The sequence below is a fragment of the Equus caballus genome, chromosome 23 (assembly GCF_041296265.1).
Source record: "Equus caballus isolate H_3958 breed thoroughbred chromosome 23, TB-T2T, whole genome shotgun sequence".
NCBI lineage: Eukaryota > Metazoa > Chordata > Mammalia > Perissodactyla > Equidae > Equus > Equus caballus.
Genome location: NC_091706.1, coordinates 24,491,969 through 24,636,147, shown reverse-complemented (window position 1 = coordinate 24,636,147; position 144,179 = coordinate 24,491,969). Strand labels below are relative to the sequence as shown.

The 144,179-nt window shown below is 36.7% G+C and overlaps 1 long non-coding RNA gene across 2 annotated transcripts; it reads right to left on the bottom strand.

The window, feature by feature from the left end:
• Positions 1 to 29,722: 29,722 nt before the first annotated feature.
• On the bottom strand, positions 29,723 to 124,487 carry LOC138920359 (uncharacterized). Of its 2 annotated transcripts, XR_011431412.1 has the most exons (5): positions 124,334 to 124,487; positions 89,373 to 89,433; positions 72,202 to 72,458; positions 44,753 to 44,900; positions 29,723 to 32,160 (listed from the first exon to the last, which is right to left on the bottom strand). It is a non-coding gene; the product is annotated as an uncharacterized lncRNA (long non-coding RNA). The 2 variants fall into 2 exon arrangements; XR_011431413.1 differs by lacking the exon at positions 89,373 to 89,433.
• Positions 124,488 to 144,179: the final 19,692 nt, after the last annotated feature.

The following is a 144,179-nucleotide window of genomic DNA, read 5'->3' as shown; positions in this document are numbered from 1 at the left end:
TAGTTCTGGATTATTTGCTAGTTCTTTGAACTGATTAAATTTAAAGGCATTGATTTGATTTGTACAGGAAACACGAATTGCCCTTGGCATGTAGTGGTGAAAAGTTACTTAAATTATTACTTGCAGATGCCTATAATCAAATACCTACAGAAGGCAAGGCTTTGGATGACCAAGTAATTGCTGCCAAGGAACACTTTCATGGAAATATTTGACTGTTTATATTAACATAAACTGGGAAACAAATATGGCAACTAATCCTAAGGGCGTGGGTAGAGTTAAAAGAATATAAAGTCAGAGAGAACAAATGCATTGAGAGGGGTTAATTAAGCAAAGATTTTCAATTCAACATGTTAGCTTGAGGAAATGAGAGGAGCTCTAACAGGTTGCTTTCCTGGCTGACTGAAACCTTTACAAATATGGCTAACACTAAATGAAGTTGACTTGTCAGAACTTCCTTGGTATACTGGAGAGGAAGCCATCTAAAAGGCTTAGGGAGATTGGAATAATAGAATGGACTATTATGTTAAGACCTGCTCACCCACCTGCTTAAATATGCCCAGTAGAGGGCACTGCAGAAGACATTTCCTTCACTAAGGCCAAGGGAACTTCACGTATAATTTATTAAAATACAGTATAATTTTACTAATGAATATCACTGACAACGCCTGAAATCAACGTATTTGGTTCTACACTATCCTACCCGCTGTCTCACTCTCACTCCACCCAAGTTAACCATTTGCCTGATGTGCAGATTATCCCATTCATTTCTAAATAATGACATTCCTAACAGGTATCATATTATTTGAAATACTTCAGTACTTACTCTTTTATATCAATATTATATTTGTAAGAGGATTCCTGCTATTGTTGTATTAATTCATTCTGACTGTTGTATGTAATATTCCTTTGTGTGAATAAATGGTACACAATGTATTTAACCATTCTCTCATCCATAGTACTTTGTTGTGTCCAGGGCTTTGTGATGTGAACACTGTTGCCTCAACTGCTAACGGACAGAGCTCCTCATATACGTTTGTAAGTGTTTTGCTTGGGTATACACTCAGAAGAATAATTTTAATTTTGAGAAGTGAATAGTCAACTTTAGATAACGCAACTATGCCAAAGTGGCTGTACGACCACAAGCCTGAGTACATCCCACTGACTTATATCCAACCCATCACTTGGAATGTAACACTTCTTGATTTTTCCCACTCAAATTGATGTAAAAATCATCTCTTAGCACTTCTTTGCATTCTCTCAATTATGAATGAAGTTGACTGTCTTTTCAAATAGTTAGTGGCAAAAACTGTTAACCCTTTTCGTGAAATCTCTGCTTTTACATTTGTCCATTTTTATTGTTTTGTTTGTCTTTTTAATATTAATTTATGGAAGATATTTATGTATTCTCAATAATAGCCCTTTATTGATTATGTGTGATATTTTGTGATTGTTTTAAATTCAGGAAATTATATTTAATCTTGCCATTTGTGACAACACGGATGGACCTTGAGGGTATTACATTAAGTGAAATACGTCAGACAGAGAAAGACACATGCTGTATGATTTCAGTGATATGTGAAATCTAAAAAAAGAAAACCAGCTAATAGATACAGAGAACAGATTGGTGGGTGCCAGAGGTAGGGGGTGGGGGTTGGGTACAATGGCGGAGCGGGGGGACGAAGTTATACTTAAATAAAATAACATGGAATTTTTGCCATAACCTAGTAAATTATCTATTATTTTAGTATTTCCTGAACATTTAAATTGAAATATTTATTCTGTTTAGGATACAGCAGCATATATTTGGATTTCATTTTTCACCCAATCCAAGGGTCTTTGAATTAATACAGTAATTTAACCATTTGCATTTATTTTGTAAATTACATACACAGAGAGAAAATTAACTATTTATGTTTATTTTGTACACAATTAATACAAAAATCTTGTTTCTAATCAAGTTTTTATGTTTCACGGTATTTCTTTTCTTTTTTTATTCTATATAATTTTTCCCCTAGTGATTTAGAAGAAATAATCTTAGTTTGAATTCTACTGATAGCTATTGCTAACTTTTCAATAACATACTGGAATTCACATTTCCCCTAAATATTTACTGAAACAATTTCAAAATATATGCCAAATAACTAATCTTAACTAAAAAATTTAGCTTACTTTTATTTCCCCTAACAGAATCTCCGAGGAGTCTCATAACAATGACCTTGAGTCATCAGGATAAAATTAAATTATTTTAATACCATCTGCTTAAGGAAGTAAAGAGTTTCATTACATAAAAAATATTATCAGAAAAACAAAACATTGAAGCTTAAAATTCACCTTTGAGTAATACCTCATTCCGGGATAATGATGAAAAAAATTAGTTATGTTAATAAACTTCCCACGTCCATATTCGCTTAGCAAAACAAATTTCTGCAGTCTTTGCAAGTTTTCCATTAATAATACTAGTGAATTCCATGAAATCTTTTGTAAACTATGGATATTTTTGTTTAGTTTCAGAGTTCTGGGCTTGAGTAAAGCTGTCTCATGTGATAATGTGGGCTTCTAGGGTAAATGTTAAACTTGGCAGCCCAGACACTCCATGAAGACTAAATATGTCATTTGACCTCTTGGTGACTCTGTGGCTTCATTTATAAATTGGCGTTTATGTTGAAACACTGCTGGAAGTATGGTGATGTAATTGGCTCCAGAGCTCTCCAGAGCACCCTCCAAACAGAATATGAGGGATGCCTGGTGCCTGAACCAAAGCATCAGAAAGTGACAGTGACAAATCTGAAGAATTAAAAATAGCTGATAGAATCTAGCAACTGCAAACATAGCTGATAGAATCTAGCAACTGCCTGCATGGTATCTTGAGATAAGAGATCTAAAAGAAAGGCCAGCCTGATTCTACATAAAATTAGTTCTTCTAGGGAAGTCTATGAACCTCTACTGCATCTCTTTGCATCACTATTCTCTGCCCTCGAATTTAAGCATAAAAAGAAACTTTGGGCTTATTGGCAACTAACTTAGACATTGTCACGCAAACATCAACTTTTCTTGCAAATCTGTCTTAAATATTTTACTGTAAGTTAATTTGAGAAGCAAAACTGGATACCACATCTAAAACTACTTCAGTCAGTATCTTAGTAATTGAATTGTTTATTATTGTTTTTCCAAATATAGATAGACCTGTAACAAGCAGCATGAATACACATCCTTCAAACTGATTCGTCAAAAGTACTGGATTGGCCCAGAGTCTTTTAATCAAATTTCATACACCTGAAGCGTCAATATATGTGTGTAAGAAAATTATTACCAGTGATTTTTAACACATTTTTAATTCCCTTTTACGAGAGCTGAAAAACAGCTGGAAGACCGAGCTAGTAAGATGAATTTAGAACTAGTCTCATCTCATCTAAGAATTTTCATTTCTATCTGAGGTAGTTTTCTTGTTAGCCAATTCCTTAATCCATTTTGAAAGTTTCAAGGAGTCTTTAAAATGTTAGGAATTCGAGATCCTTTGTGAGAGCGGCCTTCTGAGGGCATGAAAGCTCTGTGATTGCTTTCTCTTTAGGTCTAGAGAGTAACAGAACACTTTGGAGTCAGAGCTGAGAAAGAAAACATGGTGCCTGACTTGGAATGTAGTGGAAAGGGTGTTTAGAAAGTGAATAAACTGGAATTTCTAAGCTGCACAAAATTAGCTGCTGTGACTGTTTACATTGAATGTCTCTTGCCTCTTTCAGTTCAGGTGACATCCTCCAGCTCCAGCAGTTAAAGGAAGACGCACGTCATTCTTGACAAGTCTGATTACAAAACATAATCCCAATTGCTTTGTAAAAGTAAAATAACAAGATTACAAAACAAAATGAAACCCCTCAAATAGAAACCTTGAGAATAATAATTTTAAAAGTATCTTTCCTTTTTTATTAAAGAAAAACATTTTGGGAATTGGTGAACTAAGAATAGCTAGGAGTGAGATTAAGAAAGAAAGAGAAACAGGCCACAGAGATGCTCATTTTCTGCTGATGCTTGGTCAATATTACCCGGTGGGGATGGCTGATAATTTCCTCTAGTGGGAGGGCTCGGTGCTTTGGGAGTAAGGGGCCCAGAGGGTAATACTTACTTCCTAAGTAGTAGCAATTCAGTCAAAGTGCCCTTCTTAGGGATTTCTGTTACATTGTTACAGATTTCCCATTCTTTTTAGTGTTGTGGTCACAGAGAGAGGACGGAACACTTGCTTTACCATGAGCATACTTTGTACCGCTTCTGGTGTTCTCGAATAAAGCTGCAAGTCAGACAAACATTCAGTGACCTCCCAATTGTCTCTAAGCTCATGTTACAAATAAAGGGAGAGTGATGAAAAATAAAAAGATATGGTCCTTATCTTTAAGGATATGACAGTCTAATAGGGAGGAGTACATATAAAACATTCCAAAGAAACAAATGAAGTTAGTGTATTTTTGTGTGTTTCACGGCTGGTGGGCGTTGAAAGAAAAGCTCAGGTTGATTCCAGTCTAGTCTAGCGTTTTAGTGTGTGCGGGTGTGGGGCTGGCTGGGAGTGGAATCGGATATCTGTTCCATCCCCTCCCTAGGTGTCCCCACATATTCTCTGCCTTGAGTGAGGATTTGCCTTGGTGAAAGGGCACTGGGTTAGGCATGAGAGGAGTTGAATGGGGCCTGACTTAGGCATCACTCCTGTTGATCAACAAGAGATGTACTGACTGTTCTCAAGGGGAGCTTTCCTCTGGACCACAGTGGGAAATACAACTATTAGAGCTCTTTGTTGCTGGTGACATACTGGGCCCTCTTACATGGAGATTGGACCTCAAAGTGCTGGTCTGACCCCCTGGTGGTATTGACAGAGAGAACTTTCTGTGAAGTTAGGCACTTCTTTGAGCAGGTTTTGTTCCCGTCTACTTGATCCGTCCGTGTGGGAGGCCCTAGTCCCACGGCTCCAGCTCCTCTTCCTGGTCATGCTCCTTCCTCCTCACCCTAGAGGGCGTTATGCTAAGTGAAATAATTCAGATAGAGAAAGACATATACTGTATGATCTCATATAAATGTGGAATCTAAAAAAAACAAACTCATAGAAACAAGAGTTGATTAGTGCCAGGGGCAGGCAGTGGGGTAGGGGAAAGTGGTGAAGGGTACAAACTTTGAGTTATAAGATGAATAAGTCCTGGGGATGTAATGTACAGCACGGTGACTGTAGATAGCAATACTGTATCATATATTTGAAAGTTGCTAAGAGAGTATATTTTAAAAGTTCTTGTCAAATTCACAAAACAAAAAAATGTAACTATGTAAGATTTTGGATGTTAACTAACCTTATTGTGGTAATCATTTTGCGATATACTCATATATCAAATCATTACTTTGTACACCTTAAATTTATGCAATTTTATACATCAATTATATTTCAATAAAGTTGGGGAAGAAATAAAAAGAAATGTCTTCCCCTTTGCAGTTGAACTGTCAATTGTTCCTTTCCAGGGCTGTCCTTATATTTATCTCTGATGGCTAGAACCACTCTTTTTAGCTTGCCACCTCCAATATAATATGTTTTGGAAAGTCAGATGATTGACTTGTTTTAGAATTGTGTATTAAGAAAGAATAATAATCCCTGGGTGGAGATAAAGATTAAGGTCTGCCTTTTATTTGAGGGATTTTTTTTTTCTGTTTGTTTGTTTGAAGAAGCTGTACTATTTTCTTTGGTTTTCTTATAGACTGACCCCAGATTGATGACTTAATCATCATAACAGGTTGTTGAAACAGGACTCTTTACATCTTGGTTTGAGTTGTATCATGAAGAACATAGTTGGCAAGGACTTAATATTCCAAATTAAGGGGCTAGTTTACACATGCTAAAAATAAGTTTGTAATTGTTTTCTTTTAAGCTGAGATTAAAGAGATTGAGAGAGAAGTTATAACAAGTAGAGAGAATTTTCTTCCGTGGAAGTTGTTAGTCAGGCAGGAGAGAGAATTTCTCTATTCTTGCCTTAGATCTGGTAAGGGTGCTCTGATACCAGCCCCATAGAGCATGGGGGACACAGCGAGCGACTCACACTGGAAAAAGGTGGAGGGCAAGTATGTAACTGAATCAGGCTGAACAAATGAAGTAGAAAATTGCAGTGAAGAAGTCACTCCACTTCCATCTACAATGGACCAAAGATGTGTGTTTCAGGAAGGTATGATACTAGTGAGGCACCTTGGGATTGTCCTAAATCTTGCCTAAGAGGGCCACCTTGAGGGTGAGGAGACCTCAGCAGACATAGTCTAATGGCATCTTAATGGCTGCTCCAGGGTTGAGGGAGGAGTCTTCTGGAGGAGCTTCATTCATCCGCATCAGAGCTGATTGCAGTTCAAGGATTCTCAGTTGTATTACTTTCTGATTGCTTCGGCAACAAATTACCACAAATTTAGTGGCTTAAACCACACAGATTTATTCTCTTACAGTTCTAGAAGTCAAAAGTCTAAAATCCAGGTGCGGTCAAGCTGTATTCCTTCTGGAAACTTCCAAGGCATAATCTGTTTCTTTGTCTTTTCCGGCTCCGAGAGGCCACCTACGTTCCTTGGCTGTGGCTCCTCCCTCCATCTTCAAGGCCGGCAGCGTAACATCTTCAAATCACTCTTGTGTCTTGGATCCTCCTGCATCCTCCTCTTCTAAGGACCCTTGTGATGACATTGGGTCCCCCCAGATAATCATGTCAAGCTCCTCTCAAGATCCTTAATGTAATCACATCTTGAAAGTCCCTTTTGCCATGTTCGTAACACATTCACAGGTCCTGGGGATTAGGACATAGATATCTTTGAGGGGCTATTCTTCTGTCTACCATACTATTGAAGGAAAGTAGCTCAAGAACCCACCAAATTACCAGGAGAGGAAAAATCAACTTTAAACAAAGCCAAGCTAAAAGAAGGCTGGCAACAGCTCAAAAGAGTAAAAATCAAGAAGATATTTTCTGCCTCTTACTGCCCCTTACTTCTTTTTCTATGACCCCAAGGATAAGAAATGTCTTGTCAAGCTGGGGAGGAGAGGAGAAGTACAGACTGAACAACCAGGAAAGAAGTGAATCATTTCCTCCCGCTTTCAAATTCTAAAATTCCCATGTAGACCATGTCGAGTTGAGGGAGAGGGGAAGTTTTTACTTTAAATGAAGTTCAGAGTTGATCATTACTGTGGAATGGACATTATAGTTGCTGACTCAGGGTTGCCTAGTATTTTTTTTTTTTTTTTTTTGGTGTTATCTGGGAGTGACCAGACAAATCATGTCCAGGACTCATTTAAGGATGCCAACAAACTGGCCCAACAAAGTGGATTTGAATAGGCAGTGCCAGTGGGGAAGGAGATGGGAGAATTAAGCTGTTTCCTTATTGAACTTTGAAGGTTATGCTGCTTCAACATGATGGTTATATAATATAATCTTAACTTTAATTGTTTTATGCACATGAAAGCTCTGACGACTGAAAGATGACAAAGGTTAGCATGTGATGGGACAGTTAAGAAGGCATTAACCTGAACTGGGGTTGGAAATTTTAATTCCTACATTTTCTAAGACTGAAAAATGGTTTAAGTGCCAACAGAGGAGAACGAAGTGAACATAGAAGCTGTAGTAAGTGCTGATACTGCAAGCAGAAATAGAAAGAACTGAAGTGGCAAGATCTGGAACCACGGATAGCCATAGAAAGGGACAGCAATGCACAGAAATTGCCACTGGGGAAAAGAGAAGAAAATGTATTAATAGAAACAGAAATATAGTTTGGGGGCATTTAGTGAAAGGGCACACTTAAAGACCCTCTTGATATCAAGGTCATGTAACAAAGGCACATTGCTTAAATAGCATACCTCTTTTGACTATTCCATGAAGGACCACTTGTCCCTTCATATCTCAATTATCTCTGAAATCTTCATTGTTCTACAGCACAATACTACACTCATGTTCATTATATCTTGACCTCATAAAAAAGAAATGTTACTTTTTTAAAAGTATACCATTCTGTATGGCGGGAACATGAATAGCACATTTTAGAAAGATTGCCATAAAAATAGTTCAAATAAAAGGACTGTTTCACTGTACTAACCAGCCTCCACTATTGCCCCTAGCGACCCTCCTGTCCTGGCATTTTTGCCCTCCTTCACTGAATCAGGGCTTGCCCTGAGTGACCAATAGAATAAAGAGATAGTGATGACGTATGATTTTGGAGGCTAAAGGCATTACAACTTCTGTCTTGGTCTCTTAGATCACTTGCTCTGGGAAAAGCCAGCCACTGTGCCATGAGAATACTCAGGTGGCCCTCTGAAGCAAACCCTGCAGAGAGGAACTGTGGTCCCCAGCCAACAGCCAGCACCAATTTGCCAGGCCCCTGAACAAGTCACATTGGAAATGGAGCTTCCAGCCCCAGTCAAGCCCTCTGATAACTACAACCCCACTCAATATCTAACCACAATCTCATACTGGACCTCGGGGCATACCACCAACTGAGTCACTACCGAATTCCTCATCCACAGAACTGTGAGAGAGTATAAATGATTGTTTGTTGTTTTAAACCACTATATTTTGATGGTGATTTATTATATAGCAATAAGTAATGCATATCTTCACCCTTAAAAAGTAAAGTATCAATCGGTTGCACAACCAATAGATATTATAAAATTTGTTCTTCAAATATTTCAAGTAACTAAGCTGGTAATATAATTATGTTTTATTTAATTTAATACTGATTTTATTGCATGACTTAATCTATTCTATTAAAAAATTGAATGATAGCCAATGAAAGAAAACTATTGCAAGTTCTCAGACTGTTACCAATGGTCATCAAACTGTTTGACATATCATTGAGCATTTCTAATTTATTTAAATAAGTGCTTCATTTTAGCAGAAAAAAAATTTTAAATGGGAAAAGGGACGGGTTGAAAGAAAGTATTTCAATTCCTGCAAAAGAGATAGTGAGATACACATGCACGTACATTATGGTGTGTGTGTGTGTGTGTATACAAGATGTATGTAATATACGTTATGGTATACTAATATATCCTCATTTATCTCCGTTGGCCTCTCTTCACAAGGATTTGGACTGCACCTGACATAGTATGAGAAGAAAAGAAAAGCAGGTAGTTCACTTAAGCACAATGCAGAGCAAGTAATTCATCACTATGAAGCAATTGCCCTTTAATTTTTTCCATCCCTCTAAGGTGGAACACAAATCAGTTCATTCTGAGAGTAGAACACCCTGATTTTATTATATTAGATCTTTTCTTTTGTGTGTGCTTTTTTTTTTTTTTTTTTGAGGAAGATTAGTCCTGAGCTAACTACTGCCAGTCCTCCTCTTTTTTGCTGAGGAAGCCTGGCCCTGAGCTAACATCCGTGCCCATCTTCCTCTACTTCATACATGGGATGCCTACCACAGCATGGCCTGCCAAGCGGTGCCATGTCTGCACCCGGGATCCGAACTCGCGAACCCTGGGCCGCCTAGACACAGAACGTGCAAACTTAACCACTGTGCCACCTGGCCAGCCCCTGTGTGTGCTTTTTTTAAGTAAACAGACATAGTGTCCTTCCACCTCCCTCCCCATTTATAAACACCTTTCATATTCTCCTTCTATGTTTCTCTCTCCAAAATTCTGATGCCAGACCAAGAGATCCATAGCAGTGGATGGGTCCAAAGTGATTGCATCCATTTTCTAAAATTTATGGATAGTTCTGATAAGTATTTCACAAATATCTTCCCCCAGCTCAGGAATACATGGCCGAGTCATTTATTTTCAACTCATCACTTGTAGTCATAAACAACTATTCAGCAAATACTTCTTTGAATAAGAGATATAACCTTTAGTCAACTACCTTATTGAATTCCTATAACACACAAGGACCTATCTAAGTATTTTGAGAAATGCAGCATATGTAACATTTGGCTCTTGCCTTCTGCCAGCACACATTCTAATAGTTGACAGTAGATACATCTATAAGGCAAGTTAAGTAACATCATAAATTTTATTTCGGCTTGTAGCAACCATACAAAAGATGTTAAAGGTCACGCATGGTTATTTTAAAAAGGAATGATAGACTTAAAAAGAAAACTGCATGACAGTCTAGACCTTGAAATTTTTCTTTAGTTTCTCATGTGATCTGTTTTTGAATATATTTTTAGAAAACTAGATAAACACTAATAAATATATTATAGCAAGTGTTTTGTTCCCAGTGGTTGAAACTATGTTTTAGTTAATTTTACAATATTCACACTTTTGTTTAGAGAAAATGTTTTCATTTTGCCCACAGTGAATGATGTCTCAACTGGATTTTGATGTTATTTAATATATCAATGGAACAATGATTGGCAGTAGTGTTCAGCTTGGGTCCAGAGAAAGGACCCAGAGGCCACTTGGGAGAGCAGTGAGAGAAATCAGGGAAGCTGAAAAGAGCCCAATCAGTCGAGTAGCTTTGGAGAAACTTAGCTGTAGACAAATTCATCAGCAACTGAATTCACTCCTCTGGTTAAAACTTACTATAAACTCCTAGTGCTAAACTTGCATCCTTATTTCACGTCTGGCACTAACTGGCTGCTTGATTTAGAGCACATTTCTTTACTGTTTTGCAGGGGTTTTTTCCATCTGTAAAATGGGTTAGTGATATCAACCTAACTGTTTGTTGAGAGGACTAAATAGGCAACATATTTAAAGCCTTCTGCATGACACAGAGAAGGTTGTCAGAAAATGTTTGTTTCTTTATTTTTGCTCCTTCTGAAACTTTTAGATTAATAAAGTCTCAGTTATAGAGGCTGCACATTGAGTAAAATAATTTACGATATTGTTTTAAAAATTTTCCAAAGAATATCTTGACAGCCAGAAGCTTTATATTTTCTTAATACATCTAAAAAAGGCTTTTGGGTGAGATGGATTTGTCACGTCTCCACAGTGCTCTCGAGTGCCAAATTCTTGAGTGCCAAATTCTATTTATTAATAATTGCTATTTGGAGAGCTATGTGGATTCAGAAGACATTTTTGTATTAATTCCAAGGGTTGAGAGAAAATTTTCTCAATGTAGCTAAAAATGTTTAGAGGAGTGTTACAAAACAAGAGAAAACTATCACTATTAAAATGATAATGCGTTCCATTTTGAAACACAATGGTTTGATTAAAGGAAAGCAGGGAGGGAGAGAAGGACTAAGCTGTGTTGAAATCTACCCACATCCATGAGAGATGTAGCCCCCACGAAGGATTTAGGGATCTTTATGATTAAGATCTTGAGGCTGCTGTGGAAATTAGACCTTAACCTGCTGGTTTTCACCTTTTGTAGAGAATCTCTCTAAATTCATTCTCACCCTTGTTTTGCAGCGTACATTATAAAATGTGCATTTCCAAATAGTTGGCAGGCTGTAGGTCTCTCTCTTAACCTGTACTTTCTCAATCTTTGTGTTTGCTAGGTTCCTAGAGTCATTCTAAGAATTTTAGTTCCAAGGTAGGCTCCAAAGGATTTAGGTTTGGCCGGACTGAGGTGAGAAACCCTGTCCAATCCAGGACTGGCCCTGGCGAATCCCCGTAAGTTGGATTTGGTGCTACATGGGTTCTGCCATATTGAATGGTACCCTACAATTTTCCCCACCTTTTGGATTCAGCAGCTCAGGAACACAAAGACCACCTGCAGCACGTATAATCTGAACTTTCCTGAAATAGGAGATTTTTAAACTATCAAACCAAAAGGGAATCAAAAGGCTAGAGAGAATTTATGCAATTTATTTTATTCCTAAGTATTCATATCTGCTATCTCCTGCATGGATTCACTTTTATATTCTAAATAATTATGCCTCTGCTCTTTTCAAATCACCTCTAGAAGCCCTGACAGTTGACAATGCATATTCAATATATATATTTATATGCACATTAAATATATATTTATATATAAATCTTTATTATAATTTTTATGTATTTATATTTAAAATATATAGTTATATATTTAACATATAAAATATAAATATAAATATGTTTAAATGTAAATACATATTTTTTTATCAACTTAAATATTAAGGTTAAAAGAAAATTATAAATTGGCACTGTCCAATATGGCAGCCATAAGCCACATGTAAATAATTAAATTAAATTAAATTGAATCAATTAAAAATTCAAACCCTAAATTTCACTAGTCTCACTTCAGATGCTTACTAGCGGCAACTCACAGGCAGTGCAGATTTAGAACATTTCTATCGTTACAGCAAGTTCTATTAGCTGTCTCTACTCTAGAGCCTTGAAACCGCACTCTGAAGAGTGCCTCAATCTTGGTGTTGTAGTCTATGCCTCCTGGAGGAGACAGTCAGATGAAGGCAATGACACCTCCAACAAAGACTTCTAAATAATAATATGACAAGGGTAGTGTAGAGAGTAATTTAATAGACAAAAGGCAAAGGGAAGGAGGGCGGGAAAAAGGAAAAAGGAAGGAAGGAAAGGAGGAAGGAAGAAAATTTCTGTGTTAGAGCCTTTCTCACATATCGTACCATATTAAACTTGAATGACAAACACTGGGATTAAGCTTACTTGAATGCAAGTAAGATACTCCATCCTCCCATATTCAGCATCCTCCTTTGGGATAACTTAACTAATTGTTCTCCTGAATTGGTCTGTTAGGCTGTGACTATGTAATCATAACATCACTTCATTGGGAAAAAAAGAAAAAAACCCAAAAGTGGTTAAGTCTCCTTGTTGGGTTACATCTTTGTGGCTGTGCCAAGGGCAGTGACCTGGTGACACTACTCGTGGAGGGTTAGTTAAGATGGCCCATCGATACGATAAAATTTTCCCTGTCCTTATGGTCATATAGATACGACCTAAAAGTGCATTTCTCTAAGTGGACATTTCGGTGTAAGAGTATAACTCTAAAATAATATTATTACTGCACATTAGATACAGAAGGATGACATGATTTTGTGAAATTCATGACGAATTAACAGCCCAGGGAAATTTTCACTTCAAGCTTCCCTTGATAAGCATAGTCTGAGCCTCACATAAGAGGCTCAGTTTTCATAAACTGAACATTATGATAAATTTCCTTTACTTTAGCTTTTATACTAGTATCATTATTCTACAATTTTAATACACCTGAGGTCAAAGATCTGTTTGCAGGACTTGAGACAAGGTTAGAGGACGTCAGCTTACAGAAAGCCCAACTAAATGTGCTGTGCGATGTTTGTAATACTCAAAGGACAATATAACAAGAAGAAGATGATGTTTTAAAAATCATTGCTTCCTAAAACATAAGGAATGACTTTGTGTGGATTATGTTTCTGAACAGTCTTAGGTCTGGGCAGAATTTTGATAAAGGTGGATTCTATTTTCGAGTCTATTCTTTCTTTTTACCCTTTTTCTGAATCCTCCTATTTTCCTTAACTAATCTCTCCTCCTCTGCCAAAAGATGATAAGTTTTTCAGCCTGCTCATATGTGACCCAGATCTTTTCACTTCTGTGCCCACCATAATGGACACTGCCTCAGGCTCTGGATCTTCAATTCTCCCCAATCCCAAAATCGTGTATCTGTCTCAGGAAGCTGATCATTTAATTTAAAGAAATGTTTACTCCTTCCAGATAATGGTGAAATGTTAACATGTGTCTTCAATTCCAATTAATAGTGATAATTTCAGGTGTTGTAGAAAAACTATTGGGGTCTTTCTTGCCTTGAATGCATTGCTGGGGTGCCTATTCTTTATTAGTGTTTTATTGATATTTAAATCACATACCATAAAATTTATTCTTTTAAGGTATAAAATTCAATAGTTTTAGTATATTCTCAAAGGTTTAAAACTATCACCATTATCGGATTCTGAAACATTTTAATAGCCCAAAAAAGAAACTCTATACCCATTAGCATTTTCCCTATTCTCCCTCAACTCGTCCCTTAACAATCATTAATCTACTTTCTGTCTCACTGAATTTACCTATTCTAGACATTTCTTATAAATAGAATCATGCACTTTGTTTGTGTTTGGCTTCTTTTGCTTAGCAAGCATGCTGTTTCCAAGATTTATCCATGTTGTAGCTTGTATTGGTACTTCAATCTTTTTTATGGCTGAATAATATTCCATTGTACGCCTATATCACATTTGTTTCTCCAGTCATCATTTGGGTTCATCATTTGTGTTGTTCTTACTTTTTAGTTATTATGGATAATGCTACAATGGAACATTCATGTATAGTTATTTTGTGAACATAATTTTCCATTTTGGAGGCTATATACTTAGCATTGAAATTACTGTATAATATAGTAACTTTTTAGGAACTGCCCAATTGTTTTCCAAAGATTATGATGGTTTCAATTTATCCATATCCTCAAGAATACTTCTTATTGTCCTTTTTGGTTTTTTTATTTTAAACGTAATAGTGGGTATCTCATTATGATTTTGATTTGCATTAACCTAGATGCTGAGCATGTGCTTATTGACCATTTGTATATCTGCTTTGTAGAAATCTCTATTCAAACACTATGATCATTTTTTAATTGGGTTATTTGTCTTCTTATGTTTAAGTTATAATGTTTCTTTACATATTCTGGTTACTAAATTCTTTAAGATTATGTGATTTGTAAATATTTTCTCTCATTCTGTGGGTTTTCTTCATTTTCTTGATGGTAACCTTTGAAACACAAAATTTTTTATTTTGATAAAGTCCAATTAATTTTTTCTTTTGTCTTGTCTTTGTGCTTTTGGTATCTTATCTACGTAACATTGCCTAAACCAAGTTAAAGAAGATTTATACTTAGGTTTTCTATTAAGATTTTTATAATTTTGACTCTTACATTTACATCTTTATTTTGAATTAATTTTTGTATGTAGTTTGGGGTAGAGGTTCAACTTTCTTTCTTTTATATGTAGGTATGAAATAGTCCCAGCATCATTTATAGAAAAGACTTTTCCTTCTTCTTTGAATTGCCTTGGCATCCTTGTCAAAAATTAACTAACCATAGGGGCTGGTTCTGTGGCTGAGTGGTAAGGTCTGTGTGCTCCACTTTGGCGGCCCAGGGTTTTGCCAGTTCAGATCCTGAGCCTGGAAGTGGCAGCGCTTATCAGGCCATGCTGAGGTGGCATCCCACATGGCACAACCAGAAGGACCTACAACTAGAATATACAACTATGTACTGGGGGGCTTTGGAGAGAAGAAGAAGAAGAAAGAAAAAAAAAAAAGAGAAGAAGATTGGCACCAGGTGTTAGCTCAGATGCCAATCTAGAACAAACAAACAAAATAATTAACCATCAATGTAAGACTTTTCTGAGATCTCAAGTCTGTTTAGTTAACCTGTATGTCTCTCCTTATGCCAGTACCACATTGTCTTGATTACTATAGCTTTGTAGTAAGTTTTGAAATTGGGAAGTGTGAGTCCTCCAACTTTATTCTTCTTTTTAAAAACTGTTTTGTTTAGGGGCTGGCCCCGTGGCTGAGTGGTTAAGTTCGCGCGCTCCGCTGCAGGCGGCCCAGTGTTTCGTTGGTTCGAATCCTGGGCGCGGACATGGCACTGCTCATCAAACCACGCTGAGGCAGCGTCCCACATACCACAACGAAGAATACACAACTATGTACCGGGGGGCTTTGGGGAGAAAATGGAAAAAATAAAATCTTAAAAAAAAAAAAAACTGTTTTGTTTACTCTGAATCTCTTGCTATTTCATATGAATTTTAGGATCAGTTTGTCAATTTTTCAAAAGAAAGAAGCCAACTTAGATTTTGAAATAGATTGCATTGAATCTGCCATCTTAAGAATATTAAGCCTTCTAATCTATGAACGTAGAATGCCTTTTGATTTATTTAGGTCCTCTTTAATTTCTTTCAACAATGTTTTGTACTTTTCAGTGTACAAATCTTGTACTTTTTTCTTACATTTATTCTTAAATATTATATCCTTTTTGATGCTATTCTATAAATTGACTTGTTTTCTTAATTTCATTTTTGCATTGTTCATTGCTAGTGATAGCAATACAATTGATTTTGTATATGATCTTGTATCTTGCAATGCTGCTGAAATTGTTTATTAGTCCTAATTAGATTTTACTAGCACATGTACATTAATAATATTCTTTTTAACATTGCATTTTGGTACAGAGTATTACCAACGTGTTTTAGTAGTCATTAACCAAAAAGATACTTAGGATAATCTCATGACCTAGTTAGGTCTATAATATCTCCACAATTATAGTGATAAATTTGGAGAGATTAAGTTTCTCACCTAAGTTCTCATGTATAATAAACAGTTGATCCAAAATGGCAACACAGATGTGTTTCGGCTACATGTCCTTTGAGTTATCTCTTCACGTGTGTTGGGCCCCAACAATCAGTGTGGAAAGGCCATAGGACTGGAATATGTTGGAATAGTCAGTTTTGCTGCTGTTTCTACATCTCTGCTAATTTAGAAGTGATGTGATAAAATTTCTCTTCCAATAGTCCAATAACATGACAACGACCTAGAGATCACAGAAGGGCACTGGGAGCAAATTCCCAAATCTCCAGTTCACCTGATGCTATCAAAACTTGAGCCAGTTCGACTTTCTTTGGCTTAAGGTGCTGTCTGTTTATTTAATGCCAGAAACAAATTGATTTAATGCATGGAGAGAAAGAGATACAATTTCTAAACATATATGTGTATTGTATAAAGATCCTATTTTCAATCGTTCTGTAAAACTTACATCGTTTCCTGATTGAATACATGTTGTACCAAAAAAAATCATTAACATTTGTCAGAAAGGATAAACTCAAACTGTATGTCTATGGATTGTTAGACACTAACTTTCCTAACAGAATTTTACCTGGTCAATATTTTCATAACATCTTTAGCAACAAAACCCATGGTTTTACTGAAGCTAGGCAATTCTTACCTTTGCTGCAAAACTACAAATACGATTCTGACTTCAATATTTGCTAATAACTATTCCCTGTTTATGGATATTAGATTCATGCTTAACACTAAAATTAGTTCAGCCTGAGGCATAAATGGACTAAATTTGCTCCTTGTGTCTGTCGTGCTAATTACTACCAATCTCTATAGACTAGTCAAGCATTCAAAATGCCATTATAATCAGACTAAACATTATACACACACACACACACACACACACACACACAAACTCAACCCAAGAACTGCATTTTTGTTTCTCAGTATTACAACTTTACTGAATGATAATGGATGTAACAAAAACTAAATACATAAAATATTATATGTTCAAGTCTTTAGAATGCTGATTTTTAAATTTATATTGCGTTATCCTAGAACATGTATATGGTTATATTTCTAGATAAAATCAGACATTTTCTGTTCCAATAATAAGCCTATTAATGAAGCCCAGGGAGACTGTGTATGATATGAAGTGTTTGTCTAAGGATCGAACTCTGGGGTTTTATTCTTTCCTATCCTTGCTCCTCCATTTTCTGTGTAACCCTGGGCAAATCTGTCTCAGACTTTGTACCTCAAGTTTTACATATGTAAAATTGAAGTAATAATTGCCATTTATATATGATTTTTTCTGAAAAGATATCATGAGAATTAATGAGATTATTAGTCAGTAGACCTCCAGGCCATTGTCACTGCAAGGAAAAGATTATTGGCCTCTGGAGGAAAAAGGATGGGAGCGTTTGGGAGGAGAGAAGGACACTTTGATGAAATGAGAGAGAGATTGGAAATGGAGCCGGGGAATGACATCAGCCTTCTAAAAATCAGGTAAAGGGGGTGAGTGAGAAAGGGAGAGGGAAGTCCTTTCATTTCCTCTTGTTCTGATACACTGACCTTCTCTAATTCTACCCAATCCAGACTAGGTTATACACATATCTTCTGTTCTCCCGTTGTAATCACCAACGCTCACTTTTTCCTTCCATCATTAATCATAGGAGTTTGTCAATGTGACTTTCTCATCCAGTACACTGCGATGCTTAGAGAAACCTATTTGTCCCCAGATCCACAGAGTAGGGTACAAGGTCAGGCACTTACTAGTGCTCCAAAAAAAAAAAAAAGAATGACAACATGGATTTGGATGGAGGGAGATTTTGATATGGTTGAAAGGTGCCATTTTGTTTGGAAAGGTGAAGTGGCTTCATATTCTGTAATGAAAACCTTGTGACCAACATTTTTTGGCACTCGGAAATGGATGTCAGTAAAGGCCTTAATGTAATATTCATTCATTCATTTCTTTAATTGCCCAATTGCCAAACCTTGTTTTCTGTCATGACAGAGATGCAAAAAGAACTTCCTGTTAAGCTGAAATTGATGTTCAAAGTAAAGGTACTCAGCACTAAATCTGAATTACTAATCAACTAATTAGATCAGTCCATATGCTTGATGGTGATGTTTTAGTTAACATTTTCTTTAATCAGCTAATGATGTGATCCACTAAGCTTGCCTTTTTCACTTTAAACTTCTTAAATGTGAAGTCATCTAATCATTTTTTAGCAAAATATATACCTAAAAATAGAGAAACCTTTTTTATTTTTAGATCCAAGCCTAATTTTTATTTTAGTAAAGACAATCAACCTAGCCCCCTCACTCACTCCTCTCTCTTATCTTCTGTACTAATATGACAAGCAGTTAAAACCACTTTGTTTCCCAATGACCTACATTTAAAAGCAAATGCCATTTCTAAATAATCGCAAATGATACCATATGCTGAATAGTTCATGGTAACATGTCTCTCTATCACCACAAGGTGCAGGCAACTCATTCCAAAATGGCTGGAGAGACACCGGAGGTCTCAGTGTTACAGGGTTTTATACGGTGTGCCTGCTCACATAGTTTATAGAGGTGGAAGACTGTCAGGGCTGCCTAATTCATCTCTCCAAGCATAGGCGGAGACACTGAGAAACAGCTGCCTAGCAATGCCCAGGCTGGCGCTGAGCTCTCAATGCTGGTGCCCTGCTCTGCCATCCAGGTTGTTTCCCATTATGTCATGCTCCTTGCCTGAATTCAACATTGTATTTCTCCAGTTTAACTCTGTGAAGTAACTTGATTTCTCCATTCTCTCCCTCTGCCACTCCTGCTCACTACTTTATCTAATGAACGTGTGGTAAGGAAACTTTCAGGCCCTACCGCCACTTTTATAGCGACTTGGAGTTAACTCAAGTCAAGTGTTGGAGCTTAAATACACTTGAAAAACAAAGAAATGAAAAAAGTGGTTTAAAAAACATCTGTGTTTATAAACATACTACCATAAAGAATTTCCATAATGTTAAGAACCAGAGTCCAGGTTTTGTTTAAATGACAAAAGATTTCTAATTTATAACAACATTTAACTATGAAATATGGCATGTATTTAAGAAAACAAAAAGGAAAGCATAGCAATTGCCTTAGAAAGAGAATTCATCTTTTTTTTTGAGAAAAAATGTAATATCTTAAGTATGTAGCTTTAATTTCCCTTTCATAATTCCCAGACCTTTCCTATCAGTTTTTTTATAGCATCAATGCACTGCTGGATATATATTAAGGTTCCAAAAAATACGTACTCATTATGCAAAATTAAGGGCCTTAAATATGGGTGGTTGTGTACAAAGGTTTGTCCTATGTCAGTAAATGGAAACTTAGAGCACAGTTTTCCATGGAAATAATATAAATGGCACTTAATTTTGCAGGCCAGTTCATGAAAGGCTGGCTTTTAATATTCCAGGACAGAACTTAAAAAAGGAGAAACACATCTCTTATGATGGCAGCATAGAGGAAAAGTCCGCCTCCTCCCCCAGCAGTTGCAAAACAGCTACATCGCAGCTCCCAGAGGGGGCCACTTCTAAAGAATATTTGTAAAACAGAAGTTCATAGCTTGTAGTCTGTTCACGGAAGAAATAAATGATGTGCTAATCTTCTTTAGTGTTCAACAGTAGTAATGAGGTGGGCATACAAATACATATTCACAGACATGCAATAGAAAAATGAAAGGTTAAATAATGCCTGTGTGCACCGCACCCCCACCCCCCGCCAACATAGAAAGAAAAGAAAACTAAATTCATGAGCTGTTTCCTCCATCAGGGCAATAGTCACATACAAACCATTTAAAATTTATTTCAACCCCGTTAGGAAGGTATTATTATGTCCAGTTAACAAATGAGAAAATTGAGCACAATAAGCCCAGTTCCTTGTCCCCAATCTCTCAGCATCTAGTGGAAGAACTCTAATTCAAACTCTGCCTGACTCCCATAGCCGAGACTGGTTCTTCTGCCAAGCCAAATGGCTGCTATCAACTCTGTCTGGGAGCGAAAAGGTTCAAGGATACATTTTCAACCAAAAGCCAAACAAAACACTGTGAAAGCCTCTCCTTGTATAGATTTAAGTGTCTTTAGCAACAAAAAAGGAAAAGAAACCAACTTTAAATGATAATTACATTAATTCCTCAGGGGGTATAAACCGAATTTTTAAAACCACATAATTAAAGACATCAGTATAACTATCTGGCCTAGGTTTCAGATCTAACCACCAGAGTGGAGCTTAAACCAATTTATTCATTCTCCAAAGCAGAGGCTGCCAGCCAATAATGTCTCAAAGGAATGGAACAAATACTCAATTTTAGCACAAACATCGTAGTTTTGAGATAGCGGTGCTGATGTGGATTCTTAAAAAAAGCAAACCTCAGAATAATTTACATTTTTCTTTTTGACAAATGACAGTTATTTTGTAACATTAATGTTTACTTAACTTGCACTAAAAGAAATTTCAGGGGTCTGAAAACAAAGTCAATACTTGACATTATGCTCCGTTACAGCCGCATTTTTGTGCCAGCACACCTGTTTTCTATCATTGTGATGCATATATTGTTTAAATGTTTTTAAGTTCAGAGGATAAATGTACATCTGTAAAACTATTGCTTCCTTTAAACTCTAAATTATAGTACCCATCAAATTATCATTGTAATATATCAATTTCAAGACCAGAAAAAGTAGACATTTATTTGAGTTATTGTTTCCTATCTTTTATCAGTATCTGCATTCAGAACCCTTTGACTTCCTTATTTTCTAAGTGTTTTATTCAGTGTTGACAATTACTCTCCAGGCCCAGTTTCTTAAATTTCCAGTAAATAAAGAAAAAAAAGAAGATGAACTTATTAATAAAATCCCCAATATCTTACTAAGTCCATGAAAAAAATAGAAAGGAATGTTTACTTTTTCCTAAAAAGATCCTATTTCAAACATTAGACTATTTTGAAAAACAATAATAATAAATGTTTTTACATGTGTTGAGAGATTTTACTAATGTGCATACTTGTAGGAACTGAGTAAGAAAAAAGTAAAAAATATTTAGGAATGATTTGAAATACGACAAAAGTAAAATCACTTAAAATTATTTCTGGGGTTTGCATGTTGTTTGATCTCATTCACTACATCTATACATTTACAGACCATGACATAAAGTGGGAGTAGGACAGTCTCCCCTGAGAAACGGGAAGAAGCCTCTTCAAAATACTCGATTTTAAATCTATTCCACACCAATTAAAACACATCATAGATGTAGTGAAAATATCTGTACTTCAAAACCAGCCAGCCTTGGGTTTGAATCCTGATTCTACCTTTCCCTGGCTGGGAGATGCTGAGCAGGTTACGTAATCTGTTCAAACATTTGTTTCCTCATCCATAAGTGAAGACAATAGCATTGTGACGTATGGTATTGTGAGGGTTAAACAAGTTAATGCATATAGAAAACATACTATCTGGCAAAAGATAAGCACCAAAAAAATATTAACTCTCTCACTCTATACTCATGTTTCAAATTTATCCTTTATTGAGTGTTCTGTATATTTGTGTTGGAGTCATATTGGAGTTAACTACACACATCTCACAACTATGACAATATTCTCCTATGATACTGGGGTTGAAAGAGATCATAGACTTGACTCAGTACAACCCCGATAGACAAAGAACTGTCAGAATTACCCAGCCCAACCCTTGTTGGACTTTGTATTCTCTGAGATACTAATGAAATTTTTGAGTTAGATGATTAAACAGACCTGTTGAAACCTTTCCAAGACATAGATGCAAAAGGATTGCTACAACATCACTGGGTTCCAGCTAACTCAATTTCCTACACATGACTATTTGCATAACCAGAAAAATGTAAACTGTTGTCCTTCTGTGTTAGTTTTCTATTGCTGTGGAACAAATGATCATAAACTTAGCAGCTTAAAACAACACAAATTTGTTGTCTTGTCCCATCTATAGTTCAGAAGTCTAGGTATGGCATGACTAGTCCCTCTGCTCAGAGTCTCCCAGGGCTGAAATCAGTGTCGGCGGGGACTGTCATCTCATCTGGAGCTCACGTTTCCTCTCCTAAGATCACTGGTTGTTAGCAAAATTCAGTTCCTTGCAGCTTAAGATTGAAGTTCCCATGCTCTTGCTAGCTGTCAACTGGGGATCATTCTCAGCAACTAGAGACTGGCTGCGGTTCCTTGCCACCTGGCCTCCATTAGACGGTTCACAACACGGATGTTTTCTTTCTTCCATGCGAGCCTGAACATGTCTCTTTGAGTTCTTCTTCTGTGACTAGCCAGAGAAAATGCTCTACTTTTACAGGCCTCACCTGATTAGACTAGGCTCGCCCAGCCTAATCCCCCTTTGCCATATAACATCACGTAATCATGGGAGTGAAACCTCAACATGTTAACAGGCCACCACACTCATGAAGATCATACAGAGCATGTGCACCAGGAGATAAAAATCATGGGGGCCATCTTAAGGTCCTGCCTACCACACTCTCCTGACAAAAGGGACAGTAAACTAAGAGGAAAAGAAAAAAACAAAGGTCTTTGACAGCACTGACATAGCTTGGTTGGGTATTCTGACCATGGGCATGTGCAAGTTGCAGAAGTACCTGAAGCCTATGCCACCAGCTCTAAGAAACTTGTTTATTCCCTTAACTTCACAAAATAAATGCTGGTATATGTTTAAATATTGTTTGTTTGAAGGGGTACGAAATCATTAGCCTACTCCAGATACTCACATTTGTCTATCAGGTACTTTGTCATTATTCTGATATTCTCTCATTTCAATGCTTCTACTGAGGACAGAACCCACGACTGACCTGACAGTTTTTGGCATTGGGATAATGGAGAGATGCTACTTTAAATATATTTGGCTATATGATGAATTCCCATTTCATGAAAGTTAAAATGTAAATAAGAAATAATCAAGTTTTAGGATCTAGGAGATATGATGTCATTATTAGAGATAAGGTCCAAAGATACAGAGAAGTCAAGGGCCTTTCTCAAAGCCATAGTCTAATACAGTCAAGATCAATGTGGGAGGGCTGTGCTTGGCCAAAAGCAGGTCAGCTAGCCCATGGGAATGCAGACTTTACTCCAGGCAGCTCCAATGTCAGATCTCTGCTAAGTGCAGGTTTCCCATGCTACCAGGGGTTAGGGTTTTACTGAGCGCCCTCCTAGGTCAGAACCAATGCAGGAACAGCATAGGGCTGCAGAGCAGTGGAAAGCCCCTACTGGGACTAAAGCTGAGAGTGGCCAGGAAATTCTGCAGCAAATGGCTAGTGAAGTGAATGCTTCACGTGGAATCACTAATTTAGAGTTGTTTTGAAATGACTCCCTACAATCAGCAGATTCTTATTCCTTTTATTTCCTTCTGGAAGCTAATGAAGCAGGAGATCCCCCTTCTCCACAATTCCTACCAAGGAATAATTAAGTAAGTGAAAGAATGGCAACCATTTGAATGATTGATGTTTGGAAGAAGTGATTTGAAGTATTGAATCTTTGGAACCAGAGGAGAAAACTTGAGGAGAAACTATGCTTTCTCAAATCAAGAACCTTGCAAGTAGGGGGCTGGCCCAGTGGCATAGTGGTTGAGTTTGTGCACTCCACTTGGGCTGTCCAGGGTTTGCCAGTTCTGATTCTGGGCGTGGAACCTATGCACCGCTTATCAAGCCATGCTGTGGTAGGTGTCCAACATATAAAGTAGAGGAATATGGCACAGATGTTAGCTCAGGGCCAGTCTTCCTTGGCAAAAAGAGGAGGATTGGCAGCAGATGTTAGTTCAGGGCTAATCTTCGTCAAAAAAAAAAAAATCCTTATGAGAGGGTTTGTCGTGCATATCCTACAGTCTTTGTGAGAGGCTTCTGTGCCTATGGGATAGTAGTGGAAGACAATCCTACGAAGATGTGCACATCCCATAAAGGTGGCAGATAAGTTTATACATGTAGCAATGGAGGCCTCACAGGACCATTTTATTCGCCAGCTTCTTTGGGAAGGTTCTTTGGAGAAGGCTCTACCTACACTATTCTGTCGTGTCAAAGCAACTTGAAATTTGAAGACTGCCGGAGAATGATAGGAGTCGAGGAAAGGAAATAGGAATACACGTGTGATAGAGATGGAAATCAAAGATGGAGTAGTCATTGCAAAGAGCACCGTTCCTAGGTTAGTGGGAAAACGGAAGCGCTGCTTGGCAAGGGTTACTGAACATGGAACACGAGAGAGTGAAGGCATGGAGAGAGGTAAGCAGCCTGAACAAAAACCACTGCCTCCCAGAACTTCTTGATTAATGTTATAATTTATGGGAAGTTATTAAAAAAATTGTTTGGCTAAGTGGCTTTCTGTTAAGATACTTTATACTAGATTATCAAGGGTTATGTTGCAGCCCTATTCTGCTATTTGTCACTAGTTTGATACTTGGCTGCCTTGGAATAAATTTAAAACTATGTCCTCTCATCCTATCTGAGAATGAATAGTAGGGCACTTTAGATAGACATTATATTTTCATGTTAATGTCATGGATATAAAAACTTTTAAAAAATGAATCAGTTCCAAAGAATCCCACTTAACTTCTATTTACCTACAAGAAGCTCTACGTATCAAGATAGAGCTGTACCTAAAATAGATACGGCCATTTTAAAGAAGATATGAAATACCTTCATGTTCTGAGAATGACAGAGGTTTAAAAGGATCTTCGTGGTCTCAGCAGAGGGAGTGAGCTGGCCAAATTGAGTTACAGAAGGATAGGTGACACACTTGAGAGCTTCAGATGGATTAAATTCACAACACCCAATAAATTACATTCTCAGGAGAAAAGCGAGGGTCAATGAGCCCTCTAAGAATATTCCAATCACAGAATTTCACCCTCACACTCTCAGCATAGACACATCTCAAGTTGAAACTTAACTTTTGCTCTACTATTTTTTGTGATACACACCTATGAAATGTACAAAGGTGTTGGTCTCTGGCGTCACCTTTTCACCTTGGGGTACATGTGGATCACTCTTTTCCTCTGAGTTACTTTAGCATATCCAATTTATATTCTTAATTTTCACTTACTGATTAGTTACTATGCATATTAGGGAATCATCTTAGATTGTCAAATCTTGATTCTAACATTTTTGAATTTAAGAATTTGCTATGTAGGAGCACTCAACCTGTTACATAGATATCTATAAAACCAAAAAAGAGTGAACAGTTTGAGGTACAGCTGGAAAACTGTCCAACAGATAGCTAAGAATGTCCAGACTTTTCTCTTAAAATCTAGAAGTCTTTCTACATCACTCAGCCAAAGGTTTCCTAGACTTCTCTGTACAGCCATGTTTATCCAACTTCTTGGATCAAGCTTGCAAACCAAAATAAAATGGTTAGATAACAGAAAGACATAATTGATCTAGTCATATTTCTCAGTACATAAAACTTAAAATTAAAAAATCTGGGAAGCTGGCCTGGTGGCGAAGTGGTTAAGTTTGCATGTTCTGCTTTGGCAGCCTAGGGTTCATCAGTTTGGATCCTGGGCACGGACATATATACTGCTCATCAAGCCATGCTGTGGTGGCATCCCACATGAAAGAACTAGAAGGACTTACAACTAGGATATACAACTATGTACTGGGGCTTCGAGATGAAAAAAAAGGGGAAGATTGGCAACAGATATTAGTCAAGGCCAATCTTCCTCACACACACAAAAAAACAGAAAAACAAAGAAAAGCTTACCTTAAAGAAAAATCTGATCATTTTATAGATTTTTAAAAATTATAGATTATAATTCTGAAGGAAGAGGAGAGCCTATCTGAATGTCAGGAATTCTCCTTCCAATATAAAATAGTTTTTTTCACTTCCTCCTTACTCATAATATTAATCTGAACAAATTTCTATATTATGAATCAGTTCCCAAACATATTTGATTAATGCCACTCAACGATTCATTTAAAACTTACAACTCTACTTCCTCACAAAGAGTGTAAAACCTGCAAAGTTCACGTGAGAAACCAGTGTCCCCTCTCAGCACTGACAATAATATTAGTATGAAACATTTTTCAGATACTTTCATTTCTTTCTTGCATGTAATAGAAATCCTATCATCAACTCAGCCTCTAAGTAAACATCACAATATGTGGTCTCAACATGGGAGCCATTCATCGCTTTGAAGACAGTGTCAATTATTGCTTAAATATCCCAAACTGGCTCCGCATCCCAACAGTCAGCAGTAGCACATTCACTCAGCAACAGCTCTTTTATGTAGTATGAGGGTTTTAAAAAACCTGCTGTTCTCATCTAGTCATATGTACTACATCTCTTTTAAAACTCACGTTCATGCTCACCCAACTCAGTTTGAATTATATTATTACATTATCACAGTTTCAGATGTAGCAGGCCTATATTATCTCTGAATAGATAATGAGCATTATGTACAGAAGAGACAGGGGACGGCTCCGTGGCTGAGTGGTTAAGTTCGTGCGCTTCACTGCTGTGGCCCAGGGTTCGGATCCTGGGCGCGGACATGGCACTGCTCGTCAGGCCACGTTGAGGCGGCTTCCCGTATCCCACAACTAGAAGGACCTGCAACTAAGATATACAACTGTGTACAGGAGGGTTTGGGGAGGTAAAGCAGAAAAAAAAAAAGATTGGCAACAGTTGTTAGCCCAGGTGCCAATCCTTAAAAAAAAAAAAAAAAAGAAGAGACAGTGCCCCAATCCGTATCTTATCTGGAGGCATCCTAGACTAGGGGCCACTCCGAGTCTAGCTGAAACATGTTAAGCTGCCTCTAAGAGCAGAAACTCACATGGCATTATGGTTGACATTTCTGATCTCCCCTTGGCACATGATCACCCAGATTATTTCACTTCCATCTTGGTTTCTAATGATGCTTTGTCCTGAGCTGTGTTCTTCCCCAGGACAGTGATTACTGTTCACCGCCATATCAGCTACCTATGTCTCAGATACATGTGCCCAAATTCCCACTTTTTGTAGATCCAGCCACGTGACTTAACTCTAAATATAATGAAGTGAAGATGAGGTCATGCTGTGGCATTTTGGACCGATCCAGAATAGCCCAGGAATACTTTTTAACCTGGAATATATTGGCCCAGCCAGAAATGATAGGGTTCATTCCAGAGCCCAAGAGCTCTTTCCCACCAACAATCTTGAGATCTAACATTTTTTTTTTCTTTGAGGAAGATTAGCCCTGAGCTAACTGCTGCCAATCCTCCTCTTTTTGCTGAGGAAGACTGGCCCTGAGCTAACATCCGTGCCCATCTTCCTCTACTTTATACGTGGGATGCCTACCACAGCATGGCTTTTTGCCAAAGGGTGCCATGTCCACACCCGGGATCCGAACTAGTGAACCCGGGGCAACCGAGAAGCAGAACGTGTGAACTTAACCGCTGTGCCACCGGGCCGGCCCGAGATCTAACATTTAATGTCCCACAGTGGAGGCTGGGAGCCCCAAGGGGGGTAGGTCACAATACCTGTTAACCTCCACTCAACCCATATTCCCTTGCTTATTGAACATGCCTCCAATTTCCAGTTGTACTGGATATTTCAATGCCAATATTTTAGAATTAAGATGTAATCTGTGAGCCAAACTCCATGGAGAATATATCTAGTCTTTCATTGTGGCCTTTTGCATTAGGTTCTGAAGGCATGGAAACGTTTCCCAGGCCTGACTGTGCCCCCACTTGGTTCCTGCATTAGCTCCATTGGTTTGGCAACCATCCTCTGTACTGGTCCCATTTTGGGGGGACCTTCATGCCTCAGACCCCAGACCCATTTTCAGCATTGTTCCCTTATCTTTTGAATTACTTTCTTACATTCTTTTCTTACACAGTAATGCACCATCACTGCATGCCTGTAACTCTACCACAGATGGCCATATATTTATTTTTAAGGAGGAGTGACTAGAATTACCAAGAGGAAGAAGCACAAAGCTTGTAGATGAAGAAATTACTTTTGTAATAAAATTATCCAGAGAATATATAATTACTGGACAATTTTCCAGTCTTTTCAAAACCTCTGATATAAAATTTACTGTGATAATTATTTGGGCACTGCAATGAATACAGAGGAGATTTGCTAAAACTTTATAATCAGAAAATCTATAATTCATAATTTTCAGCTTTCCTATTCCACAATAGCAGAGATTTAGCCTTGAATTTTCCTACACAATTTGCCCTTTGCTCTGATTTCTTTTTCCTATAATATTATGCCCAATAACAGAAACCTCAAATTTCTCAAACAGGGGGAACTTGCAACAGCAAATATTATTTATATGAGCAGCCAAACTTGCTGCTGAAAACAAATGAGCAAAGAGTTGCCAAGAGTATTGACCTTCAGCATTCACTGTCAAGTTTTAATAACTTTCAAGTTATTGAATAAATGATCCTAGGTGATGAGGCTGCAATTTTAGCTGAACAGAATATTTCTATAGCTATCCTTCTCCGCAATAACTGAAATTGTACAAATATTGATTGATGGTGTGTATAGAAAATATTCTGGAATATTTTTTAGGATTACAGAGGATGAAATTTGGACTGAGATTTTGGTAGCTGAGTCCAGAAGAGCGCATGATCCACCTGAAGCACCCTGATTGCATTCACAAGTGAAGGGGGAGGTAAAGAAATTTTGCATCTATTCTTTCCTGGCTTGGTTAACTCTCAGTAATGAGGATATTTGACCAATAGGCTAATCTATCAAGGCCGTTTTAAATTGGCAAATAGAATGTGGTCCCGAGGTGTTAGTGAGTGTGCAATTGCTTTCACAGGCCTAGAACCAGAATTAAATATATCTAGGACTCCATTTACCAAACTTTAGTCATTTGTACACTATTGTCCTTTTTTAAAATTTTCTTCTCTGTATCGCTTTTGTTTGTATTTACTTAATATTATTCTTTAAGTAATCATATGTTATTTAAATGTATTTTATGAGGAAATTTTACATCACTTTCATGAATGGAAGACCAAGTACACTGTGCCGTAATGAGACAGTGACTATAAACCAAACTTCATGGAAATGGAACAATGCTATTACATTTTAGCTACATAGTGATGCTTAACAAAGGCTCTTAGCCTAAAATGCATCTCAGTTTGTTGCAAGTTTTAGAGAGCTGATTAAGACATGCTAGCGCTAAACTGAGACTTTCCTCCTTGAAGTAATCAAGACTGAATGATCTGATCTGAAATGAAATGATAGCTTTTCTAACCACGTCATTTAATATTAACTGAAATTGTCTCCGCTCGTAAGAGTGCCACATTATAAGACAGTGAGAAGCAGTCACTTATAATGACCCATTGGCTGTTGTGTCACATAGGGATGTGTTCAGTTGCATATAACAAAAATCCAACTCTAGTGACTTAAACAAATAGGGGATTTTATTTGTTTTCACATTAATCAAAATCTGGAGATAGAGAGTGCAGTGCTGGGGCAGGTGCCCAAGAAACTCATCAACCATCCAGCTTTCTAACCCTCTGCACCACCACCATTAGCGTGGCATCCATCCTCCATAGAAGGAGAAAAGGGAAAGGGCAGCCAGCCAAGTCTTGTTTCTTTTCTTTTTTCTTTTTTGGTGTGGAAGATTCACCCTGAGCCAAGATCCATTGCCAATCCTCCTTTTACTTTGCTTTAGGAAGATTAGCCCTGAGCTAACATCTGTGCCAATCTTCCTCCATTTTTTGTATGCAGGACGCCTCCACAGCATGGCTGATGAGTGGAGTAGGTCTGCACCCAGGATCCGAACCAGAGAACCCAGGGTGCTGAAGCAGAGCATGGGGAACCTTAACCACTTGGTCACAGGCAGGCCCCACCAAGTCTTTCTTTTTAACGCGAAAACATACAGCTTATCCTCCAGGTAGACTTCCATTCCCATCTCATCAGTCAGTACGAGTCACATGATGGCTTTTAGCTGTGAGAGCTTCTGGGCATATTTTTCCTGGGCATTCGCTCTCTGAACAAAACTGGGATCCTATTAATAAAGATGACGGGGATAAAGGAGTGTCTAGCAACAACGATGCTAAACTTGTCTCCTTGGAATTGCAAATTATTATCCTTGATACATCTTGTTATGGAGAGAAATTTGTAACAGTTACTCCTCAGGGTCACAGGAAGCATAACTCTGGGTACCATCAATGACAGCATATTCCTGCCACTGGTGCCATCACATGAGAACAGGCCCACTTACACGGCAATGCAAGCTATAAGAAATCTTAGGTTGATATTTCCTTGATGTATTATAACCTAGGTTTATTGCCAACCACAATTAGTTCAATAGCCCCTCTCTCCCTAGGCCTGTTTTCTTTTATTTCTGACTCTCTAATTGTCTCTACATTTATCATTCAAGCACAAATAACAATTCTATCTAAAATATATCAGTGACATCAGCAAAAATGGAATATGTTTTGCTAATCATTTTACTAAATGCCTCACTTCTTCAGAATGTTGGTTTGTTTGTTCAGACATAGCCACCAAATACATATATATATATATATTTCCCCCCTAATGCTTGGTAGTTGCTGATCTAACTGCATTCTGGTAGCACCTGCTTACATGAGTGATTTATCTCACTCAAACGCACAGAACTATCTCCCCTCCAAAGCAGCTTGAAAATTTAGAAAAAAAATGTAATTGTGAAAAATTGTAGCTCCCATGAGTCTAAGGTTTTAGAAACCTCTCTTATATTTTCCATTTTTCTACAAAATCTAAGGCTTAATGTGAATAATCATTGTGGTTACATTTTATCCAGAGAGATTACACATCTGTCAAGATGCTAACTGCCCAAGTCTGCTCTAGTGGAATGAAATGCAGAGGAGAAACACTGTATTTGATAAATCAAGACTTCCTATTTTTGTTTAAACTAACCAGAAGAAAAGCCTACATAGAAGAGAGTCTTAAGAATTGCCATTTTCCTAATGCATGCGTTCGATCTTGACTGTGTCGTTTACATCTGACAATGTTAATAATAGTTGATATTTTTTATTATGCTTGAAAGATCCAAAAGTATTTAAACCTACATAATCATATTTGATTCTAATTTTTATAAAGTAGGTCTAAAATATATTATTAACACTTTATTTTTAAAATTGAAAGTGTTTAAATGTCGGCTATAGAATCTGTATTTCTTATTGCTAGACCATTGGGAAAATTTTCCTTTTCTTAACAAAAACTAACCTGAACTGTTGTATATATTAACAGTGAGCAAAAAGCCCCATAACCAGATATTCCATTCTTGCACTTGCCCTGTACCATGGGTAAATCTACCAAGTTCCGGCATGAGGACAAGTGTCCCTCTTTTCTACTTGACTGATAGGCTTGAATGACGGAAGTCTGAGAGGAGGAGGAGCTAAAATGGATTATTTTTTCTTTCATGGTTTATAACTTTAGCCATCTTATTTAAGCAGATTTTTCCTACCCTGAAATCTTAAAGATACTCTCCTATACTTTTTCTAAGAATTTTCCAATTCTTTTGGAAATTGTTGTCTCATTTATATTCTTTAAATTACTTGGTATTGACTTTCATGAATGATCTGAGGTGGGGATCAATTTTTTCCCACATGTATAAGAAATTGTCCTGGAATTGTTTACCGGAGTGTCAATCCTCTCTCCACTAATTTGTGATGCTACTTTTGTCTTATATCATTTTTGTCTATTTTTTACAGGATCTGCCTCTGAACCAGCAAAGAGATCACTGTGGCTGTAACAGTTGATATTGCATTAGTTCAGATGTAAAACTTTACATCAGTGCAACACTCTATTAATTTCCAGAGTTTATAATAAGTCAATATTTGTAAAGTTCTCCAATGTTTTGAGGTTGGAGGTATCAGAGAAAATGAGGGAAAGTGTGAAGTCTAGTTGCATTAAGAAATGAAAGAAGAGTGATGATCTGGAGATGAATTGAAGAAAACAATCTCACCAGAGTATTGCAATAATTTATTAGTCTCCGTGCTTTTGTTCTTGTCCTCTTCACATCAGTTTTCTTCTCAACAGCCTAAATAAAATCATTAAAACTCAAGTCAGATCATAGAGCTCCTCTCATCAAATTCTCCAATAACTTCCCAACTCACTTGAAGAAAAATTCAAAGCCTTTAATGTGACCTACACAGTCTAAATAATCTCAGGCTATGTTAACTCTGACTTCATCACCTACCACCTTCCATTTTTGGCAAATTGCTTCAAATACAAGGGCCTCGTTTCAGTTCCAGAAACATGATAGCCATACTTCTGCTGCAGGGCCTTTGCACATGTCTGCATGGAAAACTCCTCTGCTAAATATTGTCATGGCTGCTCCCTCCTTTTATTCTCATCTCTGCTAGAAAGGCATCTCATTGGAGGGCCTTTCCAAAGCCACTCTATATAATAGAGCACTCACCCCACCATCAATCTTTAACCTTTTACTATGCTTTATTTTTTCTCATAGCAATTAATACCCCTAGAAATATATAAATTTACTTTCTTATTGTCTGATCTCTCTCTCTCCCTAACATTTGTAAGCCCCATTTCAACAAGGCCTCAGCTATATTTTGTTCATTGCTATAGCTCAGAAAGTTAGAGCAACTCCTGTTCATTGCAAGCACTGCATCACTCAGTATAAGTTAAATATATAGAGAGAGAAAATTCCATTTACCTTCAAAAAATAATTCAGAACTCAAGGAAGAAGACTAGCAAAAATCATGAACTTTGAGGTCAGAGAGAACAGGAGTTTAAAACCCTGATCAAACATTTATTAAATATGAGATGAGTTACTTTAAGCCTTGATCTTATCATCTGTTCTATGGGATAATGGTACCAACCTCACAAGACTGACTTTATGATTAAATGCCAGTCTTTGAGTGATATAAGTATGTTCCATAATTATCTGTTTGGTTTCCTCAATTGGCATTACTATTTTGTTTAAGGATCAATTCAGAATTTAAAAGTAAAAGCTGAGAAGACCTAGAATGAGATGCAAGGACAGAAACATAATTAACCTGGTTTTGGTGAGACATTTTTGAGTATATTTGCTTTTCAGAAAGGGAGGCAAAATGGAGCCAATATTTATTGAGAATTGGCAATGTGATGATAATTTCATTTATAGTATTTTATTTATTCTCTTTTAATTTTATGTTATATATAAACCTTCTGTTTTTCAGATGAGAAAACTGAGAATCAAAGGATTTAAATAACTTGTTCGAAGCCACTCAGGTAGAAGCAGAAGGGCAGAATCCCATTTAAGAGCTGTCTGACACCTCCACCCACCCTTTTCACCACGCTAAGTTTTTTCCACTCAGTAACAAGAAGGTACTAATAAGGTACTTAGCGCCTCTGCTCTAACAGCTGGAATAAATTGAACCAGATTGGGGTTATTAAAACCAACGATAATGGTCTGGTACCACCAGTAAGAGGGAGAAAGATAACTCAAGTTTTAACTTTAAGTTTTTAAAGAGCAGCACTCAAAAATACAACTTTAAGAACTTTTTGCGTTCTACATTGTTTCATAATAAGAAAAACAAAGGCATGTATTTTTTGATGGCTAAAAGCAAACTAGGAACTATAAAAAAAGGGGGAACCTGTTTCTCTAGATTTCCCATGCAAAAAAATTCCCAGTTATAAAAGAACATTCAATGAAATTTTGGGGGTGTTGTGGCACAAGGGAATGTCCAGGGTCTTTTCTAAGAAACCTCCTGGAATGGCGATAAATTAGAAAATTTTTCATTGTCTATCCTTCTTTGTAGACTTCCTAGATTTGTTTCTACTCCTAAAGTAGATCCTTCTACTAGACACCTACTTTTTTTAACCAACGACTTTCATCCCTAAAACCCACACACATAATTTCTTTAGATATATTGCTACATCCGCTCTGGTCATAAGTTAGTTTTCCCGGCCAGGAATGATGATGGTGATGATGATGATGATGATGACAACAACAGTAATAATAATAATAATAGCCATAAATGAGGAAAAAGATATCTTATCACTTACTATGTGCCAGGCACTCCTGAAAGCATTTTTCATGTAGTAACCAATGTAGCCCCAAAACCCCATGATACAGGTACTATTATTTTCATCTCCATTTTAGAGGTGAGAAAATAGGGGCACAAGTACATTAACTAAGTTGCCCAAGTGCACACAACCAAAAGGGATGGGGCCTTGAACACACACCCAGCAGCCTGGGACTGCTGCTGGTGTTCTTATCCACTACACTGGGCTGTTGCATAAAGGTGGCTGTGCGTCTTTGATGGGGTGTGAGCCGATCTTTGCGGATTCTGCTGTTTCAGTACTCAAAGAGCACTCTCATTTCCTTATTTCCTAATTATAATGAGGGTGAGCAGAGGCACAACTTTTTGTAGGCTCCAGATAGTGACAATATAATGACCACATTTTCAGAAACACATAGCAGGGACACATGATGTGTTAATGGATGTTTGTGTCAATTTCAGAGTTAAAAGACAGTGTAGAATTCTGCATGACATGGTTTAGAAGCACGAAATGCGGGACTATTTTGGACATTTTGTTGGCATGTGGAATGAGGGGCAAGAGTGTTTGAGATTATATAAGATTAGAAAGTCTGAAATAGGTAAATACTGTCCAGATTTGAAGTAAATCTTTCTGTCAACCAAGAGCTGCCCTAAAAATCTGGCAACTGATCTGGGAGTTAAAAGTAAAAGACCTTAGGAGAATTAACAAAACTTTCTAGTGTACATCCCGAAATGTCAGCATTTATGAGTGATAGATAGAATTCTGTTTACACGGTGAATTTGGGGCCTGTCCCCCCCATAACATCAATGTAAAAACTTTGCACTGTATTTTCTAGTGAAGTTTCATTTTATTATTTCTTATACTTTGTTTTTCCCTTAGGGAAGAAAAAAATAAAACAGAAAATGAAGGAGCACCTTTTATTCCTGTATTATCCTAATACAATTTCCCTATTAAGTTATGTGGAATTGAAATATATCTGCCCAAAGAAAATTGAAGAAAATGAGAAACTCATTACAAAGAATGTGAATATTAAAAACTAGAATAATGATGCTAACCTGGAACTGCAGAAACAATGGACCTCATAATCATTAATTTCCTGCGTTTCAAGTAGCATGCACTATTGCCTTTCTGAGGCAGAACCTCATGAGATATAATGATGGAGCTGATTGATGAGTCTTTCTGAATGGTTTACATGTAAACCTCTTCCTTCAGTTTATGGCTGTGGTCACTGTTTACAGAGACATTCTTTATCTCCCTGCTGGCTTTAGGTTTTAGCTTTTTACTCCAAAACTTATTGCATTAATTTTTTAAATTGCTACTTGCCATGTTGATCTTTTTGTTATTGATTTCAAGCACTTTTACCAATGGACATTTTTATTTTTCAAAGGTGATTCTTTGTGTACTTTATAATTATGTCTGAACTTTATAATTATGGGTAAGTTTAGAAAATTATCCTCTAAATAAAACTATATCAATTATATAGTCTTTAAACTTCACAATCCCAACCTCCTAAATAAAAAATGTATTGCTCTATCACACTGGCTCACCATGGGTTTAGAAATATAGTCACTTCCTTTATCAAGCAAAAGTACCAATTGCGTATGCCTGAGCAATATCCTTCAGATCCTTCATGGTGTTGAATTTTCAGTTATAATTAAAGGTTAACATAATTGGCTTTTATTGAGGGTGATTATAAGAGATGACCTAATATTAGAAGTCTTCAAAGTGTTGGAAGCTTTATTTTCAAAGTCACAATTTATCATATAGTTTAGTTTCCTTTGCAGACAGCTAGTGGACATGCACAGAAAATTGGTCTGATTCTGCAGGATTGGGAGAAAGCACACAAACTTGAGCACTCAGCACCACAATAGGGAAAGCAAAGGGGAGGCTGTCGGCACCTGCCCTGGCTTTGCAGGATCAAGAAAAAGCATACATTCTCAAGAATTCCCCCCTTAGAAGAAACAAGCACTGTTGAGCAGGAGTATCCATAGAAAAGGTCACAGAAAGCCTCTGAATCTCTAGCAGGGCTGGCAGGTAAAGGTATTTCTCTCCTGAAGCCAGTCAGTAAAGAAGACTAGAAGAGGTGACTGCTTCTTCATAGGTGAAGACAGCAACTCTAGACTTCAAGGAACACAAAAAATCAACAAAACAGGACCCCACCAAAGCAACACAATAATTTTTCAGTAACTGACCCCAAATCTACAATTTATCTGCCAAAAAATTCAAGATAGTCATTTTAAGGAGCTACAAGAAAACACAAAAAGACAGCTCAACAAAGTCAGGTTAACAACATAAGCACAAAATGAGAAGTTTAACAGAGAGATAGAAATAATAAAAAGGGACCAAACAAAGGCTGGAGCTGAAGAATACAACAAATAAAATCAGAAAAATGCAATAGAGAACACCAACAGCAGACTTGATCAGGCAACAGAAAGGGTCTGTGAACTCAAAGACAAGTCTCTTGTAATCATCCAGGCAGAGCACAAAGAAAAAAAATGAGGAAGGGTGAAGACAGCCTATGTGATTTATAGAACACTATCAAACAAAATACTTCATGCATTATGGGAATTCCAGAAGGAGAAGAGAAGAATAAACGGGCAGAAAGATTATATAGAGAAATAATAGCTGAAAACTTCCCAAATCTGGGGAGACATATAGATATCCAAGTTCATTAGCTTTCCTTTTATAAGGAGGAGAAAACAAGGCTAGAAAGAAGCAGATGTGGGATGAGCAGGTGGCGTGATTGTAAAGTTAAGCAGAAAATGGTTTGTCTCTACAGTCAGCCAATTCTCAGAAGGGTCCATTAAGGAGAATTGTTCCACGTTTCAATGTTTGCTTAAATTTAGGGGCAAGACAAAGTTCAGGGACCTGAAAGAAGGAAAGAAGCATGACTAAAGTCAAGTTAGTGGGCATTTTGTTCAGATTAGTCGTGGAGACAAACAGTTCAGCTAATTGTTTATGAGATGAGAATGGGAATTTGGAGGGTCTATGTCAGGCTTTGTCACAGATAAAGGAGGAGGACATCTGTGAGTTTTCTATAAGTCATACAGGAAAGGGTGATTCTTTGCAGTAAGCTGTTTCCCAGAATGCAAACAGGTGGGGGATTTGTTAAACATCACTGTTTTTCAGGAGCACAGGCCTCAGGTAGAATTCAACGTTGTCAGGTTTTACTAGAATATGGAATTCTCTACAAGGAAATGAATCAGAGTTCTACTAAATTGTGGAAGAAATGGTATTGCCAATGAGACAAGTCTAATCTTTTAAAAATCCCCTTTGACTCGTCAAACTTTAAAACATCTCTTGATATCCCACATTTGTATGAGTAAGAAACAGCCTACAGAAGTTGTATATCCTCCAAGTTGGGCATTTGTCCCAATTTCACTTCAAATATGGCCGTGGAGGATAATGGACGAGGAAGAACCTCAGCTATCTCTGAGCCTGGGGTCATAGAGCACAATGAATAAGGGTTACATGCAAGAATCCTGGGCTATTTAAGGAACGTCCTCGCCTCAAGGTAGGGGGCATTCACTTTTGCTATGGCTGAAATCTTCCCTTAAAGAAGAACATTTTCATTGTGAATATCCTGCATCCTTTAATGGTAAATCCATAGAAACTTGAAGATAGATTGTTCTTTTAGATCTTAGGCCACTGGACCTTGAGAAGCCAGGTCTGGATATGATGGTAAAGATTGTGAAACTCCTGGAGATTCTGGAATTTTGAGTTGGATGGAAGGAGCAGGGTGGATGTTTTTTTTGCCTCCCTTGGGGAAATGGGGAGTGTCTACTGTGTTTGGGAGGAAGGGCTGGAGATTCTTGCTCCCACTAATCTCTTTGCACATAATTAGTCTTATAGGACTAGCTGTGACCAATGGAATGTGAGTATATATATATATGGAAGAGCAATTTCCTCCCCCAAAAATAGAAGGTATGAATCTCAATGTCCAAAATTTAAAAGCAAATAAGATAAAACAAGCTGCTCCGGATATGTATGCTGATGGCAGAAGGAGGAACGGGTTAACATATATCCAGAATATACTAGATGTCAGTAGTTGGAGCACATACTTTAGTGACATCTCCTTAAAGCAGCACCAAAATTTATACAGATGAGAAAATCTAGGCTCAAAGAAATTAATAACTTGCTGAGGGTCAAGATATGACTAACAATTGGAAACAGTTTTCAAACTCAAATACATTGGATTTTTTTGACCACACTGTACTGCTTCCAACTAAAATTTGCCAGCTATCGTATCCAGCATTTTCTTCTCTATCTTTGTCAACTTCTTTGTTATTGTCATCATCACTATCAATAGCAACAATATTATGATGATTATCATCACTATCATTATCATCCCACTTAGCATTTATAGTGCTGTATAACCAGAACTGGACTAGGTACTTGCCATCACTATCTCTAACCCTCATTATCAAGTATATCTTTATCGCACTTATCATTTGTGGAGCCTAAGTTATGTGCCATGACCTAGGCCAGATACTGGGCATACATTATCTCCAGGCTTCACGACAACTTTCTGAGTGAAGTAGTTACTATTACTATTTTCCTGGAGCAGAAACTCAGGCTTTGAGAGATTAAGAAACCAGAATTCACACACTTTGAAATAGAGTTCATCTTGGTTACCTGGCATACAGCCAAGATAGTATACAAACTCCTCAATATATGCAGTGCATTATGTTTTTTCTGAAATCTTTCTCACATATTGCATTATTTGATCCCCATAAGAATTCTTAATGTGGGTAATTCTTAGAGATGAAAAAATTGAGAAGCATAGCAGTGACGATGCAAGGCTCAAATGTCTTGGGGGAAGAGCTGAAGCTTGAATGTGTCTCATTGTGATGCTCTTTCCACCCCTTCACAAGGCCTACTTTCAATGGTAGCTTCCACCACCATTGTTCATACACAAGTGAAAATGGTAACCAACAAGTCCCCCTGACCAGACTTTTGAAGCTCTGTCTTGCTTCTCTGGTTTGGAGGAGATAAATTTTTTTAAAAACATCATCATTTTACTACCTTTTCTATAGCAGACATAGCTCAAGGGAGTTTTTAATTAGAGATTTTTAATTTTGCTTAGATGTGAGAGGTGGAGAGAAACTAAATATGAAACACAACAAAAGACAAGTATGCTTTTCACTCTCACAAAACACCTTTTTTCTTTTTGCTATTGACTTCTACTCCTCACAACCATAGACAATGATTCGCAGAACCGGAGCAGGCTGTGGGGTAAGCACAGTGTGTACTACTGGCTAGGAGTGTACAAGAGAGAAGGGTTCTACCTCACCTTTGCTCCCAACCATCTCTGAGACAAAGCATTGCTTCCTCAGACCATTGCTTATGGTTTTATAGTACTGAAATTCTCTGCATTGCTCATCAGCAAAAGGATAGAACTTAAATGGTATGGTGGTGGAGGGGGCAATTATGCATCCTTACTTGCTATTGCATACATATGTGCATTTGCATATGGAAATTCTGAGCCAAGGAGGGCTTCCTCCTGCCCCCAAGTTTGGCGAGGTTGGACAGAAGAACCAACTTAAAGTCACTTTTCAGGGTCTTTGGAATAGGATAGGTAGATAATAAATCTTTGGAGGACTGCTGGCTGCATTTTTAATCCCTCAAAATGTGTGTATCTGTTTGGAATGCACATATTCCCAACCACATTTGAGCCAGCCCCGTGGTATGAAACCATGAGGCCAAGTCCAGAAAATCCATTTTATGATGGCCAGCTCAGAATGTATGAGCTGGGTGATCAAGGACATCAGAGGAACCCATAATTCTTGCATGTATTGTTGAAAAATGTTGTGTATGGCAACAACAATTCTGGGGCAAAGAATCTCCTATTGGAGCAAATTGGTATTAATTTTGTAGCCTCTCCCACTAAGACAGAAAATGTGGCATTGAAAATCTTCACTTTCCCCTCCACCTGTACCACAGAGGAGGCTGGATAAAGGAGGGATGGACATCATACATGGGCATGGGGGAGACACAAGATGTGTACCCAGAAAAGGTAGCCCATGGTCTGGAACACGAATGCTATAAATTCACCAGGAAAGCATTATTAAAAATTTCCAGCCCCATAAATGCTGCCATTAATCACTTTCAAATTAACCTGATGTGAGTTAAATTATTGCAAGTTCCTGTGTAAATTAAATCATTATTAGTTGCAGGCTTTTTTTCTTTTTGGTAGAGGCAGCAGCTGAGAAGGGAGGGATGGGGAGACCTACTGGTTTCAATTTACAAAAGAAGGTTTGGGGGGAAAAAGATTTTTGCTTGATTACAAGAGCAAAACCACTTCACAGTATAATATCACAATAATTGTAGCCATATATCATAACATGTCATAAGTCCAGGTGAAAGCTCAGCCGCCTTTCGTCAGCAGCAGCCAAGAAGGCAAGAAAAGCGAGAGTGAAGTAATGGTTTTCTTTCCCCTTATTCCACTAGAGAGCAGTGTTCTTTTGTACAAATCAGGTAGGTTGTTTTCTGCAAAGAACCTGGGAGGAAAATCTTCTACATAAGAGAAGTTTTAGTAGCAACAGAAAGGCCCCTCCCTTGCTGTAAAGCTAAGCGTTCTGAATAAAAGATGACAGTATTTTCCAGCAAACTTCGCTTTCATTTTAGTAGGTGTACTTCTGATGCTATCTTCTTTTCATATGGAAAAGGTGTTGGCTATCCAAAAATAGATAGTGTAAACTATAGTCTACCTGCTACAGTAAACTTTCTTGGATGGCAGTCTCCTGCCCAAACAGATCAGTCAGTAATCAACCATTAGTTATCTTTCTAGGTAAAACAAGGACGTTAATAAGAATTTTTAAAACTACCTAAAACAATTCAGGAGACAATAAACAATTGTGTCACGAATAGGAATAAAGGCAGATAAAAGGGAAAAGTAAAGAGAAGGAATACAAATGTGTCCTGAAAATTTTCCGACCCCCTCTTTTTTAACTCATTATACTGCGGGTACCTTTACTGCTATTGTTGAGAACAGCAAGTTTGCATTGTAGGTTATTTGTCAGCTTCTCTAAGAGAAAATATTCTGTCACAGGCAATTTGGCTACGAACTCCTTGACGGATCACTTGACATTCCAAGAAGCCCAAGGCCACGCTAACAATAGCTGAAGTTTGTCTCCTCATTTCATGTTGTGTCAATATATTTCTAACCCTTCAGTCTCCAGCAGATGGAAACAGGCAAAGCAAGACCAGTTGAGTTTATGAGTGTGTGTGTATGTAACTGACTGCCTTTCTTGTTCAATAAGAATTAAATTACTGGGTAATTTTGGTTTCTTCTGGAAGGAAATGAATATGCTCTTAAGTATTTAGAATCACTAGAGAGCCTTTTAGGCATTCCTGGATACAAATCAATGTCACCCGAAGTGTGGTTTCCTTATGGAGTCAGCCCCATTTTTCTCCATTTGCTCTTGGTATTATTTGTTTGAAGGGCCGCACCACTTTGCTATTTCCTTTTCCTAAACACACTGAACAATATAGTTGTAGGCAAAAATATCTTGGGAGAAAATAAATGGGGAAAAATCTGAGGGCTGACAAAGAACAATAGCAAAGGCTCTTCAGAATATTTACCATGTTAAGTTAGAGAAATTGGAACATATAAAGTGTCAAGCTTGACATCAGCAGATCCTGGGATTTATCTGGGTCTGCTCATCTTTGCCAGGGTGCTGCCCCCTTGACGCAGTAGATGTAGAGAATTTAATATTCCTTGACCAAAATAAATATGGGCTTCCTGTATAACAAATCCGGGTATCCTGAAGAGCAGTGTTTCACATAAGAACTGACACATAGATGATGCTGAATAAACAGGACTGAAGACGTGAAAGATTGAATGGTAAACAATTCCTCCATTCCAATCTGGACTAATACCAAATACTTGGGCTCCAACTACAACAAGAGCTCTGCTCATATCACAAAAATCCATAAATCTATGAATTAGATATCAAGAATAGTACAGAGGACTTCACAGAGGCCCTATAAACACACAGACCTGGGTCTGAATCACGGCTTTACCACGTATTTTGTGTGTCACATGCTGCAAAGCTCTCTGAGCATCACCTTCAGCATTTATACAAACAACGGGATTAACAATTCTTCCCTTCCAGAATTGCGTGGATGACAGGGAACTTTGTTTTGTTCAAAACAGATGCTTGAAATAGAAGAAAATATTTCTAAATAAGTGAGGTCACCCAGCCAGAGGAGTAACCTCTCGCTTTTAAATGAAATCTTTTGATGAGGTCAAATTATCTTAATAATCCAGGGGAAATGCTAAAAGACTAGAATTTCTTGGCTGCAATCACATTTTGCATCCTTCTGGGAAGACCAGTCAGCTAAATAAATAATTAAAGTGAACCATCTAATTTGAAACCTCTTGAATATTTCAGCCTTAGAGCAGAGGAGAACAGAGACCTTCCAAAGTTTTTTGGATTTGGAATCAATGCTTTGAAAGGCATTTAAACTGTAATTCATATACCCATTTGAGAGGGCAAGTTGGCGATATGTTCAAAAGCCTTAGAATTATTCATAAAGTTTGAAGTAGTAATTCTATTCCAAGAAATCCATCCCAGAGAAATAACAATCAGAGATATGCAGTCAAAATTTACAGACATGACTGTTTATAACTTTTTTTATAATCGTGAAAAATGGGATACAATAGGAGATTAGTTAAATATATTATGATATTTCCTTACAATAGTCTATTACAAAGCCATTAAAACTGTATTTTCAAATAATGTTTAATGACATGGAAAATGCTCAAATATAAATTTAAGTGAGAAAGGAGGATATAAAACTGAATTTACAATGTGATGCCAATTTTGTAAAACTGAGCATTTCACATAATTATTTTTATTCAACATGTTTTAAGTAGTCAGCTAAAATATTGTCAAAGCATACAGAGTTAAGACAAATGAATTTCAAGTTTAAGAATAAAATACTGGTCTCTCTTCTCTACATCTATCTCAAGCTCAGATTAATAATCATGAGCATAGTATGATACAGTCCACATTTTCTTCTTCACACATTTTGTTGTTCTCCAAATTCTGACATAAGGATATATAACATTTACTGACAGAAACAAAAACAATAAGTTTTGTTTAGATTTAAGTACAGAGGGATTGCAGTCTAAGATATTGTCATTTACTTTGCACCACTACACTGAAGGAATTTGTGACATATTTGGCAACTTTTGGGTGGGCCCAAATGAATGAGATTTGTACTTCATCTGAATCTCCAGGGAGGAAGAGCATGTTGTGATGAAATCTACACAGCTACATCTGACCAACTAGTTAAGGAGACTCTACAGAAGTTTGTTTGCAAGGAGATTGCAGAAAACCAACGGGAGTATAACAAAACTAAGTGAAGAGGCAGAATCTGGATACTTTTAGTGACTTTCAGAGAAAGATATTGTCCGCAGGTTGCCTCAACTCAAAGCTAGCCTTGCCCAACCCTATGGAATCCTGTTAGAGGCAAAAGGAGAGGCAGAGAGAATTCTGGGTGAAACCTAAACACACCGCTTCCCTGAACTCTGTAACACATTTGGGTCCAAACAACATTTCTTTGGGATCTCTACCACAGATTGTTATATGAAAAACAAAAATAGGCATTCTTCGTTCCTCTATACCCTGAAGACTTATAGACTCTGCAGAGAAATTGCAGGCTAAGTTTATCAATGAGAGAGACTTTGCACTTGGCCCAGCAGCCACTGGCAGGAACATCACTATTGCTAACGGAGCAGCTCTGAGAAGCACTGTGCCTGAAAGAAAGTGAACATTGTCTTGAAGACATGTGAGGTACCACTAGGTGCTCCCAGATAGGATGAGGAGAGAGGTGATTTGTATGCAGCTGGAGTTTCTGAGTGAGAAAGAGAGACAGACAGAGCCAGGAAAATGAAATACGTTTTCGTTCTATTTCCCTAGAAGCTATTTATTTTCAGATCAAAAGCTTAAGTTGTTTACTGAATCAAGAGTTTCACACCCTTCCACCTGTGGGGACAGTGAACTAGATCAAAGTCCTCAGGACTGATCCAGAGCAAAATCAGTGCTGAGTTGGATTTATAAGGAACATTGTAATGAATATGATCAAAATGGAACACCAGAATGTTAGCCCCAATGTTGTACAGAATGTAGAATGACGGACGGTACGTTTCAACAGGCAAATATACACTGCTAATTTCTGCTGTTAAAAAGTATTTGTTATATATCTGGCTAACTCAATACACTATCAGGGTTCATCTGACCCAGCTTTATGAATTCTTTTTAGAATAGTTCTATTTGTAAGTATTAATATTTAATGACTTTTATTCTTTCTTGGGTATCTTCCAAAGCATTAAAAGAAAGAGTCACATTATTTTGTTAAACTAGAATAAAACTCATTCTGTTTTGTAATTATGGTTTGGATCCAGTGGAAGCTTTTATACATCTAAGATACATTCTAAGTTCTTAGTGATTTTGTTTTTTTCCTCTGTCTTGAAAATTTTGTTATTTAGTCATCCTAGGAATTATTTTCTCATTACTTATCAATTATTCCCAGATATACTTTAAAAAAACAATAAGAAAACAGAAGAATAATTAACTTACCTAGAAGAAGAATAAAATATTGAAATAAATACTCACTAGTGTACCACCCTTCAGTTCTCTTCTTGGCTGTTCAAAGTATCACATCATCTTTTGGGAAGGTATAAAAGGAGACTGGAGGCATCCTCTTTGTAGTCTACTTTCAGTTCCCATTGAACATAATTTTGAACTCAGAATTTTTCATGTTCTTCCCATAATGGCAAACAGAAGAAAATAGAGAAAGAAAGATATTTCACAACTGCAAGATGATTCAGAAACCAAATGCAAACAGATGGATAGACGCACTTTATACTCTAATGATGATAGTGAAATTCATCACATAAGCAAAATGTCACATTACAAACATTAAGATTATAATATCCTCGTTGAATTTTCTCAAATTCAAAAATCAATATATATTTTGACACATGTGTTTCTAAGAATGAAAAAAAAAATATGGTTTTCCCATATGGTTAGTCATTCAACAGAAAGCACTATGCAATATTTGTGACAAAAACTGGACCACCCCTTTTTGTTAAAAGGATGAGTGGCAGTATTCATTCAGCCATTATGATGTCTGTGCACCAAATTTTACTTGATACAGTTTGTAAGCAGGCAAAGGCTGAAGACAGATGTGTATAAAATGGTGGTTGGAAAAAAATGTCATGTAGAAATGAAAAAAAAATCATTGATCATTCTGAATGGTGTTTATAAATGTAAAACTGAAAACGGTTTGTAATTACAGAGCAAAGAAGATGCAACCAAACTTAGGTCAACCAAAAGTTTCAAAAATTATTTTTACATATTACATTTTGATAATGCAAATGCAATAAGAACAAGAATTAACAAGAAGCTAGAACCTATTATATATGTATGTGAAATATAGACTATGTGTTACAAGATGGATATGTCCCAGGTTCTTGCCTGACCGCTCATGAACAATTATTTGCATTCAGAGGATGTTGCCCATTGTGGGCAAATAGAACGTCAAAATCGGGAAAATAGGAACTAAGATTTTGTTTATGTTCAAATTCTTATTAAAATTCCTAAATGGTTTTCACTACCCCCCTATTCTTACTGTTGTGAAGTTTTTGTAAAATAACTTAAAAATATAAAGAATTAATAAGAAGAATACATTGGATCCAGATGGTAAATGGCAATGGCTGTTTTTTCTGGCATACTAGAATGAGGCTTTAGCGTGAGGACTAGAAGTGGTTAGGTTCTTGAACTGGACCCAGGTGTGATGCTGAACTAGGAACATTTCATGGCACAGTTCTGGGAGTTGTTTAAACCAAGGCACATGTGGTAAAAATAAAATTTGGGGCCAAAATTACAATTACATAAAAGGCGCTAATGTCTTAAGACAAACACAGCAGTGGATTTCTTGGCCAATCTTCCCCTCTCTCCCTTCCCCTAGCCTTCTTTCTGCTTCTATCTTCTCCTTCACTTTCCTCCCTGTCTCTTCCTCCTCCTCCTTTTGTGAGTCTGGATTAATTTAGGAACTACTGAAAGAACATCTAAATGGCTGTCCTCACTTTATTCCAATTACGGATCAAAAGAGAAAATGTTGGCTGCCTCTCAAGGAAATCCAATCCACTGAACTCTTCCAGACAATTTTTTCAAACCCAAGGGATTTATATGGTTTCAGAGGAAAGACTCTAAATAAAGAATAATTACTTTAATCTCAACAAATATAGTTTGCAGGACATCCTTTTCATAATCTTGATTGCTTCAAAGTAATGATTTAGTCTGCGCATATTTATTAAGCAGCTACTATCTGCCAGACACTGTAAATACAAAAACAAATAAGACATGGTCCCTTATCTCAATGAGAAATGGATGCAAATAGTAAGCAATTATAATAATTTAAGAGCAAAGTAAGCAATAAAATGTACAAGGAGAGCAACTCACAGAAAAAAAGGTAATGCATCCCCAGGGGAGAGACCTGTTGAAGCAATACAAAAAAAATGTAGGCTGACTTTTTTTTAAGCATTCTCTATAGTTTTTGTTTATTTCATAGGTAAGCAAACAAGATTTGTTTACTCTGTGACAATAAAGTGTCTGACATAGCCGTCACAAGCTTAAGTTTCCTATGTCACCTTCTCATTGTTTCAAGGTCTATATGGTTGAAGAGTCCCTTTGGCAATCCAGCTATGTGAGAATGATGCCTTAACTTTGAACTGACCTTTGCCCAACCAAACTAATGTTTCTTGCCAATGGCCTAGATCTCATTCCAAAAGGGCCATAATGTCATAAAATGGATGAAATGGATTTTTTCGGCTTACCCATTAGGGTAATAAAACACTGTAAAATCTACATCCAAATACACACAATAAATTTCCATTGCTTTAGGGGCAAAATTAAAGCATTTCCATTTCCTTTTTATTCTGGATCACAGCCCTGACTGTTTTGGGTCTTTTATCCCCACTGCCCCTCCCCCCACCCCCGTGCACTTCCAACTCTCAAGGTCATTTTCTTTTTAAAAGCTAGCCTCTTAACTTCTAGAATAGCTGCTCTCTGGGAATGCTCATTTTTTTCTCCCATTTAATCTGCCGCTTCTACACCCACCCCTCAGGTCCCATATTTTCAGCAATGCAAATTGGGCAATTATTTACTTTTTGCTTGAGTTTAAAAAGCACATCCACAGGCACACCAATGCATTTTGGATTGGAATCGTGCAGAAAAATTACTGGTAACTTGATGAATCTGCAAGTAATTTTACAAAAATGTTTAGCGAGTTTTGCCAAGGATGTCTGACCCCTGGCCTTGCTTCAACTGATGTAAGTTTTTGAATGTTTGGCCTGGTCTGATCAGCACCAGCTGTGAGTGCTTCGGTTGTGCACATCAGACGCTAAGTGAAGGAGAAAGGACGGCATACTCCAATGCAGGTTTGACAGCTTGTGAACTAGGATAGAAATAAGACTGCAGTTGAAACTGAAGCATGCCTTTCAGTTCTGCTAAGCTCTCCTTTGCTCAGTTAAGCTATTTGATTGTACCCTGGTGTCACTTAAAATCTCTCTCAGTCAGATGCTGCTTGGACCAGAGAGAGTGGATATCTCTAACAAAAGCTAAGAGAATTCATTAAAAAATAGTTTTGCTTAATAAGGATCTTTAAAATTATGTTTTTGGTCCAAACTTCTTTATAGAATTCTCAGAGAGAAAATCTAAACAATATAATATTAATAATGTGTTGTAATTTCCTCAGCCATCAATAAGAAACTATTCCAGGACATATAGTTTTAGTAGAAGTTAAAATGGGTTAGCTTTTTTATTTTTGCTTTGAAAGATCATGGGGCTTGTGAAAGTATGAAATGCCAACATGGAGATGCCCCTAAAATCCATTTATAAAAGTGGAATTGGGTATTGTATATTTCATTATATCTAATCATAAACTATCTAGGACAAGGTTTATAGTAACAGAACAATATGCATTTGAGGTTGAGAATGGCAGACACAGTAGCTAAAGACTAGTGTTGGGAGAAAGGTGTTAGAGGTTGGTGGTGGAATGTCCATCAGAAAAAACAAAACAGTATCATCATTCAGTAGCCAAAAAGTTTAAACAACCCAAATGATGAACCCCACTGATGAACAGAGAAATAAAACATGGTATATCCATACAATGGAATATTATTCAACAATAAAAGGGAATGAAGTACTGATGCTTGCTACAACATGGATGAACTTTGTAAACCTTGTTATAAGAGACAGAAGCCAGAAACAAAAGGCCACATATTGGAGGATCCCATTTATATGAAATATGCAAAATAGGCAATCCCATAGAGACAGAAAGTGGAATGAAGAGTGACTCCTAATGGCTATGGGATTTACTTAGGAGTGATAAAATGTTCTGGAACTAGATAGTGACGATAACTGCACGACTTTGTAAATATAGTAAAGACCACTGAATTGGATACTTTTAAGAGGAAATTTTATGTGATATGTATTATATCTTATAGCTTTTTTAATTTTAATTTTTTTAAAAAAATTGTATGAGGAAGGAAAAACAAGCCAACTTGTAATTTTGAAATGTGAGATGCACATGTTGCATTTTTATGTGCTCTCTATTCTCTCCCTCTGGAACTCAGTATGTTAGAAAATCTCATTGCATTATCTAGATCTCTTAACATTTCTTTCACATTTTCTACTTCTTTATCCTTCTCTTCACCATTCTAGGTCACTTTTTAAAATCTAATTTTCTGCTTATGAATTTTGCAATTTCAATTTTTCAACTGTCTCCTTTCTTCTTAAGCCTACATATTGAGATTTGAGTTTTAATTATTATAATTTTTCATTTTTAGATATTATGTTTGTCTTTTTCAAATCTGTCTGTTTTTGTTTTCCCCTCTTGTTTCTTAGTCATGTATTCAATACCCTCTTTGATTTCTTCAATCATAATAAACAGGCCTTTTAACGATCTCTATCTGATAATCCCAATATCTTCAACTTTGTGAGACGAATTCTTCAGTTTGTTGTTTCTATCAACTCTCATTCACAGTATCTTGCTTCCTCAAGTATGTCCTTTGTGTGTGGGGGTGGGGGGAAGGTGAGAGATGTGCTCCTTACAACTTTATGGTGAGTTTTGAGAGTTACTCTTAAACATCACTTTTCCATTAAGGATTTGGTTTGGCTTCTGTTAGGTTCCTGGATAAAGACGGATCCAATATACTTTAAAACTAAAATCCCAGTTTGGGGATTTTCAGAATACCAGGTGAGCATCAGTTATAACCCAAAACTTGTGTGAGAGCTAGAGGTGGTTCTAAATCCTCAAGAGAGAATTTTTTCTTTCTTTTTGCTAAATCCTTACCAGGGAAAAGTCTGAAACAGACACGCTATCTTCAACGTTTCTCTTTTTTTTAAAGTAATTCCTATTTCAGTGGAAAATAGGAGGTCTCCTCTCAAGGACTTTGGCTTTATCTGGGATTTTATGACCTCATTTTGTGCAGGCCCTAATTTTTGTCTCCTTCTCCCTACAAACATATCATACATTGAAGTCAATTAAAATGAAGAATCTCATTTGTATAGGAATGTATATTGTAGCTTTATTTTTACCATCCCCAAGGTGAAAACAATCCAAACATCAATCCACAAGAGAGAATGGATGGATAGTGGGATATATTTTTATAATGGAATCCTCCTCAGCACTAATAAAAAAATAAACCAACTGATACACAAAATGATATGGATAAATCTCAAAACATTCTGTTGGAAAGAAGCCAGACCAAGTAAGTTTGAAATCAGGCAAAACTAATCTAAAGTGATAAAAATCATTCTGATTACAAATAGGGAGTTGCAACTAACAAAGAGGTATGAGAAAACTTCCTTTATCTGAAAAAATTTTTTATCTTAAGTGGGGTTATGTGGAGATATTTGTATATTTGACAAGACATCAAATTGTACACTTATGGTCTGTGTGTTTCAGTTTATATAAATTTTATCTCCATAAAAATGATAAAGAATCTCTGGAAGAGGTAACAAACCAAATATTTGACAGTTTTGTAGATAAATGAAAGCAAAATAGGGTGAGTGATGACCTTTTAGAACAGAAGAAGGCAGAAAAATCATATGGATCAGTGAATAAAAATAAATTTTAGTTTATTTAGTCTCATCTAAGGATCACAAGTACATAGCATGTATCCCAGTATATTCTCCCCCTCCACACATGGTCAACATCACCAATTGTTTCAACAATTTTTAGTTTTACTTTGACTCAAAATTTTCTCTTCAAAAACATTTCTAGGAAATCATTGCCAACTCACAAAAGAGATGGAAATTATTCCCCACTAGCATTTTAAACAGCCATAAGTAAAATGTATTAATTCCTCTTTCGCTCTCTTATCGTGCATTGAGTCTATCCTTAAATGCTGTTAACGTTAGCTAAAACTTATATTTAAATTCTGAATATATCTGTCCGCCTCCATTACCACCATCCTCGCCCAGCCACCACCATCTCTTAACTGGACCAGTACTCCTTAGTTGTTCTGTGTCTCCTTTTTCCATTCTGCCTTTCTACCTAAGAGCAGAAAGATTTTTTTTAAAATATGTCAGGTAGGGGGCCCCCACATCCTTTAGAGCAAAGGCCCCGTCCTTATCACGGCCTAACTCCCCTGTTAGTCCTAGCTCCAACTAACTTTCCTGTCTTTTCTTCTACTATGCTCCCCCTTGATCTCTGTACCAGGGCCAGGCTGAACTCTGTCGTTCCTTCAACACAGCGTGCGTGCCTCTGCATGTTCGCTGTCCTAGCACTCATCGTCTCTTCTGCTGAAAACACGTTCCAAGTTATCTTCATGGCATGTCACCACACTTTATTCAAGTATCTACTCAAACGTCAACTCACCAGGGAAGCATTTCCAGACCATTCAATTTAAAACATTACACAGTCCTCTCTCCCCTGCGCACACTATATCTCCTTTCGACACTTGACCTTTTTTTAAAGCACTTATCATCACACATGCACGCACATACATGTCCCACCCTTCCAGACACAAACACAATTTTATTTTCTGTCTCTTTCTACTTGAAAGTGAAATTCATGCACATGGAGAGTTTATTTCTTTCACTGCCCTATCTCCAGATCCTAGAATGTAGTCCTTTTCATTGATAGATCTCCACGACCTGGGACACAGTAGGAATTTCATAAATATTGGTTCAATGAATACACTCAAGGAATTTATATTTGGGAGAAAAAAAAAATACTGTTACATCTCTCTCCTTGAGGTCAAAAGAGAAAAACAAAACACTGCTCTTCTCTCTTCCCATATTATCGTATATCTGGAGACAACATTTTTGAAAGGAAAAATATGCGTTCTACCCATACTACAAATTATATGCATGTAGGGCAAGTTACTTGATGCTTTAATTTTTTTATTCTTTTTATTTCTGTGCTTCGATTTTTCTAACTTATATTGACCCGAACTCAAATTCACTGATGCTTCAATCTACTTTGTCAATCTACCGTTAAGTCCATCCAAAAATTCTTAATTTCAGACCTTTTATTTTCCAGTTATATAATGTCCATTTGATTTTCTTTTTAGAGTTTCTATTTCTTTGTTAAATTGTTACTTTTCAATTATTGTATTCATCATTGCCTCTATTTTCTTTAACATATTTATGGTAACCATTTTAAATTCTTTTTCTACTAATTCTAAAATCTGAGGCTATGTGTCTACCTCTACTCCTTATTTTTGTTCTTGATTTTGGGTGATGTTTCCCTGATTCTTCATATGTCTTGCAATTTGTAGATACATGTCAGATATTATATATTAAAAATAAAAAAAATAAAGAGACTTAAATATCTGCCCTGTCCCCAAAGAGAGCATACCTTTTCCTTTCTCTGGCAGGTAGGGCAAGAAGCTGAATATATATTGATTTATTCAGGAGATGTCCTATGTCAGCAAGGGGTTGCAATTTCAGTTTAATTCATGTCTTGTTTCAAACCTTTTGAGGATAAGATCCACGCTATCTGTATTATAGGCACATTATTCTACCAGGACTTTGGGACCCAAGTGCAAGACTATGAAGATCTCTCTCCTTTTCCAATCTAGCCCCCAGCATCCTACAATGCCACACGCTTGATAAATGTTTCATGACCTCACTCATGGCGGCCAATCATGCCACCTACATGGCTACTAAAAACTCCATTATTTTCTGTTTATCCCAGCAGATTGCCTCTGCCTATGGTAGACTTGATCTTCCACCTACACACCTATATACAGCAAATGCCCCCGGAGGAGAAAGAGCCAACAGCCTGCAGCCTGCATTTACTCAAGATCTCACTCTTCTCTAGAACTTAGTTTAGACTTTATTACACCCACAACTCTTGAATGTCTTAAAAAATCATATATATACATATATATGAACTCTACATTTTTTCGCTATTGTTATACAAGGAGCAATGGTTTTTCATGAATGTCTGCATTCTAACAAAAGTTAAACTCTGATAAATTATTGGAAATCAGTGTAGTCCTGAGAAATTTGAGATATTACACCTACTGAAGCAGATATGTCTCTCTTACCTGTTGTTTAGGCAGCAATTGCTAGAAAGAAAGGTGATAAGTAATGATTAGGAAGCAAATCATCAAGAGTTATAGACCAGGCTTTCAAATCTTTCCTGAAATGTTCAAGACAATCGTTCCTGAAATCAACTCTTTGCAAATTAGAAATTTCTTTTGTGGAATAAAAGGCTTATTTTTAAATTGAGTAGTCTAAGAATAGAGCAGTCGGAAGAGAATAAATAGATAAGGATCATAAGAATTTCTTATACTGTAGAGCTAATAACACCAAAAGGATCTCAAATACAGTTATAAATAATCCTTTTGGGATTCTCTTCAATGAGCCCTTGAATGGGAAGATATTGGACCTCTGCTACTAAGATTATGTCATTAAGGACATTGCCTTTATGGACTTTTGTTCCTGCATATTAAAGTGGCATCATCTTTAATATCTCTTCTAGTTCTAACATTCTTTGATACCTTGCTGATGCCCACTAGGAATATCCGGATAGCCTTTAGGAGTTAGTAAAGTAAAGAACCTATGAACTTGGGCTGTGGAATAAAGCAGATTTGAGTTTGATTCTCAGCTCTCTCCATTGTGATCTTGAGCAGTTACCGAGACCTTTCGAGGCTCAACTTTCTTATCTGTAAATAGGAATACAAACACTCACTTCAAACTGTTCTTGTAGGAATTAGATAATAAGGACTCACTATATTACATTTCCTCACTTCTAAGCCACCATTAACTGAATAACATTTTGTGAGGGTAAATAAGGAAAGTACTTTCTTATTAAATATACACATTAACTGTAAGTTGTTTCCCAACTCAGGAATCTAAATGAGAAAGAAATAGCACTTCAATAAAGAAATTACTCTCATACATTCTTCCATTTTTGGCTACAATTTGCTATGTGTGAATAATGGTGGGCTTTCTGCAAGAGGGCAAAAAGAAAGCAATATGGTTTCAAAGAAGCAATTAGCACTCAGAGAGCTAACGGTAAATAGAACTCTGCCACCTTTCCCACCAGTGGAAGAAGAGAGTAGAGTTCTACTGTGAACTCAAACTTAGGTCAGGGAAAAGCTGAAGGCCCACTTTCCTTTACAAATTCTACCCTATTTATGCTTGTACGCGAATTCCACAATACTCTTTTAGAGAGTAAATAGGGTAAACAACATAGTGGTTGTCAAAGTTACTTGGTTACTAACATGATTTTTCAGCTTACATTATGAACTGTATTTCTCAGAAGAAGAGTGACAACTTGGGGAAAAGCAATGTAAGTAAGACAGAGAACAAAGGGGAGAAAATGATGGGTCTAATCTGAGGAATAACCATAAAATTGCTGATATACTGAATGGAAAAATCAGGTTAAACTCTTTCCCAAAAATTCCATTTTGTGGAGCTATTCAGTATTTAATATTTTCAAAGAGATTCGTCCATGAACTAGAATGAAAACTTATCAAACACTTAATGAATTGTTCACTTTCATTTCTAATGTCTTAAATTCCAGTTTTACTAAAAATATAATGTAGTCTATGTTACTGAAGGTACAAACTAGTGGAGGTACAAATTCTCTCTCTCTCTCTCTCTGTCTATATCTATTTATCTATTTTGACCTTTCAGATATACCCTTTACCAAAAGTCTAATCTGGAAAAAAATTTTTAACTAACGTTTTCCCTATCCTATTTAGTATGAAGGATAATGAGCTAGAAAAATCTGAAAGAAATAAACCAGGAAAACTGAAATGGCATTGACCAAAGAAAACATGGCCGAACAGAAGGAAAAACATTTCATTACTCCTCCCACAGAACTGGTCAAAACCAAATGGCTGGAGTTTTAAAATCTGGAAAGTAGAATTGTGAAGAGAACTTTTTAAAGAAAAAATACGGAAAAACTTACAGAATGGCTTTAAACTACCCTAGTTATTAGAACCTCTGATTCTATTCCAGTAACGTTGAATCAAGTGTTGGTAAACTCTGGAAAACTCCATTATCTCCTTTCGATTTTATGGTTCATGGTAGAGAATAGCAATGCTTTATCTACTATATCCCAGTCTTTGGAAAACAAGACAACACAAAAGTTCCTGTCAGGTAAATCATTTGGCTTTTTGTATGGAAGTGGTTCAGCATTATAAAATCTCTAATCTATCCCACACGCCAACCCAAAGTAGGACCCGCATTTGAGACCATTAAGTATAGAGGAAATGACTGGATGAATTACACATTGTTATTATTATCTATAGGGGAAATGGATGGAAAATCATTTATTAAGTAACCTCAGGGAAGAGATGGGCCATCTCTGTGGCCCTTCTTGGGTCAAAAGGCAATAACAAAGCTTGAGGAGAGGGTTTAATGAAACAAGTTTCCTTTAGAAACATATCCTTCACAAGAGGCTTTCCATAACATGGGAGCCAATTTATTGAGACACTGGAAAGAAATCTTGAAATCAGGGGTATGATTTATTGTTTTCAAATAAAGGGAAAAAAAGAATTGCTCATTTTACCATGATTTTACCATTAAGAGTCTCTTGAGAAAAGTGAATGAGAAGTTATTCATTTCTGATAAAGGAACTCTTTATTTGCCCATACATTTCAAGGGTTATGATTATGGCAACAGTAACTGGCTTGAGAAGAGATTGTACTGAGGCAGATAACACAGCTCATTGAACTACGTGATCCAAGCAGTACACACAGCTGGTTATGCTCTTTGTGGGATTACAGACCTGACATTTTGGGCTCACTAGTTAAGAAGAGACTTTTGAGAAAAGCAAACAAAAGTTAAAACAACAAAACCACATTAATTTTTTCTCTTAAACTATAAAACCACCTTCTAAATCCTAGTGTCTCTTCTCTACATATAGTACTTACTAAAGCATTTTCCATGGCTTCCTGGAGTTGATAACATCAGAAGTAGAATAGTAAGTATACCACTAGGTGCTATACCTAGGACTAAGTAAGTAGAATAGTAAGAATAATTATTTATAACAATGTTGACTAATGAATAATAATTCCTTTCATACTATCCAGGTATAGCTAATGAAAATACTCAAAATCTGGAATAATGTTTTTACTAATGAATATGTTCGCAATAGGATCTGATACTTGATAATCATAAAACAAATAACTGTACCACATTTTGGAAATACAAAAAACCATAAGTTGCAACAATTTTTATATTTTATAAATCTGAAAATTTAAAAATTACTGGAAGAAATTAGTACAGCCATCAATTTTCCTGTGATTTATCAAAATCATACTAAACATGAACGCAAGCGTAATTTACCAGAGAATTTAACTTTAAACAAATTTCACAATGTTTAATTGCACAATTTTCTTTTTATGCTGGTGAACTTCTACATGTATCAAATATACCTGATTATACGTTTGTAAATATAGATAAGTTAGGAGACAAGAATGAAAAAGAATAAAACACGCCAGAAACAACAACAACAAAATGATCCTTATAGTCTACACATACCTTAAAGAGAACCTCAGTAACCTTCCTGCTAATGAATGGAGTGTATCTGATGAAATGCCCCTTTGGACATTTTTCAGATATTACATTTTGAAATGACATATCTTGCAAACAAAGGTAGAAGCAATTTTATCCCATTAAGGGCTTGAAATTCCACACAATAAAGATGGAAAGAGAAAGTAAAATGAGGTTAAAGAGAAAGCTAATTAGAATTTGCAGGTTTGCTGGGTTAATGTCCAGACTGAGGAGGCCTAGTTTTGACGATTTACATACCTTGCAGCTCAGCCCGAAGAACCACCTGCTCTTAAACAGCTTGATGAATAAACCTCTGTCTCAGAGTGCTACAGACCCACATTGCAATGTCACAACATTGTACTAGGAAAAAAATGCAGAACTTTAATAAATCCTATGTGCTCATATTGTACTCAAAATTAAAATAAGGGGAGAAGCTACAGAAAAGGAAGAAATACTTCCAAGAATTGGCCACCCATAGACTAGCCTCCCAGACAACACTCGTTTGCTTACCTGGCAAGACAGAGCCCAGAAATAGTCTCCACTGTACTTGTTGAACTGTTTTTGTTTGCTATACCCTGAAATTTCAAACCAATTATAAATTGATTTGGATTGAAACTTTCTCCATTAGGATGCAAATTCCCCTGGTATAAACAATTAGACGGTCTCTTCTAAATGACTAAGATCAGGTCACTGGGGAAAAAAAAATGGAACAAGAAGAAATCATGACCTGATGGCAGAGGGGAGAGCCAGCTCTTTTGAACACTGAAGAGCTTTGTTGGGTAAGGCAGGTAGAAGAAATAGAAAGAGGAGAGGGACTCAGCAAGCCATGTGATGACCTCAGTTAATGGAGGATTGAAAAGGACTGGACTATGTGAGGAAGACATCATGTGACAAAGATAAAATGATGCCCCCAGCAACCCCAGGGCCATCAACGTGGTGTGTGTGCTATATATTGATGTACTATTTCAATTAGGAGGTTCACTTGCAAATACTAACACGACGTCCAGCTCAAACCGTCATGGATGATCAACAAGGCCATGAGGGAAAACCAGCACAGGTGGCAGATTGCTTTTGCCGTCTCAACTCCAGAAATGCCATAGAATACAAAGGAAAGTATAGGAATCTGAAGAACTAATGAAAAACTCATGAGAAGCCACCAAGAGAGAGATATTGAATGTAATCACACGTGCATATACAGCGGTTGGAATATAGGGGTGCAGAAGGGCAGGGCCAAGATATGAAGGTATTATAAAGTATTGAAGAATTTAACTAATTAAGGATGTTCAAGATTTTGCAGGAAAAGTTTTAATCTCTAGCATATTAGATAGGATATTATTTGAATAATTGGGCAGAGGTAGCATGTTTAAAAATGAAAAAACTTAATTTGCAAAGATACAGATCTCCCAAATTAATCTACAAGCTCAAATCAAATTGCAGTTAACATATTTTGGGCATTCAACAAACAAATTCTAAAATTGAGATAAAAGAACATAGTTCATAGTAGCAAAATCTGTGTTGATAAGGGAAATTGAAATGGAACAGCAAACTCTACCAGATATTAGGGCATACAGTGAAAATATAATAACAAGAGTATGGGACTGGCAGAGGAAGAAAAAGACTAAAGAGTCACAGAAGGAAACTCAGCCTCAGACCTATATGTATAAGAGAACTTGATATGTGATTAAGGAGACAATAGAAAGCAGAAGGGTAGGAAGTCTAGTAACGGTGTCAGAACAATTGGTTTACTAAAAATAAAGCTGGGTCCCTAATCTACGCCGTATTCAAATATATACTCAAAGGAGATTAATGACCTATTGTGAAACACAAAACAAAAAAGCTGATATGTACATATCAAGTAGCTTTATAAACATGGGATGGAAAAAAGATCCCACAAACTGCCAATCATTAATCAAAGCATTGACAGATTTGATTTAAGCAAAATTAATAATGTTTATTCCTCAAAGGACAGATAGGCAAAATTAACAGACAGATAGCAGTGAGAGAATATTTTGTAATGTCTATAATTGACAAATAAAAGTCATATTGTAGATACAAAGAAAACTACTGTAAGTAAGTAAGAAGGGATTGGAAAACCAAACACAGGCATACTTTGTATTATTGTGCTTCACTATATTGTGCTTGACAGATAATTGCATTTTTTTACAAATTGAAGGTTTGTGACAATCCTGAGTCCAACAAGTCTATCAGCGCCACTTTTTTAACAGTATTTGCTCACTTCATGTCTCTGTGTCACATTTTGGTATTTCTCACAATATTTCAAACTTTTTCATTATTATTATATTTGTTATGGTGCCCTGTGATCAGTGATCTTTGATGTTACTGTTGTAATTGTTTTGGGGCACCACAAACCACACCTATGTAAGACAGCAAACTTAATCAATAAATGTTATGTATATTCTGACTGCTCCACCAACTGGTTGCTCCCCTGTCTCTCTCCCTCTCCTCTGGCCTTCCTGTTCCCTGAGCCACAACAGTGTTTAAATTAGGCCAATTCATAACCCTACAACTGCCTCTAAGTGTTGAAGTCAAAGGAAGAATTGCACATCTCTCACTTTAAATCAAAAGTGAGAAATGATTAAGTTTAGTGAGGAAGGCAGGTCAAAACCCAAAACAGGCTGAAAGCTAGGCCTCTTGCACCAGTTAGCCAAGTTTTGAATGCAAAGGAAAAGTTCCTGAAGGAAATTAACAGTGCTACTCCAGTGAACACATGAACAATAAGAAAGTGAAATGGACTTATCGCTGACACGAAGAAAGTTTTAGTGGTCTGGATAGAAGATCAAACCAGCCACAACCTTCCCTGAAGCCAAAGCCTAATCCAGAGCAAGGCCCTAACTCTTTTCACTTCTGTGGAGGCTGAGAGAGGTGAGGAAGCTGCAGAAGAAAAGTTTGAAGCAGGCAGAGATTAATTAGTTCATGAGGTTTAAGGAAGGAAGCCGTCTCCATAACATAAAAGTGCAGGTGAAGCAGCAAGTTCTGATGTAGAAACTGCAGCAAGTTATCCAGAAGATTCAGCTAAGATGCTTAATGAGGGTGGCTACACTAAATAACAGATTTTCAATGTAGATAAAACAGCCCTATATTGAAAGAAGATGCCATCTAGGACTTACATAGCTAGAGAGGAGAAGTCAATGCCTGGCTTCAAAGCTGCAAAGGACAGGCTGACTCTCTTGTTAGGGGCTAATGCAGCTGGTGACTGTAAGTTGAAGCCACTGCTCATTTACCATTCTGAAAATCCTAGGACCCTTAAGAATTATGCTAAATCAACTCTGCCTGTGCTCTATAAGTGGAACAACAAAGCCTGGATGACAGCACATCTGTTTACAACATGGTTTACTGAATATTTTAGGCCCACTGTTGAGACCTACTGCTGAAAATAAAGAAAACCCTCTCAAAATATTACTGCTCATTGACAATGTACCTGGTGAGCCAAAAGCTTTGATGGAGATGTATGAGATTAACATTGTTTTCATGCCTGCTAACACAACATCCATTCGGCAGCCCGTGATCAAGGAGCCATTTTGTTCAATTCTTATTATTTAAGACATACATTTTGTAAGGCTATAGCTCCCATAGATGGTGATTCACCTGATGAGTATGGGCAAAGTCGATTGAAATCTTCTGGAAAGGATTCAGCAATCTAGATGCCATTAAGAACATTCATGATTCATGGAAAAAGGTCAAAATATCAACATTAATAGGAGTTTGGAAGAAGTTGATTCTAACCCTCATGGATGACTTTGAGGGGTTCAAGACTTCAGCGGAGGAAGTAACTGCAGATGGGGTGAAAGTAGCAAAAGAACTAGAATTAGAAGTAGAGCCTGAAGATGTGACTGAATTGCTGCAATCTCATGATAAAACTTTAATAGGTGAGGAAGTTTCTTCCTATGGATGAGCAAAGAAAGTGGTTTCTAAGATGAAATTTGCTCCTGGTGGCGATGCTGTGAAGATTGTTGAAATGACAAGAAAGGATTTAGAATATTTCATAAACTCTGTTGATAAATCAGTGGCAGGGTTTGAGAGGATTGACTCCAATTCTGAAAGAATAACTATTGTGGGTAAAATGCTATCAAACAGCATTACATGTTACAGAAACGTCATTCAAGAAACGAACAGTCTATCAACACGGCAAACTTCAATGTTGTCTTATTTTAAGAAATTGTCCTGGCCACCCCAACTTTCAGCAGCCACCACTCTGACCATTCAGCAGCCATCAAATCGAGGCAAGACCCTCCAGCAGCAAAAGGATTATTACTCACTGAAGGCTTAGATGATGGTTACCATTTCTTAACAATAAAATATTTTTTAATTAAGGTGTGAACGTTGTTTTTTTAGACATAATGCTATTGCACACTTAATAGATTACAGTATAGTGTAAAAATAACTTTTATATGCACTGGGAAACCAAAAAATCCATATGACTTGCTTTATTGTGACATTTGCTTCAGTTCAGTGGTCTGGAGCTGAAGCTGCAATATCTCCAAGGTCTGCATGTAGAAAAATGTGCAAAGAATTTGAATAGATAAATCAAAGAAAAGGAAGCCAAGGGGCTGGCCCCATGGCCTAGTGGTTAAGTTTGGCATGCTCTACTTTGGTGGCCCAGGTTCTGTTCCTGGGTGCAGATCTATACCTCTCATCAGCAGCCATGCTGGGGTGGCGACCCACATACAAAATAGAAGAAGATTGTTACAGATGTTAGCTCAGGGTAAATCTTCCTCAGCAAAAAAAAAAAAAAAGAAAGAAAGAAAGTAAAAAGGAAGCAATATGTCTAACAAGTATTTGAAGAGGTGATTGAAACCAATAATTAAATAAATGCAATCCAAAATAATAATGTGATAGTAAATATACATAAGAATAGCAACAATTCCTAGAGCAGGTAATACAAAAGGTTGGCCAGAATGTGGGAGAATGTCTATTAACTTTTGCTGGAAGTGTAAACTGGTTAAGTCATTCACAAAACCAAGCTGGCAGTATTCAGCTAAATGTACAATGTATATGCTCTCTAAGAGTCTACTCTTGGATATGTGTCAGGAGAAATATTTACATAGTTCCAAAAGAGGTCACTACAGTAACAATAGTATTTTGCCTCCAACTGGTTCCACAAACACAGCATGTGGGTGGAAGCAGGGATGTCTGCAGCTCTGCAGCAGTGTGATGCAACTAGATGTATAGACAGTGTCGTAAAGAGACCTTGAGGGCACTGTACTAAGTATAAACGACGAAATCAACACAATTTATAGCAAAACACCGTTAATGTAAATTAAAAACATACACAAAGAAAACATGTCATTATAGAAGGATGCATGCATAAATAGATGCATAGCAAAGATTTTCAGAGTGGAAGCTTATAGTAGGAAGGGGGAAGTGAGTGGGGATCAGCATGAAAGGGAGAAGTTCATATACAATGGAGGGCTCTTGTCTAGGCAGATGATGATCGTGTGCTCTGGACTGGGGCGTGTTTTTAACTCAGTCCTCTAACCTTGACATCACAAGAAGGAAGTGGAGGAGGAGAAGAAGGCAATATCCTCTGACCTGATCTGTTGGCTCAACATGTGAGCAGAACACGCTCTTTATTTTTTGTGTCTGACTTTTTTGGTATTGGCTTCTTTCTTGGCAGATTTCTTTTCCTGTGATCCCATGCTGCCCGCCAGGGGGTATTGGGCTGCATGCTTCTCTTTTCTATTCCGCAAGAAAGAGCATGTTTCACTCCTGAACCATCAGAGAAAGTCCTGGTCTTCTGTATAATTGGCTTCGCTCTTCCTTAGAGCCTGATGTCTACCTTTCCACCTTATGCAGACTGAGGCTGATTCTCCTCCAGGTCTCTTGTTTTAAAGGACTAAATCTGTTTTATTTCCCCAGGGAGAGGTTCTGTTTCAGCTTTCTCTCACTGCTCCAACTTTGACATCACTCTTCCTTTTCTAGAATGTACAGATGTCAATTTTGAGATTTCCGATTTTTCTGTTGTTTTGTTCATGCAATGTTTCATGCAGAATTTCTATATGTTTGTGGGAGAATTGTTTTTCCTGTATTAATGCAGACCACCTTTCAACGGGAAGTTTATCCTGGGTTCTAAAGACAGCTTACAAGCAGACTTTTGAAATATGAATTGTTAAAGAACTGGGAGCTATCTGCATATTTAAATAACTCCATAACATGGTCTAATAACTTGTGAAACATTTCTACCAACCAAGAACATAACGTTGAAATTTAAAGAAACATGCTTTTAAAAAAAAATTTACGAAATAATTGTAAAATAATTACTATTTAGGATAAAAAATTCAACTTTCCAGGAAAAATGCCTCATAATAGAGTGCAGAAAAAAAGAGTGTGCCTAGGTGTATGATCTCTCTGTGTTTGACAGGACTATTTACCCCCTTCAAGTGATTCTTAAGCCAAACGAGTAAAAACCATTGAAAGAACCTGTGTCGCTAATATGGCCAAACATATTTATTGTCCAAAAATAAGCTTTACTTTGGGAAAAATTAATCTTTATTCATAGCCTTCCTTCCCAAGTGTTTTAAGTTGCTTCCAAATGTGATTGTTATCTTCTGGAGGGCATTTGATGAAATCTAGGGTTAACGTCTGCATTTTGTAGATGATAAGGCCAAAGTGACTTGGCCAAGGCAAATAATCAAGTCAACTCTTGAACATCCATGAGTGCGGTAACCACTCCTTTTTGCTGTCTGAGTCATTCTCTTCCTGCTGCCTACAGCACTATAGTTCATAAGCCAGAAACACTGAGACCAAATGGGATTGGAAATATGAGTGCTCACGTGTCACTGTTGGAATCACTGCTCAAAATCAAATTTAATGGAAGAGGCCTTTCATATCTCTATAGACAGAAAAGAACACTTAATTCATTAGCAAGTACCCTAGTATAGTAGAGACTTTCAGATTTAAGGATGAATCTAGCTCAATACATCATTTTCTTATTTATTTCTTTATTATACTAAATGATGAGATCCATCACTTGGTAGCCTCTGAGTTATTTCATAAAGTTGATGGAAAAACATTCTTCTAGTTTAAATCTATTACCCAGAACAATACAAAATTCAATACAAATTCTGCAGGAAATACACACATACACATACACAGAGAGCCATTTTTGAGAAAGTGTTTAAAAAGCTCTTTCAAAGAATATTTCTGGTTTATATATTTCACTAGTTTTTTAAAATAATTGTTGTATCATTCACTGATGAACCCTGAAATGTCTTGCTATCTTACCCTCATTTTAACATTTTTCTTTGAATTTGTTTTTCCTGATAGACAAGATGTTGGTTTTTAACAAAATTCAACAGAGCACTTGAAATTATTATATGACTCGTGAATATTTCAATGAAACCCATCATACTTCCAGAGAAACTAGAAACAAAAAGATCCATCATGGCATCAGGAAAATTACAAAGAAAGGGGGTAACTTTGTCTATGCTTAATAAGCTAGTGAAATACTAAATAGTAGGCAAATAATCTAAAGAGTTAATGTCATTTTCAAGGTCTTTAATTTGCTCTTGAAAAAGGGCTTTATTCTGGGAATAATCTGGCATAATTCATCCCATTTTCCTTTTGTTCATTATGTGTAGAATCACTGAAAAGCACAGTGAAGCATAGTTATTATCTGATAGTTAATTATTTGTCTCCCACAGTGCAATGGTCTAACAATAACTAAAACAGCGTTGGTCCTCATGTCTGCTTTCAAACAGACAAGAACAAATGTGATGATACAGGCTCAATAGTCAATCTCAAAACAAAGCCATTTGGCTATTTCATATATGCCCAGTGAATTCGAAGTGGGACTTTGTTAGATTTTAGGAAGTGCAATAATGGAAACAAAAATTAGGAATGACATTCCCTTGAAGGCTAAGCAGTCTCACTAAGCCCCATTATTTCGTCTTACATAGCTTTATAGCATAGTAAAATACCTTAGAACAGGAGTGAAAAATCTGGGATTCATGAAGGGGCTTCAAGAAGTACTGATAAATTTCTGAAACAGTATGAAAAATTATGTGTATTTTTTTTTTAAGAAAAGCATTCAACGTTTTTATTGGATTCTCCAAGGTGTTTGTAACTGGAAAAATTCAAGAATCACCATTTAGAAAAGGATTACAAATAATTTCTAAAATGAAAACCAAGGATTATCAAGTTTGTTTGTTTGTTTTCTGTGACTAAAGCAAATAATACCATTGATCCATTCTCAAGGGCCTTGAGTTCTCATTTCCTGTCTATTCTAAAACTTCAACCTCTTTGCTATTCCAGACTAATTACTGCTACTTCCACTCATGGAAACTCCAGCCTAAGTGATTGCTAACTTTACCATTGTAAAGATACTCTATGTAGGGATATTTGGAACACTATTGAGAAACAAAGGCAAAATTTAGCAGATTTTTGTTTTGTTTTGTTTTTTAAGCAGCAGAAATGTGTACTGTAAAGGACAATGCTTTCGATCTGTCTTCAGCCATAATCTAAGATTTTTCAGGTATGATGTCCTACTTGTTGGTTTTTTTTTAATATTTTTTTCTTTTTTTGGTGAGGAAGATTGGCCCCAAGCTATCATCTGTTGCCAATCTTCCTCTTTTTTGCTTGAGGAGGATTGTCACTGAGCTAATATCTGTGCCAATCTTCCTCTATTTTGAATGTGGGATGCTGCCACAGCATGGCTTGATGTGTGGTATGCAGGTCTGTGCCCAGGATCTGAACCCATGAACCCGAGGCCACCAAAGCAGAGTGTGTGAACTTATCACTGTGCTACCAGGCCGCCCCCTTAAATAATTTTTAGTTTTAGATTTATAGAAAAGTTGTGATGATATTACAAAGATTTCCCATACACCCTGCATCCATTTTCCCAGATTATTAACATCTTACATTAGTCTAATACATTTTCCACAATTAATTAAACAATTTGGTACACTATTCTTAACTAAAATCAATATTTATTCAGATATCCTTAGTTTTTATCTAATTCTCTTTTTCTATTCCGGGATCCCATCTGGGAGACCACAGCACATTTAATCATCATATTTCCTCGGGCTCCTCTGTACTGTGATGTTTCCCCAGACTTTCTTTGTTTTCAATAAACTTGGCAGTTTTAAGATTACTTGTCAGGTGTTTGGTAGAATCTCCCTCAGTTGAGGCTTGTCTGATGCTTTTCTCATGATTAGACTGGGCTTATAGGTTTGTGGGAGGAAAACCACAGAGGTAAAGTGCCATTCTCATTATATCATATCAAGGCCACGTACTATCAAAATTGACTTGTTGATGTTAATACTGATAACTGGCTGGATTAGTGCTTGTCAGGTTTCTCCACTGTCAAGTCGGTCTTTGTTACCTCCTTTGTTTACTGTACTCTCTGGAAGGAAGACACAATGCACAGCCCACACTTCAGGGGAAGGGAGTTAACGTTCCACCTCCTTTAGGGCAGAGTATCTATATAAATTATTTGGATTTTATCTGTATGGGAAATTTTTCTATCTTATCCTATTTAATGTATATACGTAATATATATAAAATAAATATACATAGACTCATAAATATTTATTTTTTACTTTGGGTTGTAAACCAATACAATTTTTTTTCAGCACAAATTGTTCTAGCTTTGGCTATTGACAACTATTTTGGATGATTCTGGTGTCCCTTTGAGCTATTTCCTCATATTGTGGGTTCTTTTGAGCACCTCCTTACTTTTTAACAATATATAATGTTCCAGGCTCAATGTAATTCTATTTTCCCTTCATGTATTTCTTCTCTAATTCTCTTCCTTGTTTTAAGTGTAGTTCTGAGTTTCTAACCTATATCATTTTCCTCCTCCCTGAAGAACTCCTTGGAATGCTTCTTGTGGGACAGGTCTGCTGGTAATGAATCCTCTCAATTTTTGTTTGTCTGAGAAAGTTTTTATTTCTCCTTCAATTTTGAAGGATCATTTTAATGGATATTGAATTCTAGGTTAGTGTTTCTTTTTCTTTCTTTCAACACCTTAAACATTTCACAGCACTTTCTTCTTGCTTGCATGGTTTCTGGTGAGAAATCTGCTGTAGTTCTTGTCCTTGTTCCTCCCAGATAAAGTTATCATTTTTGTTTTTGTTCTTTTCTTCTGACTTCTTGTAGGATTTTCTCTTTGTCTCTGGTTTCCTTGAGTTTGAATGTGATATGCCTAGACGTAGTATTCTGGTATTTATCCTACTTAGTATTCTCCAGATTTCCAGATCTGTGGGTTGGTGTCATTAATTTTGGAATGTTCTCAGCCATTATTACTTCAAATATTTCTTCTGCTCTCCTCTTTCTTCTCCTGCTGGTACTCTAATTATGAATATTTTACGCATTTTGAAATTGTCCCATAGTTCTTGGATGTTCTGTTCTATTTCACTTTCTTCTATGCATTTCAGTTTGGTGAGTTCCTATTAACCTATCTTTACACTCAGTAATTCATTCCTCAGCTGTGTCCAATCTACTGATGAGCCCATCAAAATTATTCATCATTTGTGTTACTGTTTTTTATTTCTAATATTTACTTTTGATTCTTTCCTAGAATCCCTATTCTCTCTGCTTACACTACCCATCTCTTCTTGAGTGTTGCTTATATTCTTCATTAGATTCCTTAACCTACTAATTATAGTTATTTTAAATTTCCTAACTGATAATTTCAACATCTGTGAAATATCTGAGACTTTTTAATGCTTCCTCTTCAGACTGCACTTCTTCTTGCCTTTGTGTATGCCTTGTAATTTTTCTTTAATGGAAAACTGGACACAATACATCAGGTAATAAGAATTGAGGTAAATAATCCTTTAGTGTGACATTTTATTAGTACGGCTAGGAGTTGAGCTGTGTTTAATGTTTTCTGTAGCTGCCAGATGCTTCAAACTCCTCTACCGTCCTTATTTTTGTCTCCCCTATTGACTTTGGGCTTCCCTAAATTGTCCCCCTAAGAGAAAGTCTGGATCATAGTTATTTCAGCTGTAATCCACTCCCATTATGCAGGAGAACTGTTGGTGTTATAGTAAAGTGTAGGGAAAGGAAGAATGCTACAATATTATAATTAAATCTCAGGTTTCTAGTTGGCCTGTGTTCCTGGCCTGCGATCTTCACAAGTATTTCTTAGCTTTCTCTTCTCCATACCCCCACTTAGGTAAGAAAGAAAGGCTACAGGGGGCTGCAGTGGGAGAAATGCCTTTCCCTGAACGGGATAAATCTTTGGTAAAATCTTTTTGCTGGAGAGTAGGCCTTTGTTATAGAAAAATCTCTGGGTATATTTCATAATGATTACTTTTCCGCTGCCCTCGACAGAGCCATGAAGGGATCTTTCTCAACTATTCCCTGTGAGAGGCTGGTGAGGTTCCCAGAGGTAACACCCATGAAAGTATGGGGGCTCCACTGACCAGTAGTTTCTCATTCTCACACCATTTCACACTCAGCCTACAGCAATTCATCAAAATTACCATTTAAGTGTTCCTTCCAGTTATGACTCCAGTGGCTTCTGCTCCAGATAAGCAGATCTGAGTTGTAACTCTGTATTCACCAGTCTCTCCTGATTTCAGAGTGATGATTTGTCTTTAACTTCAGTTTCTGATGGGTCCAAGGAAAGTGATTGATTTTCATCTTGTTTAGCTTTTTTCTTATTGTAAAGACAGGAATGGTGACTCCCAACCTGTTTCCATGATGGAGCTAAAATTGGAAGTTCTAAGTACCTTAATGTGGTTCTGTGATCGAATATATTCAGGAAAAACTTGCTAAACAAGCTAAGATTTTTTTTTATTCTAGAATTTTTTTTTTTGCTCCCGAACCCCCCCCCCCCCCAGTACATAGTTGTATACTTTTTAGTTTTGGGTCCTTCTAGTTGTGGTATGTGGGATGCTGCTTCAACGCGGCCTGATGCGTGGTGCCATGTCTGTGCCCAGGATCCGAACCAGGGAAACCCTGGGCCGCTGAAGCGGAGCGTGCAAACTTAACCACTTGACCATGGGGCCGGCCTCAATTCTAGAATTTTTTTAAGACTTTATTATATTTTCATTTATGCTGTAAGTCTCCAATTTAGTCAAACTCCAACCAACTTCTGGGATCACCTCACTATTGTGATCACAAGAATATGAACATTGCAACATTCTCTTATTTATGTCACCTATATTTTTGTATAAACTTTCTGACTGAGACAAATTCTTGCAAATCCAGTAATTTGTAATATCTATTATGCAAGTATAACATTCAGTATATTTCCAAGCATATTTACCCATGTGATTATATGTTTAAAACCTCTCTAAACAAATATGTATTATATAATTTTGCTTTATCTAATATACTTCCAACACCTAAAACAACAGACTTCTGTTCTGATTAATTTTTCACGTTTCTTTCAATGCACACATAACATAGCAGTTTAAAAGAATCAATCAGGCTTTCCAGGTCATAAGAAAATCTTCTTTTTCTAAATTCCACTTAAGAAATAGACTCTGAAATTTTCTCCTCTCTAGCCACACAAAATGAATGAATGTGCTATTTGTAAAATAATTGAAATGAAAGTGATACCAGATAATGTGAAACACTGTTATTGTGTTGCATGAAATCTCACCACCTAAAAAAATTTAGGATGCCAAGAAACCCAATAAAAGTGCCAGTGAAAAAGCATAGATACCCATAAATATGTCATACATTATATATTTTATGCTGTGCATAAGAAACATCTGGAATAAATAAACTAGAATGGACCACTGAATTAAGGTGTAAGAATCAACTTAAAAGGAAACATTTTCTATATAAATTGTAAGGTGAGGAAAAGAGAAACAAAAGCCAAGAAAGGACTAATTCTCCGGCCAAGATCTATGAGTCTTGCCAAAGTGTGGAGGGTGAAGGGAGACTGAAGTAGGCACATATCACCCATACGTATTTCCTTAAACCTCTACTCACTGACACAAATTAAAAGACCTACACATTTCATGTTGGCAACAGCAAAGATACATAATCCATTTGCACACATTACTAACTGTTCCAAATTTACATTTCATGTGAAACTACAGAACAGGCACAGTATGTGTGTTTAGATTATATTACACCTGGGTTTTTGAAATTTTAGCTCTCTCCACAAGCACAATCCCAACCCCAGGTTGATTTTTTTGGCTGTTCTGTTTCAGAGTTTAGAGTTTCTGCAAATGGGTGAAAGGAGTACACATCCAATGCGTAGGGAACAAAGTAAAGAAGACTTAGGAAATTGAAAGAATGATAATACGGCGTATGTGTAGTCCATGTGTAGCCTATGTGTGGTAGAAAGCTGTACCATATTCCTCAATCTAGAAGGTTCTACTTGAATTCTTCTCCCCCATACCTTTACCTTTATTATCCTAAAAGAAAAAGCCATATGTGCCAATGCCATGTCATTACAGGCCACATATAGTAACTATGGAATTGTTAAACTATAAAAACCTCAGGGGGCTGAATCCAAAGGGCTATACTTGGGGAAGGGATGTAACAGGATGTCATGGCTTCTGCAAAGGTTGTGTGGGATGGGGAGGGGGGTAAGTTGGTGATGTGGATTCAAGGAGGAATAGCCTGCCAAAAAACTAGAGTGTTGATGAAATTCCACAGACTACCTTCAGTAGAAAAGAGGAATAGAGAGCATAGGTCAGAGAGAGATAGAGACAGAGAGGGACAAAGAAAAGATGAGATGCCTGTTGTCATGTCGGTAACGTACCTTAAAAATTCTTGAGCGTACAGTGGGATATGAATGTATGCATTAGTGGTTTTCACTTCACTTTAGGACTGTCAGACTGTTATTTTTTCCAATTAAAAACCCACACTCCATGGGTGGTCAGCCAGTGTTACAGCAGAAAAATCACACTTCAGAGGTCTCTACAACATGAGCTTCATCTATCTTTATATTTAATGAAACATCAGATGAATGGCTAATTAGCATAATTAATGTCAGAAATGGATTTTCGTTGGTGAATTTAGTGGCTTGTAAATAAGCATAACGGATGTTAGAAATGGATTCTCAATTGTGAAATAGGTAGAACTCAAGACATGTGAATTGGTTAAAGTATCTTGGAAACATACAACACTTCCATAAAATGAGGAATTAGAATGTGTGAGATCTGTCACTTATACCCGTTGGGATGTGACTTAGCATGACACAAAAAAACCATGGGCCGAGTGGATTAAACAACAGACATTTCTCACAGCTTCTGGAACTGGGAAGTCCAAGATCAAGGTGTCAACAGGTTCAGTTCTGGGCTCGCTTTCTGGCTTGTAGACAGCTGCCTTCTTGCTGTGTCCTCACATGGCCTTTCCTCAGTGCTTGTCATGGAGTGTGCCTCATGGAGAGAAAGAGATCTCTCTGTATTCCTCTTCTTATAGGGACACTAACCTCATGAAGGCCCCACTCTCATGACCTAATCTAACCCTAATTACTTCCCAAAGGCCTCACTTCCAAATATCACCACAGTGAGGGTTAAGGCTTCAACATATGAATTTTGAGGAAGACCTAGACATTTGGCCTATAACAGGTTGGCACCAAAAACTAGATTGCTGAGTGGACTTGTCCAGTCTTTGGGTGAAGGAATTTCTTATTACCTGATGATAATTTATAAAAGTAACAAAATATGCCTCCGACATATGTCGTGTCTGTTTCTAGTGAATCGTTCATGTAAAATACTGTTATTTTTTTAAAGGGCCGTGAACTTGTCTTTATCAAACATCGATAACATTGTATTAACTCTTTTATATCTGCCTATTAACACATGTTTAATTAGTGTATATCTGTGTGAATATAAAATTTGGGCTAAGACTTACTCTCATTACAACTGGTAATGAAGTTATGAGGGAGCAACAAACACTCGTCCTTATCAAAATTTTCAGCTTTTTCTGAAGAAACAACCTCTGAGTCGTGCAGACCCAAATGGGTTTGCATCAGTTCAGAAGTTTGCGATCATGTGCTGCAGAGAAACAAATATCTTCTGTTCCAGCATTGCAGTGCCTTCTCCAGTGTTTGAGACCTACTGTCCAGTAAGACTATCTGTGTTCCTTGAAAGAAATACCCTGATGGCGGAACAATATCGTTGTCAGTTCTGAATAACTGGCATGTTCCGATTCCTGTTTTACAAAGGTCAGAGAAGTCAAGTAGCTTGTCAATTCTAACATGCAGGAAGGGACAGAGCAAGTAGTTGATTCCAAATATCATATTTTTTACCACTGTACTCTTTTCTCTCATTCATGGTTCTATATTTGGGAACGCAAGGAATTGAAAACAAGTTCCAATAAACACAGCCAAAAGAGAAGTTTTATGGAAAAAAGACACACACACATCCCTTAACCTCAGGTGCCTAAGAGGGTCTCTTATTTTTTAGGGATCACAATAAAATCCTCTCTGTGTAAATTCTAGTTGTTGCTTGATGTTAAGTTAAATGTTGACTAAGCGCTGGAGTTCATTTCATAGAGTGGGCTCCATCCTTCTCAGCTAATCTTTTTTGCTGTTATAAAATCTTGAGTAGAAAAAAACCTCTTCAGCTACTGTTAAGAAAGGCAATGTGAACAGGATGAGGCTGCTTGAAAATTATAGTCAAGATTACATTTCTCAGACTTGAAAAGAAACACTTCTTAGCAAACACTGATTTAGCAAGTCTTATTTCTAATAAGATGTACTGTTCTACACAATCAAATCACTATTAACTTGGAATCACTTGATTTTGAAATAAAAGTCACACGTTTACACATACATGCCACACATACAAACGCACACCCCCACCACACTCAGACACAAACAAAGATATGTTGACCACGTCAACGTAACTCCACACAGCCCTGATTGAATGTTTGTTTCAGCTTTGTAAACAGCAAGATTCACAGTCACTTCTGTGAAATAATCATTTCACCAAGACCGGAAAACTGGCAAAGCTTTTTCCTCTCCTCCAGCTGTAACCATTTCCTTTCTTTCTGGGATCCCCTGTTCTCCCTCCTTGGAGAAGCACCTTCCGTAACATTCTGAGAGCAAAGAGTGCAGTGCTCTTGTGAAAGCAGAATAAAAACTTGGAGGTACTTACTGAGAACACTAGAGCTGGACGGAGAGCTCCATGAATGGCAACAACAGAGTAGGCCACTTCAAACAGATAAAGCTGCATTAGTGCTCTTAGATTTGTCCTTGGGAATACGCTTGGCTGAAACAATGATTGCAGAGACCAATCAGATGAATACTGCTTTCAGAAATAAATGAATGCTCCAAGAGAACAGCGCTGAGAGGAATACATTTAAAGAGTCTGGGGAGTAATTTCATGGAAAACAAATTGGATGCCCAGTTTATCTGGGAAAAAAAAAAAAGATGAGAGTAGAAAAAGAAAAGAGAGAAAATTATCTTAAAGGCTATTTGAACATGCTACAAATTATGCCTACGCAATATGTTTTATGCATAAGTTTGATATCTGACAAAGAATTAGTGATCACAGACATTTTTATATAAAGGATGTAGTTCTGAATTGGGAATCTCTACCCAATAAACCTACACAGTTCAAATATTATTCTCATTTCAGATATAATTTATATATGCAAATTACATAATTCGAACACTAAAGCACATTATAAATAAAAATCTAGCCAAATGACTGACAGGAATTTAGGATATATACATTGAATTTGAAAACAAACAAAAAATCACTGCTTCTCTAAATGGCATTCTCTGAATGGGTTCTGTTTCCCATGTATTTAGGTCCCTGATGGATAGATACTTAAATGCTTAGACAACTATCTCTATGTTACCATCCAGACTCGGGCGCCGGGGCTGCCAAGTGCTATTTCACCCCAGTGTGACCCGGAATGGGGAGAATAACCTAGGATGATCCCTGGCAGCAGAGTGGGTCTGGATCACGAATGACGATGCATTTTTCCTTGAACTTCTCTTCAAGGGAGAGGACCTGGCACTTCGTCTTCAGGAAAATGAGTACTTGTCTATGGAAAACTCAACTTTTTCTAGGTACCAGAGCTCAGAAAAGTTTGAAAGGCTTGAAACTTAAAAACACACAATAGGAAACTTACTTAAGATTCTTTAACTTTCTCCCTTAACAGAGCGTTATTTTACCCCGAGGATATCTGGGAACCTACAGAGAACAAAGGCGTGGCCCCTGGTTTCTTCGACAAGATGTAAGCTGATTTTCACTTTCCTGGAGCCCAAGAGGGACGGAGTTAAAACCATGCACAGGTTCTTGGTTTGCTTGGCCTGTCTGACGAAGGAGCATCTCAATGGTGACAGTGCTCCTCTGGGCAGCTTTTACTGCTCAGACAGGAGGTAGAAACAGTTTGCAAAGCTTCTGCTTCTTGGGGTGACTTGTTCAAAGTTTTAATTCACTTAATGGTTTGCAACTAGGAAATGAGAAGTGATGGCCAGAAACAGAACCTCTTCTCCAGGGAAGATGCTCCATATGTTAGTGTCACCATGCTCAAATTTTTGAGGGAGTGAGGGCCTCTTGATTTGACAAAACATACTTACTTAGTATTTCAGATAATTCTTCAAACTCAGTGGTACCTTCCCAGTGTTTTAATCTAATGGAGCAAGATAAGTAAATATAATAATATGTACAATTTCTCTAAAGAAGTGCATGTAATTAAAATATCTTTGATTCCAATCCACATCATGAAAAGCCAATGGAATCCCAAATCCTCAAGGCTTCTTCCTCTCCTGTTAGACTTCTTGGTATCTGATGTCTTCTCCTTGGCCATTTTAAACTTTCTCTGGGTGTGTTACTGGCCATTCTATTGTCTGGTCAGTAACTGGTGCTTTGCTGGTATTGCTCCTTTAGCACCTGATCCTTGTCTTTGTTGGCATCAGTCTAGCTCTTCTCACAAGCTCATATCAGATTCCCAAATGGGAGGTCACGTTCGGTTTTCTTTTATTATGTGACTTTTCCCTTGGATCTTGAGGAAACATTCTCTAGCACTATATGAGAGAATATTCTAGTGGTGTCACTCATTGTCAGAGCCAAAAACATTGGATTCCATAACTGGAATTGTCTCAGGATTCTAGTCAAGTGCCTGATTTTGCTCCACCTCAATACTCAGTGTCCAGAACATTCATGACAGTGTTTTTATGTGGAATGTTGTGGCATCTCTTGATGCCTTCTTTGCTCAAAACCAGAGTTTCAAAAACTCTCACTAGGAGGGGGCCAACCTGGTGGCCTAGCAGTTGGGTTCACGTGCTCTGCTTTTGGGGCCCAGGGTTCACCAGTTCAGATCCCGGGCACAGACCTACATACCACTTGTCAAGCCATGCTGTGGCAGGTGTCCCAAATATAAAATAGAGGAATATGGGTACTCAGGATGTTAGCTCAGGGACAGTCTTCCTCAGCAAAAAGAGAATTGGTGGTGGACGTTAACTCACGGCCAATCTTCCTCAAAAAAAAAAAAAAGAAGAAGAAAAGAAATCCTCTCACTAGGAGCTCACTGAATTTTTATTTATTTAGGAGAAGTGAGATAAACTGGCCTTTCAGCCAGGTAGAGGATACAGATGAGTGACATTTCAATTTTGATTACTAGTAGACCCTGTTAAGAATTGCACATGTGTATGAGGATAGTAAGTCCAATTTATTTTTTTCTATTAGCTGATGGTTTCTCAGTTTTTCTATGCTGAACAACTAGGAGTCTTTACAGGAATTAAGGACTGGTATGTCTATACAGAATGTTCTTAATATAAATACTTTACAAAACATTACGTGCTTAACTTTAATGTAGTTTTATTTTCATTTATAATAATTCAAGATTCATCAAATAAAGAAAACATCTATAAGTAAAATTTTTACATGCCGTTTTCAGCCTTTCATATTCTGATATTAACTTTAATTAACTGATGCATTAGGTGGCTATTTTCAAATGTCTGGGTAATTGATGTGTAATAACAACTAACGATGTAGATTTCTGATCAGCAGTAGGAGGCACAGACTTCGAGACACTGTTAGAATATCTCTACTTGAGGCTGCCTGCTGTTCTGTCTAAAATGAATACATAATAATAAATTGTACCCAAAATGGTATATTAATTTCTTCAGGGAAAAGATTTTTATTATTAACTAGTTCAGGACCATTTCCTCAACGTCTTTGTCATTCCCATGAGGGCCAGCTTAATACAAAGTAGGCAAATGCAAGATATTGGAGTTGATTTTATTTTATTAGATCCATATACAGCTCAAGAAAATTAAGGCTGACTTTCAGGATGTGTCACATTAAGTTTGAAGGATAAACTCTCAGGCTAGGTAACTTCTAGAATTATCACCGAGAAAATATTATTTGCAATATAAACTTACAATAATGTACTGGTGTTATAGAAAGAAAAGTAGATTATTTTCTTAATTTCAATTAGTATCATAACAATTTTAGTCACTCACACCATCAAAAGGCAACTGTTGCCAAAATTATTGTGCTTGCTTTCTTGTTTCTTTTAATTGATTTTTTTAAAAATTGTATTTATTTTAGGTGTGCAATGTGATGACTTGATATACATATACACTGAAACAATTACTGTAGTCAAACTAATTAACATATCATCTTCTCTCATGGTTACTATGTTTTTTGTGATGAGAGCTCCTGAAATCTACTCTCTTGGCATATTTCCTGTGTTCAACACAGTATTATTATCTACAGTCATTATGTTATACATTAGATCTCTAGACTTATTTGTCTTGCATAACTCCAACTTTGTACCCTTTATCAACATTTCCCCATTGCTCCCTTTCTCTCATCCCTCCAGACCCTGGTAAATCATCATATCACCATTCTACTCTCTGCTTCTGTGAGCCTTTTTTTCTTTTTTGATTCTACATATAAATGAAATCATACAGTGTTTCACTGGCTTTTTTCACTTAGCATGATATCCTTCAGGTTCATCCATGTTGCCAATAATGGCAAGATTTTCTTCTTTTTTTAAAGTAGGTTAATATTCTTTTGTATATTATTGTGACTTTGTTAAATTAACATTTGTTAAGTAGAGCTCTGGAGTATCTATGGTGAACCACAGTTCAACAAAAGACCACAAGGGAAAGTGAAATAGAAAAGTGTATAACTCAAGGTCCTGGAGGAGGTACACTGGCACACCTTGAGGAGTCATGAGGGGAGGTCAAGGCAGAGTGTAGGCAGAGAGGATGTAGCAGGACCTGGGACACATGCCTTTATTAGGGTCCTCAAGTGAAGTGTTTTTGGGTTCCTGGGCTAAGGCTGGATTGGTCAATTCAAACCGAAAGAGTGGCACTTGGGTAAGCTCCATGGAAGTCTTATCTAAGGGCACACAAGAGGAAGGCCCTGGTAGGCAGAGGAGAGGTTTTATCAGAAGGGTCATTGTGGGAGTCAAATGAAGAACTTACATTTATCTGTGAATCTGCAGGCTATTTTCCAGGACATGACCTGAAACATTAAAACTCCTAGAAAAAATATAGGGGAAAAGCTCCTTGACATTGGTCCTGGCAACAAATTTTTAGATTTGACACCTAAAGCACAGGTACCAAAACCAAAAATAAACAAGTGGGACTATATCAAACTAAAATGTTTCTTTACAACAAAGGAAACAAACAACAAAATGAAATGGCAATTTATAGAATGGGAGAAAATATTTGCAAATCATGTATCTTAAAATGGGTTAATACCTAAACTATATAAGGAACTCATATAACACAATAGCAAAAAAACCCACCCCAAGTAATCTTAAAAAATGGGCAAAGGACCTGAATAGACATTTTTCCAAAGAAGATATATAAGTGACCAACAGGTATGTGAAAAGATGCTCAACATCACTAGTCACTAGGAAATGCAAATCAAAATCATAATGAGGGGCTGGCCCGGTGGTGCAGTGGTTAAGTTTGCACGTTCAGCTTCTCGGTGGCTGGGGTTTCATCAGTTTGGATCCCAGGTGTGGACATGGCACTGCTTGGCAAAAGCTATGCTGTGTTAGGTGTCCCACGTATAAAGTAGAGGAAGATGGGCATGGATGTTAGCTCAGGGCCAGTCTTCCTCAGTAAAAAGAGGAGGATTGGCAGTAGTTAGCTCAGGGCTAATCTTCCTCAAAAAAAAAAAAAAAAACCATAATGAGATATCATCTCACATCTGTTAGAATGTTCATTTTCAAAAAGTCCAAAGATTACAAGTGTTGGTGAGGATGTGGAGAAAAGAACCCTTGTGTGCTGTTGGTGGGAATGTAAGTGGGTGCAGCCACTATGGAAAACAGTATGTAAGATCCTCAAAAAATTAAAAATAGAACCACCCTATGATCCAGCAATTTTACTTCTGAACTTTTCTTTTTAAATGAAAATCCAGATTGTCAGAGAGAAAAGCAAGTTTAGACTGTAGAATTGAAGATACTTAAAATCAACTATTTGGCTGGATTTTGCTGTAAGCCGATACCAGATGATATCTATGTGAATATCTGGCTTTCAGTCAAATAAATAATAGAAAGATGCTGTGGACCACTGCAAAGCAGAAAAACATAACTTTAAATGTAAGTGACTTGGCCAAACTACACAATTAGTAAGCAGCAAAGCTCAGATTCCCTAACTCCTGAGACGGTCTTCCTTCCACCTCATTTCACAAATATATTGAGTATTTTTCTTATCTGAACAAAGCCATGATGAGGATAGTATTGGCTCCATTACCATTAATATTAAGGTGGTTCCAAAACTCTGTCTGTAGATCTGTCTGTCTGTCGGTCTCTCTCACACGCACACATCTACACGTTTACATAAAACTATAAACGGAAAATACAAAGCTTGAAAGAAGAGAGTCCTCTTTTCCTTGAATTATCTATGTAAGTCCCTTGATTTTCTCTTTGTTGACAGTCAATGTGTCCTGCAAATTCAATTAAATGTCTTAGTTTTCTTACTCTCCTCAGTTTCCTTCTCCCATTTGATAATCCTGTGACAATCCATTCTTTCCAAGATAATAAATTCGATGATCCTCTGAGGCATCCTGTCATTTGTGGCACAATGTTTTTCTTTGTCAATTATCCACTTTAGGCCCTGTGATCTACTTTCTGCACGGCAGGAGACGTCCTTAGCTTAGCTAACCGTGGCTATGTACAGTCAGAGAAGACACAGAGCAGTGCTGGTGCTGGTAGCCGATTTCTTCCCCTGTGGTGTGCGTGATGCTTATAGAGTCATATGGTAGAGCATCCTCTTGGTTCTGTTCAGCTGTGTGAATTCTAGTTGCCCAAGAGTTTAAAGTGCTATTATCATAGAGTGAATTCCAGAGATTTATAGCATTGTTTGCTACTTTCCTGTCTCACCCAATAATTGAAAAGGATACAATCCCTCATTTAAAATAAAGTACACAATAGTGGTAAGAATTATATTTGTTTCCCAGGTAACGACTATTCACTCTTGATCAACTTCAGACATGGTTCTCCTTTACAAAATTGATAGGTTTTTTTTAAGATTTTACTTTTTCCTTTTTCTCCCCAAAGCCCCCCAGTACATAGTTGTATATTCTTTGTTGTGGGTCCTTCTAGTTGTGGCATGTGGGACGCTGCCTCAGCGTGGTTTGATGAGCAGTGCCATGTCCGCACCCAGGATTCGAACCAACGAAACAATGGGCCGCCTGCAGCGGAGCGCGCGAACTTAACCACTCGGCCACGGGGCCAGCCCCCACAATTGATAGGTTTTAATAGGCAGAACCATAAATAAGATGCACTTGACATCACAGTCTCAGGAAGAATATATGTTTGGAGGAAGTAAGCTTCTCAGTAGTTTTCTTTCTTTCTTTTTTTTTTTAAAGACTGTATTTGAGTTTTGTCTCTTGGTGCTTTTTTTTTTTTTTTTTTCTGCTTTATCTCCCCAAACCCGCCCTGTACACAGCTGTATATCTTAGTTGCATGTCCTTCCAGTTGTGGGATGTGGGATGCCACCTCAACGTGGCCTGACGAGCGGTGCCATGTCCGCTCCCAGGATCCAAACCCTGGACTGCCGCAGTGGAGCGCGCGAACTTAACCACTCGGCCACGGAGCCGGCCCCTTCTCAGTAGTTTTCTAATCATTCATTTATAGCAGAAAAACACCATACCACTTATGTAGCTTATTTATTTTTCTCCTTAACTTTAATCAGGCCTGAATCACTGCCAATAGCTTTACCCATGACCACACTCTGACATTATGGTGTTCATTTCTTGTATTACATTCTTCTCTTTTTATTTTTTGACAAATCCAGGAAATTAAAATTGTTGCCAGCAATCCAGATGCACATCGTAATCAGAGTTTTTTAGATAAAAAGTATTTCTTTGGTTTGCCTTCTTGAACTTTGAATATTTCAAGCCTTCACCTCTGGGATATAGATGATGGTCTTTGTCACACTGCAGTAAATTAGCCAGAGTCCCATGTGTTTCATTATACCTCGCATATTGCACTTGTAAGATCAGCATTAATCCAAAATGACTTGCCTGCTGCAGTCCTAGAGACTCTCGCCTTCTTTGGGCATATAATTCAATATGTATAAGAAAAACTTTAGATTACAATTAGCAATTACCATGGTAAAAGCTCAAAATAAGGGGAAAGTGTACAGAAATATCCCCAATATGGGAAAGGAGGAGGTAAATTAGAGAGATCATAAACTATTCTTCAAGCAGTTTATTGTCTTTTTGTAACTCCTCTAAAATAACAAAAACAGGAAACGGCTAAATGAGAGAAAACTACAAGCTCTGTTGCTTCTTTCACTTCACTCATATTACAGAAAAAAGCATGCATTTACATAATTGAGCTTTCACTTCATGGCCACAAACTCAGTTTTAAAAGTTACCAGTGGGGGTGAGATTTGTTTTTATCAGCTGTACAAATCATAGGTTACATCAAACTAGGGGTGCTTAAAGCAAAATTCCACGTGGTCAAAGAAACCATATGTCTCTTACCAGAAACACCAAGAGGCAATAAACCATTATCTGCTGTCAAATCATTTACATTCTAATTACGCTTTCCAAGGAATTCAGGAGTGGATCACTGAGGCTTAGAGCAGACCAGAGGTAAGGATTCAGAATTTCCATTTGAAAAAGTTGCTCCATTGGGACCAAAATGAGTAAATTTGAGGAATGCTCCAGTTCCCAACTGAAATGCAGGAAGCGCAAGCCAGCAGGGCTTCCTCTGCCAAGGGCTTAGTCACCAAAAAAACACTTCATGGGAATCCACCAGCCGGCCAAGGCCAACCGTCTGTAACGGCAAGGAGAAGGGCTCAGAGCTGGTGGATCCGTCATGCCTCTGTCCAGATAAACCTGTGCCAGCAGTAGAGGGAGGTGAGAGTTGGGCAACTGGGATCCCAAGTGTTATAATTTATAACTGGCTTTTATAATCGTAGCAGCATTAAAAAGAGACAAGAATGAGCTTGCAGTGTAGGGAGAAAGGAGCTAGAGATAAAGTAAACTTTGGCAGATAAAATAGGTGATGGTCTCAGAGGTCGAAAAGACAGATGGCTCATTTCTTACCCTCTGTCTTGGCTTGACCAAAATTTAGTCAGACTTCTCTCCTCCCAACAGGGCCCAGAACTTTGGTTTGCCCCCAACTCTTAGCAAGCACTAAAATGCAGAACATCCCTCTTAACAGATCATCTTGAGAATCAGCTGACCGTAGCCAGAAATATTTCACATCAGACCTCCTATATCAGGTGGTCTGCTCACTCCCTCACTTGCTGACTTTCTCTTTAAAAGATCCCGCTGGCCCCTCTTACCTCTCCCTTTAAAAGAAGAGCCTTTTTTCCTGTGATTTTTTAAACCCCTTTATTCATGTATGATTGACATCTGTTTGATTTTTGAGACACTCGTGGATCTCAAGATCAGAATGTTTTTCCTATGGCAAGAGGCTTTTTGAATAAGATCTATTCTTATCTAAGCCCGGATTTGTTTTCATCTGACACCCTGAAGATGGGAAATAGGCTCTTTTGATTAGGAAACAGAGCACTTTTACCTGAGTAGCTTTTTTCTGTTTGTTACTCTTAACATCTATGCCTATTCCATTTTCTCTGGTTTTCCAATGCTGGAGGCTGAGTTCTCTTCTACCTTTTAGTGTCAATCAATCTTTTTATGTATCATTACTTTCTTTTGGTTGGTTTGGCTTTCTTGAGGAATTTACATTCCAACAGGAGAAATCTCCCAGTGTCTCGAGATCCAAGCATTCTTCAGGGTCTGATCATCCCCTAGGATGACAACATCAATGTACCGAGGACTTGAGCTTTGCTGAGAAATTTGAAGGGAGGCAAAGCAATTCAGTAAAAGTTCAGAGGAATAAGATCCTGTTTTGCAAAGCATCCTTTCTGAATTTTCAAGTGGGATGACCTTGGAAATATCACTTACTCCCTCTAATCTGCCATAAAATAGGAATAAGAATACCTATATGTTAAGAGTTTTATGCAGATTAAACGGGGGAAAATCACTGTCATATCTACCGTATGTACTAGTACTAAGAGACGCTCAGGCAGTGATAGATATATTTTATCAGTCATCAGCTCTTCTTGACTTAATGTCATAGATATCACTCCAAGCAGTCCCCATCTCTCCATTTCCTGTGGCTGCCTTACTTCTCCACTCTACTAGACTGAGGTAACCTCCTTGAGGACATACCTTATTTGTCTTCTTTACTCCCAGGGCCTGGATCAGAGGAATCACTCGACAAAGGCTTTTTGGATAAAGTTTTATGCATGTTTATAACCTAAAACCAGAGATGAAAGGTTCATTTTTCCTGATATCAAACAGATTTTTCTGGAGTCTCCTTGGTTTACTTGCAAAGACACCACAAATGCATTATGAGGAAGTTGATTTAGATGTCCTTGAAAGCCCATTTCAAGGCTAAGATTATCTAATACTTTAGAAAAAAAAGTGCTGATTTGTGACAATGTTTTATATTTTCTTAGTCTTAAGCATCTACACAATGGCTTGTGTGATGTGATGCCAAAAAGCCAGAGGAAACAGTGAGAAACACTGTCATGCCTCTAGATATTTTACTTACTTGGTGCCAAACATCTGGATGTTTAGAAACACTGACTGAATTTTTCACTTTTCACCTGGGCGTTTGGCATTGTATAGACAGAACAAATGGCAAGCAGACATCCTGGCAGAGCATACACTGAGACATATGGATGTGGGTGGTAGTGTCTTAACATTCAAGCTGTTTGTCACAGAAGGAGAGGTTCACAATGGCGTTTTCATCAAGATGATACGTTCTGTCGTTGAAGGGACTCTTTCCCCAACAGAGGCTTTTAGCCATGTTTTGAGTTACAGCAACTCTTTGCCTTCCTGTGGTATATCCTTGTAGCCCTCAATGGTGGAGCTAATTAACTACTCTAGAAAAAAGATCTGTCAAAGATACTGGGAGTCAGGAGGAACTCAATAACCCACTACTCAGGCTGAGCCAGTTTTGATGAGTGACCAGTTCTTACCTTATTTCCATTTTCAAGGCAATGTATTCTGGCCTTGCCTGCAGCTTTGCTGTAACAAACCCTCTATAATTATTTCATTAATTCTATTAATTAGTCTTTGTCTTATAGTTTTGTTCTTAATAATTGGGTTATTGCTTCTTCCTCAGACTCCTGAGGCCCTAGAAAAAGTTCCCTAGTCTTATGGGTTTTCTTTCCTCCTATATGCTACACACGTGTCTTTATGTCTGCCTCTGTTCTACTGTTTGTGCCTCCGCCATCACCTCAGGCATCCTAGCTTAAACGCTGCATTAGTTAGGACATGTTAGATGCTGCTGCTATGATAAACAACTTCATAATTTCTATGAGTTAAAACAAAGTTTTCTCATTCACAATGTCTATTAAAAATACAGGAAACTCCAGAGCAGCTGTCTTTTTTCTCACATTATGGCTCCTTATACTAAGGTATGCTTCTAAGATTACTTTAGCAGAATCAGAGTAGGCTGGAGGGTTAAGTACTGGCAACTAAACACTTGCCAATATTTCACTTCAGCTAATATTACATTGACCGTTTCTGGCTTAGCTCAAAGGTGTGAAAAGCTGGAAGGAAGGTTTCTGTCAGCCTTGCAGTAAAAATTAGTCAGCTTAACTTCAAACTCATAACCTTTTTTAATCCATTGCAGAGCTGATGTTGCACAGCAACTAACTGAACCCAAATCTGAGGGGAAATGCTAGGATGAGTGATGCAGGCACACACTAAGCTGGGGTAGAAACAACCTAAGAGTTTAGCTGTAATAGTTGAAAGATTGATAGTAGTCAAATTCAAACTGATGGGGTATCAAACATTTATTTTGCTGGTAAAACCAGCCTGTCATAATCACATGGTATCTCTACAGGAATTTAAAGCCCATGTTGCCCTGAGGGTAACCATAGCTACAGCCAATCTCAAATCCAGCCCAATTACTAACTAGATTAATTCAATCTCCTTGATGAAGGATCTAGCAGAAGGAAAGGTGTGGTCAGGCATAAATAAATATATTTATCTCAGTCAACTATCCTACATACAATGTCTGACTTTCAACAAAAAGTATATGAGGCATATAAATAAGCAAGAAAAAAACCCTCTTAGAGGAGACAAATCAAGTATCAGAATCAGACTTGGATATGGCACAGACGTTGAAACTATATGACAGAGAACATAAATTACCATGATTAATATGTTAAAAATTCTGGAAAAGGTATATAAAATGCAAGATCTGATGGGTAATTTCAGTAAAGAGGTGAAAACTGTAAGAATCCAATGAAAATGCTAGAAATCAACAACACAGTAACAGAGATGAAGAATGCTCTAAATGGCCTCATAAGAAAACTAAACATAGCTGAAGAAAGAATCAGTGAATGTGAAGATAGTTCAATAGAAATCAAACTGCATGTGTATGTGCAAGCACACACACACATAAAGTGAAAAAAAAAGTTTGAAAAAGCTGTGGAACAACCTCAAATTTTCTAACACATGCATAATTGGTATCCCAGAAGAAAAGAGATAAACTAGTGCAGAAGAAATAGGTGAAAAAATAATGACGATAATTTTCCAAATTAAAGGACAAACAACAGAGCATAGAACGAGGAAGCTTAGAGAGCACCAAGGAGGATAAATACATAAAATAAAACAAAACAACAACAAAAATATAAGCACATTCTGTACAAACTGATGAATATAAAGGACAGAAAATCTCATTGCTATTCAGAGCAAAAAAGAGATGTTATTGTACCCAAAGGGTTAACTCAGCAGGTTTGGGATGTTCAAACTCTGAATATTTCAAAGAAACTTGCCCTTGACCAGATCCTGGGAGATAAACTCTAAATCCTTGAGATACCCTGCCTGATAAGAGTTTCTTTGTATATCTGGGGCCTCAGGTCATGCCAGATATTTTACACTAACAGTATGAATTATTGCGGGGTCCTTGGACCATGCCATCATCAGTTTGACTTTAATAACCAAGTAAAAATGGGGAATCTAAATCTAAAGCAAGGAGAAAGAAAGAAATAATGAAGATAAGAGTAAAATACAATGGAGTTAAAAACAGGAAAGCAATAGAGAAAAATCAGTGAAACAAAAGCTGATTCTTAAAAAAAAAATAAACCATTAAATGATCTAGTGAGACTGACCATGAAAAAAAAAACAACAGAGAAGACACTATTTCCCATTGACAGGAATGAAAGAGGGGATATCACTGCAGACTCTAAGAAGAAAAGGATTAAAAAGAATACCATGAATAATCTTATGCCCATAAATTTGACAACTTAGATGAAATAAAATGATTTCTTGAAGCAGAAACCATTAAAACCCACTCAGGAAAACATATGTAACCTGAGTAGCCCCATAACTATGACAAGAATTGAGTTTGTAAAGTTTGTATTTGAAAACCTCAGATGAAAACAGAACTCCTGGTTCTCACGGGTTTGCTTGTGAATTGTACCAAGCATTTAAAGAAGAAGGAATAACATGCAATCTCTTCCAGAAAATATAAGAGAAGAGAGTGCTTCCAAATTCATTTTGTGAGACTAGTATTGCCTAATACCAAAACGAGATAAAGACCCTACAACAAAAGAAAACTATAGATTAATCTCTCTCCTAAACGTAGACACAAACATTTTTAACAAAATATTATCAAGTTTATTCCAGCAATATGTAAAATAATAATACATCATCATCAAATAAGATTTATCCAAAGAATGCAAGAGAGGTTCAGCATTCAAAAGTCAATGTAATTCACCACATTAACTGATTAAAGAAAGAAAATCATGTTACCATCTAAGTAGATGCAGAAGAAAACATTTGTCAAAATTCCACGTCCATTTGTGATGAAAACTCTGAACAAACTAGGACTAGAAGGGAACTTTCTTAACCTGGTAAAGCCATTTACAAATTTCCATGTAGCTAACTTCATACTTAATGGTGAAAGATTGAATGATTTCCTGTTAATATTGAGAAGAGGGTACTCATGTTCTCTCTCACTACTCCTATTCAACATCCTATGGAAGTTCTAGCCTGTGTAATAAAGTAAGAAAACAAAAGGATACGGATTGGAAAATAAAAGAATCTATTTATAGAGAACTTAATTATCTACACAGATAATACCCAAAGAAAAAAGTTGCTAGAATTAACAACTTAGTTTGGCAAGATTGCAGAATGCAAAGTCAATATACAAAAATCAATTGTATTTCTTTCTTTTTTTTTGAGGAAGATTAGCCCTGAGCTAACTACTGCCAGTCCTCTTTTTGCTGAGGAAGCCTGGCCCTGAGCTAACATCGTGCCCATCTTCATCTACTTTGTATGCCTGATGCCTACCACAGCATGGTGTGCCAAGCGGTGCCATGTCTGCACCCGGGATCTGAACCTGTGAACCCCAGGCCGCGGAGAAACGGAACATGTGAACTTAACTGCTGCGCCACTGGGCCGGCCCCTCAACTGTATTTCTATGCACTAGTGATAAACAGTTGGAATGCAAAGTTTTAACTATACATTATATTACACATATTTCATACTATATATATATAATATATCATATATCACATATGTTATTTATCTCAGATAATTTACAATAGCAACAAGTAAAATTAAATACTTAGGCATAATTCTGACAAAATATGTGCAGGATATATATGCTGAAAACTACAAAATATTGATAAAAGTAATTGTAGAAGACCTAAATAAATGGAGAGATAGATCTGTATTCATGGATTGAAACACTCAATATGATTAAGATATCAATTCCTCCCAATTTGATTACAGATTCAAAAAAATTTTCATCTTTTTATAGATATTGACAAGCTGATTCTAAAACGCATATGCACGGGTAAAAGTAGTAGAAACGTCAAGATATTTTGAAAGGAATGAAGAACCCACAATGCCTGATTTCAAGACCTATTATAAAACTATAAAAATAAACTTTTATGAACTATACGAGTAATCAAGACAGTGTGATTTGGTGAAAAGATAACTACATGAGTCAATGGAACAGACTAGAAAGCCCAGAGGAAGAATATTCAACAGATGTTTAAAGAAGACTCAACGCCAGTTTAATAGAGGAAAAGATGATCTTTCAACAAATGATGCTGGAGCAGTTGTACACGCAGAGGCATCAAAAAAAAAGATTGTTGACCTATATCTCGCGTATTATACAAAATTAACTCAAAATGATCCAAATGTAAAACTAAACTATAAATCTTTTAGAAGAAAATAGGATCAGATCTACATTTTTATGTCTATTTAGATAATATAACGCCAAAAGAAATTTCGTTCACCAGAGCAAGTGGGGGCCATCTTTCTACAGGTTCAAAAGATGCAATGGAGCAGGATGGGCTGGAGAATGTTACCGTCACATAGACATGACTCTTAGTGGTGTTCTGCATTTCTTTTTCATAGCGTGTGCACCTCATGTGCTTCCTGCCTCCAATGGACTCTGTTGACTGGCGTAGTATGAGATCTGTCTTTAGACATTCACTCTCAAATATGTCCTTTTAAAACTACTAAGTCCATGACCTTTTCACCATGATCAGACATTCTACTTTTCATTGTCTATTTGTTAAATTACCATATGTTTATTTAATGTCTTTATGGGGTGTTACACACCCCATATTTCCAACTCTTATTCAGTCACAGACTTACAAGATCTTAGGTCTTTATCTAATTTCACCCAAAATAGTCAAGAAGACCCATACTCTTTTCTCCTTTTCTTTGTTCACCTCATTGCTGAGGTAGAAAATGCAGTGATGTTGTTTCCCTGCTCTGAGATTCAGAGAAAAAGTTAGAATATACTTATCTCACATATTTCCTATCTACAAAACTATGGTTTGTTTTGAGATTTCCTCATTTATATCAGATCTTAGAAAGTTTTCCCATATATCTCTACCCTTAGTATATGAATGGACATAGTAAAATCATGCTTTTTCTATTACCAGGTATATTTGAGTATTTCAGTCAATTCAACAAACATGCAAACGTCCTTCTGTCAAACATTATATAACACATTGAAGATCTTTATTTAGCCTTGCTTTGAAGCTGTATATTATTTACTGGGGGTCTACCCACTGATCCTGGGGTATAAAGACCCAAAGGCTGTTCAGAAATGGGCCAGTCAATGAACTTTAAAATTATATAAACATTTGTGAATTTATGTATTCAATGTGTGTGTGACTCTTTTTTTTGGGCTGAGACAAGGTGTTGTAGAAAAAAACATGTACCTTTATTCAGTCTCTCAAAGGGATCTGTGATCCATTAAAATTTGGAATCCACTAGTCTAGAGGGAGATCAACATGCTAAACTAGCAGAATGTTTTCTTTCTTTTAAAAAAAATTACAGGCTACTTTATTCATGCAGGAAGGTGCAAAAAGTACACAAAATAAGCACTGATTTTTTTCGCCACTCAGATATATCAAATGCCACCACGTAGCCATGTTTTCCCCCAAATTTTCTTAAGCAATAGTACATTAAGGGTAGAGTTAGTCATAGAAAGCTGCACTTTCTCATCTAATTTCATTTCAAGGAGCAAAAAGATAAATATTCCTTCTCTCCTCCCTCCATGTGCCATCCTGTGTGTGGGTGGAAGTGGGACTGGATCGCTTCTCCATGCTCAACAAGCCAGTCGTTTTTCTAGTTCTACAAAAGTAATGTCATTCTGAGGCTCATTTGCAGACTTAACATCCATTTTTAAAAGTGACTTACCACATAAGCGTGATGATTATTCTCTTATTGCTCCCACCTCCACCGCATATCCGTGTTCCTCCATTCCTTCCTGCCTTGTGCCCCAGGACGCTATCTTCTGTAGATTGTATCTTCTAAGCTCCCTTGCCAACTGGCTTCTCTTTGGGTTCAGACAATGGGAGGTGCCCGCAGGTGATCAAGCAGGTGGGAAAAGATGGAGATCAGGATATTTCCTCTCTCTTCTCTCCGTGCTTTTGAAAGATCTCCAGATGAACTTATCCGTCCACTCCGTGACAACAGTATCTACTGGATGGCCTCTTCTCCAGAGTTGCAACTCTCATGAAGCTACTGATACTCTGTCCTTTCTTCATCTTCTCACCTATTGGGTTGTAATGCCATCCTACCGTTGCTAGTCAGTTGGGTGTTTTACAATAACTTGTTTGTTCTCTTAACCCTGACATACGTCTATAAGTAGATTTCATTTAAGTATATTCATGCAAAGCATCTGGAGTGAATTCTGTTTCCTGTTAGCACCCTGACTGACGCATATATATGCAATGATAAACAGCTAGCTTCCTTTTTTATAAAACTTTCTGTACTGCATTGTTTTCATGATTTGTGACTTTTGACCCTGAGCTCTTCTTCAATGGGTATTTTCAGAGGGCATCTCATATGCACTATATTATGGAACTATCCTTTATAGTGGAGGTTTGCTGTATGTCTGCCCCTTGCTAATTTCTTTCCACGTTCTTCTTTAGCTATACTATATTTCCGTTTCCAGATTATGTTCTGTTTTTACTCCAGGCATGTGCACATATTATTCTCTCTGTCTTTCTTCCTCCTTCTTCATTTAGTTAATTTCAACTAATTCTTTGGGTCTAAACTTAAAACCATTTCCTTCAAGAAAGGCTTCTATGTCCCTTTCCCAGATCCAGGGGATCTGCATATGGGCAGCCTGCATCTCTCCTGTCATATTTATCACACTATTCTCTAATTTTCAATTTTATGCTATGTATCCCACACTAAAATCTGATATCTGTGAGAATAGGAACTATGTCTGCCCTCTCTACTCTGCCCAGCACAATATCTGTTACATAGTAAATGCTTAATAAATAATTATTGAATAAATAAATAATGAATGCTGTTTCCCATTATCTCACCTTAATAACACAGGACTGGCAAAATAAAATATTTAAGTCTCCAACTTCAGCGTAGGAGTTTCTAGGAAGAAATTAGTACATGTGAGATTCAACATTTCTATATACTTAATGTAGATTAAGCCCATGGTTCTGCCTTGATAGGCGCTAACATCATTAAATTGAAGAGCCTAGAGAAGGATGGTGAGAGCTCTTAAAACTTAGCGATACACCAAGAATCAAGTTCCTTGTAGGTTACTAAGCAGAGGTGCATGTTTTTACATTAGCATTTTGCTACAAGTCTTTTAGTGGCATTTTGTTAGTGGTTACTTACAGAATTAAATGATTATTTGATGAACATATACTGGCTACTAAATATATCCAAGAGATTAATCGATCAAGCAGAAGACACCTAACGCTAGTTTTTTAAGGTCAGTTTTCTTGGTCCCTAAGATAGCCAAATCCTCTTTATATCATACATATTATTATCATAACGTTAATTATATCTTCATCGTAATCACCATTATCATCATCTTTGCCACAACTAAAATATTTTGTGCTTAGTGCTAAGCACTTTGGTATTTTTCTTGGATTTTCACAATTGCATTCCTACAACAGTACTGTGGTGTAGGGGCTATTATCACTATTTTATAAATAGTGACACTCAGACTCAGCTAGTTTATGTAACTTTTATAATATGAGACATCGAGTGAATGACAGAACTGAAAATAGAACCACAGAAAATCTAATTCTGTAGATCTTAAGCACTATGCTAAAGTTGAATTGTAGAAAATTCTGAAAATATAGATAATCAAAATAAGCCTTGATTCCTACCATTTTGATGCATCTACTGTGAATATTTTGGCATACATTAGACTATGTTGTACATGTTTTTGCGTGGTTGCTTGCATAGATGGATATGCTGTACATCTTTTATCTACCTTGCGAATTAAATTTTCATTCTTACCATTTTTCTGCTTTGTTCATGTGGAAAATATTTGCATCATCTCTAATGAACACGTACTGACCCAGGAAATGAAATTACCGTTGGTTTTAAAACAAAATATGTTTATATCCTTATTACAAAAGTAATTAATATCACTTTAGGCATTTACAAATATACAGGTATGCGAAAATTCTAAAAGATCATAGTTTTTAAAGGAATGGAAAGGATGAATCTTTTTAATTTTTTTAAACTAGAAAGAATATACTAGGCATCATAATGACCAAAAACTCATAATTGCATTGCTCTTTTAAAACTTTTATCCCCTTTGGAATTGTTATTTAGACAAAGCACTGGTCTCTTTTTCTAGTAGACGGTGCTTCAGGGTCTATGTAGGACTCTTTCTATTTACTATGAGAAAGTGTGTGTGTAATATTTTCTATGGTGTTAAAGTTATATTCCTGTACTAGTATTTTGTGAATGCCCTAGAGTATTTTACACTTAAATTTATAGGTAAATAGTAAAGATTTATATATAAAGTCTTTGCACTTGTTACGTATATAGTGTTCTTTCTTTGTTTAGATGGATAGATTTTGCTTCATATCTTAGTACTTCTTCATTTTTTATATGTCCTTATCAATATTGGGCATTCCAAACCTTAACTCTTAGAATGAAGTGTTTTCCTCTGTTTAAATAACTTTATGTAGCACTTAATTCTACGGTATGCACAGACGTATATAAGTGATTTAAGGTAATGGTAATATTATTATAAATTATTATAGAATATATGTTGGTTCTACTAGCTTTTTCCCTCTGCTAGATTCAGTCCAAGAGAATCAGTAAAGATTTTCCTGGGTCTGAAGGCAGCACAATTAATTGGGAAGCATCTGTTCTGTGTTAATTATATGTAGTATAATGAAAGTCCAAATTGATCTGGTCCTCCATCTCTCAAATTTTTTTCCACTTACCTCTTCAATGTGCAGAATTTGGAGACATTTGAAACCTGATTTGTAATTGAACAATTGACATTAGGTAACGATGGAGTCTTAAGGGGGCTTTCAAGAGGATTTAAGTCATAATTGACCATCTGAGGGAGAGGGGTGAGACACTTCATCCCACTGGAGCTGACAACATTAGGAATGCTTACGTGGCATTATCTGAAATTCTAATTCCAAACCCATCTGGATTTTTTTAAGGAAAAATCACGTAGAAAATGTTCTCATTTTCAATAAATGTTATATTTAATTTCTTGCCTTAGGACAAAGATTTGTCTTTGAGGCAAGGTTAGCTAATGCATCTTTTCCCCTTGCTTAACACTATTAACATTGCTGCATATTCATAGATTCCTACCACAAGTATTTATCAGGAATTTACAGGCATATGTTAATCTTTAAAGATTTCTTTTTTCCCTCAGCCTCTGGAAACGGTGGTGGTTGGAGATTGGATCTCCGCATACACAGTGCCCTGTCTTTTCCTCTCCCACAGTGCAATTCCAGGGACAAAGCTACTCAGTAGCTCCTCTGAAGAACTGAACGGGGCTGAGAACTTGGTTCTAGGTGGGGATACACAGGAAGGAGGAAGAAGTGTTTACTTACAAGCATGATGAGGATTTCATTATGTAGGTGCTGGTGTTCATTTGGAGGAGGTGGTTGGATAACATAATTCTAGCAAGAGAGAAGTACCCATGTAAAGGCCTGGAGATGATTAGCATGGTGTAACTGAGGAAGTAAAAGAAGACCTGCCCCTAGAAAGAAAAGCAAACAGAAGGAGAAGGTGGGGTCTGATATGTCCCCAAGTTGAGAGACATCAAATGGCTTACGTAGGAGAGGCACCTGATGAGATTCCTCTTTTAGCAGGAACACTCTGGTTACTATACAGAGAATAGTTTGGAGGCAGGAGGAACTAGGGGCCAGCCCAACACTTGGAAGACTGCAGCACTAGTCCTATTAAAAGATGACCTGTAGGGCTGGCCCTGTGGCCTACTGGTTAAGTTCGCGCGCGCCGCTGCAGGCAGCCCAGTGTTTCGTTGGGTCGAATCCTGGGCGCAGACATGGCACTGCTCATCAAGCCATGCTGAGGCAGCGTCCCACAGGCCACAACTAGAAGGACCCACAACGAAGAATATACAACTATGTACCAGGGGGCTTTGGGGAGATAAAGGAAAAAAATAAAATCTTTATAAAAAAAAAGAAGATGACCTGTGAATTCTATCAAGGGTATTCAGATTAAAATGGAGACAGAGCTCAATCTGTATAGGAACTCTAGTTTTCCGATAATCTTTACAACTTTGAAACTCACATGCAAGAGATTTCTAGTCCTAAAACAATATACTTCATCAACAAGAATAAACTCAATGGCACACCCTTCTTTCTCCAGTGTTTGCCATTTATGGATATTTCCAAGGAATTACTCTCTCTTCATCTGAAAATAATATTATAATTGAACAATAGAAGAACAATGGCTTTGGAGAGAAAAGATGAAATATATTTTTTTTCTTAGTGGGAATTTTTTTTTGATCATCCAGAAGTCTCAGTATGACAACTCTACTTGTCCCAGCCCCCAGGTCCAGGGATACCAACATGAATAAGTGGTAAGTCTTACTAATTTGGGGGATATGTAAAACCTTAATGATATTATTCTTGAAAATCCTTCCCCTGGAGGAAATGAGGAAAAATGTTATCAAAAAGAACTTTAAGAAGTGAATGGAATTAGGCAACCTGAGCCAGTCTGGTCATTCAGTGGGGTCAGAGCACATCAGTCATTTCTCCTTTGTAAATTGTCTGACAGTTGAAGCAGATGATCATATAAAAAATTGGAACTGAATAGATAGCCCACCAGGAATCAGAAACTTGAAAACAGAATCAGAGCCTTTAAAACAGGTAAAGAAAAGGTGTCAAGAAAGCTGAAGCAGTCATGACATCATGAAGGTCCTTTGGCCCCATAGCCAATAATGAGAACTTGCTTCAAAAGGAAAGACACAGAGTCAGGTGTCGCCTAAACTGTGTCTGTCAATCTACACTCAGGCCAGACTTAGATTAAAATAGAATCAGAGACTCTCACCTTGTGAACTAATCTATTTCTCTGCATTTGCATGTATTTTATACCTCACCTTGAATTTAAATTCATCCTTTTTGGCTGAACTAAATGAAGACATTTTCATGCTGTTGGTAAGATTGGCAAGGCCTCAGGTCACTCCTAGAAAGTAGGGTAATGGCTTTGAGATGAAATTCCAAATGGAGAGAAAGTCAGAGTTAGATCAACTGAACAGGGACAGAACAAAGGTGTTAATCCAAGAGAAAAAGGAATAGCTACCCATAGACACCAGAGCTCCTTTCATCTGGGCTACCATTCAAGTATAATAACATTTCCAGATGAAAAGAGATTAGATTTCATAGAATTGTTGATAAATGGAGAATTAATAAAACCTAGATGAAGTGTGTATCACTGACTTTGTAAGTGTTAATGGAGTTACATTGCTTTAGGACTGGGTTTAATGTTGTATGCAAGTTTCAAATTTACATAAATTATTATAGGATTGCACCAACCTACATAAAATTGTTTTCTTTCATATTTTTTTTTGAATGGGAAGGAGTGAGAATAACATATGATGAGAGTAGCCACTTGCCTGTGACTCTTGTAAATCAGATGGCTTCTTATTTACAATTGGGAATAAAAATTAACTAAAATCTTAATCTCACTATCCCCAAGAAGGCCATCTACTGTGATGCCTGGCTCTCCAGTTACACTTTTCATAAACTACCCTGGGCATATGAAGAGGATGCATGTTTGGTTTTACAATTTTTGAAGATCCCAGAACTTGCTGTTGATAACATTTCAGTGCCAAACAAACCTATTACTTGTAGCAAATGCACTTAGCATTCAATTGAATCTAATGGCTTTCAAAATGACTCAGTGTAGTCATATAGCAATTATCCCTACTAATGGAGCAGAACAGTAGCATCAATAATTCCAAAATACGGGTTATATAAAGATCTTTTCCATTTGGCCTAGAATTACATTGTGCTGGCATCTATCCTTGAGCATTAACCTTCAATGCAACATTTCAAATGATAGAGCTCTCATCTAGGAATCAGGAAAAGTAGACTTGAATTCTTAGACTAACTAACATCTTTGTGCCTCAATTTCCTTATTTGTATTAAAGAGTGAAATTATTAACCATTTAAGACTGAGTTCCAATGTTACCTACTAAGGTAGGAGCTAGCACACGGGAGAGTGGAGGTCTCATGAGGTGGCCTTTAGGCCACAATCACCTAGAGTGGCCTCTCTTGACTGTGTTTTACGTTTAGTGAAATACATAAAAATGTATTTTTTTAAGTTTTTTTCTTTAAAAAGAAAGAAAAGAAAATCATTGCGGTAGACAGTCTCTAAGACCCTTTCTTACTTGAAATTTTTGTTGCTATATGTTTATTGAATATCTAATATTTTTTAACGGAATATTCTTCCCCAAGCAATTGCCACCAAGTGAGGGACTCTGACTGTGTCAGGTTGCATGACAGTAGACAAAGATCTTTTATTACTCACCTACTCTTCTAGAGTATAGCTACTTTACTAACCAAGAGCAAAAGTGTAGCATTTTATGTTGTCCAATTATTATATGACATCCATTGGCTCATAAAATGAATCGAGTACTTATTTCTCTGAAAGACATGTTATCTTTGTTAAGTAAAAGGTCTGTGTATTTTTAAGGCTGTCAATGGTGTATAACAAATCATAACTTCTTCTGCTAGTGAAGGATAATCTAATTTCCTTTTTGATTACACACAAAGCTAGTACTGAAAGTCATCATTTTTCAGGTTTTCAACAATGATAATTCATATGGGTTTTGTTGTTGTTATTCTTTAATCAAATTGCCCTTAGCTCATGGACTGGCAAGAACATTCATGAACATTATAATGAAAATATCTTGCATATGTTACATGAATTAAAACTTTATTTTCTATATTCTCTCCAACAACACTGAAAAGATAGGCCCGCAGGTCAATGGCTTCTTTAGAGACTTCAGTACCTGAAGTGGGTTTAGACTTTTAAAAGCTGAACAGTGTAGATTTGAGAGCTGTTGTCTAACTGGTATTTTGATGGTGGATATTCCCCCTAACAACGTTACTGGGCTGTCCCAAGTTGCTCGGTTTACAAAGACTGGAATTTCTAGTACACATTAAGGCCACATCTGTACATTCTATAGGAATGAACAATAATCAAAGACTTCATCTGACTTATGCTTTATTTGTAGCAAGGCCTTTACTTATCCTGCCAAAAAAGAACCAAAACTCAGATGGATGAGGTTAGACTAATTAGAGAGAAAAAATGTAATTGTAAAACTTGGCGAAAAAACTAGGGCCCATGTGCATTTCAAGGTCCTTTACTGAACCACTTAGTATGTTATAAAATTGATTTAATGACACATGCACACACAGATGTAGGTCACAAATGTCTCCACCACAAGCATGTATATACTTTTTAAATGTTTTAAGAGAAAATATCTAGGGATTTAGTGACTACAAGTTGAACAGTTGAGTATAAAACAATCATATAATACAACTTGGCAAAAATTGCCAGGTAGAAACAGACTTTATTTGTAGAAGCATAGCAGTGTAGCATAGTATTTAAGAAGAGCTTGACTCTGGAGCCAGATTACCTAAATTCAAATTCCAGAAGAGCCACTCACTAGCTGTGTCATATTAAGCAAGGGTTTGCCAGCTCTGAGACTCACTTTCCTCATTTTTAAATGCAGATATTACTAGAACTTACATCTGAGGTTTAAAGTGAGGTTAACTGGATTATTCCATGTCAAGCACTTACTTGATGAAAGCTGCCACATCATAAGTTGTCCACAAATATTATATTTTTTACGCACTATTTGGTATTATGCATATTATGCATTATTTAAGTGTATTATTATATAATTATACTGTCATTTTTATTGTGGCATTTAGATCAAAGGCAATAATAAGTTGATCAAGATGTATCTATATCATTTCCACACAACACACTTCAAAAGGACATTTTAGAAACGGCATAATTTTCAGAAGCAAGGGCTAGGTAATAAAATATGGGTAAATAATGCTATAAGAGGAGTTTTTAAAGAGTCTAGAATATTAAGAAGGCAGACTGGAAGGTAACATAGCTTCAAATATTATACGGGTAATCCATCTGAGAGAATTAGGCTCATTAAGAAAAAAATCCAGGATTCACTATCCTGCCACTATGAGGACAAAAGCCACAGAGTAGAAGGGAAAAATGAGTTGGGTCATTGATGACTTCATTTAAACCAACATAGCTGGATGGCCCCCTGATTTTTTTTTGGGTGACACAATTAAGCATTTTTCTCTTTTAAGCCACTAAAGGTGGTAAGGTTTTCTGTTACTCTCAGATGAACACAATCTTAACCCATACATTATGGAGGCAAGGAGAATACAGAGCTGATTGGATTATCCAAACCAAGAGAAGGCCACCCAGAATTGTATACATGTTATTCCTTTCCTCGATGTGTCCAGCCTGTTTCAAAGTGTGTTTTGATATATAAACGGGTCCTCAGCCCCGTTCCCAAACTTAGCAAATGGCCAGTGCTCATAGCGCATTTGGCCATAGTGCAGTCCAGTTTGGTATAATGAAACAGCTATCAGCAAGCAACAAAATCTTCTTCCAGTGAAGAATGTGATTAAGAAATGTGCCATCTGGTATTACAAATCCGAGAATTTACGCAATTCACTGGTACCTAATATCCTCCCATTGATGTGGTATTGAAGGTCTTGGCAATCAGGCAGGACATCTGGACTCCAATGAGACTCTAGGAAAAGATGTGGATTGTAAACTGCTTTTGTGAGAATTCACAACAATGGGTAAAGTCTAATAACAAAAACAGAATTTCACACTAGCAATTCTAAGGGCATGAGTAGGACAATTTCTACCTTTACCATACCCACATACTGTCTGACTTATTCAAATTCACTTTTTTTTCCACCATACAACTGAGTTTTTGAGTGGTAAGGAATTTTACAGATCATGTATTTTAGATATTGAATAACATTGCCTTTTCTCATCAGTGGCAGATCGAGACATGACCTCAAATCAACTAATTAATTTTTATTAATTTTTCTAAATTTTGGAGATATATACATATAAAAACTATTTCAGTAGAAACCCTTAGTAGAACTATTTCATAAATAAAATTTATCTATTCCATTTTTTTGAATAATTCTCTGTGATAAGAATTATTCAGGGTGCTTAGAGACATAACTATTAATCTTTAATTAAATGGAAATTGGAGACAGACTCATTCATGTATAAGAACTTATTATATAAGTGAGGAGAAAGAAATGAGAATGGAATTATAAGATGATATTGTCTCACTAAGTAGAAAAATATAAAACAGTTTCCTCATTTAGTAATATCTACAAACATAAGCTTCAGAAAGATTAAAGGCCTAGATATGAAAGGTAAATTATAAATAATAGAATTTCATGTATTAGAATTTCTTTGTGATCTATGGTTGGGAAAGGACTTCTTGACCTAATCCTCCACAGCACAAAAGACAAGAGGAAAAATTCTGTTTGTTTTCATCAAAATTAAAGATTTTTATCAATAAATATCATTGACAAAGTTATAACATATTGAAAGAAAACATTTATAATGTCTAAAAGTAAAAAGGATTTCATATCTGGAAAATATAAAGAACACTTAAAAATCAATAAGTAAAAGGCAACCAAGTAGAGAAATTGACAAAGATTACAATACCATAATCCCCACAAGGAGAAATCTATTATTACTAGTAACCATATGGAAGAATGCTTGAACTTATTAGTACATACAGACATGCAAAAAACAAAGAAACGAAAAATAGGAAAAACAAAAAGAGAGAGAATTTTAAACCCTTAAAATTAAAAAACACGTATAAAACTGATTGATGCCAAGGGCTGGTAGGAATGTAGAGATACAGGGATCCTTGGGCACTACTGGTTGAAGCGTTTTTTGTTGGATTGAGTTATGTATAACTTGTGACCCAACAATCTCACTCAAGAGCATATGGTCCAGAAGCCTGCTCACCCTGCACTTCCACCCCACATCGCTGCAGGGAAATGCGTGAGAATGTTCACGGCACCATGATTTCCAGTAGTGGGAAATTGATGGCAATCTAAGTACTTATCACAGGAAAATGCATATTATGGAATACTCTTCAGAAGTTAGAAGCAATTCTCTAGATATTCAAAAAACACCAGTAGATCTTAAAAACATATGAAAAAGCGTAAAACAGAATAGGATGAATATTGTAAGACCTTTTGTGTATTTTTGGAATACAAGAACAAAAGCCCCACATGTAAAAGACATATACGAATAAAAAGAATAGACATGAAACAATTGGAATAGTCGCCCACGGGGTGGGGTGGGGGATGACAGCAGGGAACAGTGAGAAAATAAAGGAATTTTTAAAATACGTAAAACAGTTTAGGGGCTATGCAGGATGGAATGTCAACATGTCATGAAGAAAGCAGTATGAGTAATTCAATTTTCAGCATCTGGGGGTGTCCTCACAAAAAATAAACAAACATAATAAACAAACAGCAAAAAGATCATTTAATGATAGATCACAATAACCTGGATCACAATGTTTATCATAGGAAACCAAGACTAAAAATTTATAATGCTCAGAATAAAGCAGAAAAACAAATTGCAGCATAAGCAGTACACACAGCCCAAGTAAAATACATAGGATTACATCTAATGATGCTAGAGTTTATTAGTTTAAGGCTACATGAAGCTTGGGGAGGGAGCAAACTCCAAGGAGGCCTAATGCTATGTCTTGTAGGAGAAGTAATGGAGGAAAGTGACAAGACCGCAGCTTTGCGTTCCGATGTCCCTGTTTTCTAATTTGGATTCTACCTCTTTCGAATTGTGTGATTTAAGGAAGATTATTTTAATTAATTCCAACCCACAGTTTCTTCCTCTTTTAGATGGGAATAATATTAGTTACATAGCAAATGTGTTGGGAATATTTCAGATACTGTATGTAAAACAAAAATAAAATTAGAAAGAAATAAAAATCTCACCCGACCTTCAGTGAGACAAGATTAGAGTAAGAAACAGGAGCAAAGTTAAGTCAATTAGTATTGAATCTTTAAATCCTTAAACAAGGGTCAGAATCCACATTTAAATGGCCAGAACTTAAAGGTTTCGGAAGAGATAGTCCTACTGATCCCTTAATGATATTTTTAAAAGAGGTGGGGTAAGAAAAGCCAATGATATTTCCAGGACTTAGGGACCACATTACACTCCTGTGCAGTGCCTTTTTAGCCTGAATTATGGCAGGTTCCTACCCCATGATGCGTACTTTTGTAGGAGACTCTTGACTTTAAAATTTCTTAACAAATGCCTGAAATCATTCAGTAATAACTTTAAAGCTTTATTCATTAATAACTTTTATGTTTACCTGTTAGATGGATCTTGGTTCTCCACTATTCTAGTTTTATTTCTATAACTCAAGTAAACTACATATCCTCCTGGAAAGGTAAAATAATTTATCATTTATTTGTCTTATTGTGATTTTTTGATTAATTCAGTTGGGTTCCCAATTCTTTGTTTGTACCACTAAATTAAAAAAAATCAGAGGAGACCCTGAGGATATTAGAGCCTTTAGGTAGGAGGAGTACATACTATCAAAGGGTATCAAAGTGGAAAAGAAATCTGTTTCACAATATTCTCTTCAGCTTGCTCTCTTTCTCTCTCTAATGCTTTAATAGAAAAATAACACGACTAATGTTAAAAATCTAAGCACTTTACAGTTCAAAAGAACAGTATGTCATAATCTCTCACTTTGATTTAAAAAAGTTCTTGTTGGGATGTTCCATTTATTGATAACATTATAAATTCTAATTGGTCAATACAAGTCATATAGATAGATAAGATAAATTCTTAAAATTTTTTCAAGAGACAGATAGCTCTTAACTTAGAACTAAAATCCTTCGTATAAACCAAAGATTATCTCATCAAGAATTGATTACAGTACCTTTGTAAAATACTTTGAAGTCAGGAACTCTTATGCCTCTAGCTTTGTTTTTCTTTCTTAAGATTAGTTTGGATAATCAGGGTCATTAGTGGTTCTATGTGAATTTTAGGATTGTTTTTTCCATTTGTGTGAAAAATGCCATTGAGATTTTGATAGGAATTGCATTGAATTGGTAAATTGTTTTGAGTAGTATGGACATTTCACATTATTATACTTTTAATCCATGAACGCAAGATGCATTCTCATTTATTTATATCTTCTTTAATTAAATTCATCAATGTTTTGTATTCTTATGTGTACAAGTCTTTCCCCTTCTTAGTTAAGTTTATCCTTAAGCATTTTATTTTTTTTATGCTATTGTAAATGAGATTGTTTTCTTAAATTCCTTTTCGGGTAGTTTATCGTTTGTGTATTGAAATACAACCCATTTTTGTATGTTAATTTTATATCCTGCAACTTTACTGAATTGATTTATTAGTTCTAAAGGGTTTTTTTTTTTTGAGTCTAGATTTTCTAAAGAGCATGTCATCCGCTAATAGATATTTTTACTCCTTCCCTTCTATTTGGATGCCTTCTGTTTCTTTTTCTTGCCTAATTGCTCTGGTTAGGACTTCCAGTACCATGTTAAATAAAAGTTGTAAGAGTGGGCACCCTTGCCCCCTGTTCTGATCTTAAAGAGAAAGCTTGCAGCTTTTTACCACTGAGTATGATATTACCTGTGGGCTTTTCATATATGGCCTTTATTTTGCCAAAGTAACTTTCTTCTATTTCCAGATTATTGACAGTTTTCATCATGAAAGGGTGTTGAATTTCATCAAATGATTTTTCTGTAACCATTGAGATGATCACGGGATTTTATCCTTTACTCTGTTAACGTGGTGTGTCACATTAATCAATTTTCATTTGTTGAACCATCCTTGCATCCCAGGGATAAATCCTACTTGGTCATGGTGTATGATTCTTTTATTGTGCTGTTGAATTCAGTTTGCTAGGAGAATTCTTGAAGCTGGTATAGAGACAGACATCTAGACCAATGGAACAGAATAGACATCCTGGAAATAAACTCACACAAGTATAGTCAATTGATGTTTGAAGGGGTGCAAGGAATACACAATGGGGAATGGATAGTCTCTTCAACAAAGGGTGATGGGAAAAATGGATATCCACCTACAAAATAATGAATTGTATTGTTATCTTATACCATACACAAAAATGTCAACTCAAAATTGATTAAAGACTTAACTGTAAGACCTAAAACTGTAAAACTCCTAGAAGAAAATGTAGGGGGAAATCTCCTTGACATTGGTCTTAGCAATGATATCTTAGGTATGATACCAAAAGTGCAGGCAACAAAAGCAAAAATAGACAAATTGGACTACATCAAACTTAAAAGCTTCTGCAGAGCAATGAAAACAATTAATAAAGTGAAAAGGCAATCTATGAAATGGGAGAAAAAATTTGTAAGCCATATATCTGATAAGAGGTTAATATCCAAAATATGTAAGGAACTACTTCTACTCAAGAGCAAAACAACCCCCAAATAATCCAATTAAAAATGAGCTAAGGACTTGAATAGACATTTTTCCAAAGACATACAAATGGCCAACAAGTATAGGACTAGCTATTCAACATCTCTAATCATCAGGGAAGTGCAAATCAGAACCACAATGAGATATCACCTCACATATATTAGGATGGCTATTAGCATAAAAACAGAAGACAACAAATGATTAGGATGTAAAGAAATTAGAATCCTTGGACACTGTTGGTGGGAATATAAGATGGTGCAGCTGCTATGGAAAATAGTATGCATATTCCTCGAAAATTAAAAATAGAAATTCCGTATGATCCAGCAATCTCACTTCTGGATATACATCCAAAGCAATTGATCTTGAAGGGATATTTGCACTCCCATGTTTGTGGAGCACTAATCACAACAGCCAAGAGACTGTGGTATATACATACAATGGAATATTATTTAGCCTTTAAAAAAGAAGGAAATCCTGCCATGGATGAATCTTGAGCCTTGAGGATGCTATACTAGGTGAGATAAGTCAGTCACAGAAGGACAAATACTGCATGGTACCACTTACATAAGGTATATAAAATGGTCAAACATAGAAGCAGAGTGGAATGGTGGTTACCAAGGACTGTGGAGGGGAATGGGGATTTGCTATTCAACAGGTATACAGTTTCACTTATGCAAGATGATTAAGTTCAAGAGATCTGCTGGAAACCCTGTGCCTATTAACATCACTATATTGTACTCTTAAAAATTTCTTAAGAGGGGATATCTCATGTTAAGTGTTCTTAACACAATAAGAAAATTAAAGGAATGTCTTTAAAATAAAGAAGAATTGATAAGAAGGTAAGAATTGTGTCTTCAATTATCTCAATCTACTCATCAGGCCTTATGAATCTGAATCTCAGTCATCTTCAATTATCTCAATCTACTCATCAGGCCTTATGAATCTGAATCTCAGTCAATGCAAATGAACTAACTAAAACGTTCCTTTGTCATATACCAATTCCACAAAAATTTGTGGACTATGTTGATTCCATTAGTTATACAGATCAAGAATACTATAATTTTTGAAATTTTTACTTTTCTCAGTATTCTATCTTTTCCACAAATGTGGGATTGGAATATGTATTTTCACATCAAATTAGCATATACCCATCAGCTCTTTTATGTTTGAGGGCTTTCTAACAAAAGTTAGAAAAAGGCAATTTCCATCTAGAAGTAATAGTAGACAATATAATTAAATCAAATTAAATTCTATCACACTTTTTAATGACAAAGCTTTACATTTTCTTTTTGTTTGACAATTTTTAAAGAAAGGTTGTATATACTTTTTAGAAAATAAAGATATGAATCATGATTAGGAATAACAATTATAAATATATATAAATAGTTGTATACATGAAGCTGCAAAACAGAGCTTTGCTTTTATTAAATGGATCCTGTTTGATGTGGTTTTATGGTATTTCTACCATCTTCTACTGTTGTCAGGCTGTCAGCTGTCTCATTTCAATTTTGTCAAACTTCTTAGCATTTCATTACTCTCTTTATGATAGTGTCCTCTTTATTTGGGAATTCTAACCTAATTTGCTTAAAAAATTGAGTAAGTGTTGAAGTCTTTTGGATATGGATAGATGATTCTTTGATGGACACTCCTCTTGTTCCACATTCCTGTTGAATACACTGAGAATCATTTCTCCATTTTTGCCTCATTTCTGCACTCATCAGTGTTACCAACACAGCTACCACAATTCTAACCATAATATACAGTGATCTGTCATCAATGAAAAAATTCTTCTTAATAGTGTCTATAGGCTACATTCCTAGAATACAGAAAAATAAACATATTGCAATGAACTTTCCATTCTTTCTTGAAAATCTAGTTGAAGTGATTTTTATGTCTAAAGACTTGTCTGATTTCTCCAGGCATATATACTAGCTTCAGATTTACTGCCATTTAAATTTCCTGTACCATGCTGTACTTAATTAATATACATTTATATACATAACATATTATATATAATATGTAATATAAATATATTGATTATTCATCATTACATAATTACATAATATATGATACATTATATATAAATATATTAAATATATATAATATAGAAATATAGATAAAGACATATGTCCTATGAAACAAAATTGAAAAATCTATGTCATCAGAATGTTTTTAAAAGAGTAAGACATTAAATCAGAGACTGAATTTTTTATGGCAGCTGATGTCACCTGCTTCCCCCGCCTCATCACACCTCCAAATCAGATGTACTTCTGGTGATTCAACTTGAGATTCACTTTCTTCTTAAGCCACTGTTTGAGCACTTAGGCTCATGACTTGGTATCTTTCTTTTCATTCCCAGCGAAATTATGGTTAGCATTGCTCATCTAGAAATTATCACTTACTATAAATTCAATCAAAGAAATGACTTGGGAATAAAATCTGGAAAGCCAAATCTTGCCATTAGTATGATCCTGAATATCCACAGTTACAACCTATCCCTGGATCATTCTAGATACTTTGCCCAATAGCTATGTCTGTATAATATTAAAGCATCACAAAGAGAAGCAAAAAATTACTTAACTATCCAAGTCAGATTAATGCTCTTAACAAGTATTCTAACATAGCTATTGCTTCTTGAGTAATATGTATACAGGACTCTAAGAATAACCCGATGGCAAAGTTGACCATAGAGATAAGAGGATAATAGGGAGGGGCCGGTCCAGTGGTGCAGCAGTTAAGTTTGCACATTCTGCTTCGGCGGTCCAGGGTTCGCTGTTTCGGATCCCGGGTGCAGACATGGCATCGCTTGGCAAGCCATGCTGTGGTAGGCGGTCCACATATAAAGTAGAGGGAGATGGGCACAGATGCTGGCTCAGGGCCAGTCTTCCTCAGCAAAAAGAGGAGGATTGGCAGCTGATGTTAGCTCAGGGCTAATCTTCTTCTTCAAAAAAAGAGGATAATAGGGAGGTGATCCAGCTGGGCCTAATCTGATCATATGAGTCCCTTACAGGCAGAAAGTTTTGTCATGCTGGTAGCAGAAGCACCACACAGAGAATCTAAGTATGAGGAAGACTTCATGCACTGTTGATGGCTTTGAATGTAGAGGGCTCCCCTGAGAAGGAATGTGGGAGGCTATTATGAGCAGACAGCAGCCGCCCGACAGCTATCCAGAGAATGTGGAATTCAAACCTCCAGTCACATGGAAGTGGATTCTGCAAACAGCCTGAAAGAACTTGGAAGTAAATTTTCCCCCCAAGCCTTCTGATAACAGCCCAGCCCAGTCAACACCTTGATTTTGACCTTGTGATACCCTGAAGAGAGAACCCAGAATTTTGACCTACAAAACCGTGAGATAATAAATAGGTATTGCTTTAAACCACTCAATTTATAGTACATTCTTATTACAGGAATATAAAATTAATACAAGTCAGGAATTCGACAAGACAGGAATTCTATAAGGCAGTAATTCTCAAATCTGCCTTGAAGCATTTGCACGCAGGTATATAAGGGAGCAAATGTTTTCATTTCTCTTGAATAAATACCTAGGAATGGCACTGCTGCAGCATATGGTAAGTGTAAGTTTAACTTTATATACAAGTCCTGAACTCCTGTTTTACAAAATGGCTACTAGTACCATTCCTGCTGGCCATGTATGAGAGCTGTAGTCTTTCACATTCTTGCCTTTTGTACCGTATTATGAGTTTGGAAATGCTATCTTGTTTTCTATTTTATGCAAGAGTTTGTTTAGAATCCCTGCTAAAATTCTTTGTTTTTAAGACTATTTTGTTTAACATTACTGTAGCCATTCTGTCTTTCTGTCGCCTACTGTTTTCGTTTTATATCTCCTTCCATCCTTTTACTTTTAACCTACATACCTGCTTTCTTTTAAACTGGTTTTCTAGTTGACAGCACATAGTTGGGCTTTGCCTTCTTATCCAATCTTGCAATTTTTGCCATTTATATTTTCTGTTTAGATCATTTATATTTAATATAATTATTGATAGGGCTGGTTTTAAATTCACTGTCTTACTAGTTGTTTCCTATTTTTCCCATCTGTTCTGTGGTCTTTTCTGCCTCTTATGCCTTTTAAAAATTGAGTATTTCTATGATCGCATTTTACCTATAGTATGACTTAATTAGTTGTGTTGGTTTTCTAATTCCCATTGTGACAGACTACCACGAACTTAGTGGCTTAAAACAATGAAAATTTATTCTCCTACGGATCTGGAGGTCAAAAGTCTAAAATCAAGGCGTTGGCAGGGCTGCATTCCTTCTGAAGGCTTCCATTTCCTTGCCTTTTTCAGCTTTTAGAGGCTGCCTGCATTCCTAGTCTTGTGGCCCCTTCCTTGCATGACTCCAACCTCTCCCTTTCATTGTCACATACACACTACTGATTGTGTTATCCTGGCTTCTTCTTTTAAGGACCCTTATGATTACATCAGGCCTCCCCAGATTCCAGAATAACCTCCTTATCTCCATATCCTTAATCACATCTTCAAAGTCCCTTTTGCCATATAAGGTAACATTCACAGGTTCGTAATATATATATATACATATATATAAATGGTTGCTTTAAAGTTTATAATAGAAACAATTTATGAAAGTCTATCTTCAAATAGTATACCACTTCACAGTGTAAGAACTTTGCAGCAGAATAATGTTTTTTTTTTGTAGGGGAAGATTCGCCCTAAGCTATTATCTGTTGCCAATCTTCCTCCTTTTTTCTTCCCTTTTTCCCCTTCAAAGCCCCAGCACATAGTTGTGTATAGTTATATGTTCTTCTGGTTCCTCCAAGTCAGCCACCACCACAGCATGCTTATCGACAGACGAGTGGTATTGTTCCACTCCTGGGAGCCAAATTCAGGCCACTGAAGCAAAGCATGGTGAACTCAAGCACTAGGCCATTAGGACTGGCTCAAATAAATTTTAAATATATTTTCTCCTTTCCATTCTTTTTGCTTTCCTTGTACATTTCACTTCTCCTTACGTTGTAAACTTGACGATATATTGTTAGTGTTTTTCATTAAATACTGAATTATCTTTTACATTTGCCCATTGAAAAATAAGAAAAATAATAGTTTATATTTACTTGTATTTGCACTGTTTCTGGTGTTCTTCTTTATATAGATCCAAATTTCTATCCATGCTATATTCTCTTTGCCTAAAAAACTTCCTTTAATATTTCTTGTAATGAAAATCTGCTAGCGATGAAATTTTTCAGCTTTTCTCTGTCTGAAAAAGTCTATACCTTTATTTCTATAAAACATTTTGCTGGGCATAAACTTCCGGGTTGATGGTTTTGTTGTAGTCTTGTCAGTACTTTAACGATGTCCCTCCATTTTTTTTCTGGCTAGCATAATTAATGAAGAGAAGTCATCTGTACTTCTTGTCTTTGTTCTTCTGTTTATATTTTTTTGTTCTTTGAGATTTTCATTTTATGCGTGGCTTTCCAAAGTTTGACTATGATGTGCCTACATTTTTGCTTACTTGTTTACATGTCTTTTTGTTTGTATTTATCCTGCTTAGTGTTCTCTGATCTTTGTGGATCTGTGGGTTGTTGTATTGCATTAGTTTGGGGAAATTCTTAGCCTACATCTCATCAAATATTTCTTCAATCTCCTATTTTTTTCTTCTGGAATTTCACTTACCTGTATGTTAGATTATTTGATGTTGTCCCATAACTCTAGCACAATCAGCCTTTTTCAATTTTTCTCTTTTGTTTTATTTCATTTTGACCAATTTCAGGTCCACTGTTTCTTTCCTCAGCTGTTTCCAGTCTGTAGATAAGGCTACTAAAGGAACTCCTGATAATAAATTCCACACACTTGTATTTGACATTTTTGATAGTTTCCATCTCTGCTGAAAGACCCCATTTGTTCCTGTATGATGTTCATCTTTTCCATTGGATTCTTTAATATATTACTCATAGTTATTTTAAGGCCTCTGATTTTTTTCAACATCTGAATCCTGAGTCAGCTTTTGTTAATTGCTTTATCTTTTTAGAATGGATTTTTTTTCCCTTGCTTTGTTTGCACATCTCCTAACTTCAGTTGAATAGTAAACATTGTATTTCATGGAAATGAGTTGAAGTTGAAATACATTGTATTTATGCCTAGAAATGGGTGTGTCTCTTCTTCTGTCATGCTGTTAGCGTGGAAGATTGAGCCAATCTATTCAGTAGTTGAGGTAACTATACATCTTGTGGTTGCTATTGTTATCTTCAATACACCACATGTTTTAAATTCCTCCAATTGTAGGCTTCTGTCATCTTGCACTTGGTGTGGGTCCCGGGGTGTCAGAAGTTTTTCTTTGTTCCTCCTCCCCCTGCAGTTTTCAATAGATCCTAGATATGTATACCACATTGAGGATCTTTCTCTACATTCCCAATGACTGGCCACACCTCTTCAATGCCCACACTGTGGTGCATTGTTCTTGTTCAGCAGACTGTACTAACCTTATGATGGAAGCAGTGAATCTCTCTATTCTCCCAGTGCAGATTCAGTCTTAAGCAGGGTCTTTGTGTCTGAGCTTAGAAAATTATGTCTCTTCATCTTTCCTGCCTGTTCCTCCTATGACAGCCAAACTCTGTGAACTATCTTTGATAAATCTTGGGCAGAAAAGAGTTTTATGCCCCGTTCTCAGCAGAAAGGGTTGATATCCATCAGGATTCTGAGGCCTGTGAGGATTTCTTGCCCTTACCCTAAGGGGCAGAGATCTTTAATTTCTACCCTTCGCCCAGAGGCAGTGAATCTTTGCCTGGTTGCTCAAGCAGAAAGGAGGATTTCCTATCCTTTCTCCAGTGGCTTTACTTGTATCTCTCTCCAGTAGCCCTAGGAGCAGAAGGATTTCTTGCCCCTTACTCAATGGCTTAAGGATTTTGCTTCTCATGGAAACAGGACCTGGGGAATAAGTGTTGCATGCATGTCCCTCAGTGGCAGCCAATCATCTCTTTGGTGTGTGTGCCACTGAGGGGATCTCACTCTATTCTCCTGCTTTTCACTCATCTTTCTTATAACCATCTGGTAGAGGCTCATGAGAAGATTTTGTGTGTGAGTGAGTACTACTGCTGTGTATGGGCCTCTCAGTTATTCGAAACCCATGTGCTAACTTATACCATTCTTGTATGGTTGGCTCCTTCTTCATTCAGTTCAAATCTGAAATGCCCGCTCTCCATCAGCTATTCCCTGATCTCGAATCCCATTTTTTAATATGACAACATTATGACAATTTTTTTTGTCTATTTCTCTCACTCCCAGAAGAAAATAAGAACAATGAAAGAAGAATTTTCTCTAGTATTTATCTCAATATTCCTAGCACCTAAAACATTACTGGGCATGACTAGAAACTTGGCAACTACTTGCTGAAAGAAGGTTGGATGAATGAACATCATAACCCAGTGTGTGTGTGTGTGTGTGTGTGTGTGTGTTTGCGTGTGTATGCACATGTGTTTGCATGTTTGATATCACCAGAGCCTAGAACAATGGCTTGTGCATAGTAAAAACTCAATAGATGTTCATTCAGTAAAAAATATACACAATAGTAAAGACCTTAGCTCAATGTGATACAGATTCAAGAGGTCTAGCCCATGGGTAAAATTACATATATATATATGTTTGTTTGTTACAAATTCCTTTAGGTTTTACTTTTCTTTTCTTATTCTTTTGGTAGCACACTCTCTGCTGGAGCCATCCTTTTCTTTCTTGCCAAAATAAAATTTTGAGTTCTTCTCTTACATTATAAGTGATTAAAACAGCATAAGAGGTTCCCATCCTAGGGGAAGTTGTTTTACGAAAGAACAACAGCTTCAAGTGAAAGGATAAATCTTAACATGGAATTTCAGGTTCCAGCTGATGCCAAGGATAGGGCGATTTGCAGAGGACCGTTCTCCAGTTCTTAGAACTTTCCCAAAGGGTCTGACTCACAAACACAACAATATTCAATCCTCCTCTAGGAGCAGGAGAGTCCAGGTTTCAGGCATATCAAAATTAGTACAATTTTTACAAGTACATTCCAAAGATCAAATCTCATTACAGTATCTTTGGGTTCCATTTTCAATGAAAGGGAGAGGAAAGTCTTTTCTTTCCTTGCCTGTCTGGCTATCTTTCCCTCCTTCCTTCCTTGTTTTCCTTCCTTCCTGAACAAAATCCTTGGAAAATTTTCCATACACACTAAAACTGTAATTGCTTCCTTTCCCCTTTTCATTTTAAAAGGAAGCTGAGCCAGAGAGCCTCCAGCTACATTTCATAAAGGACCAACCCACTGGTTCTCACATCTATAATCAGTGTGGTAACAATACAGGGTCACAAATGATTTCACATTGTAGTGGTCTAAAGAGTTGAACAGGATTTTTCTTTTTATCTTCTCTAGATAAAATCTTTAGATCAGTTCTTGAAGAATAATGGAGAGAGAGAGAATTAATAGCAATTGCGTTACATTATTTCTAGTTTGCAAATAGAATATCTTGACTAATGTAACATGCAAATCTATTAATAACTTTTCTGAGTCAATGTGACTAATTAATTCAATATTCCTTTTTACGATTTGCTATTATATTGTTTTTCTATACTTTTGCATGTTATAAACTTCTATTGTCCTTTATACCACCAGATCTCCATCTTAATTATAACCCAGTTTAAATAAACACATGAGACTGGTAAGGACGGATTTTATAAAATTATTAAGCTGCTTTACTTTACAATTCGATGGAAGGGGTTGCAGTGAAATTTTTGCAGGGCTAAGGAAATTATTTATATTGCTCAGATAAGAAGCAATATAATATAAATGCACATTTCATATTTGCCATTGTTTCTTGTTAATGTTTTCATATCAAAGTTTTATTTTTTTGCTTTAAGCCTTGAATACGTATTTATTAAGACTCATTTAAGCACTAGAGCACAGCTAAAATTCCCTGATTTAAAACATCCAAGCTTCTGATCACGTAAGAAAACCTCAAATATTTGGCACCTATACAACTGGCACCTTTCAACAAATGGAATTCTAAAGAATGCAAAATTACAGGCAGAAGTGAGGAAGAGCTATTGAGAAAAGCCAAAGGCATTGAGTTCAAAGAAATGCCATGGTTGGTCAGGTCTCCGTAAGATCAAAGAGTTCTGGGATTGGTTGGAAAGACAAGCATGCAACTGAGCACACTCCAGCTTAGAGGGTCACAGTGCAAATGAGTGCTGAAGCTGAGCAAAAGAGAAGACGGAGAGCAGTGATGAGCAGGCCAGAGAAAGAGCGGCAGGCGGAAGGAGAAATATCAATGTTTAAAAGAGGGGAAGGAGGGCAAAAGCATGACTAATATAAGATGGACCAGTATGAAACTAGGTGATAAAACATCAAGAAGGGAAAACAGAAAGACAATGGTGTAAAAAAGTGCAAATAAAATTATAGAAGATCCAAACCAAGAAAAAAAGGAAACTTTTCAGAAAATCTTATTATGTTACAAGGCCTGAAAATTAAGAAGTAACTCTATTTAATTTTTATTAGTCCATTTAGCAAATGAAAATGCTTACTTTGACAAAAGGAAAACTAAAATTGCCTACTCAGTTGCAAGACACTTTCTCACATGGCCTATGCATTGCTCGTTAGGGGAGCTCTGTTGATCACTGTTAGGGCTGTGCTTATAGATTAGAAAACTGAGCCACAGACATTTTAAGTAACTGGCTTAAGATGTTAGCCTGATGAAATGAGAAATTGGATTAATATATAGCTGTCCTCAAAGATCATGTTTCAGTTATGCCATTTTCCTCCTCTAGTTTTTGTGATAGATGAAAATATAGTCAAGCTTCCTTCCCATTAATTCCCTCATATTCTATAGGTAATAAATAGAACTACATTTACTATTAGAAATATCTCTCCTCTTTCCTCACACTTCTCCAGAAATAAACAAGACTATTACCCAGGCAATAACACTCCATGCTTATTAACAATCTTGGCTTTGGTTCTGGGATCACTTCCTTGATGAGGGAACGGCTGTTGATTTCAGCCAAGAAGTAAAAATTGAAGTGCCCCCTCCATTAACCCAGTCCTGTGGGTTTCCAAAACTGTAGGTGGATGTTAAAAGTTCATATCACACCTAAACACTTTGGTTGCATCTTCATGGTAAATGTCATGCAATTTACCTTTTAATGCCCAAGTCATATTACACTAGCCATATTAGCTAACTTACGTTTCTTATGACTGCTTCCTTCAAATATTAAGATGCTAACATTGCTGTTGGAAATGGTTAACAGTAGATTTACGAGAACTGATTCTCATTAGGTTGATTCTGATGGATTTTATTGGGTTAATATATATGGCTCATGCTTGTCTTTAGGGCTAGATGCATGAATAAAAATATATTTTTTGAGATCAGAGAGACGATAATTCTGTTTTCACATTTTCTTTTCATTTGCAATGGAGATCCTTGGTCCAGATTTCCCCCTCTAAATGGCTACTTGCATTATTTATTAAAAAATTACCTTAAAAGGAATGATTGTTGGAAGTGGAAAACTGGATATTTGTACAAAACTTACTGAAAATAAACAAAATATTAAAGAAACGGAGGAAGAAATGGTGGAGTATCTCAGAGACAAAACTCAAAACTAACATTTCCCCATTCCATACATATTTCTGTGAAAGTTCTTAAGTCTGTCGAAACAGTTAGAACTCTTCTTCAATGTACAATATAATCAACCAAACACAATAACCATGAGCAATGCACCCTATTGTGATATCAATAGTGTGAAGAGATTTATCTCATTTTATTTAGTCTGTTTAGTTTTTCACAGAAAAGTAGCATCATAAAAGTAGTGGATATGAAAGAGTTATACTTTAGTCTATAGTATAAGTGGGGAAATAGGTGAGTCATGTAACTTGTCAAAGGCTGTCAAATAACTGAGAAGAAGATCCAAGACCAAAACCCAGGACTTTTCATTTCTAGTCGTATTTTTGTCATTGTTTCTATTGTTTCTGAGAGGATAATAGAAAGTGTTTTTGAATATAAACCAAAGCTAATGATGTAAATACTATTTATTTAAAAATATTTTTAAAGCAATAATTGATGCACAGAGTAGTAAAGCCCTGGTTTGATTGCCTGTTCATATCTGACATCTACATTTTGACACTGGATTACGTTGGTACTGATGTCTTCATGACAGAAGCCGACTGAAAGTGAAGTCAGGCTATCTAGGCAACTGAAAAATCTCTATAGAGTTCAAAGATTCTTTCTAGGGATAGAAATGGTATAGCCATTCTAAACTTGAGCTCCCTAGAAAGGGCTCAACGAAAGAAGAAAACAGTGTAAAGTGAGGGGACCAGAGTCATGACCATATATGTGGCCAGTGGCCTATGGAATAATTAATCAAGGTTTTTTTCCCCAGCAGCATTATTAGTGATAAATTGTTTTGTACATGAATCAGAATGACCAAGTGAAAACTTCTGTTCATAGAAATCATTTACACAGTGTCTTCACCTGGAGTTCAGGGATCTGTGAATTTATATAGGAAAACTCACATCTCTATTTTCATACAACTCTAATTAAAAGTTAGCATTTTCTATAACCATGAATGTACCATCCACAGTGATATAATCAGTACATTTTCGTCAGTATAGATCACAGATATTTTCATATCATATTACAGTTTGTGTAGATATTTCAAAATATTTTTGCTAATCTTATTTAATGGATTAATCACATATCAAAAATATTATGATAATTATACTTTAACATACTATTTTCCTTTTTGATTTTTTAAAATTGGCACCTGAGCTAGCATCAGTTGCCAATTTTTTTTTTTCTCCTCCCCAAAGCCCCCCCAGTACATAGTTGTATATTCTAGCTGTGAGCGCCTCTGGTTGTGCTATGTGGGATGCCACCTCAGCGGGACCTGATGATTGGTGCAATGTCAGCGACCAGGATCTGAACCAGCGAAGCTCTGGGCCATTGAAGCGGAGCGCACAAACTTAACCACTGGGCCACGGAGCCAGCCCCCTAGTTTTCCTTTTGAATTCTCTGTTTTATTTTATGTACTTAAAAATATCAGCCTGTCCACAGACCAGCAAAGTGATCCATTACACAAGAAATTGAGAATTTCTGATCTAGTCTAAGCGCCCAATCTAAACCATCTAATCTCCCTCCTGGGTAACTATTACCTTCCTCATTGGTCTCACTCCCTCTATTCTTGCTATTCTGAGATCCAGTCTATATTCAAATACAAGAGGGTATCTTTAGACTATGTAAACACCATCTTACTCTCCTGATCAAAACTCGCTTGTGCTTTCCCAATACATTTAAACTCAAATCAAAATTCTATATCCTGGTCTAAATGCCAGGTATCTAGTTTCTTCCTCTTTCTCTGACCTAACCACTGCTCATATTTTGCTTTATTCTCCATTCTGAAAGATGACATGAGTGGAGCCATATTAAAATAGAGCCAGAACAGCCATTTCAGAGGAATTGTTTTGCTTGTCTCATTTTCTTTATCTTCTAAACTGGACCAAACCATCACATTCCAAGAAGGTAAGGACAAGAATATCCTATCTGTAAAGACGATGAATTGGACTTTGCCGGTGACCAAATCCCTAGCCAGTCAATTACAAGTGTAGCCTTTTGACTGATGACTGAATCTCAAGTCAATCTATGAAACACAAACCTAGCCTTACCCCATCTAGCACCAGTGAACTCTTCTTTAATATAGCTTACCTCATCTTCCTTTTTCCCATAAAAATCCTGAGCTCCTCTCCTGTAATCTGGACACTATTTGGGTTTCTGCCTGAATCTATGCTCCCCTAATTGCAATTTTTTGATCCCAAATAAACGCTTTGCCTCTTAAACTGGTTTCTGTTTCTATAGGTTGACAGTATTCTCTGTCATGCTGGCTTTCTTGCTATTCTATTACACCAAGTTCTATCCTGATTAAGGCCTTCAGTTTGACTTTGGCTGTTAGTGCTGCCTGGAATTCTTTCCTTCCCCCACACCACATCTTTGCAAAGCTTTTTCTCCCACAGAAGGTCTCAGCTTAAATAACACCTTTAAGATTATTCCTGACTACTCAAACTAAGTGCTGCTTCTTTCCTCTCCAAGTCACTGTCGTATCATCTTATATTATTTGCTTCAGAGTTTTTTATCACTATCTGAAATTATCTCGACATTTATTCATATGTTTATTATCTGTCTTTCCTTTACCAGAGTGTAAGTTCTAAAGAGGGCAAAGACTTCATCTGGTTCACTACTTTAAGTCCTGTGGCACATAGTGGGAACCCTAAAAACAGTTTTGAGTGAATGAGCCTCATCATTTTATTGATGAGGAAACCAGGGCACAGAATGCTGAATTAGTTTCCTTGTCATTCCAGACAGTGATATAGACACTGAAAACATCCGTAATTAAACTTTTAATAGTCTGTTGGTATTTTATTTTTGAATACAGTTAACAAATTTATCCAGTATTGAAAAATATAAGCTTGCTTGTATCGAATGAGTTTTTTAGTGATTTGTCATACTCCCTCCTGAAAAGATTAATCATCTAAACACAAAGCCTAGATCCTTTTTACAGCACTGGTTGACTTTCTCTAAAATTACCTTGAAGTCTTAATTTTAAAATTATCCCTTCTTAGGTCTGTATTGGTCCTTGGATTTTTTTTGAAGGTGAAGATCAGCCCTGAGCTAACATCTGTTACAAATCTTCCTCTTTTTGCTTGAGGAAGAAGTTCCCTGAGCTAACACCTCTGCCAATCTTCTTCTACTTTGTATATGGGACACTGCCACAGTATGGCTTCATGAGCAGTGCATAGGTCCACACCTGGGATCCGAAACTGTGAACCCTGGGCTGCTGAAGTGGACCACACGAACTTAACCACTACACCACCAGGCCAGCCCATTTGGATGGTTTTTATACAACAGTGCCCTCTGAGTTCAACCAACATTAGATAGTCGACCCAATGCTTCTTAGCTTATTTAAAGATAGTTCATTGTTTTATTTATCTGGTTGTTAAATAAAAAATATAATCATATACTATAATTAGTAGCTTAATTTCAAGAGCACGGATTCATTTAGTTGTCAGTTTTTTGGAAATTTTTGAATGCGGGTTAAATATCATGTTTCATTAGCTTTCATGCAGATTTACAAAAATTAATATTTCCTCTCCATAAAAAGACTCGACTCTAATAGATCTAGTTGGCTTATTTTCATGAAATAGCTGAGCATCCACTGATACAAATAAACAATCCAGCTGAAAACAAGACATTGGCTGGTCTTTCAAACCAGCTGAACTAATAAACCAACTTGTCAGTGCTGTTCTCCCCGGAGCATTTTTCCCTTTGATGCTGCTAACCTGTAGGTACCCTCATTTATTATAGGATTTGCATTTGCGATACTGGTCAAACCATGTGAAAACCTAGATGTTTTGGATAAAACAATAAACAGATGACCTAAGTGGGGATTAAACTTTTACAAAAGAGCTTTCTCTGCTTTCGTCCTAGAATCTGTTGGTGTTCAGCCTGGCAGTGTGATCAAAGCCAGAGATGTCTGGAACAGAGTAAAGACAAATTATGACTGCCTCACAGAATAAGCACTAAGCAAGTTAGGCAGGTATGCAGAATTCTCGTGGAAGCAGTGATGTTTATGTTTCATGTTATGACAATAGTGAGAGTGAATCTGGATGGTAAAAAACCGAGTCATGCCAGACCACTGAGTCCGCTATGTGTGTGCCTGCTGGGGAGTTTGCCTTTGTTCTTTTTAGGGGCACTTGGCTTATTTTAATGGCTTTTCCTTGCCTGGCATAATCACCAGCTATGTGATTAACCATGTCTAGTTAAGTTATTTCATCACATCAAAAGTAGTGTAAAATAGCTTTTCTGTTGACTGGAAAGCTGAGTTTGGTGGTTATGAATGTACCCGACATCAAAGAGCTCTATTATCCACAGACTGCATGGAAGCCGGCCAGCAGCATTGAAAATTTCCCCTCTATTGCTCCTTCCCTTAAGTGGAGTCATCACCCACTAGACTGGAGGGAAGGAGGTGATTTCTATAATAAGCCATTCTTGCACTCTTTATCCAAATAGCAAAGATGGTGACCAGCTGTTTTGTGTCCCTACTGAAGGCAGATAAAGGGAAAAAAAAATGTTCATGCTGTAGCAGGAAAACACCACTCTGTACTGCTTAGAAAAAGCACTGAAGAAGTCTCTCATTCCAGCTTTTACTCCTAGCCAATTGTGCAATTATGGCTAAACTGTTTAATTTCTCTTGAAGCATCTATAAAAGACTAAAACTAGTTTAGATGGTCTGAAATTCTTTAGGTCACTAAATTGTAGGCAATTTTATAACCTAAACTTGGAACAAACGAATGAGAAATACCCGAATATCAGTCCAGAAAAATTTCCATATAGAGAACATTAATTATGTAATATGTCTTGACAGCGCCAAAACAGAATAGGTGCTTCACAAGGTCTAATTAGATTATCCCGACAATCAAAAGTTTTCATATTTTTATGGTATCCTTATCTCAGTTTGGGTTCCCCAAAAGCAGATCCTGAGATGAGGATTCATGTGAAAGTGATTTATTAGGAAGTGTTCCCAGGAAACACAGGTGGGGAAATGAGAAAGTGGGGCGAGGAAAAGAAGGAAGTTAAGGAAGGGTGCAATATCAAGCCAAGGGCTGCAAAATACAACATTAGGCCAGTCATCCAGAGGACCAGAGTTGAGATTCAAGCCATGTTTGAGAAAAAAGTGGTAGGGAAATCCAAGAGAGCTGAGATACAGAAAAAAAAAAAATATGTTTCCTTAAAAGAATAGTTTCTTCCAAGATTTCTTCAGGTGAGATGATTCTGACAAGTGAGGGAGTCTTCAGCTTGGAGGGTGCCTGGAGAGTGTATTATCTCACTAATGTCTACTTTATCATCATTCAGCAGGAATTATATTCTGATGGCAGCATGGTACTTGGATTACCATTACTGGATAAAAGCAAGATGGCAACATCATTGTAGAATTCCTAAGAACCCAGTGTGGTCTGGTTAGGTTCACATAGTGTTCAAATAAAAAAGATAGCATCATGTGACAAATGAAATTAGCATTTTGTATGTCATTCTTCCTCTGTGAATCTTTATGAAAATCTGGCATCCAAATTCTGAGGAATTTAAGGTTAAGTCCATAAAACGATGGTCTGATTCATCACATTTTTTTTCTTTCCTGATTTATCATACAAGAATGGCTGAAATAAACCATTCTTCACTTTTTAATAGCATTTATGTACCAAAATACACTTAAGAATAATTCCTTGATTAAAGTTATGTCAGACTATTAGAAGCTTTCCTGAGTATTATGGCCAAGGGCAAAAGAACGAACAGAGAATTATATTGCACTGATGATACCGGCCCTACATTAAACCCAGCATATATGGGGTTAGATTAAAATCAAAATACTCATTCCCTGCTTACTCCCTGGCTTTCTGGCTCCAGAATCCACTATCCGCCATAGAGACAAATGGCCAGGATAACTACCTGGATTCATTATCTCCTCTTCCTCCTCTCTGTAAGTAGTCTCAAGGCCAAACACAAGCTGGTGGCAAAGCTCCCACCAGCAAGGTCATATGCTCCCTCTCCCCTACCTAAAACCCCAAATAAAAGCCCTTCCTTTTAGCTTTCCGGGGAGATTGGGCTTTCAGTGTTAGCTGCACTTTATCGTTGCTCAGTGCTGTGCAATAATAAAATTCCTACTTTCTTCCACTACACCCGGTGTCACAGATTGGCTTGCTGCACAATGGGTGAGCAAACTCACTTCAGGTTCGATATCACTTATATCCTCATGATGGGAACCCAAACCCTTATTCATTCAATTTATCCTAAAATTTGATTTAGAACCAATTATCTTCACATTTGTATTATGGCTTTGAATCATTGAAAAGAATCTCTTTCCCTTGACTTTTCCCCATATTTATTTTAACATTCAACTCTTCACCTGGCCACTGACACGAAAATGTCCTTCTCTAAAATCCTTCAAGAATAGCATAAGCAGTTAAGTTGAAAAGCAGAAGTAGCAAGTCAAATGAGTATGGCAAGGTGGCAGGCGAATCCTGAGAGGAGGAAATAAAATGAGAAATTGACAGCATCTGGGATTCAAAGGATGCAAAAAGATCCTACTACATATAGAGGGGGAGAGAAATTTGCCGCGACACTGTTTTCAGATGGATGCAGCAAAAGAGGGGCTGGATGGTTGTTGTTACAGTTATTTTGTTGTTCGTTTGCATCCAAATATATATACAAATGGCCCATTTTAACTTGAGAAAGCTACCTATCTCTAAGCACTGGTAGAGAATCATCCTATAAGACAGGGCTAAAAATACCCTGAAGAGTTTCCATTAGAATTAAATAAAATAACGCGCACGAAGTAGTTAGCACATTTGAAATACTCATCAAGTGGTAGCTTCTATTTTTATCTCTCAGCCACGGCATAAGTGCCTGGTACCTGATTTGTCAGGATTTGTTGGTTTTTTGTAGTTTTCCTATTATTGAATAGTGTAAGAATAAGAAAGTTACCTTATTGGGCAAAAAGAAGAATTGCACACTCATTACCTACAACTCAATGCCTACAAGGTGGATGTGGCACAAATTTTGGAACTTACTCTGAAAAGATATTTAAAAGGATGGTAATCCAGGGAAATCAACATCTGAAAAAACTATTATTAGATCACCAAGATGTGAATTTTTACTTTGTCAAATACCTATTGCATGACAATGTCTTCCGGAAGTGGTCATCATTCTATAGATCCATAAATCAAATTGATCAGCTATATCCTATTAATTAAAGCATATAATTGTATCTAACAGTGTTTTCACAATCGCTCTACTAAGTAACCTTCCAGATTTGTTCTGCAAGTTCTGTGGAATATAAAATAGCATTTGTTAATGGATAGTGGAAGCATTATTTTTATTAATGTAAGAAAGATGAAAGATTCCAATTTGAAAAAGCACGCAAATACAAAATTTAAAAGCTTATTTATAGCTTTCTCTTCTCTTTGTGTTTGGCGGTTGGATCCTAGTCACCGTAAGACTTTTGCTCAGAAAGAATATCAATTTGGATGGGCTGAGACAGAGCAGAATTGCTAAAGGGTTAGGGGATATTTAGGAGTGAGGTAAACCAAGTCTTAGTTGTTGGTGAGGCCAGAGAGATTGGGGGAAGAAACATGTTGGTTGTGCTAAGAGTTTAGTTATTCTGTCTCATATAATCCTCACAACTTGCAGAAGATGAAAGGGATACTCAAGCAATAAAGTAACTTGCTAAGGTAAATGGCTGTCCGGATTCAACGCCAGGAGTGTCTGACTCCAAATCCATGTTCTTTCCTCTATATCTTTCTGGGCACTTCCATTTTTAAAGAATTTCTTACTTTAAAATGTAGTTAGCTCTGCGTTTTTAGATATGTTTGTATCCCTGGAAACCAAATGACACAGGGTTTGTCTTCTTGAAGGTACTGTTTTATTCTAAGATATCAAGGGAGCACCCTGCTCGTATATTACTGTCATATGTCTTTGGCAGGTATGCCAAGTTATCTTCCTTTTCCTAAAGCACAGGGGGGAAAACGCAACGCTGTGGCAGGTTAAACAGAGGCAAGAGAGCCAGAAAAGAGAAAGTAACTGTCAGAAGCAGGATAAGACTGGCAAATGAGAAGAATTACATAGCAGTTGAACAGAAAGAGTTGAAAGAACATAAATTGATGCTAATAGGAAGTATAGACAAGCAGGGGTTATGAGACCTTTGGTACTTTTTAAAACGCAATGATATTTTGATTTTTTGGTGGAGAGAATTGTTGTAAAATGGTCTTTCAATGACTTTGCGAGTGAGTTGTGTCTCAATTTCTGCAGACCATTGGTTTATACTGACATATGAGGACTCTCAACATTGCCATGTGATATTTCACCCCGAGTTTATTCTATGCTAACTGAAAAAGCCAATCCAAAAAGTGTTGTCATCTGTATTAGCAAACTTTTACCACCATCATGCTACATAACCAACCACCTCAAAACTCAGAGGCTTAAAACAATAAGCACCTATTTAGTTCACAAATCTGTGGGTTAATTGGATGATTTTGCTTATCTTGTGGGGACTGTGCACATATTATGAGGGATGGCTGGCTTTTGGCTGATCTCGGATGGCTTGATGGAATGGCGGCTCTGACTGGGCTCTGTTCCTCTTGCCTCTCACCCTCAAGCAGGTTTGTGCTCTCTCAGGGAGGACAGAATGCAGAAGCAGGAAAGCCCAATTATCAAGCATCTCCCAAGTCTCTGCTCATGACATGTTTGTTAATATTCCATTGCCAAAGTAAGTCACATGCCAGAGCCAGAGCCAGAGTAGGAGGCTCTGCACGGACAGGACATACTGCAAAGACGTGTACTCAGAGAGGGGGTGGAATCTGGGTCAGTCGTGTAAACTACTGCATGACCTGTGTCTATACGGTTTAGGTTTCTGCCAAGACAAACAAACAAAGAAGCCAAACACACATTTTTAAGGGGAAAAATATATGCAAACCAAGAATTTCAGCAAATATAAGACACAGTTTCCCAAACCACATTAGTTCTAACACCAGGGGCACTGCAATTACTTTTTGCCTTTTCTTAACAGCAAAAGGGAGAGGGAGCTGAGTAGCTGTGACTTGAAATAAATGAGTCAGCTGCATTTATATTTATTGTGGTTACTGACATATTTGGACTTTTTCTATCATCACATATTCTGATTTTGTTTACTGCTCCATATTTTCGTTATTCATTTTCTCTTTCTTGACCAACTTTTTAATATTCTCTACTGTTTTCATCTCAAGTTTGGAAGGTATACATTCTATTTATTTTCTTTTACTAACTGCTTGAAAAGTTTTCGCAAACATGCTTAACTTAATATTTCAACCAAGAGAGAATTAAACCACATCCTTCTTCTTAAGTCCACTTCTTCAGCGAATTCACCTTCATTATCTTATTACTTTTATTTTCTAAAGTTTTATACTATGTTTTTAAACATTCCTAAAGTTTTCATTTTCAGGCAATACTGGGTTACTTATATTTTTGAAACTCACCTGCTTAAGGTATTTCAATAGTTTCCAATTGTATTAGTAGTTTAAAATATTTCTTTAAAATTTTTCAAAAGGAAAACATGAATATGGTATAAAAGAAAATATAAATATGGTATAAAATTCAAGACATTCCAAAAAAGTGTAAGTGAAAAGGCTGTCCTCATCCCATTCTGCCGTAGAACACAAGCCCTATTTCAGAAGCAAACAATTAGCATCTTAATATATTTTACGCAAATGCAAGCATAAATACATATTTGTGTGTGTGTGTGTATATGTATACTTGCTTTTTCATTTTGATTCAGAGACTATTATATACAATGTTCTGAGTCTTGAGCAGCCTTTTTTGTATTATTACTTTACAGTATTTCTCTTTGCAACATTACCTCCTCTTTAAATTTTTATGACAAAATTTTCTTTTAGCACATTTCAAAGCTGCGGATGAAATCAGTTCCTGCTTTTTATTGGCTACTTTGTGTTCCGCTGTAATAACACACCATATTTTATTTAACAAAGTATCCTATTAATGGGTATTCTATTTGTTTCCCATCTTTCACTCATATACTGCAATGTATAATCTCTGACCTCCAACAGTGTTTTATCAAACTTTTTGACCTTTGCCAATTTGATGAGTGAAATTTGGAGTTTCATGGTTTTAATTTGCATTTTTAAACATGGCTAATATTGAGTAACTCTGTAATCTTTTTTTAATAAATGGTCTGTTCATAATCTTGGTCCATTTTTACATTGGGTGATTGGTCTTATTCACTCTGAATGGTGATTATTGACTAGCAATAAAAGTAATTAGCCATTTCCTGTAATATAAATGGCAATATCACTTTTCACTTAACATTTGTCTTTGGCCTTTGTTTGTAAATGCTTTGTAATGGATTTTTTAAAATATTAAGTAGCAAAATTGATAGATACAATCTATAATAATTTCTATATTTTGTGTCATATTTAGAAAGGCTTTACCCATTTCAAAATTATTATTTTTTAATTGTCAAATTTTTTGTATTTTTTAATTTTTTATAACAAATTTATAGTTCACTTTTTTGTATTTAGATATTTGATCTTCCTGAACTTTTCTTGGTATAAAATATAAGATACAGAGCCAACTTTTTCCCCCAGTTATAACAATACATGTATTAAATAATCCATTTGTTTCTGAATTAATGTGAAATCCTATCATTATTAAACACATACACAGAGTTATCTATGGATTTTCTATTCTGTTCCACGAATCTATTATCAGCAAACACCCTTTTATCCTCACTTCCTTTCCTAAATGTTCACTCTCCCTTCTTAAATCTGAAAGAAACCCAACTCTGCCACGAAGGCACTTCTTCCCCAGGAGCCCTCTCAAGTGATGACAGTTTTTACTCCACCATCACTTCTAACTCTGTTTGGCAGGTATTCTCCCTGCCCCTCACTGCTACTTACTGCCACCAAGCTGACTGGTTTCACTTAAAATTCATGACCACTATCCTCACACGAGCCTTTAGTGCTGCCTAGGGTTCATACCTGCATTTCTCTCCTCAAGCCTCCAATAATTCCTACACTATTCTCACTCTCACCCCATGAACTTGTTTTATATCCCGCCAAGCATAGAAGCAATCAAAAGAGAATTTCTCTGCAAGTTTACACTATCCTATCTATCCATTTGAAGACATCTATGCCCATACTCTCTCTTCTCTTCTGCTACTACGGAAGCACTGTCTGTGTTCTTTTCCCAGGCCAGTTCCTATAGTTATGCACCTAATCCACTGCCTTCCTTATGCTCAAGGACATTGTCCAGACATAATTCCTACTATGTCCTACGACATCCGTATTTTCCTTTCAATGGATTATTTCCATCAGCATAAACTTTCTATAAAATCTCCCATTTTAAAAAAGAAAAAAATATCCTTGATTCCATATCTACCTCCAGCTAAAGCCACAAATTCCTCCTTCCACTGACAGCAAAACTCCTCAAAAGGGTAGTCTACACTTACTGCCTACAATTCCTCTCCTCTATTCTAGATAGAACGCTCTGCAATCAAGATTTCACTCCCTTAACTCTATGGAACATTTTCTTTCCAACGTCATGCATAATGTCCATGTTGTTGAATAGACACATCAATTCTCAGTTCCCATATAACCTGATTCAGATAATCATTATCTGCTCCCTGAAATATTTTCTCCTCTAGGCTTCTGCAATGACTTCTGATAGGAACTATTTAGAGTCAGGCCAAACTTCACAAGTTGAGGGCATAGTCCTCCATAACTCTGCCTTCACGTCAGACACCAGCCACTACTCTGGGGTTTCCCAGATCAACCTCACTTCTGATCTGTTGTCTACAAATTCAGGGGTTCCCACTGCCCCCTCAGGTTCAATAATTTGCTAGAATGACTCATAGAACTCAGAAAAGTGCTATACTTACAATTATAATTTTAATAGCAAAAGTATACAAACCAGTACCAGTGAAAGGTCAAGGTCTGGGAGGGTCCCAAACATGAAGCATCCTTGTCCTCAGGACTCTTTACCCTCCTGACATGTTGATGTGCCACAATATGCAGAGTACTGTCAACCAAAGAAGTTCACTTGCGCTTTGGTGTCCAGAACCTTTACTGAGGTTTCATTACATAGGCATACTTGGTTGAATCATTGGCCACTCAGTTGAACTCAATATCCAACCTCCCTTATCTCATCAGAGGTTGGTCAGATTGATGATGCATGACTCAAAACTTCCCAACTCTCTAATCCCATCGGACCACCAATCCAACTATGTGGTTAGTGTTTCTGGCATGGCTAGTCCCCATCTGAGTCATCTCATTATCATAAACAATCTAGCAGCCCTCCAGCAATAACAAATACATTCCTATCACTCAGGAAATTCCAAAGATTTAGAAATTACCTCCCAGGAACTGGGGATAAAGGTCAGCCAAAAGCATTATTACTCAGCCTCCCACATTATCTTGGTTGTCCTCTTACTTCACTGGCAACGCCTTCTCCATCCCCTTTCCTGGTTCTTTCTAATCTCCCCCATCTCTTATAGGCTGACGAAGGATTTAGTCCTTGTTTCTCTAAGGTACTCTCTGAGTGATCTCATCAGTTTTATGTCTTCAAATATCATCTATATGCTGAAACGTACCCAAATTTATATGTGCAGCCTGGAATTTCCCTTTCAAATGTAGAATCATGCATGAAAGTACCTATGTGATATTTCACTTGAACATCTAATAGGCATCTCAAATTTTATAAGCCCCAAATTTAACTTCTGATCTTTTCCCTATAAACTTACTCAGTTTGCTTTCTCAATACCTCCTCTTCACACTGCTTCTACTGTTACCACCCTTGTCTATATAAAATCGTCTTGTATCCCTACTATTGTAATATTATCCTAACTTACTTCTTTGCTTCTTACTTTCCCTGTCAGCAGTTTATTCACAACACACAAGCCAGAGGAGTCCTTTTCATGCTTGTCAGATTATGTCACTGTTCTATTCAAAGCCCTCCAATGGGTTCCCGTCAACTCAGACGAAAAGCTAAAATCCTTATCATGACCTACAGAACTTTACATGAGCTTGAACTCATTACCTCGTACTCTCACGGTGGTTCTGTTAAATCCTAGTTCTCTTTCAAGTTACTATGAAACACTGAGTATGCTTTGACCTCATAACCTTTTCACATAGTGTTTTCTGTTCTTAGAGAATTTCCCCAAGTATCTACAAAGCACACTCCATGACTAGCTTCACATTTTTACTCAACGATCACTTTATCAGTAAAGCTTCCCTTAAGCACACTATTTAATATTTACCATCCCCTCTCAAGCATTGCTCCTTCATATTTATTTTTTCTCCATTGCTTCCTGCTTTATTTTTTCTCTATCCCACTTGTCATCATCTCATATATTTGGTATTTTGTATTTTAACTTTTTCTGTTTTTTTCCTTTGTTTTCCCCTACTAGAATATAAACTCCTTGAGAGCAAATAACTTTTTTTCTTATTTTTTCACTACTCTACCCAAACCGCTTAGAATAGTGTCTGACTTACTATAGGTACACATTAAATATTTATTAAATGAGTGAATAATTCTGTATTCTATCTTGTTATTTTATTTATTGTATTTTTGTTATGATGTTTTAAAATATGGTAGATCTTGTTACACTAATTAAACAGGGAGACCATTAGACTGATGTGGCTCTAATGCCCTTGCAGCCTACCTAAGCAAATCAAAATCTAAGCCTGTAAATGCCTGAAGGTTACGAAATTGAAACCTGAGGACGACCAATCACAAACACCACCCAGGCTTTAAGCTATAACCAACCAATAATTTCCTTACTTTGCTTCTGCCTTGTCTTTATAAAAGTCTCTCTGAGCTCCTGCTGGTGGTGCACTCCTAACGACTTCCAGTTTGATCCTGCCCTATTTGAATAGATTTTTCCTGGAGTGAACTCTTGAAATTTTTAATATGCTCAGTTTATCTTTTAACAATCTAGATTCACCTCCTTAAGTAAGCCACATGCCAGAACAGCTGGGTAACGTAAGCAGGGAGATGGGAATTCTGAGAAGGAATTCAAAGGAAGTAGCAGAAATAAAATCACTATAACAGAAATGAAGATTGCCTTTTATGGGCTCGTCAGTAGATCGGACATGGTCAAGGAAAGAATCAGTGAGCTTGAAGATAGGTCAACAGAAACTTCCAAGCTGAAATGCATAGAGAAAAAAAAGAACACGTAAACACACACACACACACAACAGAACGTCCAAGAATTATGGAAAAATTGCAAAAAGTATAACTGGGATACCATAAGGAGAAGGAAGGGTGAAATATTTGAAGCAATAATGGCTGAGAACATATGACAGTCCCCAAACCAGAGAGCCAAGAAATTCAGAAATCTCTAAGCATAATACATATAAAACAAAACCTAAACCGATGCCTATCACTTTCAAATTGCAGAAAACCAAAGGCAAAGGGAAAATCTTGAAAGAAACCAGAGAGGGGAAGTCACCTTACTTATAAAAGAAGGAGAGTCAGAATTTCAGAGGACTTTTCATTAGAAACCAAGCAAGCAAGAAGACAGCGGAGTGAAATACTTAAAGCATTGAAAGAAAAAGACCACCAGCCTGGAATTTTATATCCAGTGAAATTAATCTTCAAAGGTGATGAAAAAATAAAAACTGTTGAGCTCTATGTATTATCTGCATTCCCAGCTGCATTTATATACATTTTCACTTAATTGTTTTGGATTTTCCAGATCAATCAATCAAATCATCAGCCATTGATTGTGCTTCTCCTCCAACCCTAATTTTATGTCTCTTTCCATTTTTAATAGCATTGTCAAAAAACTGTAGTAGAATGATAAATAATATTAGTGATAAAGGACATCTTTATCTTGTTTCTACCTTCAGTAAGATTATTTTTAGTATTTAATGATTGAATATGATTCTAGCTTTGAAAATAAAAGATGTATACTTTATCTCTGGGTACAGGTATATGTATATGTGTATCTATATATGATTATCAGCTTTGCTTCTTGTAGAGTTTGTCTCTCACGTGGTTGATAAAGCAACCAGAAATTGCTGTACTTAATCCTGAGCAATGAGGAAGTGTTAGTTGGCAAAATATGGGGATCTCATGGAAAGTGATGGCAATATTATTTAAGAACGTCTAATTGCCATGGAAGGGACAATGTTGGTGTCAGATATCAAGAAATTGAAAAACTATATGTAAAAGAGGAAGAAGGCTGAGAGTCCTTAAAATTAAGTTTCTGCAAACAATTACTTATGCTGCTGAGAAAACAAAGGGCACCAGAAACCAATGTGGCTGCATAGGAGAAGGACCAGCTACGTCTTCAAAGGGCACAGGTAGAAGACAAAGGAAATTGAATAATCCAGGAAAGACACCAGACCTAGAATCTACATCCAGATAAATTAGAATAAGGGAAAGTTCAGCTTTGTCACTTGAGGTAGATGAGAAAATGTTGATAAAAGAAAGAGGGAACTCAGAACTACTCATTTGCAACTTTCCTTTTTAAATTCTCTATCAGAAAAAAAGACATTTAATCTAGAATGGATGGAATGAAATTATGAAAATAGAAACAACTATAGAAGAAAATGGTAAAAATGTTCTTGCTACTTTAAATTTATCCAATCATTCATTTGCCAAAATATCTATCATTTATTATGTTCAAAGCAGTGTCCTAGGCCACAGAAAAATAAAATAAGTAAATCAGAATGAATTCTGATATCAGGGAACTTATCATCTATGAATGATAAGTCCTTTTTCTGGATAACTATAACACATGGCAATAAGTGATTAGTTCTAGAAGAGAGGAATTAAGTCATGGCAATTCAAAAGATTGTCTTCTGGCTGGAAATAAGCAGAGTCTTCTAAATGGAGCAGATAACATGAGGAATAACTAATAGGGTGAAAGAAAGAATCAGAACTCAAAATGATTTCTATAAATTACATTGATATGCTGAGGTTGCACAACCATATAAATTCTCTGCATTATGTTAAAATAATACAGCTACTTAAATATAAGTTAGAGGAGAACTCTTTTAATGAAGTATAGTTTTAGGATTTTAGGCTACAGCAAAGTCAAAATAGCACTAACCACAGTACAATATAACTGGCAGAAAAGAATGAGAGGAAGGGAAGAAGGAAGAAAGAAAAGAAGGAAGGAATGAACGTAGTGTTCAAATGAAGGGAACAAAGGAATGGAACAAAAGGTCAAAGGAACACAGTGGGAAAAAGAAGATCGTGCAAGCTCAGGCTTTCCTACTACAAGTGTAGTCTTCAGAACAAAGGAGCTGGTTCTTCTAGGCGGTACACTGGCTAGCCTGCATCTGAATCATATGGGCCACCGCATTTTTAAGACAAGTATTTACACATAAGTATATTCAGAAATGGGTGGTCAAGATGGAGAGGTATCTAGAAAGCATGTCATTTAAGAAATAATTAAGGAATTGGGTTTGTTTTTACATGGAAAAAAGATGAAGATGTGAGGATGAAAAAGGCAGAGGTATACTAACATCAGAAAGACTGTCATATGGAAGATTGGTTTATTTTTTATAGTTCCAGCAGGAGGAATGGAGATCAAGCATGAGGGATGCAGGTTTCAACTTCATATAAGCATTTTCAAAAATAGATTGGCTATCCTATGGAATGAGGAGTGAGTTCATGCTGAAAATAGCCAAATTAAATGTAGTCGACTATTTCTTTTCGACTATCACCACATCCTATTAGTTGCAAAATTCTGCAAATTCTATATCCTTAATAAAATGAACGCTATCTATTCTCTTTCTGGAAACTTTTTCAGCTTTGATCAGTTTTCACCTGAATTGCTTCCTGCGTCCCTACTTGGTAATCATCATTCTGTGACTCTACCCAAATCCCACACTGCAGCTTGAGCCAACCTTCTAATATTACATCTGACACTAAACTCCCCTGCTCATAATGCTTTAACAGTCCTCAGGAAAATCTCTAAATTCCTTAGCTCTGCTTCATGATGTGTCTCCTTCCTACAGCCATAAACCCTTCTATCACAATTCCACTACAAATATACGTAATGCAGCATCCTTTCTCCAGCCACACAGACATACTTTTAAACCTAGTATTCTGTGCCACCTGTTTGTCTTTACACATCTTGTTCCCTGTGCCTAGAATGACTTCTACGTATTTCACCAGGCTAGTTTCCACCTGTTTTTTCAAAACACAGATATCTAGTGTCACTTTCCCAAGGAATCTTCCCCTGATCTCAGTCTAATTTTGATAATTAACAAATAAGACTGAGTGTCTACTATGTGATAGACAGATATAGGCACAATTTCCCATTGTGCCAATGCCTGTATTTTATTGTTTATTCTATACTTTTATACTTATAAATATTTAATATGTTATAAATATTTTATATTTATATTATGAATACGCACACAATCACAGTGCAAAAATAATTTTGTATCTGCTACCTTCCTTACTAGACTATAAAATCCCAAGTGGAGGAACTATCCCTCCCAGTTTCCTCACTGTCTTATTCATCGCTTGCTTGTGGAATGACAGAATGGATGAATAAATGAGCAAACAAATGGGCGAACACACTGATTATAGATTTCCAGAAGTGATTGAGTGGTTAGAGCAGAGGTCAAAGATTCTTTCCAATGTCAAGAGTCTAAGTCAACCTTCTATTTATGAAATACATTCTAGCGAAGTAGTCATTTCCAGGATAAGCACATACAATGATTAAGGCTATTGAGTAACTGTATTTAGAAAAATAAAATATAATATTTATCATAATGGAATCTTCATGAAGATATAGAGTAGTCACTTAATATGATGAACAAAATAGACCTTTGTCCTTTGTCCTTTTCAGAGTTTATTTAACTCTATTGCAAACTGTATTACCTCTTTTGTTTAAATTTTTAAAATAAAAAAATTTTGTTGTGGTAAAATATACATAAGACAAAATTTACTATTTTAATCATTTTTAAATGTACAGTTCAGGAGTATTGAGACACTCACAATGTCGTGTAATCATCACCATTATCCAGCTCCAGAATTTTTCATCATCCCCAAGTAAATCTCTGTCCCCATTAGACAATAACTGTCCATCATCCCCTCCCCACAGCCCCTGGCGACCACTAGTCGACTTTCTGTCTCTATGAATTTGCCTATTCTGAGTACCTCAGCGAAGTGGAAGCCTACAATATTTGTCCCATTGTGTCTGGCTTATTTCACTCAGCATAATGTCGTCAAGGTTGACTCATGTTGTGGTATGTTGTCAGAATTTCCTTGCTTTTTAAGGCTGAATAATGCTCCATTGTATGTATTACCATATTTTGTTTATCCATCCATCCATCCAAGGATATTTGGGTTGTTTCCACCTTTTGCCTACTGTGAATAACGCTGCTATCAACACGGGGGTACGGATATCTGTTCAAGTCCCCACTTTCAATTCCCTTGGTACATACCCAGAATGTATCACCTCTTTTTAAGGAATAGAGTTCAATTATACCACCAAATATCATAAACTCTCTATAGTGTCTCGCCAAAATTCAAAAATTCTCCCACCCAGGATCTCAGATTATGACCTTATTTGGAAATGGCATCTTTGCAGATGTGATTAGTTAAGGTGAAGTCATACTGGATTAGGATGAGGCCTAAATTCAATAACTAGTGTCCTTTTAAGAATAAGAAAGGAAACACAAAGAGATACACTGGGAAGAAGTCCAGGTGACAATAGAAGCAGAGATTACAGTGATTCAGCTACAATCCCCACAAATTCCAGAATGAAGCAATCATGCTGACACGTTGGTTTTGGACTTCTGGCCTCCTCAACTGTGAGCGAATAAATTTCTGTTACATTAAGCCATCCAGTTTGTGATAATTTGTTACCACAGCCCCAGACAACTAAAATACTCTACAATTTACAGTAAAAAAAAAAAAAAGCCAGAACTCCTGATAAAGAGTAAAAGGGCTATTTAGCTCATTAAATGGTTTCATGATTTTCAAGCAACACCGACAAACAAATAATGCTGTGAATAAATGTAGCAACAAGTGGTGGCGGCATTGAAGCCAAAACCCACCCACTTTATGTGGTACAGTTCAATTCATTCTGAGGTTTCCTGTTACTGTGGATAACCATCCCCCTCCACACACACATTATTCCCCACTGGACTTCTTTTTAGTCCTTTACTCACTCCAATTGGGCTTTCTGTATGGGAAAGCTCTTGTCCTCTGCACTTCACAAGGGGATCAGGACCAACAATGAAAAGAAGAGATATTTGTGATATTTGAATACTCAGAGGCTATTAAAAAACAAGAGGAGAGATTAATAATGAGACAACTTATAAAGATTTGGGTGGAATGCAGGGAAACTACAAGCGACAATACATTAGGAGTAAGGATGCTTTTTCCACTCCAATCCCAAAGAAGGCAATGGAAGAGAGTGATTCCAGGGACCTGGGAAGAGAGAATTGTGTGGAGTTCACCATGAGACTGGATGATGGCATCTATGACATTTAGTTCATGGATGCAGCCTGGCATGGGGGGTAGGATCTATAAACACTTTGACTTCACTCTCCTCCTTCATTGGCCCAGAGCAAAGGGAAGTCAATGCTGGAGGCACAGAGCAAAGCAGAGAACAGTGAAAAGTAGTGAATATGTGAAACGACAAATAAAGATCCCCAGGGAAGTGGAATCACTCTCATGGCAGACCCTCTATGTAGTAGGTAAGAATTTTATAGATTAATGAAGCCAATCTATTTGCCTTTCATGGGACTGTGAAAACATATAACCCTTAGAGCCATGGGTTACTCTGCATGTGACATTCACTTTTCTGGAGATATTAATTTGAACTAAGACTTGTTCTCACTTTCCTGGGGGTGTAGGATGGACTATGTGAAGACATACCTGGCTGAGAATAAATTTTCTTTGTGGGACACAAAGATCTCCTGGGGGAAGAATCGCCTGGTACAAGACTAAACAACAGAATATTTATTTTCAGCTGCACCTACTGCCAACCTTGTAATTCTTGCATTTGGGCAAGTGGTTGTGAAGTCTGCAGATCTGCAGTGCATGGTAAAAGTAGAGAACAAAATAATTGAGTCGGACAAAAAGACTGATTCAATGATTAGACAGAAATATTGGGAAGAAAACAAATGATTTCCAGTAATTTCTTATTCTGGGAAAGTCTGTTTTACTGGGATGGGTTTCAGAGACAGGATGTTATAAACTTCTAGACTCCAAAGAAATCTTTGATATCTAGTCAACTCACTCAATTAACAACAGTGAAAAGGGCATTTTTCTTGCCTCCCATTCAAATAAAGTCCCTCTGGTCTCTAAAATCAGAGTCAAACAGAAAGCAAGAGTGAGTAAAGGTTTTGGAGGAAGGACATTAGCTCAGTTTGCACACTCCAGGGCTAGTTCTGAAAGCAGGCACTCTTTACAAGGGGGTATGAAAGAGCACAAATAAAATCTTTTATATCCCAAGCCTTGTTGCCCCATTAGTCCCCAGACACTGTGACTCAATCCATTATATTGCTCTGGGGCTTCTCAGAGATTTTATATTAATTTCACAGATTCATCAATATCGCTCTCACCCCTGCGGTACCGCTGAGGTTTAGTTACGAGAAGGGAGCCTGTAGCCCAAGTTATTTCTCCATCTCGTCAGGAAGTGTGGGTCTCCTTTTCCTCCCTATTGTCTTTTGGTTTAAATCATTTTCAGTGGTTTTGTTTGTTTGTTTTCCAGAATCATCCAGTATTTGTTTTTCCATGAACTCAGCCTTCTGGATGTTAATAGTTGGAAAAAGTAGAGAAAACTTTGCTGACACTCATTAACTGGTGACTATACTTGAAAAGTTGCAACTTGAGTGCAACTTTTTTGCTCTTTTCAGAAATTCTGGGGGAAATCCCAAGGAAATCTTTGGGTCTCCTGGATGTTATTGTCCAAGTTTTTTACCATCTTTGTCTTTTTATACTACAGTTTTCCAAGTGTCAACACAGTAAAACAGACAGTAACATTCAAGCTTTGCTGCTTCATCCCAAAATCTAATATTTTGAAAGCATATTCGTCTACTTATTGTTAATGGTAACTGATTGCCCAAAAATGTTGCAAGGAACAGACTTCAGATCATCTGAAATGACACTTCAGTGAGCAGAAAAAGATAAACGGATTTATTCAATCTTCAAGTTTTGGCCAGATGATTCAAGATAGCTACCTCAAATAATCTTTCTTTTGTCCAAGAACAACAACAGAAAAGCCACCTTGTACTGAAAGCAAATATCCAGCTTTGTGATAAAAGATCAACTAAGCATTTTAGAGTAGTCATTGTTAGGGCACTATGCAAAATTAACATCACATAAAACTGGAATGGCGTCTATTAATTGCCGAAAGCCCATTAAGTCTTGCAGATCAGGGAGAGCAATGCCATGCTTGCGAGCCAAGCTGTACAGGCTCCTCTCTCTGGCTCTTTAACGACCACCACCGTCTCTTACAAAACGCTTCTTCCAACTTAAAGAATTGAAACAAGAATAACTCTTTTTTTCTCCCCAGCTGAGTTTTGGCAAGTAGACTCTAAGTTACTTGCACACTAGGGAGCAAAGCACTAATGAAAGCATATGAAAAGTAATGTTCCTAAAGAAAAGGTAAATGATAGTAACCGGTGCACAACTTTTTATGACTTGGGCCTTTAAAGTGAAAAGCACTTTCTATAACAATAAATGTTCTGTGTTATATAATGTTGCAATAACACACTAAATAACTGAACAATAGTAATTTTTCCTTACTGCAGCAAAAGGTGCTCAGAATCAGAAAATTAAATTCTCTTTTTCCCTTTATTGTTTCAATTACGTGTGTATTAAGCTTCGACAGGCCTCTTAAAATATTGTTGTTAAACTCCAAAAGAGGATAATTGAAGCACGATTGACTCATAAGTCATTGTTAGATATCTTTTGTCTTGTTATTTATTTTAGATGAGAATTTTATATATAAGTGGCCATAACCATTGGTTGAAGAGTGAGGAATGATCCCAGAGACTTATATTTAATTCTGTTTAGAAAGTTAATGATATTCTCTGTGCTGAAAGAAATTCTCCTTATTCATTTAAGAGACTGTAGATTGGAACTTGGTACTCTTGAAATCTTTGCTCCATAAGTTTGTCATGTGTAAGTCCAAAGGCAGTGAGTCGTCCTCTAACTCCACTCTGCTACTAGGAACAAATAAGACCTCTAGGGAACAGATTATTTTATCAAAATACAAACAAAAATATACAAACAAGCCCAAACCTCTTAGGTCATTCAAAAAGGCATCAGAAATCCCTTCAATGCACCTCTCACTCATTAAATGATCAGTGTGATCCCTCTACATGACACCTTATTTCACACAAAGCAATCATTGCCTTAACTACTATATGAATATCAAAGAAAAAAATTAGTGTATGAACACATTCATATTTCTCAAAGGCAGTGGCATGAGAGGGCCTTGGCCACCCCTACTGTCTGTACTCTTCAAATATCCCAGACAAACACATAATTAAGTAAAAAATCATTGTGCTTTACAAAAATACATCAAGACTTGTCATCTATCACTTACAAATCGATCCTACCTTTCTATGTAGAAATCCCAAAGCCATTGTTTCTTAATGTAGTCTGAGGTCATAACTACTGATATGGCCAAGCTAAGGTCACAAGACAATTGTTTGTCCTGAAGTCAGGAGAAAGGAATAGTAACAGAATCTTTTGTTCTTTATCTCCAGAGAAAAGTAACTATTGTTTCTTACCAACCAGACAGTATTTTTAATAAATGTAGCTTTATAGTCATATTAGAAGTTTATGTACTCCATACTTTTGATGAGTTTCTTATATAAACAAAGCACCTATTCCAACAAAGTTTAGCCAATCAATGATCCTGTAGCTGGTTTGTCAAATGTTTGAAAAGAATTGTTGAAAAGAAGAATGAGATATTCTAGTCAAAGCCCCAGGGTTTGGTGTCACTTTCATTTTTTCTCCTATAAACCATAAAGAGATCATGACTCTTGCATTTTTTTTAATATCATTGAATGAAGGAATCTCAATGAAGACATTATAAAACAAGGCCAGCACACATGTGGCACTCCCATTTCCCATGCTCATAGCAGCCATTATTAACAAACCATGTCATTCTTTCCTTCTGAGCCCTGACAGAACTTCCAACCTGTCTCAGTATGGTATCCAATCAACTATTATCAACTAATGAGAATTGGTCCTCAAGATGAAACATTTCTGCCATATCTGTTCAGTGTTAAAAACTTTTATTCATCTTTTTATGTCAGTCAGAGACCTCACTGCCTCCTTGCTGGATAAAATGGCTTTTAATCACATTCTACTTCCTAAGAGATGTTTCTTATCCCAATAATTTTTAAAACTGTCATGTATTGGACTATGACCTAACAGAGTGTGTGCTATGCACGCAGTTTGGTATTGCCAAAGGAAGCGAGAGAAAACAACTTTGTTTATGTGCATTGCAAAAATTTTTAAATATAAAATTCACAATGATTTACAAAGAAATAACATCATGAACTTCTTAAGGATTAGGCATATGCTTTAAGAACATTGACATTAACTTCTCAATGGAAAATTAAGTTGCGGTTTGCATTCAAAACATATTTTGATATCCTTTATACTTTATTGCTTAAGCTTATAAAATATGTATTTTTCATTGTTATTGTGTTATATAACATTGTGCAGGCCTAAAGATTGATTGCGGCTCAAAAGTGACTCATTGAATCAAAAGTGCAATTGTATAACACCTTTCATTGATGTTACTTAATTGTTACTTAAACACCAAGATAATTTTTATAATTATTAATTTTTTAAAAATACGTTTAATTAAATGTGTTGGTTGTGTCTACCAAATCCTTTGGTATACAAATATCAAATGTTTGAGCATGATGGTGCTAAAGAGTCTTTTGGGTCCAATTGATCTCTAAAATTCCATGATTTTAGATTTGATCCTTCATCAATTGAATATTGGTTAGAATGTTATGAGATTTTTATATTCTGGTATATTTTTGGAAAGCTGTTAGAAAACCGTAACCTACACACAAAGCCAACATTACGCTTCGTCTAGACTAGACTTTAAGTAACAGTTCTTATTCTCATATTTCCATAATATCTGATGCTTACGCACCATGTGATTTAAATAATTTAAATAAAATAGCTACAGTATTTTTCTTTACGTTGATTGTATTGTAAGGAGGTAGCTTGTTTGTTTTTATTAAAGAAAATAATAAAAAAACACATGTTTATGAGACCCTCATGCACTTAAGGGTGAATAATGGAGCTATCTGTTAAATTTGAGAAATAAGTAAGTAATAAAAATTAAGACTTGTTTATCTTGTCAGACTTGAGAAATGAAAGCTACTATTTGGGTCAGGCTCCTGAGAATCCAGAAATTATGCAAGAATTTATTTCTCTGTTAGTACCAAAACATACATTACACTATCTTTAAAAGTTATAAAATCACTGCATCTGCAAAAAACCTATTTTTTCATTGAAAGTTATTTCATATCAACTTAAATGAAAAACTCACTTTTTGTGTGTGTGTGTGAGGAAGATTGGCCCTGAGCTAACATGTATGCCAATCTTCCTCCATTTTATACATGGGACGCCACCACAGTGTGGCTTAATGACAGGTGCTAGATCTGCACTGGGGAGCCCAAACTACAAACCCTGGGCTGCCGAAGCAGAGCACACAAATTTAACCAGTACACCACCAGGCTGGCCCCCAAAACTCACTTTTTACACAATGTGATTACCCTTGAAAATAACATTTCTTGTGGTGTATAATGAAAAAGTTTCACTTTATTATCACAGAGCTTGCGTCTTCTTGCCAAAGGGAAGAGGAAAACAGTGAGAGGGAAGCAGGAAAATTTTGAAATAAATCCTTCATTAAAGAAGATACGTAAGTAGCTCACAAACATATGAAAATGTTCTTAACATGCAAATGTTATCCTTGCCATTTATACTGTGAAATATCACTTTACACCCACTACAATATCTAAATTTAAAAGACTGACAACACCAAATGTTGGTGCAGATATGGAGCAACTGGAACTCTCAGGCATTGCTGGTTAGAGTGTAAAACGGTAAACCATTTTGGAAAACTCATTGGTAGTTTCTTATAAAGGTAAACATTTTCTTACCCTAAGACTGTAATTCCACTCTTACCTATCTACTCATGTCCAGTGTCTTAGAGAAACAAATGTTAAACGTCTTGGAGACAATTCTTTTCCACAGGAATTAAAGCCAAATGCAGCTCATAAGCCAGTTTTTCTGGGATTTGCTTAGGCTATGCTGTTCATGCAAGTAGGCAGATTTGATCTCCCTATGCTCATCTTTCTTGGTTCTCTATATGCTGACACCTCATTACTACTTCTTTCTTTGACATACTTGTTAAACTCACATTTCTAATTTGCTGCCTGTGCTCTCTTTACTACTCGATGCTTGTTCTTAGGCTCCCCAAAGATTACCATGGGTGTGAGCTAGTCTTACCTTCCCTCCCAACCTCTCAGGAACCATGGCATCTGGAACACCCTGTTTCCTGGCCAGGATAACGGCTAAGAAAATGACAGGTAGAAGGAATTAGTGGCCAAGCATTTTGTTCTGCATTTTTTCCCTAGCTTTCGCTCCTTTTTTAAAAAATCTAACTTATCATCCTCTTTGTCTTTCATTTGTGTTTACCTCCACAGCACTTTTTTCTCTTCTTATATTTATTATTTTCTCTTCTATTTTCTCTCCTTGCTTTTTCATTTTTACTATATTTCAATCTGGCCATTTCTTCACCTTGTGGTTTTTCTCTTTCATAATTCCCTTCTCTAGGTTCACTAGGTTCTTTACTTTTTAAGATGATCACATGTTCATAAGAGCTGTGGGTCTTCCTCAGAAGCAAACTTTGAAATAAGGATGTGAAAGCAAAATGTTTATTTGGGAATTGATTCCAGGAAGCACCAGTAGGAGGGTGGGGTAGTAAGACGAGAAAAAGCCTACATGGAATTGTTAACAAGCAGATGGGCAACAGGTGCAATCCTGAGGGGTCCTTCTCGGAGACAAAACTCTCTTCAGAGTAATCTCACCTAAAGAGGAAGGAAGACGGTGAATTTATTTACAAACTCCTCATTGTCTAAGGGCTGCTCCCAAGAGTGTTGACCCTCTGTCCTGCCTCCCAGCACTCCCAATCTGACTCAGAGTGAGTGGAGCATGCTCCTGTGCCCAGAGAAATCACACAGGTAGAGAGAGAGTCACAGACAATAGAAGGAAGAAACATTTGACATATACTAGAGTGAACGCCAACGGTTATGACAGGGCACTGCTAGCTTCTGCAAAAACAGCCTTTTAAATCCAACCTTTTATGGTTGAATGTTCACCACTTTACAAATCCACAGGTAACATTTTGAAATGTTTAGGAACATGGAAATAAGACCAATGGAAGAATAAAAAGAGCTCAAGTGTGTTTCTCTGTATTTTTCTGAAATATGAACACCAAGATAGGTGAAGATATGTGCTTCTATTTATGAATACATGAAAATAGATGTATTCTTTATAAAAGTGAATAGAAATTGTAAATAATTATTGTGCATTTTTATAATACATTTTGAACATATAATCTAGTTCAGTTGCTTTCTATATTACTCAATTTGCTTTATTCAGTCTTTTTTGTTGGTTTTTTTTTTTCGGTCTGGTCACACTTCAAAAACCACAGGATAATGTGAAATGTTTAAAAGTACAAACCATTCAAATAGTCCTTGTGCTAACACTGTATTATCCATGACAGAGTATTGCAAGCCAAAATTTGACGGTTTTTTCCTTACTAAAATCAGATATAAAATACAACCTAATCAGTCACATAAACTTGAGGCTCCAATGACAGACCTGTAGAAGCTCCCTTAAAAGAGCTCTGACTGTCTAAAAGCAGCTCTCCTTAATATAGGCTGTTCAAAGCTCACAAATCTTTCTTCTTTTCAGTAGTCCCAAACCCCAAATTGAATTAATGGGCCCCAAATGGAATAAAGACGTCTTAAGTTACACCAAAGCAAATGTGACTTGGATTACATACTAGGTCTGATATTTATCGGAGTTTTGGAGAAGACCAGATAATTTTATTCTTAAAGCACTGACATGTTCAAGTGAAGACTGCTATATGCAAGCTCTGTTTGTAGAACATCTACAGGCAGTCCTTTAATACCTTTATTAGTAATATGGCTTCCTAGAATTTGCTATAGTGGATTAGGGTATTTTTGTCCTGTGAACTGAGGATTTGCCCCATTAGACTTTAGTCTCACATGCTCCTATAGTTCTGGGAGACCCTTTCACTTCTCCAACACACCCAGCCCTGATTCTACCACTGTGTTGATGAAGACCTTAGAGACATGGGAGACAGCCATGACAACATTCTGAGATGTAGAGATGCCAGGGATAGACTCAAACCCACCTTTTTTTTTTTTTTTTTTTGAGGAAGATTAGCCCTGAGCTAACATCTGTTGCCAATCCTCCTCTTTTTGCTGAGAAAGACTGGTCCTGAGCTAACATCCGTGCCCATCTTCCTCTACTTTATATGTGGGACGCCTGCCACAACATGGCTTCACAAGCACTGTGTAGGTCTGCACTCGGCATCCAAACTGGCAAACCCTGGGCTGCCAAAGCAGAACATGCAAACTTAACCACTGCGTCACTGGGCCAGCCCTCAAATCCACATTTTAATGGTCGTTTTAGAGAAGCAGATCAGTACTGCATTTCACAATGGTCCAGAACAGTTTCCTTGAATAAACTTGATTTTTCAGCATCTCGTCTTTGACAAAGGGAAAGCTCCTTTAGTTATCTGCTTTTCATTGGCTGCAGGAGGAAGAAATTGTATCTTCTCTTTCAACTAGTTTTAAACATGAGGATTCTTGGCTTTCGAGTCTACCATCTTGCTCCACAGTTTCTTTCAATGCTCATCCCTCTCCCCACCATCTTGGTGAAGATCTCTCCTTTGGATGTTCATGGCGTCTTGCATAAGAAAAGGGAATGTTCAAGGAAATTATTGCACTGTGAGAGGCAGGAGCCCCACGATGTCTGGGCCCCATAGCAAGCTAAAGAGTTGTACAACTAATCTCTATTGAACCCAAATATGCTGAGGACTTGGCTAATCAGTGTAATATCAAGGTGACCAAAAGAGTATTGAACATGGGCTTATTAAGCTTGTAGTTTAGGGATTAGACAATGGAAAAACAATGTTTAGTGAGATGAGTAGATGAGTTTGCAAAGAGGAAGTGCAAGTATTACAATGCATATCAATTATGGAAGGAAATTTGAGCACAGATTTGGAAAGAGAGCATCCCAGTTATGTGAGGAGTGTGGTGGGCCATTATCCAGACTTAAAAGAATCTATTATGTATATATTAATTTTAAGTTATACCACACTTATTGTCTAAAATATAGACATTTTAATTGGGTTCTTCAGTTAAAATTGGCCTATACAAAATTTATCTCTTTGCTTTTTATTCTTTCTCTTTCATGATATATTTTATTATATTTGCATTTAATCAAAAAATGGACCTTTTACATAACATTATTTTTTCTTGCTTATATCTAAGACCCTTGTGAATAAGACTATAAAATACTACAAATAACTCATTGTTTCTGCTGCTATTTTTCCTTTAAATAAAATATATCATATAAAATATTCTGATCAGCAATGGAATTAATGTATATTCTTAATTTATTGAAATGTAACTGAAATAAAATATTCACTGATACAAATCAATATTTCAGTCCCTTTGAAAACTAGGGTTTTAATTTCCTTAGGGCATCTAACGCAATATATAAAACGTTTTCCCCCTCCATTCTTGTTCTTCAAAGTTCAAGCATTTATTTATGTATTTATTCATTAACCCAACATGAGCTTATTGAGGGCCTACTAGAAATTATTTGATAAATTCTCTGTATGTTGACCTTATACAAAATCATGCTAAAGAATTCTTCCAGATTGTCACATGCAGTGATGTAGCAAGATGTAATGGATATTCGCCATTTTAATGATTTTTGTCATGCTGTTTTAATATTGCTCTAAGTTGTTTTTTTGAGCATTTTAATTTATTGTACTGTTTTTACTTATTACAGTTGCACCCTGAGGCTAGCTAGTGAAGAACGCCATTTTGAAAATCTAAGAAATAAATGGGAGTTGGATCATCAACACTTCTGTTTTGTTTCCAGATCTCTGGGAGATACAAAGTTATGAGGGTTTTAAAGAAACACTACTATGAGGAAACATCTTACTCAACATTCCATGGATTACACTTTTAACATGACAAACTGGTATTAAAGAAACCAATACAACGTTCCCAAGGTTATTTGCCATCTCAGATAAAGTACATACACCAGAGAGAAAACAATAGTGTTAACTACTGTTACTATTCTGGTCCTCTTTGGGTTTAAATTACCTGAGCATAATAATTGTAAAATGCACTGGGATAGCAATGTTCAGTCATTTTTCACTATTTTCAATAAAGAATTTACTCAAGGTTTTAGAGAAGGCCATTTAGAGAACTCATTTAGTGTCACCCACACTAGTTAATAAATAATTCATGTTGACAATTAAAGAATAAAAGTGACTTACAGGTTTTATCACTGAGTGGTTGGTCACCGAAATCCTGGAAACAGAATTTTCCTTTAAATTCTTCTAGTTTCGTAATTATCTAAAAGTTAAAATGGGTACATTAAATGTCACAACTCCATATGAAAGTGGTCCATTTATATTAGCATATTTCTTTCTTCAAAGAGAAGCTGGAAAAAATCTGTTCAGACACCACTAGGTATCACAAAGAGTAGAACAAATAAATTCATGGAAATCATATCAGTTGGTTCTCATTAGCTTAAAATGATGTTTTTGCTTGAGAGATAAGATGAAGAGGCAAACAAAAATCAAATACTGATTGCTATCACTTATCACTTTGATCCTTTTACCAAATTACTTACTAAGGATGATTCTATTTCTCAGTTTCAAGGACATCCCAGTTTACATTTTGGTACAATTATTAATACCCTATTTCATTCTCAAAAATATTTCCTTGTTTGGGCAATATATTATAATGGTCATTGTATTCATAATAAACCAGGGACACTTAACATGAATTGTTACTACAGTAATATTTCCAGGAACCAGAAAAGGAATGATATATTTATTTCATAAGTAACTCTTATCAAAGAAAGAAATAATGCAGCATTGGGATGAGTTTCTAGTTGTAAAGACAGTTAGGTTCATTTATTATTCAGCCAGATAGAAACAAAGTTCATTAAAAAAATTTCTATGAGAATTTTACTTAAATTTGATACTTCTGGAAAACAAAATCTTGATTCTAATAGTCAAGTAAGATAAAATGATGCAAAAATATTTATGTGTATTCAGGTGCTATGGAAAAGAATGAATCTTAAATCATTTATTTACTAATAAAAATTAACCTTAGTCTATTTGCAAGTTTATACTTAAACAGATTATTCCTTTTATGATAAATTTCTTTTCTTTTCTTTTCTTTTTTGAGGAAGATTAGCCCTGAGCTAACATCTGTGCCCATCTTCCTCTATTTCATATGTGGGACACCTGCCACAGCATGGCTTGATGAGCAGTGTTTAGGTCCACTCCAGGGATCCAAACCAGCGAACTCCGGGCCGCTGAAGTGGAGCATGCAAACTTAACCACTACGCCACTGGGCTGGCCCCTACAATAAATTTATTTTTTGAATCTGTATTTAGACTATCTTATGCCTGTAAGTTAGTGTTTAAACTTAGGAGAAACTTTGAGAAAAGTCTAGACTGATGATTACATAGCCCTAACGGATTTTGGAAGATGTTCTGATGATGTCAGATATGGTATGATGGTTTTATTCATGATATAAGTTGTAACCATATTCCTTTACAGGGGATTGCTATCCCACTGTCAATCATTCTGAGAGCTTAATCCAGAGGCAAGGAATGATGATTTGAAAAAATTTTAGAAACTGGGTTAATGAACAAACAATCCTCAGTCTTTGGCCTAGTTGAATTTTTGTTTTTATTTTAAAATTACAGGATAAATGGAGCTTCATTTTTGATGGGAGCGTTTTCTACAGTGAAAGTAAGGAAGCTTGCCCTACCACATGGCAGTAGGCTAGACACTGGGCAAGATGGCACTGTAACTGTATCTGAATTTTAAAACACTGAGAAATTCTGGGTTTCTTTAGTTGTAAGACACTCTCTAACTATATTGAGAACTTTTAATTGAGTACTGTTACTCTTAAAACATACAGTCTCTTATATCTGAAATTAGGGTGAAAAGTCAACTCCATACTCCAAACAGAATAGAGGAGTGATCTAATTACTTACAAAGCTAGAGAAATTTCTTAGCAGTGCTAGTTAGCAAAAGAAAATGAGGCAATTTATCCTAATAATACATGAGAAAGTTACCAGACTTACGCTAAAAAATAATGTGAGGATATTTGACAAGAGTTAATTCTAGAAATCAGGACAAGGTGGCTTCATGACATCATAATTCGGACATTAAAACTTCAACATGAGGACTCTGTTTCCAAGAAAGATAAAGTAATAGGGATTGTATTTGTTCTCCTGCTTAAAACTAAAAGAACTGCAAAAACTATGGTAAATGATATTTTTTAAGATACTGGATATCAGGCAGAGTGTTTCGTGAGTGAAAGAAAAAAATGAGGTGAGCCCTGTACATGCCTCAGTATACCATCTGGAGAGTTTCATTGTCATAGATGAAGGAAGGGAAACCCAATCAGAGCCCAGAGGTCTGAAATGCAGAAACAGAGCT